Source organism: Lithobates pipiens, unplaced genomic scaffold (genome assembly GCF_037356315.1).
Source record: "Lithobates pipiens isolate NorthernLeopardFrog02 unplaced genomic scaffold, aLitPip1_a1.2 Scaffold_3, whole genome shotgun sequence".
NCBI lineage: Eukaryota > Metazoa > Chordata > Amphibia > Anura > Ranidae > Lithobates > Lithobates pipiens.
Window position 1 is genome coordinate 185,088,681 of NW_027507790.1, and position 121,896 is coordinate 185,210,576.

At 43.0% G+C, this 121,896-nt stretch overlaps 1 protein-coding gene across 1 annotated transcript; it reads left to right on the forward strand.

Annotated features, from left to right (window-relative positions):
* The first annotated feature begins 10,047 nt into the window (after positions 1–10,047).
* THBS4 (thrombospondin 4) lies at positions 10,048–119,012 on the forward strand. Its single transcript, XM_077462608.1, has 22 exons — positions 10,048–10,330; positions 19,716–19,919; positions 23,505–23,752; positions 28,047–28,149; positions 30,043–30,125; positions 31,965–32,016; positions 45,171–45,361; positions 48,187–48,324; positions 61,480–61,557; positions 63,752–63,904; positions 65,333–65,437; positions 66,643–66,750; positions 69,550–69,709; positions 71,226–71,344; positions 71,697–71,749; positions 80,427–80,620; positions 81,514–81,692; positions 84,728–84,776; positions 88,716–88,912; positions 93,315–93,487; positions 110,755–110,894; positions 118,784–119,012. Exons 1-22 carry the CDS (start codon positions 10,240–10,242, stop codon positions 118,834–118,836), a joined length of 2,871 nt encoding a protein of 956 aa, XP_077318734.1. The 5' UTR covers positions 10,048–10,239; the 3' UTR covers positions 118,837–119,012.
* Positions 119,013–121,896: the final 2,884 nt, after the last annotated feature.

A 121,896-nucleotide genomic window follows, 5' to 3' on the forward strand; every position in this document is an offset into this window, starting at 1 on the left:
ATTAAGGTGAGTTGAACCATTTCATTTTATATTGCAGTGTAATAATATAAATAGAAAGGCCAGTATGGTGGCCTGAAATTATGGGAGGAGCCCGGTGGAATATATAACCAGCCCGTTCGCCTGTCCTCCTCGTCGGTTCCGGTGCGCGATACCCGTTACGTCAGGTATCAAGCGCCGGCTATTCAGACCAGACGCAGTGAGCCCGTTCGTCAGTTCCCGCATTTTTCGTCCCCGTCTTGACAGCTCGTCTTCTCGTTCAGCAGCGTCCATCGGTTTCGCCGTCGGAGTGTCGCCGTACCCATCGAATTTGTCGTTGCACGTCGGGCTGGCTGTCGCAGGTAGGGCTTCGGCACCCCCTTTTTCAATTCATGTATTCGATGTACCGTCAACATTCCCTGTACTCACGAGCCGCTCGCTGCTTTCAAATCGAATGTTTTCTGTGGCCCTCGTACGCATGTCGCTGTTTTCTACTTTCGATGCAGTCGTTATCACTTTTTCGACACGTTCGATTACGCCACGTCAGGCGATTCATTCGCAGGTACGGCATTCGAAACCGTTCGACTGCCCGAGCATTTCTAGTAGTATCGGTCGAATCGTTCGACTCACAGCCGACTGCTTGTTACGACAAGGCAAGCAGTCCGCACGTTTCGCTTGCTCTGCTTCAATTCGAATATCTCTTCATTCATGCAGTTATGTTATGTATTTCATTCCATCTCATTCCAAGTTATTTCAGTCCCAGTCATTTCTTCCATTTCGAATCATTTCTGTCACTAGTCGCGCTCCGGCGCGAATCCTGTTGCACCTCTGGTGCACCGATTCGCTTTGAAGTGCCCCCAGGGTTTGGCCTCATTTCTGTACATGCTCCAGAGACTGAATCACTCGCAGGTTCACGCACGATCCCTGATTCTTGTCTTTGTCATGGCATATCATTTCTGTCACTTATTACGCTCCAATTCGAATCCTGTCGCATTCTCTTATGCACCGATTCGTCTTGGTGTGCCCAGCTGCTACGCCTCATTTCGGTACATGCTCCAGAGACGGATTCTTTGTAACCTACAGTCCAGTCGTTGAATCCTGTCTCTGTCATGGGATATCATTTCTGTCACTTATTACACTCCAATTCGAATCCTGTCGCATTCTTTTATGCACCGATTCGTTCTGGTGTGCCCAGCTGCTACGCCTCATTTCAGTACATGCTCCAGAGACGGATTCTTTATTGTTACCATCAGTCCAGTCGTTGAATCTTGTCTCTGTCATGGGATATCATTTCTGTCACTTATTACGCTCCAATTCAAATCCTGTCGCATTCTTTTATGCACCGATTTGTTCTGGTGTGCCCAGCTGCTACGCCTCATTTCAGTACATGCTCCAGAGTCGGATTCTTTGTTGTAACCATCAGTCCAGTCGTTGAATCTTATCTCTGTCATGGCATATCATTTCGGTCACTTATTACGCTCCGATTCGAATCCTGTCGCATTTATTTATGCACCGATTCGTTCCGGTGCGCCCAGCTGTTACGCCTCATTTCAGTACATGCTCCAAGGACAGGATTCATCTGTTTGGTTCAAGGGCTCGTCCTCTGATTCTTGTCTTTGTCATGGGTTTCATTTCATTTCACCTATCACGTTCCGGTACGAATAGTCACATCTGTGTACCAAATTCATCCCGGCGTGCCCCAGGAATGGCCTCATTTCAGTACATGCTCCAAGGACAGGATTCATCCGTTTGGTTCAAGGGCCTCGTCCTCTGATTCCTGTCTTTGTCATGGGTTTTCATTTCATTTCACCTATCACGTTCCGGTACGAATAGTCACATCGGTGTACCAAATTCGTCTCGGCGTGCCCCAGGAACGGCCTCATTTCAGTACATGCTCCAGAATCCGTTTCGTGCTCAGTCGCAAGTTGTGGCATGGCGATCCGGATCTCTGTCATGGCAGCTTCTCTCATCTCACTGTCACATGCCGCTCCCCGGTTTGGGTCCAGTTGATTTTTCAAGGTTTGGATGCCTACCAGGGGGGCCTTGCTCCTCGGCCTCATTTCATTATAAAGTTGCCTCAAAAGGGAAAAACACAGCTTCGTTTAGGCGTGTTTCGTTGTTTTTCTCCACATTCAAGCGTAGACTTCGTGCAATCGTCGTAAATACACATCCAAGCGTAGACTTCTTGCAATCGTTGCAAGCACGCATCCAGAGATAGACTAATCGCAATTATTGTAGACCTCTCGCACTCTTTGCAAGCACGCATACGAGCGGAGACCTCTTGCAGTCGTTGCAAGCACGCATTCGAGCCTAGACCTCTTGCACTCGTTACAAGCACGCATTCGAGCATAGACCTCTTGCACTCATTACAAGCACGCGTTCGTGCATAGACCTCTTGCAGTCATTGCAAGCACGCATTCGAGTATAAACCTCTTGCGGTCGTTGCAAGCACGCATTCGAGCATAAACCTCTTGCAATCGTTGCAAGCACGCATTCGAGCGTAGACCTCTTTCAATCGTTGCAAGCACGCATTCGAGCATACACCTCTAGCGATCAGTGCAAGCACGCATTCGAGCGTAGACCTCTTGCAATCATGGCAAGCACGCATTCAAGCATAGGCCTCTTGCAATCATTGCAAGCTGATGTCCGGGCACAACTTATGGCAATCATTGCTGGCAGGCACTTCTGCCTGCCCAATAGGTTGCTTTGGGGAAAGCCTGGATACCTTCCTAAATGTTCGTTGTATTACAGGGTACTTATACTTATAGGCATAGTTGATCCAGGGAAAATCCGATTGCCTCTCGAGGGGTCAGGAAGGAATTTTTTCCCCTACTGTAGCAAATTGGCCATGCTCTGTTGGGGTTTTTTTGCCTTCCTCTGGATCAGCTGCGGGCGTAGAATTGGGGTGTCGGGTGGTGTGATACCTTATTATTTTGATTTGTGGTTGGACCGGATGGACTTCTGTCTTTCCCGGCCTGGCTACCCACGAAGCCTACTGTAAATCCTTGCAATCGCTGCAGGCACGCGTCCTAGCATAACATCTTGCAATCATGGCAAGCACGCATACTGAGTAACATCTTGCAACCGTCGCAAGCACGCGTCCTAACATACATGCAAGCACAACTCCCGCAGTCTTCGCAGTGCACATGCGGTAACACGAATTGCTCACAGTCACCACGTACACATCTCCTCCGACAAACTCCCGGGCAATTGTCGCAAGCACACGTGCAAACACAACCTTTAGTCATGCCAAGGCTCGCGACTTAGCATAACTTCTTGCAATCATTTGTTGCAAGCACGTTCTCAGTGGTACGCTAACTGGCTACACGTCATTTTCAGCAGCACTTAATTGGCCACTCGTCTCCTGTGGCCTTTCTTACAAGCCACTCACTGTTGCCTGTCTGTCTGTCTCTTCCTTGGGACAGTTGAGTTCAACCTCCGTCCGCACCAGGATCATGTTGACATACGCGACTGGCTTCTTCCTGTAGCACGCCCAGGCTATTTCTAGCCAGCGTTCAACATTTCTTATCCTTACAATGCTCGGAGAGCCATCTGTTGTTACAGCCCATACAGCAAGATCCCCACTGCGATGCGTCCGGAGGCATCGGCCCATGGTCGTCGGCCGGTGCTCGCCCATTGCGGCTGCCATCTTTACGGACATATAATACCCTCGCATATTCCCCAGTTTAGTCATCCGGAGGACACCTACAGTCCCTTCACGGCATGTCGAGCGTCCCTATGCACATCATCCCTCAGGGGTCGCGCCTTTGTGTCACGCCGATTGGTCTTGCTGTCTCTCTCACAGGATCCAGAGCAAGTCCTCAGCCGGGTCCCCGCGGCAATAGCGGTCCTTGCTATGCGGGAGGAATTCCTATCGTCTGGGAATGACGTCTCTCTGTTCGTTCCCTTCGCGTCTTCCCTTTCTCCCCAGGTGATGACTGACGCAGCGGCCTCCACGGGCTTGCGGCTGGTTTTTGGCCACCTCTGGCTCGCAGCTCCCTGGCCTCCCCAGTTACTGGCAATTCCTGGCTGCGCCAAGGCGCCCTCTCTGTTGGTTATGTACTTCCTACGTCGACTGGTCCAGCTCTTGTTGTTGTTTCAGTTCAACATCCATTCTTCCTTTATCCCCGGTAAATTCAATCAGGCAGCGGACGCCCTCTCCCGCTTTTAACCTTGTCGCGTTTTCGTTCAGGTACCCGGAGCCGGACCAACATCAGCAGCTATCCCGGACTGGTCTCAACTGACCCTGGATTAGCCCCTCACCTCCTAGCGGCTACCCAACTCATTTGATCACTCCCTTTCCCGCAATACCCTCAAGGCCTATCAATCAGCCTGGAGGGCCTTTAACCAACTTCGTCACGTATCACAGTACAGAGACGTCCCGTGTCAAGCAAGTCACAGCCTTCATTTCCTACTGCCACTCGCAGTTGGCGTTATCCTTTAATACGATCCGGCTATACCTGACCGGTGTACAACATTTTACGTCCCTCCAGGACCCTACCGTACCCTTCCTATTTTGCCACGCCGTTCGGGCTGTTATGCGCGGTATCCAGGAAGCGCCAGCCGATGACCGGCACCAAAACGACTGCCTATCACAGGAGACGTTTAGAAATATGTCAGATTTCCTGGCTACTTCACCTTTTCGGTCTCCACATTGGGTCATTTACAAGCAGCCATACACCTGGCCTTCTACGGCTTCTTACGGCCAAGCGAGTTTACTTGTTGTAGCCTCACAGCACGCATGCTGTACGAGCACCACCTGGTCCGATACGAAGACCATTTCGTCTTACACTTAGCAGTCTCCAAGACGCAGCAGCTTGGCTCGGGTTCGGACATACACCGCTATAAGTCCAACAACCGCTGGTACCCGGTCGCCATTTTTACGCGCCTGTCGGCCCCCTTTTTGGCTGATCAACCAGGAGTTAGTCCTCTTCTGCCATTTCTCACTAAACCACTGAACGCTGCCCGGTGGAACGTGTCAGGATACTCCCGGGTATCCTTCACCTCTGTCCTACTCACATTGTCAAGAAGTTGGGCAGATGGAGGTCCACCTGTTTCGCCCGCTACATACCCAATCCGCAAGCGGAGATGACCCAGGCCTTTGTCGAGCTCACCCAGTAACAAACTTGGATCAATAAAATACAACCCCTACCTGAATGATTTTGCCCCCTTATTTTGGTATACCGTACGTCAGACCAGGGCACACTTTCAGGTCCATTTCAAGTAAGCGAGTTTATGTTAACCTTGTTTGTCATCCTTAACCGTATCGGTCAGAGGGCTCCACACCATAAATAGAAAGGCCAGTATGGTGGCCTGAAATTATGGGAGGAGCCCGGTGGAATATATAACCAGCCCGTTCGCCTGTCCTCCTCGTCGGTTCCGGTGCGCGATACCCACCCACCCATCCCCTTTTTCAGGGCATTTCTCAAGCATCATACTCCTCATGAGAGTACTCATTTCACTCCATTCATATTCATTTCATTTATCACCCACTTTCTATCTAAGGTATGCCCCCTTATTTTGGTATACCGTACGTCAGACCAGGGCACACTTTCAGGTCCATTTCAAGTAAGCGAGTTTATGTTAACCTTGTTTGTCATCCTTAACCGTATCGGTCAGAGGGCTCCACACCATAAATAATGCTCTTCAATCATCCTGACACCATAACAACTATGGTGCCATGATGATTGAAGAGCCAACACCAGCCATTTCCCTCATAAATTGCCCGCAAAAAAACAAACTTATTTTCTGGCAGTGCCCCTCCCGAGACTAGACTCTGGATCCGCCCCTGCGTCCTCCATCTATTGTGGATCGGCAGGCATTCTTGCAGCCATGTAAGATACTGGCAGGAATGCCAGGTCTTTGTGAGCCTCTGCTGTGGACAGTGCCCTGACAGAAGAACTAGTTAATCGCAGTGGCCCCTATGAGGGTAGCACTACATGGTCCTTCAACTGTTCCCCCCAAGAATAATGAGCTGGATGAGTCTTCTGGTACCCACTGAGAAGATGGTCATCATCAAGTCATCAGATTAGCAATTTATAAGTATGGGAGTCTTTAGTTTTGTTGGGATAGCAGATATATACTTAATGTATAAACTAAGTAAAAGAGTAATCTGTTGCACAGAGACTGATAGTTTTGTGTGCACACTCCCCTAGGCACGTCTGGAAAAGTTTTCAATCATACCCAGCTCTAAGATGAAAAGCCAACGTGACATCTGTAAAAAATTATACCGGTCCCCTGCCATCCTTCACAAGCCAGAATAAATCAAGCTCTGTGCTACTCCCTCCCCAGCCCCAATTTGATACCTGAATGCTGAGAATCAAGCCTTGTCACATTCCAAATTTGGACATTGGTGCTCTTAAACATTTAATGCTCTGACTCTTGTAATATATTCCCTTGCCATGCTTCGTCATACTGAAGTAGATGTACATATTAAAATTCTTTGGACAAGGTTTGGCTGGAGTAGCAAGCTCAAAGTACTATGGTGTACAAGAATGGAAATGTACTGTTTTTTTACAAGTTTCTGTGTTAAGCAGGCTTAAATCATGGCTTGGATCTTTACCGTCTACTTAATATGCTATGACACATTGTTTTTCTAGAACATTTTCCTTAGTGATATTGTCAGAACTAATTTAAAGGCACAAATAGGCCTACTAGGAGGAAGAAATCAGCTTCAGCTGTTCAAAGTGACACTCTCAAAGTGCCTCTTGATGTCACCAGTTTGCAGTCAGTTGTTTGGCTGAAAACTCCCTATATCTAAAAATTCCTGCTTTCCTTCATTCTGTAGGTATTGTATAGGCTTGTTATAGAGTGCCAAGAAGTATAGCATAATGTTGGCGTGAGAAAAACAGGGACAGCAGGAACATAAAACTTTATCAAGCCTAAAAGTGGCCATCAGAACATTCTTTCTTGCCAACATTAAAGTGGTTGTAAACCCTTACAAACCACTTTGACCTACAGGTAAGCCTAGATTAAGGCTTACCTGTAGGTCCAAGCAACATCTCCTAAACCTATATGGTTTAGGAGATATTTGCCCGAAAACGGGCACCGCTGGCTACGGCACATGCGCCGTAGACAGCAGCGCACTGAGCGCGGCATTCTCAGCGACGGAGCTGCCGCGCGTGTCAGCTCCCGTGCGCATGCGCGGGAGTGACGTCATCGCGGCTTCACCGAATGACAGCGGCGGAGCTGTGAGACCCCACCAACAAGATGGATGCGGCGGACTACAGGGGACAGCAGCGACTTCGCTGGCTCCTGTGTCAGGTAAGTGACACATAATAGGCTACTATGCGATGCATAGTAGTCCATTATGCTTTGCCTTTGCAGGGAATGAAAGAGGAAGTAAACTCATCAGGGTTTACTTCCTCTTTAAAGCCTGGTTCACACTTATGCATTTTTTTTTTAGTCTGTTTTCAGTTTTGTAGAAACAGACTTCAATCCATTTAACATGTTTTCCTATGGGTCTTGTGCACATCTATTCATTTTATGGGAAGGTCCAGGGACTTTTTTCTGGTCAAAAATGTGTATTGATTAATGCACAATGCACCTAGAATATGCAAACTGCAACCTGCATAGGTTTGAACCAGGCCTTAGTCAACTAATTAAAGTATGTACAATTTTCCCCACAAACCAAAACCACATTCACAGTTAGAATTCAGCTTATTTTAAGAAGAATTTTTCACCCTGTTCCTTCAAATTTTCTTGAAACTAAGGTCAAAAATGATCATCCATTTGACTTCATTAACTATTAGAAAATTTAACAAATATAGGTGCTAGGCCTGGCACTGGAGCACAGTGAGTCCCCCATGGGGGTACCGGGTGCGAGGTGGTGGCACCATCCCCGAACCAGTGCTAAGCTATTAAGGGTAACAGGATTTATGTTATGGAGGTAACTATGCAGATAATGTTCGTCTACCTGGTTAATACATTATGTAACAACTTGCAGTTGCCATTATATGGATGTCAAACAACTTTCTGTATAAGTTTGAATACCTAATAAAAACTAATTACAAAAAAAACTAAAAACTAAATTTAACTACTTCATATCCCACGTATAGTCAAATGACGTCTGAAGATGGCATCTCTCATCCTGGGGGGGCGTCATATGACTTCCTTAGCTTCCCGCCGGTATAGGGGGCACACGCCCGTCCGCCGGATCACTGAGGAGCCAATGCGATTGTCCAGCAGCCGCGATGTCCACTGGGCACCCGCGATCGCTCGTGACAGAGCAGGAACATGCATCTGTGTGTAAACTGTCAGGGAAGAGGAGACAGATCGTGTGTTCCTAGTATATAGGAACACCGATCTGTCTCCTCCCTCAGTCGGTCCCATTCCCCCACAGTTAGGACACACAGTCCGGGAACACATTTAACCCCTTGATCGCCCCCTAGTGTTAACCCTTTCCCTGCCAGTGACATTTATACAGTAATCCATGGCTATTTATAGCTCTGATCGCTATATAAATGTCAATGGTTTCAAAAAAGTGTCAAAAGTGTCTGATCTGTCCGCCGCAATCCACTTTGCACTACAAGTGCAAACTACAAGTGCAAAGTGCAGAAACTCACAGACACTCCCCTACATGATAACCCAGCTGCGGTCCTCCTCAACCTTACCCCCCATCAAGGAAACATTATCATGAATCCCCTCTCAAACATCTCCTTAATGCTGCACGGGCCAGCATCCCACCCCTTTGAAAACAACAGCCTGCGCCAACGGTGGCCCAATGGTTCGCGAGAGTGAAGGATATTGAGCAAATGGAAGATCTAACCTCTGCCTTGCGGGATAAGTCAGAGGAACATAAGTCCAGATGGTTCTACTGGGATCTCTTTCGCTTCTCAGACGAGTTCCACCAATACAAGCTAGGATCCACCATCTAGGATCCTCCCCGCCTGTGTTTACTAACGATCATGACTCCCTGGGGGTGACCCCCACCCCCGTTTGCCTCCTTTTTTTCCTCTCCCTCACTCGTCTCCTCTTTTTTTCTCTTTCTCTGTCATTTCCATCTCTCCTTTTCAATTAAAAAACAAAAAGTGATGGGCACAGAAGCTTATATTTACCCTTTATTAGACTTCAACTAGTGGAGGGGGCAAGACTGAGTGGCTCCCTTCACTCACGTGCATTTATCTTGTATAGTTGGTGTGCTTGATGCGCTTATCACAGTCTATATGCAATGTCTATATGCAATGTGAAGTTGTCTTATTGTTTGTATCTGTGTCACATCTTTAAATAAAGAATTAAAAAAAAAAAAGAAGAAGAAAGCTGGGAGGTATGTAGTGCTGTGCCAAGTCAACCTCATGGCTTGCTGGTGACATACTTCATCCACTGGGGAGAATGGCCTTCACTTCCTGTACAACAGACAGTGGTCACTGGGACAGAAAACGAGGACAATCTCAGCAATAAACAGCCAACTGAGGTCTCAAAACCTTCCCCTCTCTATCCAAAACAGGACAAAAAAAAGTTTTGGCTGAAAGTTCCAAGCATGTTAGAGAAGGCTTCATTTCCTGATAGAAATATAAAACTTTGACATAACTTTAAGGTGGGCTTTTGATATATGTAAAATAAAAATGGCTATAAACAGATGTCTATTAACAACAATATATTACAGTTATCTCAATTTATTCCATGAATGTAGTCTACTTTGCTTTGAAAAAAGCAAAACTCTATTCCTAAGAATGCACAACGTTTATCCAGCTCTTCCTGTTGGATGGGACATCCTGATCTATTTCCATGAGCCTCAGGCATCCGAATTATTAGACTGAAGTTTCTCCGGGACCCCAAATCCCCATATGTGTACAATAGCGCTATACTAAACCGCGAAATAAAGTCTTGAACTGAGTGGTCTATGCAACATAGCTTTCGGCTGTTCTGCGGCTGAATGTTTTTATAGTTTGAAATCTTAGCTGCCTGGCAATAGGCTCCTTATACCAGGCTGGAGGTGTTGTGTTACTGTTTTTACACTTGCTTTGTCAAAGGAGGTAATAGACGTTTTGGGATTTCAAACAGCTGGAGTCCCCATGAAGAGCCCACCTCTTTTTCAACAGGGGGGACTGCCAAATAAACTCTGCAGGCTGGGAGGGCAGACCATCATTGCCACCAAAAGCTGGACCAGACAGCTGCATCCACTGACTCTCCCCATGCATGTGCTTTAGAGAGGATCAGGTTCTGTCTGCTTGCTTCCATCCACTCTCCAGACTTCTGCTGGGGAGCTGCCCATCTGCTGCCCTGTGAGGGGAGAGAGGACTATTATTCCTGGAGATAGAAGAAATGAAAATGCCTAAAAGAAAATACTTGCTGCTGACATGGCTTGTTCTGCTGGAACTCTACTGGGGATGTGAAGCGCAGGCAAATTATCAAGGTAACTAATATAGCTTTACTTCACATAGGAGATGAATACATGCCATTATTTCTTAACAAGAATATAATATATTATATATTTATAATCTAATTTAAATTTTAGAAACGTTTTAAATTTGGCATCCGAATATAGTTAATATACATGGGTACTTTGTCTATCATGTTATGTATCTAATGACATTAAAGATATAGGTGGGTTTATCTGAGTAGGTAATAAAGTGGTATAAAACCAACAGCAAACATTTATTATATTGCAGTTTACCAATTCTTAGATGTGATGGCTGCATTTGTTTTCTTTTTAGGCTTTCTTTCTTTTAATTTCCCCAGGTGAATGGTGATCCTGCCAGTCTGTTGTTTTTCAGCAGAACAAGCTGTCTTGTAGATGCAGCCAGTAGCCTCCCTGGTGGTATTCCCAAGTCAGGCTCGGGGTTAGATTTAAATACCATAAGCGGTATTTCCGAGCCAGACTCGGGATCACATCGCTGGATCCATGGATGGGTTTACTTACCTTGTCCCTGGATCCAGCGATGTCTCCCCACTGTGATCAGCGAGCTGTCCTCCAATCGATCTGTCACATCGCTGGGCTCCGTTCCCTGCGAGCGCTGCGACACACGGGGACGGAGTTCGGCACCAAATTCAAAAAGTAAAATACACAGTATAGATACAGTATACTGCATCAGTATAATCTTACAGATTACAGTACTCTATCAAATAATTACACATCCCCTTTGTCCCTAGTGGTTTGTCCAGTTTCCTGCATACAGTTTTATATTATAAATACTGTTCTTTATGCCTGGAAACTGGAGATTGTCCATAGCAACCAAAAAGTGTCCGTTTACATCAAAAGTGGTTATAGACCAGCTAGAAAACAGCGATAATAAGTTAGAATCACTCGCAGAATTGAGCGATAGTAATTTGTGGGGAAATTCATCATCAAACACTAAAAGTAATGACAGCATCAATTCTGCAACTCAGCATATTTCAGTGTTTTTAAATTTGATTACATTATTGAATAATGTTTATTATTATTATATTATTATTTGTTATAATTATTTATAGTTATTTATTTTATTATATATATATATATATATATATATATATATATATATATATATATATATATATATATATATATATATAATTATAATTTATGATTTCATATTTCAAATTTTATCATACCCGGGATGTCTATTAGCCCTTGTACACACGGTCGGAGATTCCAACGACCAAATCTGTCTGAGTAATTCCGACAGAATAATTCCGGAAGAGGTCCGGAAGTGATGTTGCATACACACGGTCGGACAAAGTTGTCGGAAAATCCGATTGTACATAACATGATGACGTTATTTCGTTACAACGGGACTACGTTCAGGCTAGTAGCCAATAGCTTTGGTCTAGGAATTTGATCTGAGCATGCAAGGCACTTTGTCCGTCGGAGTAGGCTACACATGATCGGAGTATGTCCGATTGGAGCATTTTGACAGAAAATATTTCCGGCTAGTTGGAAAAGTTGGTCCGACGGATATTCCGACGGAAACAGTCCGATGCAGACCACACACAGTCGGATTATCCGACAAAACGCTCCGATCGGAAACATTCCGCCGGAATCTCCGACCGTGTGTACAAGGGCTTAGACTCTTGTTTGAACAGATTTAAGTGAATTATTTCTAAGAATTACAGGCCTACAATATAAAACGCCAAATTTCCATGCAAAATAATGGTACCGCTTTCAGTACCTAAAATCTGTAATAATCATACCGCCAGGGAGGTTAAAGGGTGGGAACAAACCATTTAACACTGACAGGTGTGCTGAAAATAATCAGCTTTTATTTGTTTATGTAATACTTTTATCCCAAAAGGAACAAAACTGTTTGCTGTAACTTACTAAAAATTGTAAGGCACTTACACGGTGCAAATTTCTTTCTTGTTGCAGGAAAGAAATTCACTCAATTCCCGCATCAACACAGTGTTGATGCGGGAATCCCTCCTGCCGAGCCATTGTATTCTCTTGGCACGGGGGACGGGGGAAGCCTTCCCTGGGAGGAGAAGACAGTGATAATTGCTATTGCCTATAACAGCCAGTAGCAATAATCACAGGTAAAACCCAGCATGCTGGTTGTACCCAATCTGATTGATCAATCAACTTGGTACATTCAGCTTGCCCATGCACAGTTCGAAGCTTGGCCGTTTCCTGCTGAACCAACCGAGTTTGGAACCGCGTATGACCTGCCTGTTTACTGTATTTACTGTAAATCTTCTAGTACATCTAACACTCCCCTCCCACCAGACTAGCAATGCTGGTGTCCAAAGGTGCCCCCTGTGCTCCTTCATCCAGGATGTAGACACCTCAATACAGGAAATTTGTTACTGGCCACATCACCAGGTGAAATCAGAGGGGAAAAGCCTAAAAAAAAAAAAAAAATGAATGCTGCCACCAAACCTAGCAATTGGTAAGCAGCAATGTATTACATTTTTGGTTTTGGGTTTAATACCACTTTAAAAATAATGCAGATTTGAATCATAAATATACTGTAATATCTTGGATAGCCATATTTAATGAAAATGTATTGGCTGTTTATTAATAGCATCCAAATATGGAGTGCTTTACATACCACACATTCACATCAGTCCCTGTCCTCAAAGAGCTTACAGCCTAAGGTCCTTATCTCACATACATACATATAGTAGGGCCAATTTAGACAGAAGCTAATTAACCTGTCAATATGTCTTTAAAGTATAGGGGGGGAACCGGATAACCAAGAGGAAACCCACACATTAACATGGAGAACATGCAAACTCCATGCAGATAGTTTCCTGGCAAAATTTTAAAGTGGTCTTAATTGACTACATAAGTGTGTAAGCCAACGTCCCCATGGTAGACGCTTGTTCCCCTGTTTTGTGCCAACTTCAGCAGCTGACTTTAGTTGTGTGCTAGTCCTGTGGTAATGGTAAGATTAGTCTGCCAGTGGAACTATACTTACATCCACTTCTGTAATGTGGTGTCCACAAGCGCCCTCGCCAGCCACTGACATCTTTAGCCAGATTCTGATCATCGGCCATTTTTATTGGCAAACACACAGTATGGCTCTTCTGAATTGACAATCCTGCCTGTTCACTGGTATGTATTTATTAAGTAAAGATCTAACTTGGAGTATGATGCTACTACTTAGACCCTAAGGGCTGAGCATCTTAGATGGCAGAACTTGCGTAGGGGAGGCTAGAAAAGCGGCTTGTCTGTAACCAATGAATTGGTGCCGACACTGTGTCTCTGTATATGGCTTTGCTACATGTGGATGTGTTATCTTTGTCACTATCGCATGATGGATCCCTTTCTGGATGTCTCCTAGGATCATTAGTTGGATCCTATGTTGATTTACAGTGAAATATAATTGTGGTACAGTAGCTGGCACATCACTTGGCAGAGACAGTGGCATGACAATTTTTTTTTTTTTTTTTAGTGGCCTGTAAGGGTGGGATTCTTCCCCCTGACATCCAATGTAAGGATGAATTCACTAGAACCCTAGGATTCCTCTAGAGGTTGCTAGAGGTTCCTTGAGCAATTACTGCCTCTTAGATAAGTTAATACTGACACCAATGATCTTTTTTAGCTATCTATAAGGTGGGCATTTGTACCAATAACTACAAGTGAAAGGAGCATTCTTCCCACTGATTGTTATGATAATGTACCATGAGCTGTAGATATAGGTATTATTACCAAGGGTACCTCCATGTTAGAAGGTTGAGAAAGGCTGCTCTAGAGTAAAACGCTTGAGAAAGGCTGATCTCGAACTACCTAAAACTAAACGCCACTGCATACACACGGTCACACAAATGTTGGTCAACAATTACGAATGTGGGAACGTGGTGACATACAAGGCGTACGATGAGCCAAGAAAAAGGAAGTTCAATAGCCAGTGCAGCTCGTTCTGCTTGATTCCGAGCACGCGTGAGCTTTTGTGCGTCGGATTTGTGTACACACGATCGGAAATTCCAACAACAAAGTTTTGTTGGTGGAAAATTTGAGAACCTGCTAGCCAACATTTGTTGGCGGAAAGTCAAATGTACAATGGAGCATACACAGGGTCAGACTTTCAGCCAACAAGCTCACATCCAACATTTGTTGTCGGAAAATCAGATCGTGTGTATGGGGCATAAGACTCCCAAAGCCTGCATCTCAGTGAGAACATTCCAGCACCTGCTGGCACAACAGAGTTTCTGTGCTTGTTCATGCAAATCCTGAACCTGCACTCAGGTCCGTATTGACCTGCACTCAGGTCCATATTGACCTGCACTACTTTGTATATCCCCTATACTCTTTTCATCAGCTTCTTACACAACAGAAGCCCCAATGGCCCTTACTCATGGGCAGCAGTCATTTGCTTTTTACCATAGTGTAATTTTTAGCAGCAGTGTTCTGGCTTTTAATAATTTGTAAAACTTTAGAACATCTCATGCTGCAAGATGAATGAAGTAGGTCATGAAGAAGCAAAGTAAACATGTCTCTAAGCTAAACAGTAAGAGCCCTTTCACACTCACAGCATGGGGGGCGTTGGCGGTAAAGCACCGCTATTTTTAGTGGCGCTTTACTGTAGTTTTAGCGGCGCTTTTTGGCCACTAGCGGGGCACTTTTAACCCCCACCTAGCGGCCGTAAAGGGGTTAAAAGTGTCCGCAAAGCGCCACTTAGTTGGCGCTGCCCATTGATTTCAATGGGCAAGGGCTCTTTAGGAGCGCCTCAAAGAAGCTGCTTGCAGGACTTTTTATGACGTCCTGCCAGCGCACCACTCCAGTGTGAAAGCCCTCCGGCTTTCGCATTGGAGTGACAGGAGAAGCACTTTACAGGAGCTTTGCAGGCGCTATAGTGCCTGTAAAGTGCCTCAGTGTGAAAGGGGTCTAAGACATTACATTAGGAGCCTATCCATTATTAAGTCTACTGGAGCCAGGTATGGTCAACCAATTTCCCTACACTCTTTCAGATTTATACGTCTTGCCTGTATGTTTTTATAACAATTTCTCATATCTAAGCATTGTGCCCATTTGATCAATCCACATCTGCAATGTTGGTATAGTCTGGGAGATCCAATGCATTAGAATAGGTTTATGGGCCTGGAACAGAGCCCTTTCAACTGCCTCTCTGAGATATGCATTCTGCACCAGATCCTTCAGAATGCCCAGAAGGAAGGATGTAGGATCCAGTTGTATATTTATAGAGAAAGTACTATTAATTGTCCTCAATATTGATTCTCAATATCTGTAAAGTTTCAGACAACATCACACCAGATGTATAAGATCCACCTTATATTTACTGCACGTTGGGCAAGTGGGGTCTTGGTGTAGGCCCAGAAGATGCAGTTTTCTAGGAGTACGATGTACCCTTAATATTATATATATAGTTCAGACAATCTGTAAAACACATTCATAGAGCATAGGTGCACTGATTCCAAGGTCACCTGAAATGTAGCCCACATTCTTCTCCCATCTTTGCATAGCAGAGTTGGGAAATTGTTCCAAATAATCAGCTACAAGCATGATATAACACCTGGAAATAAAGCCTTTAGTGGAAGAAAAGCAGCGCATTGTGTAAAATAATTTTTTTAGCATTTTGTATAGAGTATGGAAAGGCTAATAACCCTATTTATTGCTCTTTGTGTCTTTGCATAGAAAATTCACCCTCTCGGTTTGTCCTGGTAAAAACATTGTCACTGGAATCCAAGGAATACTTGTTGTATGACAACTGCCTAATGCCGCGTACACACGACCGGACTTTCCGGCAGACTAGGTCTGATGGGATCAGTCCATCGGACAATCCAATCGTATGTGGGCTAGTCTGATGGACCTAGAAATAGAACATGTTTCAAATCTATCCAATGGACTCAATTCCGACGGACTAAAATCGGGAAAACCGTTTGTCTGTGTGCTAGTCCGATGGACCAAATACGACGCAAGGGCAGCTATTGGCTACTGGCTGTTGAACTTCCTTGTTTAGTCCTATTTACGTCATCATGTTCAAAACGAATGGACTTTCAAACAGACTTAGTCCGTTTGTGTGTGCCCAAGTCTGTTCGTTCAGAAAGTCAGTCAACACTCAGCCGAAAGTCTGTCGGGAAGACCGTCGGACCTAGTCTGACGGAAAGTCCGGTCGTGTGTACGCGGCAGAAGAAATTAAGTTCCTCTCTTTAGGTAGTTTTTTTCTCTCTTAATGTATCTAGGGGACAGGAAGATAAGAGAGATCTCCCCAGGGGTAAACGAATGGCAAAAACCTGACTATGCTTTAGCTCTTCTTATGCAGTCCAAAACGATAGTAAAGAAATAAAAAATCTTTATATAAACTTTGAGTTTCAGTGGTATAGAAAACATAGCTCCCAACTTTCCCTAATTTCGAGGGACTGTCCCTGATTTGGAACAATGCCCCTCTGTCCCTCTTTCCTCCTCATTTGTCCCTCATTTTGGTGTGATAGTTGTATAGTAAAATGCACGTCATATCTATCAAAAAGTGTTTTCCAGTGCTAAACCTTTCATCTGACTTCTAAATTGCTGCATTTGTAAATTCCAAAAGTCGATATAAAGGAAAATTAGTGGTAAAAAAGTTTTTTTAGGTGTCAACGCCCCCCCCCCCTCACCCCCCCCCCCCTTTTACTTACCTGAGACCTTATTTGATCCATCACTGTGCATGTCTGCAGCTCTTCTCTCCCCTTCCGGGTCTTGCTGGCTTTTCTGGGGCAACAGGGATCATTGGCTCCCGCTGCTGTCCATCAAAGCCAGTGACGAGGGAGCAGGGGGTGGGGGGCGGTTCCGAGTCCCATTATCTATGTCAATGGACACAGCAGCGGGGACTTTAATAAATGTTCCATTTACTTTACGTGGCAGTTTCAAATCTGTACATTGCTGTATAATTGGTTATAATTGCAATATTGTATAGGTCTGACAAGCTGCCACGTCCATGCTGCCATATAAAATAAAGGGATTTCAGATTTCAGTAGCTGTGTTATACATTTTGAAGATGCATTTCTCCACAATCCCTACAGCTACAGAGGTCAGGGCTGGTTTTAGAGTCATTTTACTGCTTATTCAAAATATGAAAATGCATTAATGTGCATAATCTGCCCACTGATGTATTTAAAAGGTCTACAGCAATCTTGGCAACTTGTGTATGCCACAGTAAGCCAAAAAATCAGGTGCATGGATGTGTTGGATTCAAAGCCAGAAGAGGTTTCCCTGTATAATATGATATAAGGTGTATTGCAATATAGACATATTACCTAAGGTTCCTGTGCACTATAAGCTATGCAATGAAACCTATGATGACAGTAGCAGATGGCCTGTTTTTGCCCACATCTGGTTTTGTTCTTCATGTGCTAGGAATGGCTTCTGTTGATGCCATCAGACATATTTTCCATTGTCCAGTCAGATTTTTAATATGCTTTCCTCGTGCAATGCCACGCAATCCTATTCTATGAATCGCAGTACATGATTAGAGTACCTGACACTAGCCTTCTTAAAAATAGCTTTAAGAATCAGTTTATAATCCTAGTATGAAGAACACTTATCAATTGTAAGAACAATGTTTCTGGTATATTATATAGTATAAAAGTTTATTTTATGTGAATGCCAAAATAGCATCAGTGAACCTGTGATGCAGATGCTGCACATAAATATAGTGCATTGAAAAAACGTAGAACTTTATATGAAATTTGTTTTAGTTTTTGATAGAATAGGAAAGGGTAAATCCCCTTTCAGTTAATTGCTAAAACCATACAAATACAGAAAGGAGCGCAGGCCAAAACGGGATAAAAGGGTCCAAGAACATTTTACTTGGTGAAGCAAAGTCATAAAAAAGAGAATGAGTTCATTTCCTCCTGGCAGGTTCAATATGGGGTGGAGCTTAGCTAAAAGGGTATTTTTGCTGGCTGGTGTAAAGACAGAAGCTAGGGGGAGAGATGACCTAGAGATCAGAACCTTTAATTTTCGCTACCCCTGGGAAGAGAACCCCAACTACTGGGCACACTAAGGTACACTGCTACCCAACAAAGAACAGAACTGATGCCTGCTAATTGAAGAATTAATATTCTCATGGCCTCATGTCACAGACTAATATAATAAATCTGAGCTGGACCAGGCTTCTGGTTGCTTCATGTGTCTGAAGTGGCTTTTCAGTATACTTGCAGCAGTGAAGTGAAGTAGCACACCGTTAAGCTATACTTGATTGTGCATCTCATGAGAGAAGTAGGATCCCGGTGTTACCAACTGCATGCAAATCTGGTCAGGCTAGGGGATGATGGTGGATAGGGAAGCAAGAGCCTGTCCTGGAACCACATGGAAGTTATCAGGCCTGATGCAGTGAGTGTGCCCAGCCACAGGAACAATGTGTCAAGGGAGACCAGAAGTATGGTGAGTGTTTGCATTGGGTGCACTCTCTCTAAAGGCCCGTACACACGTTCGGACTTTTTGTCAACAAGCATGCAAATTTGCTGTTTTAAAGCAACATCCGACCGTGTGTACGCTCCATCGGACAAACTTTTTCGGTTTTCATCTGACTTTTGTTGGCTGTACGAACGGACAAACTTTTTGACAACATAAGTCCGATGGAGCAAAGTCCGATTGTGTGTACAGAAAACCATCAGACTTTACAAACATGCATGCGCAGAACCAATGCAAAAGATCAGACAACAATACAGAAGTTGGCCAAAGGTGACGGTAAAGAGCAGAAAAACCACGTGATTTGGTGAAAGTTGGCTGAAAAAGTCCGATCGTGTGTATGCTTAACAAGTTCAGGGCCAACGCCCTTTGTACAAAAGTCCACGGGAAAGTCTGATCGTGTGTATGAGGCTTTAGGCACACGGTATGTGCAGGTAGAAGGGGGAGGAGAGTTCTTAGAGGGTTGTGGGCTGTAAACATGGGCGGTATAGGCCTGAACGAGCCCTGACCGAGTGCTGATACAGGCAGTCTCTGGAGGAGTACATATGTGTAGCACACTCCTAGATAGGTTGCTAGAAAGGTCAGGTAAATTTAGGCTTTTTTTGCCACCTCTGTAGTCAGTGGAGCAGTATGCCGAAGAGAAGTATGTCCTCATATTACTGTACAGGGTTTTTTTGGAAATACTTTGCACATCTTTTGTTTGGATTCATGTAGCTGATTAAAAAAATGAAGATTCAATCATCTACATAATGCTAGTTTATGAGTTGGCTATCTTAGCTGGTTCAAGTACAGAGCTTCAAATAGAGGACAATTAATAATTTTTTATATGCAATACTATAACAAAATTATGGAAGATTAAGCGCTTAAAAGGTGAAATTCACATTAAAATGGTTTTAATGTAAACAAAGTAATAATTAAGTGCTTATTAGAAATACACTTTTTCTCTGAATTTTATTTTTTCCATCTCTTCTAGTTCTTGATCTCCTCTCACCAGCAGTCCAGCGACAGGTCACAAATTACCTTCAGCAGGCACTCAACAATCCCTCCATGAATGAAGTATATGTACTGTCCACGTTTAAACTACAGCCCAAGTCTACAATCACTCTCTTTGGCTTGTACTCAACTAAGGAGAACAGCAGGTACTTTGAATTCACAGTAATGGGACGTTTAAACAAAGGTAAGTCTATAGGAGATGAATTCGGTCCAATTTACTATTCCAGAAATAAATTCATTTTTAGGCCAGGTCCACATCTCTGCGGGTGGGGAGCACATGCAAAATCACACACGTTACTGACACAAAGAGAAACGTGTTGTACTTTAGCAGATGTATAAGGGCGCCATTACTTCTTAATAGCACTCCCACACGTCATCAACCACAGAATGATTTTACATGCACTAAACCACAGCACCATGCCATTTAGTGTGAAATGATCTAAAAAAAAAGCCAGGGGCTTCTTTCACTGCGTTTCTTGCAGGTAGGGCATCTCATTAAAATTCATGGGCTGCTCTACACGTAACGTGTCCATGCAAACACCCTAAAATTGTTAAATGGTTACAACATAATGTCACCTGACAGAAGTATATTTTTAGGAGTGAATTGTGAATGCATAAGAATTTCCTGGGAATTGATCCAGGAGGCTTTATGTTGAATGTTAAGCTAAAACTTTTTTTTTTTGTGGTTTTTGTATACAGTGAGAAAGTGTTAAAACCCCTTCCAGGCTTTTAATGTTGTCCCCATTGAGGAGACTCACTGCTCTGTTTGTACTGGTATACTGGTAAACATTGCTTGTCAATAAAGAAAGAGATGGGAAATTCAAAATTTTAGACCAGGTGCACACCTGTGCAGTGCTGGGACATACATACTGTAATACATGTTAAGTTATGACAGCACATTCATTTGGAATGGGCTGCCAACACACGCCAGTACACAGAAAACTGCTCCTGAATCTTTTTTTTGGGGGGATGCAGCATGTTACAAGCAGGGCTGTCTTTAATAGTGATTGGACCCTGGGCAAATGTTTTCCCATACAGTTTCGCTCTCCACCTGCTCTGAGACATACAATAGATAGCAGCTAGACTTAAAAGCAGTTTACTGTATCAGATCAGGAAGCGATTGCGATTGGTTGCCAGAGGTTACAGTGTATCATTACCTTTACTGACTGGTTGCTAGAGGTTACATCACACATTACGGCTCACTATTAGTTGCTAGATGTTACAGCACATGATTTCTGCTTGTTGATTGGTTGCTAGAGATTATTGTACAGTAATACTGCTCACTGATTGGTTGCTAGAGGTTACAGCACATCATCCCCTCACTGCAGGGGGCATGATATACATATGAATGCCGCCTTTATTTACATATCTATGCCGCCGGGTGCAGCTATTTAAATATGAATGCCGGTTATTTACATGTAAATACAGGGTCCGCAGGTGAGTCATCTGTACACAACAATAAGGCAGAGCTGGGCAGCATTAATAGCAGCACTTCACACTGACATATCAGGACAAAGCACGGGACTAAAACTTCAAGGGCCAAGGGAATTTAAACTGGGATAGTAGGCAAGTATGAGGCAGCTGCTTTGGGCCACACAACAATGACAGAGCCCAGGGCAGCTGCCCCTTTTGCCCTACCTTAAAGACGGCCCTGGTTACAAGACAGGAGCATTGCTTTAGTGCATTGGGGAGGGAACATTCTCTAGTGTAGCTAGAGAATAGTGTAGTAGCTGGCGTATGCTGTTGTGGGCTTGTGTTTTTTGAATGACAGCACTGCTGTCCAGCAAAATCATTCACAACACATACCTCTATTTACTCCTTAGATTCAAAATATCAGGTTTTAGCTGCTGGTGGGTTGATTTGTGCTCAGTAGCCCTTTCTTTTCAGTAAAAAAGAAGAATGCAGAGGATACACAGGGCTTCACAATTAGATGGCGAAGCAGTAGAGATGGTCCAACTGGCAGCTATCAAAAGAGGAGGAGGCAAGGGTTGGGCAGGCTCTGTGTGTACTGTCTGTACCACCCCCTCTCCTCTGTGTACCATCAGTCAGAGCTAATCATAGATACAGCTCTTTTATCTCCTTTATCTAGTGTGCAGTGGTGGGACAAGGTAATTTAGAGCCCAGGGCGAACATGCCAAATTGTGCCCCCCCCCCCCCCCCAAGATGTATGGGCATTATTTGTCAGTGAAAATTCCCTCTCCCTCAAAAAAAATCAAGCACTTATCTGTATGCTAACCCCATAAGCATAAATTACCCCTTATCCCAGTACAAATCTTCCCCCCTTGCTGAATTCCCCCCTCCCAGCACAAATCTCTGCCCCCCATCCTCCCAGCTCAAACCCTTTGTATCCCAATATGCCCCAGCACAAATACCGCCCTTCATGCACAAATACTCTCCCCCCAACTCCAAATCCCCCATTCCAGCACAAATCCAGCTCCCCTAATCCCCCAACCTAGCACAAACTCCCCCCACAAATTTCCCCTCCCAGCACATATACCCCTCAATCATCCCTACTAGCACAAATCCCTCCCAAAAATATTTCTCCTCTACCATTTTACTCTTATAGCACAAATCCCCCCTCCTAACACAAATCCTCTTTCCTCACCCCCCCCCCCCCCACTCCCAACCCAAATCCCCCTCAAATCACAACTCCTAGCACACCCTCCCTAAATTTGCCCTCCTAAAACAATTCTTACCCCCTGAAGCCCCCCAAATTCCCCTTTTTAACACAAATTCCTTCCACCTAATCTCCTTGTGGTACCCCCCCCACCACACATGACACCACAGTGCCCAGGGCAACCGTCCCTCCTGCCCACCCCTTGTCCCGGCCCTGCTAGTGTGGTCAGATAGCAGTAAGGGGAGAGGGCAGGCTGTCTGACTACACCGTTTAAGCTGGCCATAGATGGTGTGAATTTCTTTTGGCAGCCACCGGTTACAGAAAATAAAAATGCTCATGTCTCTCATCAACACAGTCAGTGTTGATGGAGGAATCTCTCCCGCAGAGGTATTGTGTTCTCCTGGATGGGGAGGACAGGGGAAGCTGTCCCTGCTGGGAGAACACGCAGTGATTTTTTTGCTAGCGACTAAAGCCAGCCATAGATGGTGCGATTTTTTTTGTCCTGCAACCATGGGTTGCAGACCAGAAAAACACTTGATTCCCCCATCAACATAGTGTCGATAGTGGATCCCCTCCCATGGAGCTATTATGTTCTCCTAGCCAGGAAGGGGGGGGGATGGGGGGAGAACACATAGTGATTATTATTAGCAGCTGAAGCCGCTGACAATAATTGCATGAAAAATCCGGCAGGCCGGTTTTACCCAAGTTGATTGCTCAATCAACTTGGGTATAATCAGCCTGCCCATTCATGGTTTGAATCTCAACCAGTCCCTGCTGAACCAGCTAAGATGCCAACCATCTATAGGCAGCTTAAAGCCCTTGGCAATAATCATATAAAAAATCCGACAGGCTGGTTCTACCCAAGTTGATCGATGGTTACAATCTTGGCCGGTCTGTGCTGAACTGACCGACATTTCATCTGTCTGTGGCTGGCTTTAGCAATCTGTGCTCAGATTTTAATGGGACCAAGTGTTATTGAACTAATATATTTAGAATTATTTTTCTTTAAAGGTCCCTATTTTAAAAGGAGGGTGATCTATATTGATAAAATACAACCCAGAGCACAAATGTTGAGAAAGAAATGTAACTTTTTTGCATAACATGGTTTTCATTTTTTCATATCTTTGCCTTTTCTTCATTGTCTTGGTTTAGCTTCTCTCCGATACCTCAAGAGTGATGGTAGATTGAACTCCGTCATCTTCAATAACATCGAGCTTGCCGATGGCAAGCAGCACTCACTTCTACTGCACCTCAGTGGTCTGCATCGTGGACCCAGCGCTGCTGAGCTCTACCTGGACTGTATACAAGTGGATGCTATTAAAGACTTGCCCCGACCACTGACAGGGCTAAACTTGAACACAGGATCTGTGCAGCTGAAGACCCTACAGAAGAAAGGACAGGCAAGATTTTTTTAAATCTCTGAGATATATAATACGTTTACAGAAAGGGATACCTAGACTAGTGAGATATTATGGATAAAACAGAAGGAAAAAAAAGAGTATAAAGTCAAACATAAAGCAGCTATGCACCACTGCCGCCTCCAGGTATTCAGAGTTTGTCAGCCATGCTATGCATACAGCACAACCTCGAAAATTATTGTCACATGTTTCTCCTCTGCAATTTTCAAAACCACCCTGGCTCCATGTAAGAGGAAAGGAGAATTTTAAGAGCTCTTTTCTACTCATACATTGAACTAGCCATGTCTGCTGGAGCAGATGGTTAATTAAAGAAAGTAAATTACTGACAGTAATAGCTGTCCTTGTACCTTGACCGGGTGCAAAAAAAATAAAATATAGGTTGTATGACCAGTTTTCTTTACATTTGTCTACTTAAAATTTCGATTTTGGTTGGGAACCTTGGTCATGAGACTAGAGTGGTACTTTAACAAAATACTATTACATTTTCATAACTGGAAGAGCCTCCTGGGGGATCAGGAAAGAACTTTTTTCCCCGAGCTGAAGCTAATTGGATCATGCTGTATTTGGGTTTTTGGATCAACTGTGGGTATAATATTGTGAATATGGAGGTTTTGGTTGAACTAGATGGTCTTTTTTTTTTCAACATTACTAACTATGTAACTATAAAATTGTCCAACAGCTTGGTGTCATTAGGTAGAGTAAATCCTCTGTGTCAGCAGTAGCAGATGTGGGCTCCTTTGATGTGTGTAGTCTAGGAAGTGCCCAAATTTTGCCAGGAATGTCCAAAAAGAGGTATGGGTTTTCCAGTGTTGCCATTGTTGGCCCCATTATGATCTGCCATTGAGATGACAAGCAACTAAAAAGAGAAATATTGAATTATAAGGCTAAAGGGGAACCCTAGAACAGGTTATCAGCTGTCCAGCTTGAGTTATTACCTAGGCAGGAAGTTAAAGTGATTGAAAGGGTTTTTTTTTGTTTGTTTTTTAAATAACAAACCTATCATACTTACCGCTACTGTGCAGCTCGTTTTACACAGAGTGGCCCTGAACCTCATCTTCTGGGGTCCCTCAGTGGCTCTCACGGTTCCTCCCCACATCGGATAACCCCCTAGGAGAAGCGCACTCCCAGGGGGTTATTCGGCTTCCATAGCCGCCAAATGTATGACTCGGCCCCACCCCCGGCACCTGCATCATTGGATTTGATTGACAGCAGTGGGAGCCAATGACTGTGCTGCTATTAATCTATCCAATCAGGACACAAGACACCGACTGGAGCTGGTGTGCTTGTTCCCGGTGCGCAAATTTCGGGGCTCAGGTAAGTATACGGGGGGCTCGAGGGCGCTGCTGCATTAAAAAAAAAATCACCTTAATGCATAGAATACATTGAGGTGAAAAATGGCAAGGGTTTACAACCCCTTTAAGGCAGGCAGATGAATGCCAGGAATCAGAGATCAAGCCAAAGTTGTAACAAAATTATTAGGAACCAATTCACAGAGCAAGATTTGAAGTACAAGCAAAGATAAGTTAGAACAGTCTGTGATAGTATTCACATAGCAGCAGCATATTTTGGGATTTAGTTTCCCATTTCAGCACTGAATGGCTCAAACATACACCTCATCATGGTACAACCAAGCAGAAAAGGATCCTGACCTGAGGGACAGCTGTGTGTAATGTGGACAGACATCTAGCTGCCCACTGCAAGGTAGTGGGACATGGAAGCATACGTTCTTTACACTGGGATAACTCTCCAATTCTAGAGATACAACTAAGCAAAAACCACACATGTAAAGATTATAGTATAGCTAAACCCAAGAACAAAAGTGTAATATATTGCATTTTGTCCTTCAATGCGGTTGCAGACAAATTTTTTATATATTACAGCTTTTTTAAATGTAAGTATATAAATGCCTGAAGATTAAGATGTAAATTGGATGTCCTTGTAAGGCTGGCCATAGACCACAGAGAGATTCCCCCATCCACACAATTGGGGTAGATAAAGGAATCCTCCCCACTGCGCCATTGTATGCTGGCAGCCAACCATTTGGCTGCAGTCGCTGATGGACAAAAGTTCTCCAACATTACTGTCCAACAGAAGTTGATCATAGGTTGACTTCTGTTGAGCAGGATTAGCCATACTTGGATTGAAATGTAGCCAGGCCCTATTGAGCTTGCTGAATTTCGATCCATCTATGGCCAGCCTAACTTCCTAACTGAAGTCAAATCTCAGGCAATGTTATCAACTTTTCAAACGAATTTATTTTATGTAATCTGCAAAGCAACATCCCTCTATGTAATAGAGAATAAGTAAGGGGGAGCTGGTTGCAGTCAAAATATTTTCACACTGAATCTCCTCCCCACCAATGAGGAAGTGGGTCATGAGACCCATCTCCTGATTTTCTTAACGACAAGCGATCCTACTGGACCATGACAAAGAGAGAGGAGGAGGGGGGAGATGTGGAGGCTGTCGGAGGAGACATGGGGGATGAAACCGCCGCTCAGAGGGAATCGTTGCCTGGGTATAAATGCAGGTCTGATCGACCGACCGGGGGGCTGGTGACCCGACCCGAATGACCAGGTGGGGGATGGCTGTGGGTGCATTGTCTGACAACCCCCCACCACCGAGATATACCATAATAAATATACTTCCTGACTGCCTACCACAGATGTACTGGTTGACTCTATTGCCCGAAACTACTTACTTGTACGTCATTTCCTGCAATAGACACTGGGGGTGCACATGCACAATGATTGGACAGAGGAGGAGCCAATCAGTGGGTCCGGCGGACCTGATGTTCACCGGCTACCCATGATCGTTCCCTAGAGAGGCAGAACAGTGATCTGCTTATGTAATCAAGACAGATTGCCGTTCTGACAGGGAAGAACATAGAGGTCTTGTGTTCCTGCTAAGCAGGAACACCGGTCTCTGTCTTCACACAGTCAGACCAGTAAAAAATATTGTTTTTTTTCCCAAAATTGTTGCTCTTTTTTTGTTTATAGCATAAAAAAAAATACCACCAAAAGAACTCTCTACTTGTAAAAAAAAAGGACATACATTTTATTTGGGTACAACGTCGCACAACTGCGCAATTGTAGGTCATGAAGGGGGTAAAACCTTTCCGGGGCTGAAGTGATTGATGTAAATAAAGGTGCCTTACAATTCCTCTGTCAGCCCCTATGGGGTGGATGGGGTGGAAGATCTCACCAGTGCCCCCATAACTGATAACACCCATGCCTGCCACCTATCTATGACAAAAATATATAGTTCCTTTGTGTCTGAAAGTTTGTGTCAGGACAAAAAAATATATACAGTACATCTCTGTGATACACGTACATTTCCACATGTTTTATCAATGTAAAGATCCTGCAAGGACACTGCAAGTACCTGTTGATATGCCAGAAATACACTCAGAAATATATCAGAAATACACTCAGAAATATACCAGAAATACACTCAGAAATATATCAGAAATACACTCAGAAATATACCAGAAATACACTCAGCTCCTCTTTTTTTCTCTTGGGGAATTTTCTCTTGGGGAATGAAACCAAATGCTTTATAATGTATTGAATTTGCAAGACTTAAGACAGTTGCAATTTTCAGTTAAAGTAACGCAGTGCCGTATCGCAAAAAATGGCCTGGTCATTAAGGGGGTAAGTGGTTAAGGACTGGTAACCTGCAATATATTACATTTTCGTTTGTTGTGTTTTTATACATTTTAAAAAACTTCCAGGAAAAAGTGATTACATATCAGGAACGTTTCTGGAGTTGGATGCAGAGATTGTTAACATTGTTGCTATTTTATATAACTTGTTCAGCAAGAGAGCCATTGTGAAGAAGGAACTTCCTCAGGTTTTCATCTCACAACACTGATGACCACATAGAGAAGAATTAGGTGCTGAATATTTTGATGCACGTGACCGATTGATTAGTACCTTCAAACAATCTATATATAGAAAGGCCACGTTGCATTAAGTGAATCCGGAAAAAAAAAAAACATTGAGCACAACACAGGAGCGCATGCTCGTGGAATTTTAGATAATAACTACATTCAGGATCCTGCGGTGGGATTGAGTAATGGAGGAGGGAACTGGGAAATTTTCATGCAAGGTCCACTGTAAGGTAACCATACGGCCACGTTGTCTTATATGATATGCATGGAAGTAAAATTATTCCAAAATGATTCAAATTGCCTGGCTGGGTGCTGGTTAAATGATGTTCAACACATTTTCTATTAGTCTCTTCTGGTCATACAATACAATAATCTTTTTTTTTTCAGGATTCTATGGATGAACTGAAGTTGGTCATGGGAGGTTCACTGACACAAGTAGCATCAATACAGGAATGTTTCATGCAGCAGAGTGAACCTGGACAAAATGCAGGTGGGTCTTCGTGTAATTATTTCTATATTCACAGACCTAAAGGGAAGCTATAATGATTTTGGTTTAACCATTTGTGAATTGTTTGTTTACGTGTGCTTTTAAACTGAAGTTTTATATCTTTTTTACTTTTTATATAAATTCTTTATTTTACACATAATTATCTAATAAACATTCAAACAGAGCAGGTTCCATCAGATTAGGCGACCCGTCATGTCTTGTAAAGGAAGAGACAGTCCGTCAAGGACATCTTGGTACACCCTGCACTTGTCCGCAGTAAGCCTACAGTCTGAAGTCGCCAAGCGGACATCTTTTTTAAACCCACCTGAATCTTGCATTTCACACTTATTTTTACCGCTTAACTGAGCTTATATCATGAAATACAGTATTTAGAAGTCTGTGACACTGTTTTAAAATTGAATTTTAAAAGCAGCGGCCTTCTATCAGATTAGCAAACGTGTGAGATCAGCAGGCTTGCCGCTGCAACATCAAAACAGTGTCACAGACTTCTAAATACTGTATTTCATGATATAAGCTCATTTTAGTGGTAAAAATAAGTGTGAAATGCAACATCTCGTGAGTGTAAAAAGATATCCGCTTGGCGACTTCGGAATGTAGGCTTAGTGTGGCCGAGTGTGGGGTGTACCAAGATGTCCGTGACGGAGTGTCACTTCCGTTACGAAATCTGACGAGTCGCCTAATCTGAGAGAACACTGGCAGGGATGGGAAGTAGGAAAGGGAGGATGGATCTTTTACAGAATAATTTAAAGCGGGAGTAAACCCAGTTTAAAAAAACACTTACATTCCAGGCATGCCGGAAATGCTAACTTTCACATTGGTTGTCCTCTCAACCAAACTTTCAAACCATCCAATGGCTGGAGTCATAACTGATCACATGTGCAGCATTATGGCAGTTGAAGAATTATTAGAGGCCAAGATGGCAGCTTCCTTGACTGAAAATGATAGGAGGGTTAACTTCCACTTTAAGTGTATTTTACAGAATACTATGTGTATTGTATAATTGGCACATAATGAATATTATGAGCACCTCTGCCTTACTTACCATTGTGGCAAAGGCAAACCGGAAGAGGAGGAAATGTTAGCCCTTTACCTGAGATATTATTGACATATAAGATTCAACCGGGGAGGATTTAGAACTTTTGATATGGTGAGCTTCTACAAGCGGTCCATTCATGGTGGATTTCTATGGGCTCAAAAAAATGCACAATGCAAAGTGTTCAATAGTTCTGCAGTTATTAGTACGCATTCAGTCTCATGACATTTCAGAGTCGCAAATAAGGTTGATGTTGGAAGACTTCCCTCTGCCAAGTACTGTGATCACAGGTCTGAAAGGGAAACAGATAGCTATATAACACCCACCATGTCCTATACTGATCATTGTCTGAATTGTGAAGTATTCCCACTCAGGTCCACCAGAGCCTGAATTTTATAATATCAGAAAATGTCTTTGTGCCCCACAGCCCAGTCCTCCCTTGGATTTATATATAATACTCCATATTCCCATTGCACACGTTCCTGGATAAAGCTGTAGAGTTTTGGGTGCTGTAGCAACCACCAGCTGCAGACTGGTTTAGAAAGCCAAAATGAGGATATTTGCCAGCGCACCACGAATCTTTAAGTAGCGTCCAAACAATTTTTTATTGAAGCATGATCACATCACAAAATAGGTAGTGCAACGTTTCAGAGTCACGCAGGACCCCTTCGTCAGGCATGGTTGGATGCTATTTGATGAACCGTGGTATGCTGGCAAATATCCACATTCTCCCCCTGGATTTAACCTCAGTATCTCCCAAAAATTGGCATATCAGATGTGGATGTTCTTATGTGTATTATGTTACAAACTGCATTTTCCATAATAATTATTTATATTTGCAGGTGATGTCAGCAGGCAGCTTTTAGGGCAAATTTCACAGCTGAACCAACTACTGGGGGAACTCAGAGATGTAATGAGACAACAGGTGAGTGGAACATTCAATAACATTCATCTATGACTTTACTGTTGATAGTTTATAAATTTGTAAGTTAGCAGATGATAATATCAAAATATGGATGAAAATCAGCTCACAAAAAGATGAACATTTATAGAATTCACATGGTTGCTGAAGACCTTCAAAACTAGCTGTAGTTTAGGAGCAAAACAGATTTAAAGTGGTTCTAAAGGCTGAAGTTTTTTTCATTCACTGCATTAAGGTAAAAAAGCTTCTCCATGCGGCACCCCCCCCCCCCTTTATACTTGCCTAAACCCGATCACAAAACAGCACTGTGCATGGCTCTCTCCCTCCTCATTGGCTCAGACACAGCAGAGGGAGCCATTGACTGCTGTCAATCACAACCAGTGAGGCAGGGCCGAGCCACACTCTGTGTGTGCCTACAGACACACATAGCCAGTTTGGAAGTGAGCACACGAGTGCCCCCATAGCAAAAGGTTTGCTATGGGTAGCACTTAGTGGGGGCCATTAGCGCAGATGAAGGACCCCAGAAGAGGAGGATCAGGGCTGCTGTGGGCAAAAATATAGCCAGAGCAGGTAAGTATAACATGTTTGTTATTTTTTTTTAAATTGCCCCTTTACAATCACTTTAAGTTTTTAATTATCTTGTCAATTAAGCTTTGTAGTTACTGTATATACTACTGGCGCAGAACTGCAAATAAAACTATATGGCTCTTTGGATGCTTTCAATCTGGCCATTCTCTGATTGATAAACAACCTTCTCTCAGAGAAAAGTCTTTAAATATAGCTAGACTGTTGTTCCACAGACTACCCAAAGAGATACCCAGGAAATTGACTAAATTAATTACATATATATCATTAGCAGCAAGGATTACAATGGCTAGGCATTGGAAACAAACAAGTATCCCATTAGATTATTTCAGAAATAAACTTAACTGGATTATGGTAAATGGCAAACTTACTCACACACATCCATAATACGTCCAAAAAATTTGACAAAATTTGGGACCCGTGGATCCGCTACATCTCAGTTCCCTAACGAGCTCTGGATTGACCCTCTTGAATTCCTCTTCTTCCTTCTTCTTTCGGCTTCCTATCTCTTCTTTTCTTTTATCTCCATTCTTGTTTAGTTATAGATTAAACCCAATATTTATTGGGCGGACTCAGAACTCCACCAAGTTTCTGAAACTGATTTTGTAATGATATGATACCAAGGCTTTCCACTATGTTCCATCCATTACCCCCTTCGACTTATCTTTTCTCTATAGCTACCTGAATATACCATGTGTAAGCTTGGGACACCACTCTATATGGGCGTGATGCCGAACATTGGTTATAATTAAAGGGGGTTTAGTTAGTTAATTACGCACTTAAAATTGGTGGACAAGACATACTGGAATCACCTTTTGTTAAATAGTAGATTTACCAGAAATGATCCTGTGATTACTGTTTGTGATATCATATTAATAGACTATGCAAGACTTTGGTTAATTGTACTTGTTGACTTTGTTATTTCTAAAAACTTTTCAATAAAAATATTGAAATATAAATATAGCTAGACTGATCATTGACTATAGGAGACTATAGTCAGATGTATAAACTGCAAGAGGAAGTCCATGCTGATAGGCGCAATAGCTATAAAGAAAGGCATTCTTACCTATCGGTTCTCCTTACCTATTAGTTCAAGCGCTTGCTCTGCAGAATAATTGTCCTGGGTGTCTGCAAGTACTACAGACACAAGGGCAGTTTTTCAGTTCAGTATACATTTCCTGCATTGGTTGATTTTCTGTTGCTTGTTTTCTCTGGGTAATATTACTGAGAACATTTTTATTTCTTTGTCTTCCCCAGGTGAAGGAAACCATGTTTTTGAGGAACACTGTCTCAGAATGCCAAGCTTGCGGTTAGTGCTTTGAAAACAATTTAGACCATTTTTCATGTCATATACTATCCATGGTCTAAAAAATATATACAATAATTGTTTTCTCATGTGCTAACCCTACCTTGTGTTATATGTTCTGTACCTATCATCAGTGGCAACCCGTCCATAAGGGGCGCACAGACGCTGCCCCCCCATCCATGTGTCTGGCCCCTAATCTACGTGTGGGGCACCAGATGCATGATTTCCGATGGGGGGGTGTATTTTAAGCATTTGATTAGAGCCAGAGGCTCTAATAGGCTTCAAAATGGGCTGGGATCGGGGCGCAGAGAAGCCCACCCAGTTGTGTGACACTAGCAAATTAAAATTCGCTAGTGTCACACTAATTCTCCTCCTGGCCAATCAGAAAGCGGGTCTGACCCATTTCCTTGGTCTAACCCATTTCACAATTGGCCCAATGGAGAAGCTACGCTGGTCGCGGGGAGGAGATGCGAGGAGCAGAGAAGCGGGGAAGCTAGCCATCTGCCCGCCAGTCACCTGGAGGAAAGCCTGAGGAGAAGGTATGCTGGCCAGTGTGAGGAGACGCAAGGAGAGAATACGCAGGGGAAGCCGGTCGCCCAGGGGGAAGCCTGAGGAGAAGCTACGCTGGCCACTGGGAGGAGAGGCCTGAGGAGGCGCTACGTCTGTCGCCTGGAGAGAAGCCTGAGGAGGAGCTATGCTGGCCACCGGGAGGAGACGCGAGGAGAGAAGACGCAGGGGAAGCCGGTCACCTGTAGGGAAGCCCGGGGTAAGTGTTGCGGCTCGGTGACCCGACCGGGGGGGGGTTTGCTGGCTGTGCACTTTTTGCCCCCCCCCAAAATAATACCACCGGCCGCCACTGCCTATCATGACACTTATCAATATCACTGTACCAGAAAACAAGACAGATTCAAGAGCTGGGTTCGGGCAGATGCAAAGCAACCATGGCTTATTTGAAGAATGTGGGTTGAAAAAGCAAAAAAGTGTTGTCAAAAAGATAACTGTTAGTGACTAAAAAAATATTTAAATTATGCTAACTTTTGGAGCTTTAAAATCTTCTTTTTAAGAAATTTTAACATGACATCTTTTATAATACATGTAAAAAAAAGTTTTTGCTATTTTTTTTGTTATTTATATTTTTTTATCGTACATCAAGGGACACAGAGCCATAGTAGTTATTATGTGGGTTATAGGCTACTTTTAGGTGATGGACACTGGCATACCCTAAGACAGGAAGTCCACTCCCTATATAACCCCTCCCACTACTGGGAGTACCTCAGTTTTTTCGCCAGTGTCTTAGGTATTGGTCACGAGTAAAGATGTGCTATGCTGGGCTCCACTGGAATATTCCTTTGCTGGGGCAAGATATGCAACCGGATCCATTCAAAGTGCCTTTTCAGGCCGAATTGAATGGTACCTGGGCCTCGTGGTGTGAAGAAACGAGGTTTAGCCCGTAACGCTTCTCTTTTTAGAGAGCTGGACCCCGGGATCAAGTGCTTTGGTTTTTTTCAGCCATAAAGTTTCCTGGCAGGGTACTTTACGGGTCCAGGGGTGTGGATCCCCCGATAAAAAGGGGCCCCGGTCCCTGAAGGTTTTTTAACGGAGCCCACTGTGAAGGGTGAAAATTGGGTCTCTTGGTTTTACCATAGAATCCCTGCAGCGGGATAAGGTAAGTGGAGATTCCTAAGGAATTTTAAATTCTCTTATGGTTTGTCTCCTTTAAAAGTAAATGTTGTCATGCCTAAAGTTACCACTTGGGGCTGTATAGAGCACGTACCTGCTTTCCTAAGATCACTCTGTGTCAGCAGAAGCTGCAGACTTCCCTCCAGCAAGCAGTTCCAGGCCTCTGGTAAGATGTTGGGGGAGGGATTTCTTTCTAAAAACACCCCCCACCTGGGCAGAAGCCCTCCCCCTCTCCCTGGATAGATAGGGGAAGCCACTAACAGGCATCACCTTTACAACACTTTTTCCAATGTATTGCCTATCATGATGCATCATTCTTTTTTCTTTTTTTTAGCTAGAATGTGGGTCAAAATTAACACTTATGTAGCAAGAACAAGCCCCATGCCTGCATGGATCAGAAATTCATACCAGGACTTCAAATAACTTAGTAATACTCTTTACTAAATACTGGGGGAATCCTTAGTATCTTACAATGAAGGACTATAACAGCCACAGAGAGGAGACATACTGAGTAAAATTACATTTTATTAAACACATTTTAAAAGATTTTTTGGGGGAAATTAACCCCAAAACAAGAAGGGGAAAAATAAAATACTTCATTTGAAAATACAAGATATAAAATCAGTGCTTAAATCATTAATTGTTATGTACTGTCAATGTTTTGCCACTAATTTGGCTAAATGTGACTGTACAGACAACATTACAATTACTGTATGAATTGTATTGGAATTTCCAACTATATGCACTGATTTTATATATTGTATTTTCAAATGAAGTATTTTACCCCTTCTAGTTTGGGGGTTAATTTCCCCTAAATAAATCATTTTACATTTATATAATACAATTTTGTGATTTTACTCAGTATGTCTCCTCTCTAAGCCCGTTATAATCCATCATTGTAGGATACTAGGGATTCCTCCAGGTATTAACCTAACATATTTGTCTGTATTTTTTGAATGAGGCCCAAGTCTATCATTCTACTTAATACCCTTTACTATCTATGCACAGCAAACACATCATCAAATACAATAGCATTCTGATGACTGTGGTGCCTAGTCAAGACTACCTGTTTGTCCTTCTGCTCTCAGTATAACAAAAAAATGCTACACATCAGAAATCCCCAACATAATATTTCTTTATTTTATTTTTTTCTTAAAGCCGATGCAAAAAAAAAGTGCACGCACAAAACGTGAGAACACAAAAATGTGCACAGGGTGTACACATGGACCTCCTCCAAAGAGGGAGGGCCTTTACCCTGACCCCCCCCGGGGCGCAAGGCTCCAGACAGGGACTGAGGTACTCCCTGGTTCATCTAGTTGAAAACAGACAGATTCTGCTTTCTGGGAGGTTTGCCAAAACAGACCAACCCCAAGTGCCAGGTGGGGCTGCCCCAAAGGGAGACCCTATAAGAGAGGACAAACTAAGTCAGAAGGTAATATTCACCCCCTCCCAAGACTTTCAGGGCAGACCCAAGGACCTACAACCTACTCATCAAACAGTGATAAAGTGATAAAAAAAAAAGACAAACACACAAATAAAGGTGGGGAAAGGGAAGTGGAGAAGTGCAAGTAGTGTAATACAATGGCAGGCCCTGCGATCAAAAGGCCAGACCCAAGAGGCAGGTGTGAAAAAAGTGTGTATGGTGCAGTGACCAAAGTGCTGAAAAACTCCAGATGAGTATCCCCACCTGTGAGAAATAAGGCGCTCCTGGCTGTGCCACACCAGGGGCACATACACCACAGGCTTCTCTCACAGCCCGACCTTTGGCCAGACCAGTACTGCCCCATCCCTACCAGGGGGCATCAGAATTTAGATTAGCTTAGGGAGAGCCTTACAACTGGGGGCAAGTCTTTTATAAGGCCAGTCCAACCCAGGAGGAAAAAGGCCCTCCCACACCATCACCATTCCTTACCAATTACATCAGAACGAGTGCTCACCAGTGTCCCCACTCTACAAGAGGCACTAGCTTTCTCCCCTCTGAAAACTGATAAGAAAAGATACTAAACTTGATCTTAGCCAAGGTTTCTTTATGGGTCAGTCCAGCCACAATGCATATTTTAGTTATAAGTGGAACCTGGGGAGTTGAGTTAGCAACTGGCTTCTCATATGTATTGGATATGCTAACACTTAGAGCTTTTGCCACAATACTTGACTTTCTTGTCCACCTGAGATAGTTATGCAAATTCCTGAACATATTTGCAAGTCGCAGCTCCTCCTGTTACTTCTATATTGCAAAACAAGTTAAAGAGGAAGTAAACCCTGATGAGTTTACTTCCTCTTTCATTCTCTGCAAAGGCAAAGCATAATGGACTACTATGCATCGCATAGTAGCCCATTATGTGTCACTTACCTGACACAGGAGCCAGCGAAGTCACCGCTGTCCCCTGTAGTTCCGAGCGTCCATCTTCTTGGTGGGTCTCCGTGGGTCTCGCTGCTCCGGCGCTGTGATTCGCCAGAGCAGCGATGATATCACTCCCGCGCATGCGCACGGGAGCCGAGACGCGCGGCATTGCGCGGCATCTTCGTCATCGACGATGCCACGCTCAGTGCGCCTGCGCGCCGCTGTCTACAGCGCATGCGCCGTAGACAGCGGTGCCCGTCTTCGGGCAAATATCTCCTAAACCGTATAGGTTTGGGAGATATTTCTTGGACCTACAGGTAAGCCTTAATCTAGGCTTACCTGTAGGTCAAAGTGGTTTGTAAGGGTTTACAACCACTTTAAGATTCAACAAAAAGCTTGAGAACCCCTCTATCAAGTTTACACATCCAGGAATCCAAATGCTGATATTTTACCAATATAGTCCCTAATGCTGTGTACACATGACCGGACTTTCCAGTAGAAAAGGTCCGACGGACTTTTGACAGAGTTACGACAGACTTCCAAACGAACTGACTTGCCCACACACGAACGGACTAAAATCCGTTCGAAAGTGTGGTCGTTTTGAACGTGATGACGTACGGCAGGACTAGAAAAGGAAGTTCAATAGCCAGTAGCCAATAGCTGCCCTTGCGTCCTATTTGGTCCATCGGAACCAGCATACAGACGAATGGTTTTCCTGATAGGAATTGAGTCCGTCAGACAAATTTGAAACATGTTCTATTTCTAGGTCTGTCGGAATTTTTTTAAAGAAAAACAATCGGATTATCCCACACAAGACCGTAATATCCAACGGAATGATTCCGTCTGACCTATTCTGCCAGAAAGTCCGGTCGTGTGTACGTGGCATAATGCCGCATACAAATGACCGGACTTTCCGGCAGACTAGGTACGACGGTCTTCCGGACGGACTTTCGTCGGACTTCCGATGGACTTTCCAAATGAACAGACTTGGCCATACACAATCTCACCAAAGTCTGACGGATTCAACCGTGATGACATACGACCAGACTAGAATAAGAAAGTTCATAGCCAGTAGCCAATAGCTGCCCTAGCGTCGGTTTTCATCCGTCATACTAGCATACAGACGAGCGGATTTTTCGACCGGATTCAAATCCATCGGAATAATTTGAAACATGTTCTAAATCTAAAGTCTGTCTGATTTTTTGACAGCAAAGGTCTGATGAAGCCCACACGCGATCGAATTGTCCGACGGATTAGTTCTGTCTGACCTTTACTGTCGAAAAGTCCGGCTGTGTATACACGGCATTAGAGATATAAAACAAATTGTTTTGGTTAAACTGTGCAGCAACTGCCAAAAACTATAAACCTTATCAAAGTAAAGAGTATATTGATGTCGCACTGTTCTAACACTAAATTATTTGTCTGGGAAATATATTTCTATCTCCCACCTCTAAATGTCTATGAGTAAAAACATATCCAGGAAAAAAATGAGATAATGTGCAGATGATAAAATTAATAAAATTAATTAAGTATCCAATGATCAATAAACCAACTCTGTGGTAGAATCAGTTGATAAATATACTGTAAACAACGTATAAAGTGGAAAGTGATCCAATATTAATCAAAATAAGGCATAAATATACTGTAAACAACGTATAAAGTGCAAAGTGATCCAATATTAATCAAAATCAGACATAAATAGTCTGTAAACAGCATCCATAAAGTGCAAAGTGCTCAAAACAAGAAGTCGTATCCACTTGGTGCAGATAGGTAAACACAACGCAGAGGCAGCCAAAAGAAGGTTAAAAATAAAAATAAATAAAGATAAGTCCAAAATCTACACGTGAAAGTCACATCCCAAAACAGGTGTATCAATTTGGTGCAAAAAAAAAAAGTAAATGCACCGCAGAGGCAGCTAAAAAATGAGTAAAATAAATCAAACCAAAGTCTATAAATTAGGTATCAATGCTTGTTACAATCTTTCAAACTAAAGATATAAATATATAGGTGTTCAATTCATAAGTGGTGTGAAAAAAAACTGCTTCTTTAAGTGCAAGTGCTTTTCTGTGCAAACTGTGCAATCTCCGTAAAGTGACAACTTCCAGGTGTTCTATCACTCGGTGAACACACACTTTGGTAGGCAATGGCCCCTTACCTTGCGGTAAGGAGATAACCGCATATAAACATAGGTCACTGGATCTTTTTGAAACTCTTCTCTCTAAATCCACAAAAGTTACTTCTCCTTTAAAATCTTTGTCTAGACTTCTCTGAGGTTTCAATTCTGCTAACCACGCTATCAAGATCAATAACTTCTCTTGCTGTAATGTGCAAGTAAGCATGGTATACTTGTACGTTATTACAGATGTACCTCTGGTTTTGCCTTCTTCCAGCATTGACACCTCTGTGCTCTCTCTCTCACTTCTCTGCCGCAGCCCTTTTTCTGGATCTTATACCTTCTGTCTTTAGCCAGTGGGATTGAAACTCCAAATATATAGGTTCTCCCAGCAAGAGATTTAAGAAAACCTGCCTGTGCAGTGTGTTTACTTATCTGCACCAAGTGGATACACTTTCTTGTTTTGAGCACTTTGCACTTTATGTATGTTGTTTACAGTCTATTTATGTCTGATTTTGGTTAATATTGGATCACTTTATACGTTGTTTCTAGCCACAGAGTTGGTTTATTGATCATTGGATACTTACTTAATTTTATTGTCTGCACGTTATCTCATTTATTTCCTGGACATGTTTTTACTCATAGACATTTAGAAGTGGGAGATTTCCCAGACAAATAATTTAGTGTTAGAACAGCTGGACACCAATATACTCTTTACTCTTATGCAAAGTGGATACGGTTTGATCCATCCCGGTGGGTGCAGCAGTTCTTATATTGACCTATTGTCAATGGTAGTGCAGGAATAATCTTTTACCATATAAGCCTTATCAAAATACTGACTACTGATGAGCAAAATTTGAGAAATTTGGAATTTCATTTTTAAAAAAATCTGATTTTAGTAAAAACATGCTAATTTGTTAAAATGTATTGAGTCAAGGGCATAGGTAAAATGAAGGTGGGTTTTGATGTTTGGTAAGAGTGCTTCACATAATTCCCAAACATTAGGAAAGCACCTTTCAACTATTTTCGATTTGTTTTGTATCAAAAATAACCTCTATATTTTTACCTTTAAAAAAAGAAAAAAGAAAACAAAAACTAAAAAGGGAAAATAAACAAGTAGATCTTTTTTCCCTACATTTTTGTCCAAGCATCTCAAAGGGTGAAAATGAAAATTTCAGCTTTGGTGAAATTGGTAATTTCATGACAAAATGAATTTTACCAAAATCCCCCACTCATCCCTAACACTGACACATGTTGTGATAAATAATTTGTCTCAACCCCCGTAACTGTTACATCTGCAGGACAGCTTGTTCTGTTGAAAAACAACAGATTCGCTGGCTGCATCGCCAGCTCACAATAAAGGAATAGAAAGCCTAAAAAATAAAAATAATGCAGTTATCACATCTAAGAATTGGTAAGTGGAAATATAATGCTTTCTTTTGGGTTGAATACCTCTTTAAGATTTAGTGGCTCTAGACAGATAAAATCCCTGTAATGTTCCTTGAATTCTGTACATACATTGTAATGTAATACTTGATCATATTTGTATTCTGTCTCCATTTCCTTCTCCTAAAGCCCCCACTTGTTGCTCCAGAGGCCACTAATAAAGTTAAAAAAAAATTGTGGAGAATAATACTTGGCTATGTGTTTTACTTCAAATGTTTGGGAGTAGGCAGTTAAAACAATATAATACAATGTAAAATTAACAAGGGACACCAACATAGTTGTATCTTTGATCTTAAAAACTACGGGAAACCGTCCCTCCGGGCGGCGTTAGAGCTTCTGTCACGATTCGCGACCGTGTCGGGCCTAAAGGTAAACTGGGATAAGTCCCAGATTCTGCCAGTGGACCCGGGTGCTGGAGGGCTGGCTGACTCCTCACTTCCGCTGCAGTGGGCGGAACAAATTAAGTATCTGGGTATCATTATTTCTCCCAGGGTACAGGACTTTTGTAAACTTAATCTTCTTCCCATCCTACAAACTACACAGAATAGGCTTAAAGTGTGGGCCAGCCTTCCCCTTACGCTGATAGGTCGAATTAATTTAATTAAAATGAAATTGCTTCCCCCTCTCCTCTACGTAATGCGCCATTCTCCAACGTGGATACCCAAAATTATTTTTCAGAGACTAAACTCTCACATCTCCAGCTTTTTGTGGGGCTCCACGCCTCCCCGATTCCGCTTATCCATACTGCAGAGACCTTGGACGCAGGGGGGTCTGGCGTGCCCTAATTTTTATCTCTATTTCATAGCGGCGATGCTCACGCATGTCCACGGCTGGCTTACCTCGGATGCCACCAATGCAGCAGTTGCCTTGGAGGCCTCCATTGTGGGATCATTTGAAGCACTGCGGAACGTTTTATTTCGGGGCCCTAGAGCTCCGCATCCTCTCACCGCCTCGATGAGGACGGTGCTGAGGGCGTGGTCTGGGATGGTTGGCCACCGACTGGCTGGGCCCCGGGTGCTTTCTCCTAATACTCCATTGTGGCTAAATCCCTCCCTACCTGAATTCTACTCTATTCCGGATCCGATTGTGTGGGCGTCGAGGGGCGTTCGGTATCTACACCACATCTGTGAGAATGGTGCATTACTGACATTTGACCAGCTTAAATCTAGGTTTAATTTGCCCAATGTGTACTTCTTTTTCGGTTCCTGCAGCTTCGCCATGCGTATGGGGCTCAGTTTGGTAGTTCGCCCCTAACCTTGCATCAATCTAATATAGAGTCACTTCTGCGACAGGAGACGCTGCTTAAACCATTATCCACGATTTACAAGGCTTTGCAACCCTCGGTCCATAGCGGATTAGAAAAACTCCGGGAATTTTGGGTGGCGGAGCTGCCAGGACTAGATAGTGAGGACTGGGAGGACATTTGGGACGCCCCCTTTAGACATTTAATCTCCTCCAGAGATCGGCGGATTCAATTTAAAATACTGCATACGTTTTATTACACCCCATATAGACTTCATAGGATTTACCCGGACTCTTCACCACAGTGCTGGCGCTGTGGAGAGGATTCGGCGGGGTACATTCATGTGATTTGGGCTTGCCCCATGGTGCAACATTACTGGACACGAGTGCTCTCTTTTATTACTGAGCTGACAACGATCCCTATACCTCAGACGATGGAGATATGTCTGCTTGGGTTGGTGGACGTTTTGGTTCCCTCGCGGGCAGTCCGCACATTACTGGGGCTGCTGCTCTTCTATGCAAGGAAACTTGTTGTGCTCCGGTGGAGGGCCCCCATAACGGCCCTCACCCTGAGTGCATGGAAGTTATTGGTTAACCTGGCAGTACCATTGTACAAGGAAGCATATGTCATCCGGGGATGCCCTCAGAAGTTCCAGAAGGTTTGGAATATTTGGTTAGAGTCTGAGACAACGGTTGTGGAACAAGAAGACCCTGTTAGGTTGTCAACCCAGTCTACTTAGTAGACAACTCCTGTGGTGAGCTTTATCTGGAGTAGGGTTTGTACCGCCCAGGTGTCCAGTTGACGCCCACTTATAGACCTTTGTTTGTAGACTGCCTGTAGTGCATCACTGAACTTAGGTTGATTACTAAAACTTACATTACTCCTGTCACTTTTAGCAGCAAGCTACGGGGTTTGCTTGTTGTATGTTCTTTGGGTTAGGCTGATAGTTTTTTGATGTTGTGCCTTACCTGTTGTGTTGTATTGTTCGAGCCGGGGAATGCCCCAAGGCTATGTTCTGTAACCTTCTCTTTTAAAACAGATAAAAAGAATTTATAAAAAAATAAAAAAAACTACGGGAAAATGGTGTTGTGGTAACTTGCCCCCAAAAAAAAGCATAATAATATTATTCTTGATATCACTAGAAAATAAAAGCCTTTTAAAATATGTTTGGCAGAACTCCATCAGTATCACCAGCAAAGCAGCTTCATTATTATCCCATTAAAGAAGAGAATGTGCGCTGCATTTCGAGATTTCATAATTTGCCGCGTCACGAATATCAATTCTCCATTACGAACGCTTCTGGCTCGCCCTTGCTTCCAAGCATGCGTGTTTGTACTTTGGACTTTTGTCTGACGGACTTGTGTACCCCAGCTGGGAAAATCCGACAACACACATTTTGGAAAATTTTAAAGCTTGCCATCCAACATTTGTCCGCGGAAAATCCGACAACAGTTGTCCAATGGAGCTTACAAACAGTCAGATTTTCCACCAACAGCCTGTCATCACACATTTCCTGTCAGAAATCCGATCATGTGTACAAAGCTTTAGTGCTCACTGTGGATCAGTTACAAAGCAGGTTTATTTTAAAAATGGTTACTCACAAAATCACAGATGGCTGAGTGGTGTGTAAGATGCAGATGTATATTCCGGGGAATCTACTGGAATTCCTGTCTTTGCCTAGCTCATTTACCCTATGAAATGACCTGCCTATTTGACCATCTGGTAATTCAGTGGTCCAGTCTTTAAGGTGAGTGAAGCGATTGCTCTCATTATCTTCCTTGAATTGTGCGATTGTCATGTGGAATCCTCTTGGCGCTTGCTGGGACTTTTAGTCCTCTTCCCCTCTACTGTTGGACTTTTTTGTGATTGCTTTTTTAATACTGCATTTATCATTACCTATAGATTACCTACTTAGGATAGTTAGCAATCATAGAATTGTAAAAATATTTATTTATATTGGCAAACTGTGAATAAAAATGCTTGTCATGTAAAATATGCAGCCACAGCCCACACTTATGTGCCCAACTATGTTTTTCTAAGGCCAAGGAAACATAAAAGTTTATGAACTGGCACAGCGGCAGACTTAGTAAGGTATTTGGGACCAAGAGCAGGATATGTAATAGCTATAGCCAGTTTAAATGTTTTATTCTGGAAGGGCTGAAAGAGAATGAGCAGACCACAAAACCCAATGATTCTGTGACTTAACAGAGTATCTAGATCGCCAGTCTGTACCTGTGCATTTATTGTATTGCCGCGTACACGCAGTCAGAATTTGCAACAACAAATGTTCGATGCGAGCTTGTCCGAAATTCCGGCCATGTGTAGGCTCCATCGGACATTTGCTGTCAGAATTTCCGACAACAAAAATTTGAGAGCTAGATCTCAAATTTTCCGACAACAAAATCGTAAATTCCCAGTGCGTGTAGACAATTCCGACGAACAAAATTCCACGTACGCTCAGAATCAAGCAGAAGAGCCACACTGGCTATTGAACTTCATTTTTCTCAGCTCGTCGTACGTGTTGTACGTCACCGCATTCTTGACGTTCGGAATTTCCGACAACATTTGTGCGTCCGTGTGTATGCAAGACAAGTTTGAGCCAACATCCGTCGGAAATAAACCCACGGTTTGGTTGTCGGAAATTCCAATCGAGTGTACGCAGCATATGAGTTATTAATGAATAGTTTGGTATTTCATTTTGAAATTATTTTATCTATTTTTTTTATTGTACATACATTATTTAACTTAGAAATCTATGGACTCTTGATTACTTTCCAAAAATAATGAATGTTTTGTAAAAGGTCAATAAAAAGTTTTTGAATTGGTTGACCACCCTTTATGTCATATCATTTAAAATAGTTTGGTTTTGTCACACTTCTTGAAAGAACCTACAGTGCCTTGACTAAGTATTCATACCCCTTGAAATTTTCCACATTTTGTCATGTTACAGCATAAAAAAAAACGTAAATGTATTTTATTGGGATTTTATGTGATAGATCAGCACAAAATGGCACATAATTGTTAAGTGGAAGGAAAATGATAAATGGTTTTCAATATATTTTACAAATAATTATGTGAAAAGTGTGGTGTGCATTTGTATTCAGCCCCCCTGAGTCATTACTTTGTAGAACCGCCTTTTGCTGCAATTACAGCTGCAAGTCTTTTTGGGTATGTCTCTACCAGCTTTGCACATCCATAGAGTAAAATGTGCGCCCATTCTTCTTCGCAATATAGCTCAAGCTCTGTCAGATTGGATGGAGAGCATCTGCGAAATTTTCAATTCTTGCCACAGATTCTCAATTGTATTTAGGTCTGGACTTTGCTGTTTGTTCACTAAGGTTTTCTAACAAATCTCCGAGGGCTTCACAGAGCAGCTGTATTTATACTGAGATTAAATGACACACAGGTGGACTCTATTTACTAATTAGGTGACTTCTGAAGGCAATTGGTTCCACTAGATTTTAGCTAGGGGTATCAGAGTAAAGGGGGCTGAATACAAATGCACACCACACTTTTTACATATTTATTTGTAAATAAAATTTTGAAAACCATTTATCATTTTTCTTCTACATCGCAATTATGTGCCATTTTGTGTTGGTTTATCAAATAAAATCCCAATAAAATACATTTACATTTTTGGTTGTAACATGACAAGCTGTGAAATATTTCAAAGGGTGTGAATACTTTTTCAAAGCACTGTATCTCAATTCTTTGCCCAATGAAATAAAAACGGTACTGTTGCTAAATTTACACCAATGTCATTATCTTCTATTGTTATCAAACAGCAATCTCTCCAAAGAAACCAGGGACAGGATTAAATGCAATGATTACTAATGCTCAAAGCTGTGACTTTGTTTGTGTCCTAGTCTAGGTGTTATTTATTTCACATTTTGCTACAGAAAAGGCAAGACTCTTGCGGGATAGGATCAGGCGTCCCTTAGCAAAATAAAAGTAGCTAAAGTGTGATTTTAATGCACCGGTTACAGATGATTATCATAACTGGGTGGGTTAAAACTTCAGGCCAGCTTCAGACATGGTAACCCATGATTGGTAGTGCAGTGCTGTACCGAGCTATGCACCCAGTGCACTTTAATAGATAAAATTTGAATAAAATGTTAGTTGGCTGTAACGCACCCCAATGCAGCAGAGCAGTGTGAAAGAGGCCATAAAGTTAATTGGCCCCAATACATAATGTAGAAAAAAACTAAAACTAACACTTTAAAATAATAGAATCAATAAAATATCCTCCAAAAATTGAATAAAAATTATAAATGTTTTGAATTTCTAAACATATTTATTTTATGCTTTTAACCAAAATTTTTTTTCTAATTCAGGCTTAACTCCAGACTACCCTCTTCCAACACCACCTCCTAAGCCAAAACCTACTACGCCTCCTAAACCTCGATGCGCCATAACATCCTGTTTCCAAGGGGTGAGATGCACCGAAACAGAGAGTGGTTTCCAGTGTGGACCCTGTCCAGAGGGTTATACAGGCAACGGCATCATTTGTACTGACACAGATGAGGTATATACCTTTTTACATATATATTTATAATACAAGCACTGTAAAAATAGCACTAGTGTGCTAAAGTACATGTTTTTTTCTAACTGCCTTAGACCCCTTTCACACTGAGGCGGTTTTCATGTGTTTTAGCACTACAAATAGTGCCTGTAAAGTCACTGAAATCTGCCACCCATTCATTGCAATTGGTGCTTTCACACTGGGGCAGTCCGCAAAAGTCCTGCAAGCAGCATCTTTGGGGCGGTTTGGGAGCACTGTATACAGCACTCCCAAAACACCCCTGCCCATTTCAATGAATATCGCTTTGGAAGTGCCACAACATTGAAGTTTTTAACCCTTTCTTTGGGGTTAAAAGTGCCCTGCTAGCGGCCGAAAAGCATCTCTTAAACAGCGTTAAAGTGCCGCTAAAACGAGCGACACTTTACCACTAACGTACAGGTGACCCCAGTGTGAAAGAGGTCTAAAGTAGGCTTTACAATTCTGTATAAATAAAATTGTGATATATTATGACATGCAGCAAAATTATATTAAAAAAGCGCCCTGTTTTTATCAGTAAAAACAGTCCTTGTAGACAAATTCCAGGTATGGAAAAGACACCGCCACTCCAGTGGTCTCCACTAGCTTCTGGGTCCCATGCTGAGCATCTGGCCTGCTGTATTCTGAACACAGGAGGTCAGCTGCTCTTAATGGGCAGCTTTCAGAGATGCTTTGCATGTTCTGAATGAATGCAAAGCGTTTTCTGATTGGAAAACGCAGAGAGGTTTGGCGGTGACGTCATTCTCTCCTTGTCATCCATCAGAGAACTTTCGTCCAATACAGATCACCAGTGTTGGTCATCTTACTTTAAAAAAGTAAATTATTTAAGTTACAAATTACTTCTCCCAAAAAGTAATTGCGTTAGTAACTCAGTTACTACATTGGAAAAGTAATTAGTTACTCAGCAAAGTAACTGTGACTTTTTTTTAAATATTCTATAGACAGGACTAGTGAAGGAAGTGAATGTCATCGCCTCCATTGGCGAGATTGACACCTTGCTAGCCCGTTGCCTGGTATAGATTTAAAGGGGAACCCCTACACCCGAAAAAACGGCATGGGGGTCCCCCCAAAGTCCATAGCAGACCCTTATCCGAGCACACAGCCCAGCCGGCCAGGAAAGGGGGTGAGGACAAGCAAGGATCCCCCCCACCCCAAAGCACCTTGTTCCCATGTTGATGAGGAGAAGGGCCTCTTCCCTACAACCCTGGCCGTTGGTTGTCGGAGTCTGTGGGCGTGGGGCTTATCAGAATCCGGGAGCCCCGTTAATAAGGGGGCATCCAGATTCCGGCCCCCTACCCTATGTGAATGATTATGGGGTAGGATGTACCCCTACCCATTCACCTGGGGAAAAAAGTGTTAATAAAAAAAACACAGCACAGGTTTTTAACGTACTTTATTAGACAGCTCCGGGGTCTTCTTTCGACTTTGGGGGTCTTCTCGCCGGGCTCTTCCACTATCTTCTGCTCTTTTACCACTAGCTCTTTTACTAGCGGAGGAGCCCGGCTTTCTCTTTCATCGCCGCTGCCATCCGGGGGTCTTCTCCCGACTTCAGGGGTCTTCTTCCGACATAGGGGGTCTTCTTCCGACATAGGGGGTCTTGTTCCGCTCTTTGCTTCTTCTGCCAGGCCTGACCGGCCAGGCTGCGTGCTCGGATAAGGGTCTGCTATGGACTTTGGTGGGACCCCCACGCCGTTTTTTTCGGCATAGGGGTTCCCCTTTAAATCCATACCAGGTAACGGGCTAGCAAGATGTCAATCTCGCCGATGGAGGTGGCGACATTCACTTCCTTTGCTAGTCCCTTCTACCTGGTCCCGGGTGGTATATGTAATTGCGGTAACGCCGCCCAAGTAATGGGAACGGCGTTACCAAGAGGGGAAGAGTACTCAGTTCGATTACTCGTTACACTCTAAAGTAACAGCGTTAAGAGATACTTACATCACTGCAGATCACAGACGAATGCACAGAGCCAGTCAGAGGTAGCTCTGTGCCTTGTGATTGCTGTGATTGGCCTTTCTTTTCACAGCGAAGATACAGTAAGGGAGGAAGGATGACCTTATTAGTGATTAATGTTAGGATTTTTTTAACAGTTTCACCCCTTTTTCTTCTATACATCCAATCTCCATGCTGTGTCTATGTTACCTGTATACTTACACCTTGAACTCACTTATCCGTCACATAAACTCCTTCATTTCCATCCTCACACTGTATGTTACCTGTACATTAACCCTCTCAACCCCTCCTCCTTCTATGCATGTTCTGTACATTAATGATACCCCGTATCTTGTGCTCTATTATCAATCTCCATGATATAACCCCTCGAAACCAGCATGTTTCTTCACTTCCAGAAGATTTCAGCAATAAATTAGATCATCTTGGGGTATCTACTTTTCCAAAACAGGTCATTTGGGGATGTTTGCAGTGACCTGGCATTTTTATATGATATGTTCTATAACAGAAAGTATGAAATATGTCAATATTTTTTTTTTAAATGCTTGATCTTTTTCCCTTTATATGGTGAAAATTGAAACCCAGTGGTCATTTAATATCTGCCTAAAAAGCAATAATAGAAAATAAATTTCAGTACCTAGTTGTATGATCAAGTAATTTTCAGTCAAACTATCACAGCGCTGAAAACTGAAAAATTACCTGGTAATACAGGCTAGTACCCAACCAGTTAAAAAATTATGCAAATGTTCTATGTTAACACATTGAACTTGTGTCAGAAAAGTGTACAAAATGTAAATGATTCATTATTAAGTAATTAATATGTGGGTATTTGTTGATGATTTCAGTGCAGATTGAACCCTTGTTTCCCTGGAGTCCGGTGCATAAACACTATTCCAGGATTTAGGTGTGAATCCTGTCCTCCTGGATACACGGGACCAGTAGTACAAGGTGTGGGGACAACATACGCCAGGCAAAATAAACAGGTAACATTTTACAGGTGCAATCGTTTTCAGACAAATGTTTTTGCAGGATCTGATGAAAATCTGCTATATTAGAAGGTTATAACCTCATGTGTTCCATTGGGGAGATTTCCCTTCATTTCCTGTCCTAAAGCCAAAACAGGACAGCATCTAAAGCAGGGATCTCAAACTGGCGGCCCTCCAGCTGTTGCAAAACTACAAGTCCCATGAGGCATTGCAAGGCTGACCATTACAAGCATCACTCCCACAGGCAGAGGCATGATGGGACTTGTAGTTTTGCAACAGCTGGAGGGCCACAAGTTTGAGACCCCTGATCTAAAGTGAGGGAATCCCGGTGTATCACCAGGGTCACCAGAACTGGTGTCCCCATGGGAAAATTTCCCCTCTATGCCTGTTCCTCAGCACTTTTTATATAAATTCTGATTTAAGTCAGCCCCCCAAAAAACTCAAATCAGCCTATGGGGTATTATTAGTTGGATAATTGCAAACTTTACAAATGGAGAGGGTGAATCTCCCTAATGGGGACAATGACAAAAATCAAAACTTGACAGATGTTTTATTCCCTCTCCACTCAAAACTAAAAAAAAGTTTTGCTTTTGGTAATAGTTAACCTTAAAGTGGAAGTAAACCCATGAATTTAAACAGTTAAAAAAAAAAGGCATGCCGGGAATGCTAACTGCACATTGGCTGTGCTCTCAGCCAAACGATCAAACCATCCATTGGCTGGTGTCATAACGAATCACATGTGCAGCACCGTGGCAGTTGAAGATTAAACAGAGGCAAAGATGGCAGCTTCCTTGGCTGAAAACGATAGGGGAGTTTACTTCCACTTTAATGCATACAATGTAAAAGTATTCACAGTGCTTCACTTTTTCCACCTTTTGTTATGTTACAGTCTTATTCCAAAATGGATTAAATTTAATATTTTGCTCAAAATTCTACAAACATTACCCCATAATGACAATGTCAGTGGCGGAATTATCAGGGTCGCAACAGTCGCAAGTGCGACTGGGCCCTGTAATTCTCGGCCACTTCAGGGGGCCCACCGGCAGCCCGCCCGCGGGGCCCACCTGACTGTCCGGCCAGGGGTGTGCGTGTGTGGTGTTATTAATGTCGGGTTCATGCCGTGGTGAGGGGGGGGGGCTTCCTTCACCAGCGTGAGAGAAGTGCTCGGTTGGCTCCGCCCCCGCCTATCCAGAGCGACTGTAAGGGAGGCGGGGCGGACACAAAAAAACCTTCAGCCAATGCAGTAAAGGCACTCTCTGAAGCAAGGCTTTCCCAGAGGAGCGGAGGCACGCTTCGTGGAGGAACTTTACGCCACTCTGCAGGATTCTGAGGAGGGGGAATCGATCATCATCATCGATTGATTGGCGGTAAGTCACCACCCCCCCACCTGCCCTCCAGTGCCACCAGCCCACCATCGCCCCTCCAGTGCCACCACCACCCCTCCAGACTGTGCCACCCCCTGCCCTCCAGTGCCACCAGCCCACCACCCCCCCTCCAGTGCCACCACCACCCCCCCTCCAGACTGTTCTACCACACCCCCCCAGACTGTTCCACCCCATCCCCCCCCCCAGACTGTTCCACCCCATCCTCCCCCCCGACTGTTCCACCCCATCCCCCCCTCCAGACTGTTCCACCCCATCCCCCCCTCCAGACTGTTCCACCCCATCCCCTCCTCCAGACTGTTCCACCCTATCCCCTCTCCAGAGTTTTCCACCCCATCCTCCTCCAGACTGTTCGCCACCACCGCCCCTCCAGACTGTGCCACCACCTCCCTCCAGTGCCACCACCCCCCCTCCAGTGCCACCAGCCCACCACCCCCTCTCCAGTGCCACCACCCCCCTCCAGTGCCACCAGCCCACAACCCCCTCCAGTGCCACCACCGCCCCTCCAGACTGTGCCACCACCTCCCTCCAGTGCCACCTCCCCCCCTCCAGTGCCACCAGCCCACCACCCCCTCTCCAGTGCCACCACCCCCCTCCAGTGCCACCAGCCCACAACCCCCTCCAGTGCCACCACCACCCCTCCAGACTGTGCCACCACCTCCCTCCAGTGCCACAACCCCCCCTCCAGTGCCACCAGCCCACCACCCCCTCTCCAGTGCCACCACCCCCCTCCAGTGCCACCAGCCCACAACCTCCTCCAGTGCCACCACCACCCCTCCAGACTGTGCCACCCGCCCTCCAGTGCCATCACCACCCCTCCAGACTGTTTCACCACCCCCCTCCAGACTGCCACCACCGCCCCTCCAGACTGTGCCACCACCTCCCTGCAGTGCCACCCCTCCCTCCAATGCCACCACCACCCCTCCAGTGCCACCATAGTGCCACCAGCCCACCACCCCCCCTCCTGTGCCACCACCATCCCTCCAGACTGTGCCACCCCCCTCCAGTGCCACCACCACCCCCCTCCAGTGCCGCTACCCCCACCTCCCTCCAGTGCCACCACCCCCCTCCAGACTGTGCCACCACCACCCCTCGAGTGCCACTAGCCCACCACCCCCTTCCAGTGCCACCACCACCCCCTTCCAGTGCCACCACCCCTCCAGACTGTGCCACCACCCCTCCAGTGCCACCACCCGCTCTCCAGTGCCACCAGCCCTCCACCCCCCCTCCAGACTGTGCCACCACCACCCCCCCTCCAGACTGTGCCACCACCACCCCCCCTCCAGACTGTTCCACCACCACCCCTCCAGACTGTTCCACCACCCCCCCTCCAGACTGCCACCACCGCCCTCCAGTGCCACCCCTCCCTCCAATGCCACCATCCCCCCTCCAGTGCCACCACCCCCCCTCCAGTACCACCAGCCCACCACCCCCCCTCCAGACTGCCAACACCACCCCTCCAGACTGTGCCACCACCACCCCCCCTCTAGTGCCTCCACCACCCCTCCAGACTGCCACTAGCCCCCTCTAGTGCCACCACCACCCCTCTAGTGCCACCACCACCCCTCGAGTGCCACCACCACCCCTCCAGACTGTGCCACCACCCCTCCAGACCCTTCCAGACTGTGCCACCACCACCACCCTTCCAGACTGTGCCACCACCACCACCCTTCCAGACTGTGCCACCACCACCACCCTTCCAGACTGTGCCACCACCACCATCCCTCCAGACTGTGCCACCACCACCATCCCTCCAGACTGTGCCACCACCACCACCCCTCCAGACTGCCGCCACCCCTCCCTCCAATGCCACCATCCCCCCCTCCAGACTGTGCCACCACCACCACTCCTCCAGACTGTGCCACCACCACCACTCCTCCAGACTGTGCCACCACCACCACTCCTCCAGACTGTGCCACCACCACCACTCCTCCAGACTGTGCCACCACCACCCCCCCTCCAGACTGTTCCACCACCACCCCTCCAGATTGTTCCACCACCGCCCTCCAGTGCCACCCCTCCCTCCAATGCCACCATCCCCCCTCCAGTGCCACCACCCCCCCTCCAGTACCACCAGCCCACCACCCTCCCTCCAGACTGCCACCACCCCTCCAGACTGTGCCACCACCACCCACTCCAGTACCACCGCCACCCCCTCTCCAGTACCACCACCATGCCACCCACCTCCAGTACCACCGCCACTCACCTCCAGGACAACCATGCCTCTCCAGTACCATCGCCACCCTCCTCCAGTACCACCACCCACCCTCCGGTACCACCGCCACCCCTCTCCAGGACCGCCACCCCCCTTCAGTACCACCACCGCCACCCACCTCCAGTACCACCACCACCCACCTCCAGTACCACCGCCACCCCCCTCTCCAGTACCACCGCCACCCCTCTCCAGGACCATCATGCCTCTCCAGTACCATCACCACCCTCCTCCAGTACCACCACCCACCCTCCAGTACCACCGCCACCCACCTCCGGTACCACCGCCACCCCTCTCCAGGACCGCTACCACCTTCAGTACCACCACCGCCACCCACCTCCAGTACCACCGACACCCCTCTCCAGGACCACCTTCCCCCTCCAGTACCACTGCCACCCCTCTCCAGGACCACTATCCCCCTCCAGTACCACCACTGCCACCCCCCTCCAGTGCCACCATCAGCCCCCCTCCAGTACCATCACCACCACCCACCTCCAGTACCACTGCCACCACCTCCAGTACCACTGCCACCCCTCTCCAGGACCACCACCGCCACCCACCTCCAGGACCACCACCCCTCTCCAGGACCACCATCCCCCTCCAGTACCACTGCCACCCCCCTCCAGTACCACCACTGCACTGGTGACACAGGTTTCACTCGGGACACAGGCTGCACAGAAATGTTTTACTTTGTTCTACAGTGGAAAAAAATATAGTATCAAAATCATGCTTTTCGGGGGAGGGGGGGGGGGCCCTTCCTGATTTCTTGCATCGGGGCCCTGAGGTTTCTAGTTACGCCTCTGGACAATGTGAAAGAAGTTTGTTTGAAATCTTTTTCAAATTTATTAAAAATAAAAAATGAAAGAATCACATGTACATAAGTAATCCCAGCCTTTGCCATGACACTCAAAATTGAGCTCAGGTGCATCCTGTTTCCACTGATCATCCTTGAGATGTTTCTAAAACTTGATTGGAGTCCACCTGCGGTAAATTCAGTTGTTTGGACATGATTTGGAAAGACACACACCTGTATAAATAAGGTCCCACAGTTAACAGTGCATGTCAGAGCACAAACCAAGCCATGACTCCAAGGAATTTTCTGTAGAGCGCAGAGACAGGATTGTATCAAGGCACAGATCTGGGGAAGGGTACAAAAAAACGTCTGCAATATTGAAGGTCCCAATGAGCACAGTGGCCTCCATCATCAGTAAATGGAAAAAGTTTGGAACCACCAGGACTCTTCCTAGAGCTGGCCACCCGACCAAACTGAGCGATTGAGGGGAAGGGCCTTAGTCAGGGAGGTAACCAAGAACCTGATGGTCACTCTGACAGAGAAAAACAAGAAAAACAATTTCTGCAGCACTGCACCAATCAGGCCTGTATGGTAGAGTGGCTAGACTCAAGCCACTCCTTAGTAAAAGGCACAATGCAGCCCGTCTGGAGTTTGCCAAAAGGCACCTGAAGGACTTTCAGACCATGAGAAAAAAAATTCTCTGGTCTGATGAAACAAAGATTGAACTCTTTGGCCTGAATGGCAAGTGTTATGAAACCAGGCACCGCTCATCATCTAGCCAATATCATCCCTACAGTAAAGCATGGAGGTGGCAGCAGCATGCTGTGGGGATGTTTTTCAGTGGCAGGAACTGGGAGACTAGTCAGGATTGAGTAAAAGGTGAAGGCAGCAATGTACAGAGACATTCTTGATGAAAAACTGCTACAGAGTGCTCTGGATCTCAGACTGGGACGACAGGACAACGACTCTAAGCACAGCCAAGATAACAAAGGACTGGCTATAGGATAACACTGTGAATGTCTTTGAGTGGCCCAGCCAGAGCCTAGACTCTGAGAGTTCTAAAGACAGAAGGTTTTTTATCTTAATGCATTCTATGCATTAACAAAAAAAACCTTCTGTGTGTAGCAGCTGCCCCAGCACCCTCTAATACTGCCATCCGGGAATCTCCTTCCTGATTGGCTGAGACACAGCGATGGAACCATTGGCTCTTGTGGCTGTCAAAGTCAGTTAGCCAATCAGGGGCGGGGCTGAATGGCAGCTCTGTGTCTGAATGGACACACAGAGCTGCAGCTCGGCTTAGTTTCCCCCATACAAAGCTGCTTGTTTTGGGGGTACTCACCAGGAGGGAGGGGCCAGGAGCAGAAAAGAGGCACCTGAGAAGAGGAGGATCTGGGCTGCTCTGTGCAAAACCATCTGCACAGAGGAGTATAACATGTATTGTATTTTATTTTTATTTTTTAAACAAGACTTTACAATCACTTTAAACCTAATTGAACTTCTCTGGAGAGATCTGATTTTTTAAATAAATTTGCAAAGATTTCAAAGAAACTTCTTTCATGTTGTTATTATGGGGTATTGTTTGTAGAATGATGTGGAAAATAATGAAATTAATCAATTTTGGTATAAGGCTGTAACATAACAAAATGTGGAAAAAGTGAAGCGCTGTGATTACTTTACAAATGCACTGTATGTATCCTTTTCACAAGGTACTGTAGCTGTTAAAATAATGAAAGGAATTTAAACTAAGTTTTTCAAAAAAACATAATATATTTGATACGGTCAATAAAAAAATCAACTATATAACAATAAAATGGCATTTCATTGACCACCGTATACTGCCCTATGGTGATGATAACAGCTTCATGTCAGCAAAAAACATGTAGTGTTAAAATTCCCAAGTAGACAACTTAGCAGCAGAAATAAACCTTGCCCCGTACACACAATCGGACTTTCCAACAACAAAAACGTGGATTTTCGTTCGAAGGACGTTGGCTCCAACTTGTCTTATATACACACGGTTACACAAATGTTAGCCAACAATTACGAATGTAGTGACGTACAAGACATGAGTGATATCTCCATTATGAATGCTAGTTTTACAAGACTGAGAGCTTCCGGCTTGTACTTGATTCCGAGCATGCGTGGACTTTATTCCGATGGACTTGTGTACACACGATCGGAAAGTCAGACAACAAACATTTGTTGGCGGAAAATTTGAGAACCTGCTAGCCAACATTTGTTGGCGGAAAGTCCGACAACAAATGTTAAATGGAGCATACACACGGTCTGACTTTCTGCCAAAAAGCTCACATCCAACATTTGGGCATAACAGTATCCAAGGCTTCAGAAAATGTGCAGTCAGATCATTTTGATGTGACTATAGCTAGTTATACACAAGTAGGATTGGCTGCGATGCCAACTGTAAAATTTTAAATTTCTCATCACTTTCTATTACAGCAAAAAAAGTCACCAAGAGAAATAGAGAGGTGAATTACCCCAGTGGGCACACGGAGGGCAATAAAAACTGTACAGGAGTTCTGAGCCTTATTCTCTCCATTCAATATATTTTTTTTAAGTTTTGTTTTACAAATAGTTATATTGGTTTTTCACGTTTTTACAATGAAGAGAATTAAAGTGCAAGTAAAGGCACAATGAAACCTTGCAAACAGTGTGGCATGGAACGGCATATCCTATCGGGGACTACAGTGTCACAAACTGATACCAAACAATGCACATAGAGATAAGAGCCAAAAAGAGCAATATAGTGCAATGGTCAATGAAGGATGCTCTTTGCCATTTATAGCCAACACCTTAATATGTGGTATAGAGAAAGGGAAAGAAAAAGGGAGACACACTTTAAGCAGCTCCGTTGCGAGTCCTCCTCTTAGTTTCCATATTGTGTTTGTACTGTGAATCATTAGCAGAGTTTAGAGTATTATAGCCTGTCATCCTATATGAACAGTCTCATGGTATAATACATAGCAGACATAGATTGATTTAAGATGTGTAGCGTAATTGAGGAAAAACACACAAGACATATGGTCATTTGCCAAAGGATAGGAAAAGCAAAGCATAAAATAATATTTGTGCAGAAAGCATCAATTCAGTGGAGGAGGATGAGGTTAGAACGGATTCTGTTAGAATGAATACATTTCAGGAAATTTAACAGACACGACTGATAAAGCTCTTCCAGTCTCATGACCCATGGAGCTGGTTTCTGAATATACAATTACTAAAACGGAGGCAGACTCGTCTGGTTTTCTGTGTATTGCTGGATCAGAGGTTAGACTCAATGTGGACTGTGTTAGTAATTATGCAATAGGAACCGTACACCCCTCTTTTCCTACGCGCAGGATACAACCATCACCAAAATTCATACTGTTTTTTGATACATAGTCTTCTTTATAGATCAAAACGATTGCCCCAAAAAAGTATATCCAAGCAAGGGTGTGTGAAATAAAATAAAAAATAAAAACTTAAAAAATTAAATAAAACAAAAATCTAAATCGACACAAGAAAAATCTAAACAAAATATGTAAAGTAATTAATTCACCTAAACTCAGAAATACTGAAATCATAAAACTACAAAAGAAAATGTATCCACAAACGTTATTCTATTTACATATAAAATGATGCAAATTGTACAAGAAAAAGCCAAAGACAAAAAAGTTTACAAAAAACAACTCTTGTTTTGTCAGGGCAGTGGAAGTTTTTTGGTATAATACCGTATTTTTCCGTCTATAAGACGCCCCCATGTATAAGACGCCCCCCACTTTTGCAACCCAGAATTAAGAAATCCATATTTTAAACAGGTAAAACAGAACACAGTTTTATTTAGTAATTAACTTTTACATACCAGTATATTATGCATCATATCACTTTATTCAACCTCTGTTGCATCAATGTTCTCTTCTTCATTACTAGTTCCAGACAGAATTCTTCTTTTGCATCATTGCTGTCTTCTGAGTCAGTCAACTGTCTCTCTGCAGCTCTATTCCCATGCTCTTTTGCATAGCTAACTACACTGAGTTTAAATTTTGCAGAATAAGACAGTCTCTTACTTTTATTATTCTGTGACATCTTGGGCTCAAAACGCTCTGCTCTCTGCATCTGCGCAGTCTCCACGACGAACGGGATTGTATCTGCGCACTCTCCACCTCCTCCTCTACCTCCAGCTGACGTCACTAACATATGGCTCATGATTGGAGGAAGCCGTTCACAAGCTATGACCATCTAGGCACCCGCACGGCTCTCTCCCAGGCTGACTGACCGTGTATAAGACGCTGCTCGAATTTCAGGCTAACAATTTAAGGATAAAGTAGCGTCTTATACACGGAAAAATACGGTATTATCTTCTCACTTGGCACTGCTTACCTGTCACCAGACTTTGGGGTTTATTTACTAAAGCTGAAGAGTGAAATCAATTCTGTATTGAAACCAACCAACTTCTAACCTCAGCTTGTTCAATTAAAGCGGAACAGTCATTTTTTCATCTTTCCATCTATTAAATCCTCTGCTCTTGTTTTAACTTTGGATAGTAAAAAATTTTTTTTCCTGCCTTATACAGCCCACTTCCTGTTTTTTGTCTGGTAAAACGCCTAGGCTTATGACATCATCATGCACCGCTCTCACTCTCATACATGACGCTCGGACAGTCCGACAACAAAATCCTGGATTTATTTTTTTCCGACGGATGTTGCCTCAAACTTGTTTTGCCTAAACACGGTCACAGAAATGTTGTCGCAAATTCCAAACGTCAAGAACGCGGTGACATACAAGATGTTTCGAGCCAAGAAAAATGAAGTTCAATAGCCAATGCAGCTCTTCTGCTTGATTCTGAGCATGCGTGTAATTTTGAGCGTGGGAATTGTGTACACACAATCGGAAATTTGAGAACCAGCTCTCAAATTTTTGTTGGCGGAAATTCCAACAGCAAATGTCCAGTGGAGCCTACACACGGTCGCGATTTCCGACAACAGGCTCCCATCAAAAGTTTGTTGTCAGAAATTCTGATCGTGTGTGCATTACTCTCGTGAGAATTTGCCAGGGGGGAGGGGTGAGTCATCAGAGGGCCAATGAGAGCTGCAGAGCTGGAGGTGGGCCTCTATGTGTCTGTGTAAATCCAGGAAGTGAACAGGCAGCAGCTTCAGCTGCCCACAGTTAAAATGGATGCAGCCAGACTCAGTGGAGGGAGATTTCTGCAGCATGTTTGGCAAGTACAGAAGCACAGTACAAATAAAATAATATGCAAAGTGGTTGGAGGGAAGCTTCAGAATGGCAAAGATGTTTTTATTACAAATTATGTGAGCAGACTGCAGTTCCTCTTTGAACTTTGGTAATAAAACCTGCAAGCTGATTGGTTTCTTTGCAGAAGTGTGCCTGATTTTGCACGCTCCAGTTTTAGTAAATAAACTCCTTTGTGTTTATAGAGCCGAGTAGACTTGTCAAGAGTATCAGGGCCTCAGCTGTGGGCCTCCTATATTATGTTGGTTCAGCCCCGCTTCACACCTAATGCAGCTTTAAAAAAGGTGCTACTTCAGTGTGATTTCAAAGCCGCAGGACAGTGCGATTTCATGCACAGATGTCAATGCAAGTCCCACATGAAATTGCCAAAAATAGTGCAGGAATTATTTTTCAAATCGCGCTACTACAAATAACACCTATTAAGACGGTGCCATAGAAAGTCATTAGATGTGACTTCAGGTGCGATTTATAAATAGCATGTCGCTCTGGTATGAATGCTAGCTTACCATTGACCTGTTTGTATCATTCTGTATATGTATTTGTGAGAAGCATTCTATAAATAAAGAATTTAAAACTGCCATCCACTGGGGGTGCATCAGAACACAAAATGTACAAGGAGGTGCACCCTAATTTGGTATATATTGTATATAATAGAAGTAACAGGTATTTTCCTAAATTAGGAACAATTTCAATATTCTGGTGGTTGTAGAAAATTTGACCATACTGTATCTCTTGAGGGCTTGATCATAAGAATAAAAGTAGAACAAACAAAACAAAACTAATTTAAATTGATGTTTTTTTCTTTATAAGTAGGACTGATTTCACTCCATTCCTAACAATCTCAACATTAACGTGACTTATATTGAGAAAGGTAAGCAGTGTCGGTGTCTTGTCGAATACTGTCCCCCGTCGGATAGTGTCCGCCCTGTACTGCGCTTGCGCAGTAAGGAGAAGCCGAAAGTCTCCGAAGATCAACGGTGCCCCACCATCCAAGTGGACATAGAGTTATAATAAAAAATTGACGAGTGCAGTGAGGCCATGCCCGAAGCGTGGCAAGCGAAGCGTGGCAAGCGAAGCGTGGCAAGCGAAGCGAGCCAGCGAGGGGCCCTGTTACTAAGTGCATTCCGTATGTCCACTTGCATGGTGGGGCTTCAATCTGGACTCAAGGCAGAAGGTACTATTAAGTGCGCAGGTGCCATTCATCTTCGGAGACTTTCGGCATCTCCTTGTCCTCCGTACTGCGCAAGTGCAGCGCCTGCGCAGTACGAGGTGGACACTATCCGATGGGGGGACAGTTCTCGGCAGAACACCAGTTTATCTAGAGCCCAGGGCAAATGTGCCAAACTGCGCTCCCCCCAAGATTTATGAGCATTATATGTAAGCAAAAATCCCCCCACAAAATCACTGAGCACCAATCCGCATACTTATCCCCTAAGCATAAATCCCCCCCCCCCCCCCAAGTACAAATCCACTCCCCTGCTAAAATCCCCCCTCCCAGCACAAACCCCAAAAAAAGAATTCACCCTTCCTAGTACACATCCTCTCCCCCCACTTCAATTCTCCCCCTCCCAGCACATATGCCCCCCCAATCCCCCCTCCCTACACAAATCCCCCTAAATCACCATTCTTAGCACTCTCCCCCTCCAAATTTCCTCTCCTAGAACAATACCTCATGCCGTCCCCCAAATTCCCCCTTCCAACACAATCCCCCCGCCCAATCTCCTTGTGGTGCCCCCCGCAGCTCACATGATACCACAGTGCTCAGGGCAGCCGTCCCTCCTGCTCACCTCTTGTCCTGGCCCTGAAGGTAAGCTTGGTATATTTAATCATATCATAAACGTGAGTACTGAGTATCACACCAAAAATTAGGTATTCCTATTTCCCAATATATCCCATGCACTGGAAAGATAGTTAATGAGAAAATCACAGTCTCTGTTATATTCAGGGAAACATGTTTCTAGAAACCTGGACTGCCAATAACAGTGCGTCCTGCGTGGCATCAGTGAATTCTTGTTTTATGCCTTCCTGTAAACTGAAAAAAAGAAAGAAAAGAAAAAGATACATTTAAAATGTTTTTAAATTGATCTCAAACAAAAGAGCAGAAGATCATTCAGCAGTTCACAGTTTAGATAAACACATTCTTGGAATAATGTGAAATAATGGGCCGGTTCCCAATTCCAAGGCACAAGTCAAGGGAAAATATGGTGTGTTTTCACTAAGCTATATTTAAAGTTATTACTGTTGTGTTTTTATAAAAGTAATATTTCCAAGATTTCTATTTGTTTTTTTATTGCATTAATTCGACCAATTTCTATATTAGCCACTAGAGCAGGCGTCAGCAACCTACGGCCCGCGGGCCGCACCCAGCCTGCTCCTGCTAAATGTCTAGCCCGTCAGTGCACATGATGAATTCATGTGCACACGGCCCACAGACATTTTACCCCTTCACACCAGCCATATGCAAAAATGCGGTCTTGGCTTGAAGGGGTGATGCCTGCAGCTGCAGGTATCACCCCGGTACTGTTTTTTAGAGCCGGCGGTCCGCTATCTTGGGATAACAACCAATGAGGCTGTTATCCCAGGCAGCGGGAGGGGACATCCCCCCCTCCTGCCACCTTCCGCAGCGTGCCCGTGCTCTTCCGTCCCACTGGGAGGCCAGAGCAGCCAGCCAGCACGTCCGCCAGCTGGGTGGAGACCCGAACGAAGCCAGAATCGGCTTTGATTGGGTCTCGGATCTAGTAACCCGGAAGCAATGTCATGACAACACTTCCGGTTTACAGAAGACTTAAAGGCACCAAATTTTAAAAAAATTACAGCATTCAAAACAGCCAAACTTGGCGTTTTGAATGCTTTTAGGTGCAAAGGAGGGTTTTGGGGTCTTATAAACCTCACTTCCCTCCATAAAGAGTACCTGTCATTGCCTATTACTGTCACAATGGATATTTACACTCTGATACCAATAAAAGTGATAAGAATTTTTTTTACTGGGACAGTGTAAAAATAAAAAAATGAAATAAAATAAATAAGAAAAAAATAAAAAATTTAAAGCGCCCCATCCCTCAATGCTCACGCACAGAAGTGAACGCATATGTAAGTCGAGACCGCAAATGTAAACAGTGTTCAAACCACACACGTGAGGTATTGTGGCGATCGCTAGAGCGAGAGCAATAATTCTAGTACTCCTCTGAAACTCTGCAAGGGTGGGGGGGGCACTGTGTAATATGCAGGGGACTGTGTAATGTAAAGGGGTCCTGGGGTACGGGGGCTGTGTAATTTAAAGGGGTCCAGAGGTACAGGGCTGTGTAATGTAAAGGGGTCCAGAGGTGCGGGGGCTGTGTAATGTAAAGCGGTCCAGATTATTATCTTCATTTATTAGCAGGTGAATGTGGCCCTCCATACATTCACATACATTGAATCTGGCCCTTAAGTGGAAAAATGTTGCTGACCCCTGCACTAGAGAGAACTCTCAGTGGCTCAGTATAATTACTCTGTAATGATATAATGCTGCTGTTTTAATTCAGATATGTCTTGATATAAATGAATGTGAAAATGGAAGAAACGGAGGCTGCGTGGCCAACTCCATCTGCACTAACACCATGGTGAGTCCATTCAACAGAATCTCCCATGAAAATGATTTGCTGTTTTACCTCTCCTGTCATATTTATGAAAGTTTCCATACATTCTTTGTAAACAGGTAACTGAAGACAAATTTTGTAATTGTTCTTCTTTCAGAACATTCAGAACCTCTGTCAGGTGTTTAGTGCTTCCTGTCTGGAAAGAATAGGAATAGGTGATTCATTAGGAGATTTATCCTCACCCCCTTCTAGCAGTGAGTCACTAGAACAGGAAGTGAGAATGAATCTCCCAGCAGTGGCTCCAACCTTCCACCAATGTATTCTAAACAAAAAATATGGCTAGAGGTCCACTTTAATAACATACCAATAATAACATAACACATGTAAATGGTTTTAACCAATTTCAACCAAATTGAAGAAAATAATAACAATTTGTATTTAAATTTGATAAATAAACACTTGGGGTTGATTTACTAAAGGCAAATAGGCTGTTAACGTTGCAAGGGAATTTTCCCAGAGCTTAGTGAACATGATGAAAAATGTATTTTGGCTTGCCATTAAGAACTATTCTGTTTTCTGGTATGGGCTCCTATTGGGGAGGCTGGCATCCACTAATGGATGTTGTTTTCTCATTAGTTGGGCAGCCATAATGAATCAGAAATGCTAAGTAGCAGGTTCAGCCTCATTCAATGCACCTGCAGTGTGGGAGTAGGTTAGGGACAGAGCTGGTTTGGGAGAGAGGAGGGGTAGCATTAAGGAGAGATACCCAACAAGGAGGGAAGTAGGTTTCTCAATATAGGTCATCTCTTGGGAAAGATGTATTTCCAATTTTCAGCCAGATTGGGATACTACTTACTTTAAAATTCTTACTTGCCTTCATTCACATAGCAAAACATAAAACATTCTACTTAGTACTCTTTGTTATGGGGTGGTGGCGGTGGGGGCTGAAAAGCTGTGTTTACGATAATTACCCTGTTAGGAGGCAGCTATCTCATCAGTTGTACTCGACTTAAAGTTGATATTAAAGAATTGTTGTTGTTTTTTTTTATAAAAAAATAATAAACATGTTATACTCACATGCTCTGTCTAATGATTTTGCATGGAGCAGCCCGGATCCTCCTATCAGGTCCCTCACCAGCGCTTCTGGCCCCTCCCTTCTGCCGAGTGCCCCCACAGAAAGCAGCTCGCTATGGGGGGGCACCCAAGCCGAGCTGCAGCTCCGTGTGTCCATTCAGACACGGAGTTGTTGCTCTGGCCCCACCCCCTCTCTCCTTTGATTGGCTCACTGACTTTGATTGTTAGCAGTGGGAGCAAATAGCACCCGCTGCGTGACTCAGCCAATCAGGAGGAAGAGTCCTGGACAGCTGAGTCTCTCGTGCAACATCGATGGATCGAGATGGGTCTCAGGTAAGTATTAGGGGGGCTGAGGGGGGCTACTGCACACAGAAGGTTTTTTATCTTAATGCATAGAATGCATTAAGATAAAAAAAAACCTTCTGCTTTTACAATAACTTTAAAGTGTTACTAAACCCACAACAGTAAAATCAGTGTGTATATGCAGTAAAGCATGCTTGCTATACTAGGTTGTTTGATCCTGTCTTCTCTGATCCTCCCCTTCTTCCACAGTCTCCAGTCTATCTCCTGATAGTACATAGCCTTGGGGGCACTCTGCACATGCTCAGTGTGTATTGCTAGAGAGTTCTTCCCCTATGTCTGTTAATGAGAACTGGGCTCAGCCAGTTTCCAGCCCAGGTATTGGGACACAGCATACTAAGCATACTGAGAAAAGCTTGCAGTAATCCATGACACCTCCTCAGAATTCTCTTTTAGGTATTCTGTGTGAATAATAACAAAATATGTTTTTCTCAAACTTGAAAATGGAAATACACTTTAAGCTATAGCCAGCACTTCCATTAACATCTATATTCAGTACTCTAATCCCTGAAGAGGAAGAATGCTTTAAAACAGTTCTTTTACAATGTAAAAAAACTGCAACTAGAGATCCCCGTAAAAGAGGATCTACCTGTCACATCAACTGTTTCTTTGATATTTACTTTCTTGAAGATCTAAGCCACCCAAAAATGTTTCCGTATCTAGTACCCTTCCAGGTGTGTAGAATGTGGGATGGTGTCTTTCTGCTCTCCTTCTGCAGCCTGCCACTACATTGCTGCTGTGTACATGATTGCAGATGATGAGCACTCATATTTTTTTATTAAAGGGTTCTTTTCGCTGTGGACCATGCAAATCCGGCTTTGTTGGAGACCAGATCAAAGGCTGCAAAGCAGAGAAGAGCTGCTTCAACCAAGCCAGAAACCCCTGCCACGCTAGTGCCCAGTGCATCGAAGAGAAAGGAGGAGAGGTCACCTGCATTGTGAGTATAGACGACACATGCAACCCTGGGGTACAACCATTTATTTCACAGTAGGGGACTTAGCATAACATGGTGGTGAACTTAATATGTAAAATTATAATAGTATTCATAATAAAAAATACTCAGTGACTTGGTTAACACTTCTGCCTTGCAACACTTGGGTCATCAGTTGGAATAACAAACATGACACTACCTACGTGGAGTTTGCATGTTCTATCTGTGCTAGCATGAGTTTTCTCCAGGTACTCCGGTTTCCTCTCACACGCCAAACACATCCTGGTAGGTTAACCCCCCTGACGGTCTTCCCGAGTCTGTCTCGGGGTGGAATTTTTGTACCATTAGCGGTAACCCCGAGCTAGACTCGCGACCGCATCGCTGGATCCAGGAGGAGGTTTACTTACCTTCTCCCTCGGATCCAGCGTTGTCTCCCCGCTGTACGAGTGAGCCGTGTCTCGCTCGATCTATCACAAACCCGATCTCCGTTCCCTGCGAGCGTTGCGACGCACAGGGACGGAGATGGGCGCCAAATTCAAAAAGTGAAACACACAGTATACATACAGTATAATGTAATCTTACAGATTACATTGCTGTATGTAAATATTTCACATCCCCTTTGCCCCTAGTGGTCTGCCCAGTGTCCTGCATGTAGTTTTATATTATAAAAACTGTTCTTTATGCCTGGAAACTGGAGATTGCCCATAGCAACCAAAACTGTCCCTTTACATCACCAGCTAGAAAATAGCGATAATAAATTGGATTCACTCGCAGAATTGAGCGACAGCGATTTATGGGGAGATCCGTCATCAAATACTGAAAAGTAATGACAGTGACAATTCTGCAACTGAGCAAATTTCAGTGTTTTTGATTTGATTACATTATTGAATAATTTTTATTATTGTTATATTATTATTTGGTACAATTATTTATAGTTATTTATTATATTATAATTTATGATTTAATTTTTCAAACTTTATTATACCCGGGATGTCTGCTAGACTCTGGTTTGGACAGATTTAAGAGAGTTATTCCTAAGAATTACAGGACTACAATATAAAACGCCAAATTTTCATGCAAAATAATTGTACCGCTTTTAGCACCTAAAATCCGAAATAATCGTACCGCCAGGGAGGTTAATGGGCTCCTGTCTTAATGGGCTCTAGTATGTTTATGTATGTATGGGAAGTTGGAACCTAAATCTGTAATAAATACATATATTATTATTATTATACAGGATTTATATAGCGGCAACAGTTTGCACAGCGTTTTACAACATGAGGGCAGACAGTACAGTTACAATACAACTCAATACAGGAGGAATTTAGAGGTCCCTGTTATTGTATCCATAATGTAATATAGTTACATGTGCTATATGTACATCAATAAATCAGTAGAGTGATTGGATAATGTCTTCCTTTGCCTTTATTGCAGTGTTCGGTTGGATGGGCAGGTAATGGCTATTTGTGTGCTCGAGACACCGATATTGATGGGTATCCAGATGAGGCTCTTCTTTGCTCAGACCCAACCTGCAAGAAGGTATGTCTGTGGGTGAATGACAGAAGTATAACCCTACAATATATACACTACTACTTTCACCGTCACAAATAATAACTTTACAGGGAAGTATAATGTTTATTGATTTTCAGAAATTTTAATTAAGACTTGATAAAAATAGGAAAATCATAACAGTATTTCTCAACTATGAAATACACTCACAAAATATAAGGAGCTATGTAGAATGGAAAATTACCTTCATACTTGACATTAGTTAAACATTTTGATTAGTATGTAAAGTAAAGTGTTGACTGCAGAGAAATATACAGTATATGTAAGATGAAGCAGAAAAGATAAAGTATATGAAATAGTAAAGATGACTAAAGTAACGATGAGTTATAATTACTCATGTGGTTGTACAATCCTTACGCTGGGCATACATGGATTGAAATTTGACCAGTTCAGTCTATCAATTGACCTTTCATGAACCAGCTTGATTGGTAAATTTTTGCTGAATCAGCTCATGCGGCCAATTGGCTGCAGCGCTGATCAGTAGATTCTGATGACAGAGGGTCCCAATGTCAGAGTACAATGACACAGCAGGAAGAATCACTGAATCCACATCTAATGTGTGGATGGGGATATTGGTTCAGTTTTTTATGTTCAGTCGGCTGGCTGAATGAAAAAAGAAACAATGAACCATGAACCATCTATTGCCAAGTTTATGCTGCAATCACAATCAGGTGTGAGTATTTACAGGTGTTTTTGGAGCATATTTCTCTGAGCATTCTGCATGTTTTTTCAGACACATTCAAACTTGAACACTTTTATTTTAGCCAATATAAAGCTAGTTACTAGGAGGAAGAAATGGTTGTTTAAGCTTAAAATATGCAAATTTTCAGATGTTTTCAGGTGTTTTTCAGGTGCTCCCATTGAAGTATATTGGGTCAAAAATTTCCCACTCTGCTTTAAAAGTAGCTCGTACCTTTCAGAGCTTCTGGGCTACAGGCACTTAAGCACTCATACATGCACGGGCACTATTGAAAAGCATGGGGTTTTGGTTTTTGAGCTTTGGAGATTTGAGCTTCAAGCTACAGAATGCTCAAGTGTGAATCGAGAAAAGTATTTAGGGGTGCAGAGAATGATTTAATCGTCCTTGGTTTGTTTTCCAGTACTTCACAGGTGATCCTTATATTTGTAAAATGTACATATTCATTGGAGATAATGTAATCATTTTTCCCAAATAGGACAACTGCATATACGTTCCAAATTCAGGACAGGAAGACACTGACAAGGACGGTATTGGGAATTCCTGTGATGACGATGCAGATGGAGATGGTATTATGAATGAGCAGGTGAGAAGGATCTGGTTAGAGGAAGGGTGAAGTTCACTCAAGGTACATTCTTTGCCCTTCCTATTGCTTTCCTATCTAACAGTTGCTATACATAGCAGATGTTGTAAGCACTGTATTGCTCCTTCCCTCATATCATAGCTCTCTAGTAATCCCTAGATAGCAGCTGTAAAAACTATGGGCAAAAATTATCTTTACCTCTCTTCTCCTTTTTTCATTCCTCCTTTCCCTATTGTCTGTAATTTTTGTGGAAGAAAAAATATTTCTAGCCAATTGTAAAAGATGATGTGTTTATTATCAGGTACTGTTATATGGAACAGTAAGTGAAATGGCATGGGTAACTTTAAGGCAGTATTATTACTGTAAACCAATTTACATCACGCATAGGAGTTGATTTACTAAAACTGGAGAGTGCAAATTCTGGTGCAACAGTGCATGGTAGCCAATCAGCTTCTAACTTCAGCTTGTTCAGCTTTAACAGAAAAACCTGGAAGCTGATTGGTTTCTCTGCAGAGCTGCACCAGATTTTTCACTCTTGACTTTTAGTAAATCAACTCCATAGAGCCTTGTAACTGGAAAGCATCCTGTAATAATAATTCCTGCTACTGAACTCATTTGTAACAGGTAAATCCCTTTTTGTCAGTAGTTTAAGAACCTCGGGTGCACAGTATAAAGCAGGACTCCCCTAATATGTCATACAAATGCATGTATGTGTATATATATATATATATATATATATATATATATACATACACACACATACACATACACATTTATGTCCATATATATTTGGACACAGGCTTAATTTTAGATTTTTTCAGGTATTTACCAAAACATACTCGAGCTAAAGTTATATAATGGATATGGGCTGAAAGTGCACACCTTTAGGTTTAATTTGGGGGTAAGCACATCCAAATCGAAGGAAGGGTTTAGGAATTACAGCTCTTAAGAATAGCCACCTTCCCTTTTTCAAGCGACCAAAAGTAATTGGACAATTGAATCAAAAGCTGTACAGTTGTAGGCTACTTCTTCATTATTTCTTCATCAATTAAGCAGGTAAAAGGTCTGGAGTTGATTATAAGTGTGGTATTTGCATTTGGAATCTATTGCTGTGAACCTATATCATGCGTTCAAAGGAGCTGTCCATGCAAGTGAAACAGGATATTGTAAGGCTTCAAAAACAAAACAAATCCATCAAACAGATAGCAGCAATATTAGGAGTGGCCAAATCAACAGTTTTATACATTCTGAGGAAAGAAGAATGCACTGGTGAGCTCAGCAACATAAAAAAGCCTGAACGTTCACGGAAGAAAACAGTGGTGGATGATGGCAGAAAAACCCATTTGCAACATCCAGACACACTCCAGGAGGTGGACGTATCCTTGTCCAAGTCCACAATCAAGAGAAGACTTCACAAGAGCAAATACAGAGGGTTCACCACAAGGTGCAAACCCTTTATAAGCCTGAAGAATAGGATAGCAAGATTAGAATTTGCCCAAAAACATCTAAAAAAGCCAGATTAGTTCTAGGAAAAGCATTTTTTGGACAGATGAAACTAAGATTATCTGTACCAGAATGATGGGAAGAAAAAAGTGTGGAGAAGGCTTGGAACAGCTCATGACCCAAAGCACACAACGTCATCTGTAAAACATAGTGGAGGCAGTGTGATGGCATGGGCATGCATGGCATCCAGTGGCACTGGGTCAGTGAGGTTTATTGAGGATGTGACAGAAGACAGAAGCAGCCGGATGAATTCTGCAGTGTTTAGAGATATACTGTCAGATCCGATTTAGCCAAATGCAGCAAAGTTGATTGGACGGCGCTTCACAGTACAGACTGACAATGATCCAAAACACACTGCAAAAGCAACTCAAGAGCTTTTGAAGGAAAATGAGTGGTATATTCTGCAATGGCCAAGTCAATCACCTGATCTCTTCCTCATTGAGTATGAATTTCACTTGCTGAAGGCAAAACTAAAGGCAGAAAGACCCACAAACAAAGAACAACTGAAGAAAGCTGCAGTTAGAGCCTGTCAAAGCATCAGATAGGAGGAAACCCAGTCTTTGGTAATGTCCATGGGTTCCAGACTTCAGGCAGTCGTTACCAGTAAAGGATTCTCAACAAAATATTAAAAATTTACATTTTATTTATGATTATATTCATTTGTCCAATTACATTTGAGCCAGTGAAAATAGGTGGGACTGTGTACAAAAATGGTTGCAGTTCCTAAAATTTGTACTTGATATCTATGTTCAACCCCCCGAATTAAAGCTGAAAGTCTGCACTTCAAATTCATTTGGATTGTTTCATTGTAATTTTGCTCTGGTGGCATACAGAGCCAAGAGTATGAAAACTCTGCATCCCTCATATTTTTTAAAATATTTTATTATATATTTTCATATGACAACACTGAAATTTTTTTACTTTCCTACAATGTAAAGTAGTGAGTGTACAGCTTGTATAACGTTGTAAATTTGCTGTCCTCTCAAAATAACTCAACACACAGCCATTAATGTCTAAACGGCTGACGACAAAAGTGAGTACACCCCTAAATGAAAATGTCCAAATCGGGCCCAATTTGCCATTTTCCCTGCTATCAATGTAACCTCAAGGTAGAAAATGGTGTATTTTTGTAAGAAGAATAAATTCTGTAGTTTTCTATGCCTTAACAATTATTGGCAATAATACTTAAATCAAGCTGCTTTCCTTCCTATGTCTATCTAAGGCATGCAAAGAATACAAATTCCCTGCAATTCAACTTTACTGTATGTCATACAAAGTGTTTCTATATTTTTTTCACAGGACAATTGTGTGTTGGTTGCAAATATCAATCAGAAAAACAGTGACCAGGATATCTTTGGGGATGCTTGCGACAATTGTCGTTTCAAACTGAACAATGACCAGAGGGACACTGACAATGATGGAGAGGGCGATGCTTGTGATGATGACATGGATGGGGATGGTGAGTAAAGACAGAAGGAGTTCCCTCATCCTTCTGCTTGATGATAATTGACTGTAAGTCAATGGACTGTAAATATCCATTTACCTTCAGTTATTATTTACATTTCTTTGATTAGAGTCGGGGGGTGGGGGGTACATTTACACGGGCACACTCCGTTTCATTCAGCAGGGAATCCATGAGCAAATCCCCTGATGAATCGAAACAGACAGAACAGGACAGATGTCAGCTATGTGTTTTTTTTTGTTCACATTTTAACATTGGACTGTGGTGGGTGGAACCATGTTGGATCTGTGGGCTGCTGAATGATAATTGACTGTAAGTGAATGGACTAAGTGAATGGACTAAGTATCCATTTATGTCAGGCTACTTCTGATCCATCACCTTTAGGTCCAGAAAAACTGATCTTTTTTTCTGTGCCTGAATGGAGGAAGGTGGATCTAAATGGACACAAGTCCAATACCTGCATGGAGCTTCCAATAACATCCACCTGAAAAACTGATAGTCTGACCTTATTGGAAAGCCCATGTGAAAGGGGCTTTACAGGTTTGTTTTATCAAATCCTGTATTAAAATAAAGTTGATTAGCTGCTCCTAACAGCCACAGCTAATACAAAGGGGGACACAATCTGGTGCAGCTGTGCATAGTAACAAATCTGCTTCTAACTAGCTTGTTCAATTACGCTTTGCCAATAAAATTTGAAGCTGATTGGCTACCATGTTACAGCTGCAACAGATTCTGAGTGCTCCGGTTTTAGTAAATCTCCCCCAATGTATCAATTTTTGTTCACATTTTATCAAGCACCGACACCTAAACACTTTCAGCTAATCGGTGCAGCAACTGACAGCAGCTACACATGTATGAGCTCAGTTATCAAACTGACAGCAGGTCCTGATAGCTAGACCCATGGTCATGTGAATAAATAGGTTTCTTATGTTAACCTCAACATGAACACGTCTGCACATTTTAATAGCAAAATTGTATATTTTCTGAGTTAACAGACAGGAAAAAATAAAACATAATCTGGCAAGTGGAAAATGTTGGACTCCTTGTCAGTCAGTGCTAAGTGACAGCAAGTCTCCGAACATATAGCCATCTGTCCGTTTTTTGTTTTTTTTTAAGCAAGTTTTCCCACTCTGTCTTGGCTAAAACTTTCATAAATATTCTTAAGCCCCATACACACTATCAGATTTTCTGCTGATTATTTCCTTCAGATTTACCAAAACCATATAATATGAGGTCAAACCTTAGGAGTTTCAATTTGTTTGCAATCAGGCAGGCCCTTGCACTACATGGTTTTGGTAAATCTGAAGGAAAAATCTGCAGAAAATCTGATAGTGTGTATGGGGCTTTAGACTATCTTGCAAATGTTTGACAAATAACTGATAAAAGCTTTAGCTTGGTTCCCTGCAGGGGTTGTGTTAACACTTTATTTAGGGTATGACCAGAGGCCCTTTTAAATACAACTATATCATCAGGATCCACATTTAATTGTTAACCAGATTCTTGTATATTGAAGGTATCAAGAACTTCCTGGACAACTGTCAGCGGGTTCCCAATGTGGATCAGAAGGATAAGGATGGAGATGGAGTGGGTGATGCATGTGACAGCTGCCCTGACATTATTAATCCAAACCAGGTTAGTGAAAAGTGACACAAGATTTGGTAACAAGACGTTTCATTACTGATAATGGTGCACCATATACCGTGACATATTTTGTAGTCCCAAATCTTGACAGTTTTTTAAGTTAAACTTGTTCCTGTCTTCCCGCTCATCTCACTCTTGGTTATAAAGTCACCCATCAGACTTCAAGACCAGTGGTTCTCAACCACCGGGCCACGGCCTCCCCTCTCTTGGGCCTCCAGCCAGCTGTAGATCCGTTAACCTCCCACAGTGTTTCCCAGCTCCTATAGTGCTCCCCGACCTCCCATAGTGACCCATAGTGCCCCTAAATTGTTAAAATGTATTCTCCTTTCTCTTATTCCTACAGTCAGACATTGATAATGACCTGGTGGGAGATTCCTGTGACACCAACCAAGACAGGTATGTATAAATGAATAGACATTCTGTTGATTTGCTTGGTTACATAGTTCAATGTTGTTGGTCAGGTTGAAAAAAAGACACAAGTCCATGTAGTTTAACAACTAGTTGACATATCCCCTTTAATTAACATGATGGCTGGCTGCAAATTTATAAAGCAGTGACCGTGACATTCATCAAACATTCCCTGTAGGTGTATCTTCCTTTTAGACCTTTTGTATAACTTCCTATTGTGTCTCTAGGTCAAGAAGTGAAGGGAAACTTCTCCAGATAGTAAAAAAAAAGAAAAAAAAAACGGCAGGAGTTTTAACACTTAGGAAACAAAAAAGTTTTGGCTATACATACATTTTGACTTGTGACTCCATTTAGAATCCTGAAATTTTTTTAAAGAAAAATTTTAAGGGAAACCCTGTAGCGAAAAATAAATAAATAAAACACAAGAATTTGACCTTAAAAAGGCCCTATCAACATATATCCCCAAAATAAATAAAATGCAGTAAAAAAAAAAATATTATAACTCTTGAAACAAAATCCCTTTTTTTTAAAGGAAAGCTTGCTGCTGAAAAAAAAAACTGTTTAAACTAAAATAAATAAAAACTACATATCCCAATAGGAATACAAATGAAGGAAGGTGATTGATTGCCCTAAGAGCTAGCAATCAGTACAGTACAGTTTCCTAACTGACTCTAGTCTCCTATCATTTTGTCAGTTTTCTGTGTCCTTTCCCTAAAACAGCTTTCAATACACTGACATTATGCCTGCTTTGTGGCCCACTTTCCCTTTTTATAGTGAGGGGATTGGCACAAAACAATGCCCCCATTATTAAACCCTTCTAAGCCAGTTGACCTATTTTTGAAGGGGGGTTTACAAAAGTGAAATTATATAGAAACTTGTTTGTATCAATCCATTTGCAGGTATAATTTTTCAAATGAGAGAAAAATTGCAACGCTTAATTGTTATCACAAGCTTCATTCCTCTGGTTTGTATACATAACACAATTGCTGCTGCGTCCAGTCTATCTCTGAATGGAGCAGCCTATCCACCCTCTTTCACTTGTCTAAATGAGAAAGATTCTTATGTGGCTGAGTTCTAGTTGTCCAGTAGAGTGAGAGCATTTTTAGTAACAGCCACTAGATGGCAGCATATCACATGAAGTAAAAACTACAATGTTTACATGTATGACTTGCGCTGAAGGTACTAGTTACTGTCTGCCATATTACTGATCTAAAAACAGTTATTTCCAAGGCACTGCCCTGGAATATGTATGCAGATTATTGGTTCGGACTTTACTTTGGCTATCCTGATCTGCTTTCCTGTTCCAGCTCGGTATCACAATATTGACGGTAGACATACCCGAGCATTTTCTAAAGCTAGTTGCTTTGTTTCTCAAAGAACATTTTGTGTGGACACTTCTGAAGAACATTTATGGATAGTTATATAATACATGTCACTGCTGACTTGGTCTGTACATATGCATACTCCAGGGTAGTCATTATGATCCTGATTTTACTACGTAAAAAGTCTCATCCTTCATGCTTGAACAGGGCAGCCATCAGAAGTGTTTGGGCCCCTTACACAGCTTTAGGCCTGACCCCCACCCCCCCCCCCCCAGCCTAACCACCAACATTCCCCAGGGCTTGCCCACGGGCCATCCCACCGAATCCGCACAGTGGCCACCTCACCTGTACGCATTCAGCCCCCCCCGCAATCCTGTATATATGTCAGCACCCACCCCCCCCCCCCCGCCCCACACACACACAACTTTATATATGTCAGCCCCCCCCCCACACCTGTATCTATGTCAGCGACCCCCCCACACACCTGTATATATGTCAGCCCCCACACACACCTGTATATATGTCAACCCCCACACACACCTGTATATATGCCAGCACCCCCCCACACACCTGTATATATATGCCAGCGCCCCCCACACAAACATGTATATATGTCAGCCCCCACACACCTGTATATATGTTAGCCCCCCCCCCACACACACACACCTGTATATATGTCAGCCCCCACACACCTATAAATATGTCAGCCCCCCAGACATACCTGTATATATGTCAGCACCCCCCCCCCCCCCCAACCAACCTATATATATGTCAGCCTCCACACACCTGTATATATGTCAGCCTTCACACACCTGTATATACGTCAAACCCCCCAACACACTTGTATATATGTCAGTCTTCACACACCTGTATATATGTCAGCCTCCCCCACACACCTGTATATATGTCAGCCTCCCCCACACACCTGTATATATGTCAGCGCCCCCACACACACCTGTATGTATAACCCCCCCCCTCACATACACCTGTATATATGTCAGCCCCCCTCACACACACCTGTATATATGTCAGTGCCCCACCCCCCCACACATGTATATATGCCAGTGCCCCCCCACACACCTGTATTTATGCCAGTGCCCCCCCACACACCTGTATATATGTCAGCCCCACACACCTGTATATATGTCAGCCCCCACACACCTGTATATATATATCAACCCCCACACACACCTGTATATACAGTGGTGGGAAAAAGTGTTTGCCCCCTTCCTCATTTCCTGTTCCTTTGCATGTTTGTCACACTTAAGTGTTTCGGAACATCAAACCAATTTAAACAATAGTCAAGGACAACACAAGTAAACACAAAATGCAATTTGTAAATGAAGGTGTTTATTATTAAAGGTGAAAAAAAATCCAAACCATCATGGCCCTGTGTGAAAAAGTGATTGCCCCCTTGTTAAAACATACTATAACTGTGGTTGTCCACACCTGAGTTCAATTTCTCTAGCCACACCCAGGCCTGATTATTGCCACACCTGTTCACAATCAAGGCATCACTTAAATAGGAGCTGCTTGACACAGTAAGGTCCACCAGAAGATCCTTAAAAGCTACACATCATGCCGAGACCCAAAGAAATTCAGGAACAATTGAGAAAGAAAGTAATTGAGATCTATCAGTCTGGAAAGGGTTATAAAGCCATTTCCAAAGCTTTGGGAATCCAGCGAACCACAGTGAGAGCCATTATCCACAAATGGCGAAGACATGGAACAGTGGTAACCTTCCCAGGAGTGGCCGGCCGCCCAAAATTACCCCAAGAGCGCAGCGACGACTCATCCAAGAGGTCACAAAAGACCCCACAACAACGTCCAAGGAACTGCAGGCCTCACTTGCCTCAGTTAAGGTCAGCGTTCATGCCTCCACCATCAGGAAAAGACTGGGCAAAAATGGCCTGCATGGCAGAGTTCCAAGGAGAAAACCACTGCTGAGCAAAAAGAACATCAAAGCTCGTCTCAATTTCTCCACAACACATCTTGATGATCCCCAAGACTTTTGGGACAACATTCTGTGGACCGATGAGACAAAAGTGGAACTCTTTGGAAGGTGTGTGTCCAAGTATATCTGGCGTAGAAGGAACACTGCATTTCATAAAAAGAACATTATACCAACCGTAAAATATGGTGGTGGTAGTGTGATGGTCTGGGGCTGTTTTGCTGCTTCAGGACCTGGAAGACTTGCCGTGATAAAAGGAACTATGAATTCTGCTGTCTACCAAGAGATCCTGAAGGAGAATGTCCGACCATCTGTTCGTGTACTCAAGCTGAAACTAACTTGGGTTCTGCAGCAGGACAATGATCCTAAACACACCAGCAAGTCCACCACCGAATGGCTGAAGAAAAACAAAATGAAGACTTTGGAGTGGCCTAGCCAAAGTCCTGACCTGAATCCTATTGAGATGTTGTGGTATGACCTTAAAAAGGCCGTTCATGCTCGAAAACCCTCTAATGTAACTGAATTAGGACAATTCTGCAAAGATGAGTGGGCCAAAATTCCTCCAGGACGCTGTAAAAGCCTCATTGCACGTTATCGCAAACGCTTGGTTGCAGTTGTTGCTGCTAAGGGTGGCCCAACCAGTTATTAGGTTTAGGGGGCAATCACTTTTTCACACAGGGCCATGATGGTTTGGATTTTTTTTCACCTTTAATAATAAACACCTTCATTTACAAATTGCATTTTGTGTTTACTTGTGTTGTCCTTGACTATTGTTTAAATTGGTTTGATGTTCCGAAACACTTAAGTGTGACAAACATGCAAAGGAACAGGAAATGAGGAAGGGGGCAACCACTTTTTCACACCACTGTATGTCAGCCCTCATACATCTGTATATATGTCAGCCCTCAAACACCCTATATATGTCAGCCCCCACACACACCTGTATATATGTCAGCCCCCACACACACCTGTATATATGTCAGTCCCCACACACACCTGTATATATGTCAGCCCCCACACACACCTGTATATATGTCATCCTCCACACACCTGTATATATGTCAGAACCCCCCCCCCCCCTCCACACACACACATGTAGCCCCTCACATACACAAACCTGTAAACACACAAGGCTCTGGCCCCTCCCTGTACACACACAGCCCCCCTCCCTTTTCCTCACAGCCCCAACTTGTAAAGAAGGTCTACCTACCTGGTCCCAGCCGGTTTTCACAAAGATGACATGTGGCTGAGAAGCTCAGTACAAATCACATGAGGGTGCACATACACATGGTAGCAAGAGATCACAATAAAGAGCTTAGTTATGTCTGAGCTCAGTGACACGAGAACAGCAGAAGCTATGAAATCGTTTCTGTAGTGCAAAGCATGGCTCCCCTTCACCCGTCCTGCCTTCTTCTGGCCCAGGCGGGCCCCTTACAGTTGTGAGGGCTGTAACCCCCTGATGGCAGCCCTGTGCTTGTGTTAGGTCAGTGAACGCCAAGGTAGTGAAGCCTCATTCAGGGTGACCACCCTTGAGCATGCGCCTTAAGAAAGTTAGTCATATAAAAAAATTGTCAAAAGTTCTAAATCTCCCCCATTTGACTAAAATTATTTTTTGTCCATGTCCCTGTTGTTGAAATTTTGCATTGGTTCCTGTCCTGATAGTAAGTCGGGGGAAATCTTAGCTGGCAGTAAAACCCTGACAGAGGCTCTAACCCTTATCCGCTTTCTTAAAAATTAAATGTAAAGTTTTGGCCATATTTAGTTTTCTTTGATTTGATTTTGGAGTATTGTGTAGAAGAGTCTGTGAACTTCTATTCTTGTAATCCTTTGAACAGCCTTCGAGCCCATTCACACAGGGGCAACACGACTTGTAGGCGACTTGAGTCAGGCAACTTGGACACGACTTGAGTTAAGATCACAGCGCGACTTGGGACGACTTCAAAACGACTTGTGATGACTTCAAGCCCGACTTGGGACGACTTACAAGTCGCCCCAGGCCAGGCGACTTTTGCCGAGGCCAAGCAGAGAATGAGCTCAAGGGGGAACTCCACGGCAAATTTCTGAAAAAAATTTGGCGTGGGTTCCCCCTCCAAGAGCATACCAGGCCCTTAGGTCTGGTATGGATTCCAAGGGGAACCCCCTACGCCGAAAAAACGGCGTGGGGGTCCCCCCCAGATCCACACCAGACCCTTATCCGAGCACGCTACCCGGCCGGCCAGGAAAGGGGGTGGGGACGAGCGGGCGCCCCCCCCCTCCTGAGCCGTACCAGGCCGCGTGCCCTCAACATGGGGGGGGTGCCTTGGGGGAGGGGGGGGCGTGCGGCCCCCCCACCCCAAAGCACCTTGTCCCCATGTCTATGAGGACAAGGGCCTCTTCCCGACAACCCTGGCCGTTGGTTGTCGGGGTCTGCGGGCGGGGGGCTTATCGGAATCCGGGAGCCCCCTTTAATAAGGGGGCCCCCGGATACCGGCCCCCCACCCTATGTGAATGAGTATGGGGTACAATGTACCCCTACCCATTCACCTGTGGAAAAAAAGTACAAAAAAAAAACACAACACAGGGAAAAAATATTTTATTGCACAGCTCCGGGGGTCTTCCGTCTTCGGGGGTCTTCTCGCCGGACTCCTCCGCTATCTTCTTGTAGCTCTTTTGCTAGCGGAGGAGTCCGGCTTTCTTCCTCCCCGCCGCCGGCCTCTTCTCCCGACTTCGGGGGTCTTGTCCCCCTCTTCGGTTCTTCTGCCGGGCCACCGCGCCTTCTTATAGCTCTTTTGCAGGCGGTGGCCCGGTCTTCTGTCGCCGCCGCCGCCTTCCGTTCTTCTTCTTCTTCTTCTTCTCCAGGAGATGTTGACACGACGCTCTCTCCGGCCACAATGCCAGGGACGCGCTCCGCTGCCACTTATATAGGGACAATGGGGCGGTGTCACATGGGTTGATGTCACATGGGTTGGTCACATGGGTTGATGTCACATGGTAAGGGGGCGGGGTCACCATGTGACATCAACCCATGTGACCAACCCATGTGACATCAACCCATGTGACACCGCCCCATTGTCCCTATATAAGTGGCAGCGGAGCGCGTCCCTGGCATTGTGGCCGGAGAGAGCGTCGTGTCAACATCTCCTGAAGAAGAAGAAGAAGAAGAAGAAGAAGAAGAACGGAAGGCGGCGGCGGCGGCGGCGGCGGCGGCGGCGGCGACAGAAGACCGGGCCACCGCCTGCAAAAGAGCTATAAGAAGGCGCGGTGGCCCGGCAGAAGAACCGAAGAGGGGGACAAGACCCCCGAAGTCGGGAGAAGAGGCCGGCGGCGGGGAGGAAGAAAGCCGGACTCCTCCGCTAGCAAAAGAGCTACAAGAAGATAGCGGAGGAGTCCGGCGAGAAGACCCCCGAAGACGGAAGACCCCCGGAGCTGTGCAATAAAATATTTTTTTCCCTGTGTTGTGTTTTTTTTTGTACTTTTTTTCCACAGGTGAATGGGTAGGGGTACATTGTACCCCATACTCATTCACATAGGGTGGGGGGCCGGTATCCGGGGGCCCCCTTATTAAAGGGGGCTCCCGGATTCCGATAAGCCCCCCGCCCGCAGACCCCGACAACCAACGGCCAGGGTTGTCGGGAAGAGGCCCTTGTCCTCATCGACATGGGGACAAGGTGCTTTGGGGTGGGGGGGCCGCACGCCCCCCCTCCCCCAAGGCACCCCCCCCATGTTGAGGGCACGCGGCCTGGTACGGCTCAGGAGGGGGGGGGGCGCCCACTCGTCCCCACCCCCTTTCCTGGCCGGCCGGGTAGCGTGCTCGGATAAGGGTCTGGTGTGGATCTGGGGGGGACCCCCACGCCGTTTTTTCGGCGTAGTGGGTTCCCCTTGGAATCCATACCAGACCTAAGGGCCTGGTATGCTCTCGGAGGGGGAACCCACGCCAAATTTTTTTCAGAAATTTGCCGTGGAGTTCCCCCTTCAGAGCTAATAATTCTGTCAAAGTCGCCTCCGTATAGACGGAGATCCGACTTGGAGGCGATCTCCATTGAAATCAATGGGTACCGGTCGCCTACAAGTCGGATAGAAGTAGTACAGGAACCTTTTCTGAAGTCGGAGCGACTTCAGTAGTGTGCATTAAGACGGCTCTCATTCACTTACATTGCTTTTTAAATGTTGTCCGACCTGAGGCGACTAGGGGCGACCTGAAATCGGATCAGGAGTTGCCCCTGTGTGAATGGGCTCTTAATGAGTTCCAACATGCAGAATAAAGAATTCCAGGTATGGATATTTTATACATGTATAATTCCAGGTATGGATATTTTATACATGTATAAAATATCCATACCTGGAATTCTTCTTTCTGCATGTTGGAACTCATTAAGGCTGTCCACAGGATTACAAGAATGGTCCAGTTTAGATCAATATTACTACTTATAATACGTGGCTGATGTCCCTGGAAGCTGGAAATCACTACTCCATTGGTTTTCACTTGCTTCTGGATCCCATGCTGAGTGGCTGGTCTAATGCATTGTGAACACATGATGTCGGCCACTCTACGCTGGCACCATTCAGTGAATGAAAAAGTTCTCTGATTGGATGAGGTGGAGAGGCAGGGCAGTGATATCACACTCTCTGCCTCATCCAATCAGAGAACTCTTTGCAATAATTCTGAAAATGCAATCCTGAATAGTGTCCATGTTGAGCAGCCGAGCTCCTGTGTTCATAATGCATCAGGCTGATTGCTCAGCACCATACCCAGAAGCAAGTGGAGGTGATTGGAGTAGCAGTGTCTACTTCAGTGAATTTCGGCTTCCAGGAGCATTGGTCAAATATGTCATATACACAGGGCTTTTTTTCTCAGAGAATAGGTGCAGGAACTCCCCCCTTATGAGTCACCCTTTCGTCTCTGCCCCCCTACCAACCTCCGAGCACTGTCTCTTGGCTCCACCCCCTACCCACCTCCCAGTACCACTTCTTTTAGAGAGTACAGAACCAAATATAATTTTGTGCTACTAAATTGTATGGAATTTGAAAGACCCTACCCAAGCAGCAACAGATCCTACCACAGCAACAATAGGTGCTCCGACACATAGCGACAGACCTCCCCCCAACAACAATGGACCCCCCCACAACAAAATACCTCCCAGCAACAATAGACCCCCACAAAAAATATAGATCCCCAGTGACAATAGATCCCCCAGCAGTCAGCATCAGTTGACCCTCCAGCACACCTTGCCATAGAATACATTCAGTGCTGGAGGTGCGTTCCCCCACGTTCCCACTGAAAAAAAGCCCTGCATATACATAGTTACACTGAACCAAGCTGGAACAATGTAATTATGTAAAAATATTCCATGCCTGGAAGGAAGAAAACATTAGTTATTCTGACAGACCCAATGATTTTGTTTTACTATATCAGTGATGGCGATGGTCACCAGGACAGCACAGACAACTGTCCCACAGTCATCAACAGCTCCCAGCTGGACACAGACAAGGATGGACTTGGAGATGAGTGTGATGATGATGATGACAATGATGGAATACCAGACATTATTCCTCCAGGACCGGACAACTGCAGACTGGTACCCAACCCAGGCCAGGAGGATGACAACAGTAAGAAGACTGTCTTTATTTCATCCAATTTCCTAGGAGAAACTATAACATTTTATTGTCCATTCTTCAGCAGTAATACTCATCTATCATTTACTAACCCATATTTATTATGCAAGAAAAAGACCCATATATCAATGTACAACAAAACCACATTTTACTGCATGGTCATGGGCGTGAAAGGGCATTAGAGAGACACTGGGGTTGATTTACTAAAACTAGAGAGTGCAAAATATGGTGCAGCTTTACATGGTAGCCAATCAGCTTCCAACTTCAGCTTGTTCAATTAAGCTTTGATAAAAAAAATATCTGGAAGCTGATTGGTTTTTATGCTGAGCTGCTGATTTTGCACTCTCCAGTTTTAAGAAATCAACCCCATTGTCACACGGTAAGGGGAATATATTGGGGTCAGGGTGCCCTTTCCAGAGACAGGGTCACTTTGCTTTGCACAGGAAGAAGAGAACCCAGATCTCCCAGCTTAGCATATGCCCTTTTTACCAGGGTGCAAGAAACAGCCCTGGCTTTATACATGCATTTTGGGTGGCATAGTGGCTTAGTGGTTAGCATGTATGCCTTGCAGCACTGGGGTCCATTGTTTAAATCACATCCAGGACTCTAAATTCCAGTAAGTTATTTGGGCTTAGCATATGTGTACAAGTTGTCTATGCACATGTGTTATCAAGTTCTGCATGACAGTCCCAAGCTGAACAGTTGAGGAAAGACTTGGCTTCCGCCCTCATAAAAAAAAAAAAAATCTGTGGAGAATTGCTTTCAAGTATGGTGCTCTTAGAATTTTCGAGAGTCCGATATGACTGAATGTATATACGATATGCATACATTTTTACCTATTAGCAGTCTCTATGTTTAATATTACCCTTCTCATGCTCTGTGCCCAGGTGATGGTGTTGGAGACATCTGCGAGTCAGATTTTGACCAGGACACAGTTATCGATCGTATTGACGTTTGTCCAGAAAATGCTGAGATCACCCTAACTGACTTTAGAGCTTATCAGACTGTTGTTCTGGACCCAGAGGGTGACGCTCAGATTGATCCCAACTGGATAGTTTTGAATCAGGTGAAGTCTTTGAGTTTCTTTTTGCCATATTACACCATGGAACATATGTGAAAAAATGAAAAACACTACTATATCTTTTCACAGCAATGTAATATGAACAATATCTCAAAGAGCAATGTGCATAATGTAAGCACTGAAATTCATATAAATAATAAATATATGAAAATAATATGAGTATAAATATTATTCAAATTAAAGTGTCACATATAATGAATGTCCACAAATGTGCAATAGAACCTCTATGCAAAAATAAGAACATAACTAAAAGTCCCATGCAGTGTCCAAAATCCCCCAAAAAATCCCATGTGAAACAAACGACAATCTTATCATTCTTCCAAACTTCTTCCTTAAGACACCCAATTCGTGCTCCCCACCACCAAATGCACCAGATAAATTGACCAGAGGAAGATGCTGGTAATCTTATAAACCAGCAGCTAACACATGTACTCTGAGAGTCATGATCTGCGGCTCATCCCGGTTCAGCAGTTTCCTCTTAAAGACCTTGTTTTATTGTCATTCCATACTTCTTCATCATATCATAGGAAAGGAGGAAGAAAAGGGGCCTTCTGCCCCTGGAGGACATTGGATGACAAAACGTGCAGGGCGGAGCTTTGAATACTTGGAAGAATTATAAGATTGTCCTTTGTTTCACATGAGATTTCTTTATTTGACATTTTGAGTTCTGAGTATTCTTTCCTACCATGCAACATAGTATGACTCCTTATCCCTATGTCATTTAAACCCCATTATGTGTATCCTGCTACACTTACCTGACACGATGAGACCTTTCTCAGTGTTCTGTTATAATATTCATTCTGAATGACCTGACCCCAGCTTGTCATAATGCAATCATATTGATAATGCAATCCTGCTGTGCACATATTAGAAGCATATTATACACATATTAGAAACAAACAGGTCAAACATAATAACATTATAGCTATGGCTACAGCTAAACCTTCTAAGCAAAACATGACTTTCTTTAAAATGTGATGTCTTATTTATTTAAAGTAAACCTGCCACAAACCTGGCCAACTGAACATATAATGAAAATATGCATAAGCAGTGGTGACTTACAGTGAAAACCACACCTCAGGTGATCCTGAATTATAGGCAGCTGAAGTTATATGCAAATTTTGGCTGTTTCTACAAATTTGAACTTTATTCTGCCTGTTCTCACTTTCCCTGCTCATTGGTTACTGAAGCCACCCATCACATTAAACAAGCAACATATAGGGTTTGTGGGAGGGGATGGGGGGTAACCTAGACTTTAAAAAAAAGCAGAGATTTTCTTGTGACTTCAGCTGCCTGTGTCTCTGGATCTGTTAATCAAATGAACATGTGGTTTTCACCAAAGGTAAACTTTTCTTATGCATTTTATTCACCAAACATTCAGTTAGAATTTCCAGGTTTGTGGCTGGTTTTGGTATGTTGTTATCAAAAACGTCTAAAATTATCCAATGGGAGGCTTGTGGTATTAATAATAATTTCTTCTGGGAATATGAAGGTCATTTCTGGCCCTGATTAATGCTCCCTTTACCCTTCTGTTTTACTGGCATCTGTCTAGTAAGGTTACTTTGCGGTATAAGCAAGGAAGCTCAGACTTCTGCAGTGTATAAATGTGCATTTACTATACAGCTTATGCAGCATTTTACCTAGCACAAGCTACACAACACACCGCAGAAAACAGGTCTGCTTCAGATAACTTTAGCGCAAATCCCATACGGGCCCCCAATTGTTTTGTTTGCTGGCGCCTGTCTAGTAAGGTTACTTTGCAAGGAAGCTCATACCTCTGCAGTGTATGAATGTGCTTTTACTATACAAAAATGCTGTATATACAAAACTATTACAATATTAGGAAATACAATTCAAGGCTGACAGATATACCTATACCAAGGAAAATGCCTAGCAAATAAGCAGAAACTATGGCCTGTAGAAATTAGTAGAAATAAGCTTTAAAGTTACTTAACTCCAGTTACTGTGTGTTTGTGATCTCTGTTGACAACGAAGACTCTGCAGAATACCTGAAGACCTGATGGAAGAAAGGTCTGTATCCAGCCAGAAGGCCTGAAGACATGATCACCCTAAACTCCAGCAACTGTTCAAGAAGCCCGAGTCCTTATTGTCAACGGAGATCACAAACACACAGTAACCAGAGTTAAGTAACTTTAAAGCTTATTTCTATTGTTACCTACCATAGTTCCTGCTTGTTATAGGTATATCTGTTATTCTTGTATTGTATTTACTATTATTGTAACAGTTTTGTATGTACAGCATTTTTGTATAGTCTTATATTGTATTTACTAATATTGTAATGCTTTTGCATGTACAGCATTTTTGTATAGTAAAAGCACATTTATACACTGCTGAGGTCTGAGCTTCCTTGCTTATACCACAAAGTAACCTTACTAAATAGACATGAGCAAAACACCTTCCTAGTATCGATGGTAGCATTATCATGACTGTGTGTTCTTAAAAAAAGTTTTACACTTGCAAACTTGTCTACCACCCCCCGCTCTACCCCTATTCATACTTAGGAATAATGCATTTGCTGCAGAACAGGTGCCCCTTAAAGGTCCTGCCTCTAATCTGTACCAATATAATACAATATCCTATGCTGCAGCATAGTAATTTTTTCTACAGCAATCCACCAGAGGCATTGGAATTATTGTATAGTATGTATAGCATGTGTTCAATTCATCTACAGTTAAATGCCAAATGCTCACATCTGGATAAATCATCACATTTCCAGGCAGTACCACTTCCCTGGATTAATGGTAATCTAATGATCTACTTTAGCTATAGTTATACCTTTATACTGTATATGTTACTGGTTAGTTAGATGTCTGTGTAGTGGATTTCTGTGTGTACTCCAGATATTATTTTTCATGGATTCATATGTATATATGTAAGATATACTGGCAGAACGAATTAGAATATTCATAGTTCCAGTTTTTTTTTTTATTATTATTGGAAAGTCCCCAACCTAAATCACAAGATATTTTCTTGCTGATGTTCTTTTTTATTACTTTCAGGGTATGGAGATTGTGCAGACCATGAACAGTGACCCTGGACTGGCTGTTGGTATGTTAATTTAGTCCTCTCCTAATCAGGGAGGGCACAAATATCACTGCTATTACTGGAATAAGCAGCACAATCAAAGTGGAGCTTACATATAAAAGTCCAACATAAAAGTACACCCCTACTCCTAACTACAGGTCTGTGTGCAAAAGTGTAATTCAGTAATCATAGTCCTTCAGAGGCTCTCTCACGCAGGCGTAGGTGCTCGGGAGGCATCCTCCAGTGCTGGTGTCTTCAGGGAGAACCCCAAGTTAAAAGTCTCTACATGCGGACAGTAATGCACAACATCCTTCTGCTGCTCCGGTTCTCATCCTCCGTCTCAATCCCTTACGGGTCTCACAACCCACAGTTGTGCTATAACTTTCAAGGATCTGCTTGAGGGAAGGAAGGACCTCTCTGAGCCAGACCACTGATCCAATTTATATCTCACAGGACAAGTGGGCTAAACCCAGAAAAGAACCCACCAAAAAGACCAAGAAACCGGGCATGGAGTTAACTCCTATCCTCCCAGCCATGGCATTACCTAACTAACAGTTTTAACCTACCCATAGATCTATATGTACTTAAACGGTGAGAGCTCTCTATCATACTTCCAAACTATATTCCAGTTCACCATCATATAATATATAGTATCTCTGTATTGGGTGGCACAGTGGTGTAGTGGTTAGCACTCTCGCCTAGCAGTAAAGAGCGTCGCTGGTTTGAATCCCAACCACGACACTACCTGCCTTGCATGTTCTCCCTGTGCCTGCGTGGGTTTCCTCCAGGTACCTCGGTTTCCTCCCACACCCCAAAGACATGCAGGTAGGTTAATTGGTTTTTGTCCAAAATTGGCCCTAGTATATGAATGGGGACCTTGGATTGTGGGCGCCTTGAGGGTAGGCACCCATGTGAGTGTGCAAGGGATAGGGACAACTGTAGACCAACTGGATGGACTGGTGTCTTTATTCAACCTTACTAAAAATGTAACTATCTCACAAAAGTGAGTACACCCCTCATATTTTTGTAAATATTTTATTATATCTGTTCATGTGACAACACTGAACAAATTACACTTTTCTACAATGTAAAGTAGTGAGTCTACAGCTTGTATAACACTGCAAATTTTCTGTCCCCTCAAAATAATTCAACACACAGCGATTAATGTCTAAACCGCTGGCAACAAAAGTGAGTACACCCTTAAGTGAAAATGTCCAAATTGGGCCCAATTAGCCATTTTCCCTCCCGATGTCATGTGACTCTTTAGTGTTACAAGGTCTCAGGTGTGAATGGGAAGCAGGTGTGCTAAATTTGTTGTTATCGCTCTCATTCTGTCATACTGGTCACTGGAAGTTCAACATGGCACCTCATGGCAAAGGACTCTCTGAGGATCTGAGAAAAAGAATTGTTGCTCTACATAAGGATGGGCTAGGCTATAAGAAGATTGCCAAGACCCTGAAACTGAGCTGCAGCACATGGCCTAGACCATACAGTGGTTTAACAGGACAGGTTCCACTCAGAACAGGCCTCGCCATGGTTGACCAAAGTGGTTGAGTGCACATGCTCAGCATCATATCTAGAGGTTGTCTTTGGGAAATAGACATATGAGTGCTGCCAGCATTGTTGCAGAGGTTAAAGGGGTGGGGGGGGGGGGTCAGCCTGTCAGTGCTCAGACCATAAGCCGCACACTACATCAAATTGGTCTGCATGGCTGTCATTCCAGAAGGAAGCCTCTTCTAAAGATGATGCACAAGAAAGCCCGCAAACAGTTTGCCGAAGACAAGCAGAGTAAGGACATGGATTACTGGAACCATGTCCTGTGGTCTGATGAGACCATGATAAACTTATTTGCTTCAGATGGTGTCAAGCGTGTGTGGCAGCGACCAGGTGAGGGGTACAAAGAGTGTCTTGCCTCCAGTCAAACATGGTGGAGGGAGTGTCATGGTCTGGGGCTACATGAGTGCTGCTGGTACTGAGGAGCTACAGTTCATTGAGGGAACCCTGAGTGCCAACATGTACTGTGACATACTGAAGCAGAGCATGATCCCCTCCCTTCTGAGACTGGGCCGCAGGGCAGTATTCCAACATAACCCCAAACACACCTCTAAGACGACCACTGTCTTGCTAAAGAAACTGAGGGTAAAGATGATGGACTGGCCAAGAATGTCTCCAGACCTAAACCCTATTGAGCATCTGTGGGGCATCCTTAAATGGAAGGTGGAGGAGCGCAATGTCTCTAACATCCACCAGCTCCGTGATGTCATCATTGAGGAGTGGAAGAGGACTCCAGTGGCGACCTATGAAGCTCTGGTGAACTCCATGCCCAAGAGGGTTAAGGCAGTGCTGGAAAATAATGGTGACCACAAAAAATATTGACATTTGGACAGTTTCAGTTAGGGGTGTACTCACTTTTGTTGCCAGCGGTTTAGACATTAACCGCTTGCGAACTAGCCACCGCAGTTTTACTGCGGCAAGTTGGCTCCACTGTGCGAAATCACATTATTGTACTTGATCCCGCAATGCTTGCATAGCAGGCACGCATGTGTGCCCGCTGCGATCGTCTCATGGAGAGGAAGAACGGGGAAATGCTAATATAAACAAGCATTTCCCCATTCTGCCTAATGACACTGCCACTGATCACAGCTCCCTGTGATCGGGAGCGGTGATCAGTGTAGTGTCACACACAGCCCCCCCCCCCCCCCCCCACAGTTAGGATCACTCCCTAGGACACTCTTAACCCCTGCACTGCCCCCTCCTGGTTAACCCCTTCACTGCCAGTCACATTTGCACAGTAATCAGTGCATTTTTAATCGCCATGATAGCTGTATAAATGTGAATCGTCCCAAAATAGCGCCAAAAGTGTCTGATGTGTCCGCCATAATGTCACAGTCACGATAAAAATCACTGATGGCCGCCATTACTAGTAAAAAAGAAATTATCAATAAAAAGGCCATAAAACTATCTCCTATTTTGTAGACGCTATAACTTTTGGGCAAACCAATCAATAAACGCTTATTGTGATTTTTTTTTTACTAAAAATATGTAAAAGAATATGTATCGGCCTAAACTGAGGGAAAAAAAAGATTTTTATATATTTTTTTGGGGGATATTTATTATAGCAAAAAGTAAAAAATAATGTGTTTTTTTCTAAATTGTCAATCTTTTTTTGTTTATAGCACAAAAAATAAAAACCACAGAGGTGACCAAATGCCACCAAAATAAAGCTCTATTTGTGGGAAAAAAAAGACGTCAATTTTGTTTGGGTGCCATGAGGCATGACCGCCCAAACGTCAGTTAAATTGACGCAGTCCCGAATCTCAAAAAACGCTCTGGTCTTTGGCCGGCCAAATGCTCCGGCACTGAAGTGGTTAATGAAAAGGTATAATATTAAAAAATATTTACAAAAATGTGAGGTGTGTACTCACTTTTGTGAGATACTGTATATTAAAGATCCATACAAAAGAATGGTAAACCCTCATAACAGATAGATGCCAATTGTCCTGGATTTGCCGGGATAGTCCCACATCTTGGCCCTCTGTTTCACTGATGCTGTGTCCCAGACCATGTCCTAGGATCACAGCGTCAACCTTATTTGAGTTATTGCTCATGACTTCACTAACTGTATATTTGTTTCAAGTTAGTGAAGTGCTGAAGCAAAATAATTATGATAGCCCAGGAATTTACAGGTTTTAAAATAAGCCAGTAATCGAACTCTCCATACTTCTTACATCAAGTTCCTTTTTGGGGTGAAGTACTTTATATTCGGTGGTTGGTAGTGTTCCAGTTTGGGTTCACTAAGGCCCTCTCTCTTGTTCCCAAGGGCCTCCCACTCTGACCTGACACTTTTACATATGTATTACTGATTGTAAGAATGTTTCCTATGTTTAAAATTATAATTTTGTATACAGTTTATTTTTGGTATAAGAGGTTCCGGCTCTCAGCTCTTCATTTGTGTCTCCCCAGGTTATACAGCTTTTAATGGTGTTGATTTTGAAGGCACATTCCATGTGAACACTGTGACGGATGATGATTATGCTGGTTTTATCTTTGGCTATCAAGACAGTTCAAGTTTCTATGTGGTTATGTGGAAACAGACAGAGCAGACATACTGGCAGGCCACCCCTTTTAGAGCTGTGGCAGAACCTGGCATTCAACTCAAGGTACTATTTGTATGCATTCACTGTACTACGAGCAACTCAGGAATGTGAGAGAATTCAAAATACTTTAACTGGTGCTCTCTATGAGTAGACACTCTGATGATGGCGAACCTTGGCACCACAGATGTTTTGGAACTACATTTCCCATGATGCTCTGCCACTCTGCAGTGTAGTGGAGCATCATGGGAAATGTAGTTCCAAAACATCTGGGGTGCCAAGGTTTGCCATCACTGCTCTAAGCCCTTGTACACACAGATTTTTTCCAACAGATTTTGTCCTAAACTGGTGTTGCATACATACGGTCAGACAAAGTTGTTAGAAAATCCGATCGTTCGTAACATGATGACGGTATTTAGTTACGACGGGACGCCGTTCAGGCTAGTAGCCAATAGCTTTGGTCTAGGAATTTGATCTGAGCATGCGTGGCACTTTGTCCGATCGGAATTCTCTACAAAGTGTTCTCGGAAAATTTTTATATCCAGTTCTCAAACTTTGTTGGTCGGACATTCAGATGAAAAAAAGTCAGATGAAGCCCACACACAGTCGGATTATCCGACAACACGGTCCGATTGGACATTTTCCGTGGGAATGTCCGACCATGTGTACAAGTCCTAAGATGCTTGTTGTTAAGTTAATTTGGCTGAAAATGTCTTTTGTGCCTCAATATTTATTACATTTCACTTTGTTGTTTGTATACAACAATGCCCACCCATCCCACCCTCCTCCAATGAAAATCACTTTACTGGTTACTGAAGCAGTCTTGTTAGACAGTGGAAAGGAAACTGGAGGGGCCTTCACCAGACGTCATGGTTAAAGAACACCTGTACCTTGTACCTTGCATAGTTCTCCTTTAATTAACCCTGAGTAAAGCCTGCCTGCAAAATGATATACAATGAAGATAGTGAAACCACCCCTGCTAGGCTGCTATGTCCTATTTTTACCATTCATGCATGCCCTATTCATTTCAATGGATGAGCCATGCTCTGCTTGAAGTCTGGAGGCTGCCATAAGGAGGAATGAATGAGGCAACAGTGCACATGCACAGTAAGAAAGAGATCTGGCCATGACTTTTTCATTGCAAACGTTATGCAGCCCTGCTCGAATGGGGAAGCAGCTGAGAACATTACCAGGCTGAATGCATTTAGGGGGTACAGGGATTATTTAAAGGACAACTGTACTAAACATGCAACTGTCCTTTAAGCTCCACCACTTGCAATCCCTTGTCCCATAAGAGTGTTCTTTCTGGCCACTGAGACAGTTTAATTGGCAAGTGGAATGGCAGCTGGTAGGACTACCAGTGCATTGGTGTGATGCAGTGTCATTCATTCATCATGGCACCACAATGAACCTTTGCAAAGGTGGTGTACTGCCATGCATGGCACCCACAAATATGCTGCATACAGTGTTTTGGTGGTTGAGACAACCCATTAAAATGCATTTATCTAAGTTAAAATCAAAGAATGAAAAATACTTAGCTAACTTACAATGTTAATACATTAGAACATTTTCTGAGAAATTAATTCTGTGAAACTTCGTGTAGATTTATTCTGTGCAAATGGAACAAATACTATTAAAATATTTTCTCTCAGGTTGGATGTTTGCCATACAGAATAGAGTGAAACAGAAAAATCCTGCATTATTGCCACTAGATGGAGCTGAAGGTCATAGGAAAACATACATCTTTCCTATAATCGTCCACTCCATCTAGTGGCCATAATGCTGTATTTTCATGAATCACTCTATTCTGTATGGGTAACATTTGACCTTAAGAGAAAATAGCCTAATAACATTGGATTTTTCCTCCATTTGCCCAGAACAAATGTACATGCAGTTCCAGAGGACGAATGGCTCTGGATGTTTCTTTTTTTTAAATACACCTTTAGTATTTTTAGATTAATGTCATTAAAGATAGTGATCCCAAGCCAAATATAACATTCTCAGGCTGTGTTGCACATAGCAATCAATCAGGTTTAAATTTTCACTTTCCAATACAGGTTAAAAAATGAACATATAGTAATGACTTGTTGTGGACAATCATAAAAGCTCTTTTTTTGACATCTTATAGAGGCCCATCGATTATGAATCTATTTATTCACCCCTGCAGTCAGAGCATCTTTATTTGATTATGTCCTGTATATTTTACTGGCAATGACTCCAATAACTGATTGAAGTCAGTATGTGGCCAGCGTCCACACACTGATGGCTGAAGGTGTGTGCAGAGAGAATATCATTCCTGAGCCGTGACTCTCGCTCCTGGAAAGTTCCTCTGACTCATACAGTAGTGAGATCACCTTCTATCAGGAGCAACAATCTCCCCAGAGCCCAGCCAAAGCTTTTCACAGCCAAGCTGCATCTATAGTATGTGTGATGTGATATGTCACTAACACCGAACTCCCAGCTTTATGTTTGTATATAAGGGAATACACAGCCTTCTTTCCATACAACATCTCTAATGGGATCGCAGGCAGCAGGCCCAGTACTCCAAACATGTTAAACAAAAACACCACTTCACACTTTATTGGATAAAAATAGGCCGCAGCCTTGTTTATTGGTTTAATGGGTTCCCGACTAGCCGTCGCAGTTTTACTGCGGCACAATGGCACAGGTGGGTGAAACGATGTTGCCTTATGGCGGCCGCGAAGATTGGATTTGTTTCAGATCCAGTCAGTCTCCAGGCCCAGGCCAGTGATTTCTGGCCTGGACCTGCTGATCGGTTCTGATGAATGAAATACTTCCCCTGCCTGTAAGTGTAAACACAGGCGTGGGTATAATCAAATATCATCATAAGAAAGCTTTATTTGTGGGGAGAAAAGGGACGCAAATTTAATTTGCTTACAGCATTGCATGACCGCTCAATTACCAGTTAAAGCAGCGCAGTGCCAAATTGTAAAAAGTGCTCTGGTCATCGAGGAGCCAAATCTTCTGGGGCTGAAAGGGTTAAATAAATGGATTTCACTAAAGTTACTTTCATACTGGGGTGGGGCGTGTTAGCGGTAAAGCTTTCCGTCGTTTTAGTGATGCTTTTTGGGCGCTAGTGGCCGAAGAAAGGGTCAAAAGCGCCCATGTTGCCGCGCTGCTGAAGTACTTTGCGCTTCGGCAGTGCTGCCCATTCATTTCATTTCAATGGGCAGGGGCAGTGGAGGAGCAGTGTATACACCGATACCAAACCACCCCAAAGATGCTGCTTGCAGGCCTTTTTTTTTACACAGAGGGTGCCCAACAAAATATAATAGGATTTGGGATGTGTGGTGTACCCTTACCATTTCCAGTAATTGAGAAGCCCATTGATTCAGATATAAAATGTAACAACTGTCAGAATTCAAACCTCTTAATGTTGATTTATAATACCCAGGGAAATAAAGGTGACTCATTGTATGCTTTATATATCTTTTATTTTTCTGTTCCAAGCAAGCTGTATATACATGCTAAAAATATCTGATACATTTCGGTTAGCATGTACTCTATCTTCTATAGTGCTCATGTTGAGCATTTTGTAGAATTAGTTATTGTAATGCACACTCGTTAATAAAAAGTATAAAAAAAACTGCCACTGCCACAATCCCAAGAGGAAAAGAGGGCCATAAGACTACGCCTTTTTCCCTCTCATAGGATCTTTATAGAATTACGGCAAAGTGAACCAGGAGGTGCAAGACTAGAGAAAGTGCAAAGTAGTACCAACAGCAATAATCTGCAACAACCAATCAGACTGCAGTTTCCTGTTGAAAGATGACTGACAGTTGGTAAAGTAGTGATCTATGGGTCAATGCCCTACAAGCTAGGCACCTACTGAGAGAAATACTGTCAGAGGCAACATTCGGTGTATGCTTTCACATGGAATTAATCCACAAATGACTCTTTGATAGCAGATTTTTGGGTGCCCATCCTGCTTATCCCCCATTTTAGAAGGTAAGGGTCAACAGTGTCATATAAAATATGGAACTTTAGTTCTTTGATTTAATACAATGACATATTCCTCAGACTTTAAATGCTCCTTGTACTTCCTTATTAAGCCTTTCCATGTACAGAATGGGGGAAGTACCCTGGTAAACTAATATAAAGGGATCAGAAGGGCCTCCCTTATGCTAAATGCTAAATTCCCTTATCCCCAATGTTAAACTCCAGCCTGATATAAAAATGCCAATTAATGCAATTAATAAAAAAAAAGTACATTTTGACATTCAAGTGCAACTACCTGAATTTTGCCTTGTATTAGAATTAGTATATTAGAACTCAGATTAAGACCAGTCAACATTAGAGCTCAGATTGGAGCCAGTCAAGTGTGCTTTATGCACATGTGCTGACAAAGAATGGACTGGGGGAATGAAAAGGAATGCAGAGCTATTACTTTATTAGTCAGCTGCTCTTACTATGTCCAATCACAGATCTCTCATCTCTTCTATTTCAGGCCGTCAAGTCAAAGACAGGACCTGGAGAGCATCTACGCAACTCCTTGTGGCACACTGGAGACACCAATGACCAAGTACGACTCCTGTGGAAAGACCCCAGAAATGTTGGCTGGAAGGACAAGGTCTCCTATCGATGGTTCCTACAGCACAGACCTCAAGATGGATATATTAGGTCAGTCACTATAACTTTCTGTAAGCTGTAATGATAGTCTGTCAACCATACACAAAAACTTGTGTGATTGGACTGTGATGAAAGCAACTGTTCCCTGATGAAATTTCCACATACCAGCGTTGCAAAGCAGAGAGTATGTCTGCTCTTGAATCCATTGTTGTCTGGCTTAGATGACACATGGCCCACTGGAGTCCTTTAGCATGGGGCTCCCCAGTGTTTCCAGCATTTACTCATTAAAGGGGGACCCTGAGAGCAACCCAGCCTGTTGTGACTAGAACCTCAGGGGCCTCTTGCCTTGCTAACAATAAACCTCACTGTGACCACAGTTCACATGTCCATTTCCAGGAGAAGCTCCCTTGTGGTAGAATCAGCAGATGCGTTCTATGATCAGTACCGAAACTTCCTGCAGCACTGAATGCCTGTTCTGAAAGCACGCTGGATGCAGGGCAGCCCAACAATTCAGTAGCATACTGGGCAAGTTCTGGCCAGTGGTCTGTTCTCATAATCCAGTCAGTCAGTGTATCATCAGCTGGAAAGCTCTCCATCTCTGTTTTGGCCCCAAGGTAATCATTCACCATGTGATGCAGACGCTGCTGATGGGATGTAAAAGCTGACAGCCCTGGGCAGCGAGGACTAAAATAATTCCAAAAATGCCTCACTTAGGCAGACACCTTCTCCAACGCTCCTCTCTTGACCAACAGAAGACTCAAAACTACGTTTTCCATGACACTGTAACCTACTGGAGTCAGGAAAAACGTTCAATAAAATCCTCTTTAACATGTCCTTGAGAGATTTTATCTTCTGCACTCTGTGGGGACGGGATGAGTTCTGAGACCTTCCCATTATAATGGTGGTCATGGAGGGTTGCCAACCAGTAATCATCCTTCTCCTTTATGCCACGTATTCTTGGGTCTTTTTTCAGGCTTTGAAGCATGAGGTTGCCCATGCGCCTCAAATTTGCAGAGGCTTGAGAAGCAGACTCCTCAGGGTCACTCAGGATGACAGCATCTGGAACTTCCTCCTCCCAGCCATGTACTACTCCCAAGGGTCCTGGGGTTGGAAGGCCATTGCTTACAGATTGACGCATGTCTTCCTCTTCTTCGAAGCCTATGAAAGTGCCAGAATCCCCCTCCTCATCCTCCTCCCCTCTCTCTTCCTGTGTGTTCTGTGACATAGGAATGATGGTGTCTGGATAAAGTGGTCCTTGAGAGTAAAGGAAGTCCTCCTCTTTCTTTTGCTGCTCTGCCTCCATTGCCCTGTCCATAATGCCATGCAGAGTCTGCTCCAGCAGGAACACAACAGGGATTGTGTCACTGATGCATGCACTGTCACAGCTCACCATCCTTGTGTCCTCCTCAAATGGTGACAATACAGTGCATGCATCCTTAATGATCAGCCATTAGCATGGGGGGAAAAAGCAGAGGCATCTTGAGCTTGTCGTCGTGCCACACTCACACTCATTGATGGCCCTCTGCTGCATGTATAGCCACTGCAGCATTGCCAAATTCGAGTTCCACCTGGTGGGCATGTCACAAATCAGGCGGTTTAAGGGCAGGTGGAATTCCCACTGAATTTCAGCCAACCGTGCACTGGCTGTGTATGACCCCCTGAAATGGCTACAGGCTCTTCTGGCCAGCTTTAGACCATCTTGCAACCCTGGGTACGTATTTAGGAAACGCTGCACCACCAAATTTAGGACATGTGCCAGGCATGGCACATGTGTCAACTTTCCCTGTCTAAGGGCGGACAGGAGGTTTGAGCCATTATCGCACACCACCATACCATTCCTGGCTCCAGCTGGCATGGTGTGAAACACCTCTGGGTCTGTCCCCGCAGAGCTGTAAGAATCTCTGCTCCAGTGTGATTCCTGTCCCCTAAACACACCAGCTGAAGCACTGCATGACACCTTTTAGCCTGACTCATGGAATAGCCCTATGAACACTTAGGGGGTACCTGATGTTCATAGGACAATTCTGCAGAAGAGGGCATGGAGGTGGTGGTGGAGGAGGAGGAGGAGGGGGTAGAGCTCACAGGTCTAGCATCCTCACCACCATCTGTATGGGGACTTGGGATCAACAACAAGCTGCAGCACCGAGCCCTGTCCGGCATCTTTTCAAGTTGCAAGCAGCATTATCCAGTCATGACTTTGACAGTGCTCTGTGCCTTGATTGGCTGAAGCTTTCACTGCTTCAGCCAATCAGGGCTTGTAATGCACTCTTCAGCACCGCAATGCATTGTGGTCGGTTCGGGGGACCAAAAAAATTACCCTTTTGTTCAGATGTTCGCCGAATGTCTGACCAATGAAATTTCGGCCCGAACTTATGCTCAAGCCGAATCGTTCTCCCATCCCTAGTGACCATACATAGCTAATTTTGTAATATGCACACGTGTTAATAAATATAAATATCTCAGTACAGCGCAAATACATAAAACTCTTTACAGTGAAATACTAAATGCATAAATAAAAGTCCATATAGTGAATGATACAATATACAGTGATCAAGAAAGATCAAAAAGAGTCCACTTGTGCAGTGTGTCTTTAATCAATATATCCAGTGACGATGTGATCCCTTCACCAATGAACTAGTTGGACTCTCACCTCATCGAATGGACCCCTGATAAATCAGATAGGTCAAAAACACATGTTCCCATCAAGGGTGAAGTATAAGGCTACAGCAAACCAAACGGAAGCATTTCCAGATAGAATCTCCTCAATGTCATCAGATCAGGATAATGTCATATATGAAAAAGAACAAGCAAATCTAGTGCTCTCCGTTTGATAACAATTTATTAAAACAAATGAATAAAAACAAATTTCCACTCACATTTCTAAGCACTGATCTCCAGTGCCGAGTGCAAAGCAGGAAATAACATGCATGGATCAGTGTGTCAGCTGGCGGATGACGTCACGACGCGAGTCACGTGGTCCGTACGCGTTGCGTCCCAGGGAAAGGGCGGGACTTCATCAGCGGTGACGGAATGACGTCGGACGGCCGCTTTATACTAACACACTAAATTTAAACCAATAAACAGCGGAGTTATGCGCAAGGCAAATGCCGCTACTAGCGTGACACCGGAACATACATCTGTGATCACTCCATACACAGAGGGAAAGGAGAGGGCATATAGAAAACTTTATGAGCGCCAAAAAAATCTTTAAAACAAAATTAAAATCAACACCAGAGAGAAGCGTACGTCAAGTCCGCTAATTAGGCAACAAAATATCACCCACTAATAGTTCTCGCATAAAATATGCAGAGAAACGAACGAGACGTTGCCCAAACGGACAATACAAAGCTTTAAACGAATCTCCCGGTAGGTCGCATGACCAATGATAAGAACTAACGAATATACCCGCAAATGCCGCTGACGTCATCAGAAAGCTACACTGATCCGTACATGAAGAAAAAACAAACAAACATACCTATAATTAAACACATACCATACAGGTAAAAAAGAAATCAAAAAATATATACAAAAAGTAAATATAAAAATAAAAATAAAAATAAAAATAAAAATAAAAATAAAAGTATCACAATAAATATAAAAAAGAATCAGATACTATAGAATAAAACAATTATCTGTCCGAAATGAAACAATTTAAATCAAATTCCACATTTAAACCTCCCGGGGCAAGAACCCGTGTTTCATGGATCCAATAGGATTCACGTTTGCTTAATTGGCGTATGAAGTTACCTCCACGCCAATGCTTGGTGACCTTCTCAATCCCCCAAAAGCTCAAACTCCTGGGATTCTGGGAATGCACCAATTTAAAATGGCGAGACACATTATGAGTCTTCAGGCCCTTTTTAATATTATTTACGTGTTCACCCAACCTCACATGTAGAGGTCTGGAGGTTCTACCGATATATTGGAGACCACATCCACATTGTAACATATATACCACCCCTATGGTGGAACAAGTGATGAGTTTATCGATCTTGTATTCCTTATTATTACTAGTGGCTATGAAGGATTTTCTCCTTTTCATATTGCATCTAGAGTGCCTGCATGCCGTACATCTACCACACGCATAAAAGCCGGATAGAAAAGAAAAAAGCCTGCTTTCAGTTTGTACAGGGGGATCAATAACACTCGGTGCTATTTGGTCACGCAATGATGGAGCCTTTTTATATATGAAAGAAGGCCGTGCGGGTAACAATGGACCCAACACTCGGTCTTGTTTCAGTATAAACCAGTTTTTGGCCACAACTTTTTCAAATTTTTTATACTGTACGTTATAATCAAGGACCATTCGGAAATTAACCCCTTCCACACCTGATTCTTTTGCCTTATCTTTAATCAGAAGGGACCTATCCATCTGCTGAACCCTAGATATTTCATGTTCAAGAGCAGATGGATCATAACCCTTTTCCCGAAACCTAGAGGACAATGTGTGGGCTTGATTCACAAAGTCATCCATGTAAGAACAATTCCGCCTTAGTCTAACGTACTGTCCCCTGGGGATATTGCATAACCAAGACTTATGGTGGCAACTCCCCAGGGGAATGTACGAATTCCGATCAGTTGGCTTAAAGTGGTTTTTCAATACTAGCCCATCATTTGCTTTGGTGATCTCTAGGTCAAGAAACACCAACCGTTCTTGGCTGATATTCCACGATAACTGGATGTTTTTGTCGTTAACATTCATAGTACCGACAAATTCATCCAATCCTCGCCGATCACCATCCCATACTAAAATGAGATCATCAATGAATCTATTGTAGCAGATTAATTCCTTGGGGCGATTCCGAAAAACAACTTCCTCCTCCCAGTGGGCCATAAATAAATTGGCCACACTGGGAGCAAACTTGGCCCCCATGGCAACCCCCCTTACTTGTAAATAAAACTGATGATTAAACCAAAAATAATTCCTAGATAAACAAAAATTCAAGCATTTGAGAATATATTTTTTATGACACTCCGATAAATCGGAGTAAGTGGACATGGCCCACTGAACTGAAGCTCGCGCATCACTGTGTCCTATAATAGTGTACAGTGAGCCGACATCGGCTGTCACAAGAAAACAGGAGGCCATAATATCCAATGACTCAAGAATTTGAATAATGTGTTTAGTGTCTTTAAGGAATGCTTTGGTTTTAAATACCAGGGGTTGTAGAAAAGTGTCAATGTACTGACCCACTCTAGAGGAGATAGAGTCAATACCGTTAACAATAGGCCTGCCAGGCGGATTAACACAATCCTTATGGATTTTTGGCAGGCTGTATATAATGGGGGTACGGCAAAATAATGGGTCAAGATAAGATCCCTCTTTTTTATTGAGAATATTTTTATGTTTCCCTTCTTCTATTAGCCAATGTAATTCATCCTTATACTGTAACATAGGATCTTTGTTCAAAATATGATATGTGTCAGTGTCACTGACAAGCTTATTCATTTCGGACATATAACTAGTTCTATTTAAAATCACCAATCCCCCCCCTTTATCCGCGGGGCGTATGACTATATCATCCCTGCTCCTAAGGGATTCAATTCCCAATTTGATAAACTGGGGGTCCTTTACTTTGCGTACTTTAAGATTGTCTAGATCATTTATAACAACATTCTTAAAAACCTCCAAAAACTTGTTATCGGTGTTTAGGGGGTTAAACGTGGATTTATTACGGAGATTTGAGTGATGATCTTCAAATATTTTCACCTGTCTAACAGGGTTGGATAGAAAATATTTTTTCATGTTCAAATTCCTAACAAACTTTTGGATGTTAACATATGTATGGAATTTACTAAAATTCCTAACCGGAGCGAATTTTAGACCCCTATCTAGAACTTTTAACTCATTATCGCTTAATGGACATCCACTTAAGTTGTATATGCCTGTCCCTATTGGGGTTTTTGTTTTTTGAATTCTCCTGCCCCCTCTCCTTCCTCTCTCTCTTTTCTTTTTCGGACCTGATTGCCCGACTGGGGGGTTCCGTACGGTTGCTGTCTCCACCACTCCTGATGGATAGGTGGAGGTGCAAATGGTGGATGGATGGGCTGGTGAATAGGGGGCTGCACATAAGGGCCCCTTCCGGGTCCACTCTGTGCACCCAAAAAATCCCCTCCCTCACCGGCTCCTCCATATTGTAATGGTGCATATCTATTAGACACAGGTAAAGTGTATCTCGGTTGACCACCATACGGAACCCTCTGATGGGAACCATAATCAAACTGATACCCACCCTGTCTGCTAGGGGAATGGTAGCCATAATAGTACTGAGACTCATTAACAGGGTCTGCCCTGGAGTCAGAATTCCTGTCACGGTTACCATTACCTCTACCTCTTTTCTTTCCGTGATTATTACGGGGTCCCCTATTATATGTACCTCCCCTCGGTGCACTACTCCTAGTATTACAGGGATCTGGCACCAGATTTTCCGGAATAAAGGTGCCTACAGAACCAAGTGGCGGTATAGGGGCCATAGCATCAACCTCAATAGGAGTATCATGGTGGATATCTCCCTCGGTTTGATTCATTTTTTGCCATTTAAAGACATTACCCCCATTGAAATCATCTGAGTCTCTTATGAACTTTTTCTTTTTCTTATTTTGGACCTCAAAGTCCCACTTTGCCATCTTATCCTTTAGTTCAACAGAGAGTCTAATGAAATCAGGAGTGTCTTTAAATGATTCAATGGAATGTTTAATCTCATTGATCTGACTATCTAGAATGGTCATTTTTCTTTGTTTACGTTTCAACAAAAATTCCATTAATTCTAGACCTTTATTAAGAAAAAAGTTTTCCCATTCCAACATGGAATCCCTATCCAGGAGTCCATCGTTAGGAGGAACGTCCCATCTTAAACGACGTGGTATTAATCTAGCAGAAATATATTGCTGGAAAGAAACGATATCCCACCAAGCTTTAACCTTTTTCTCAAAAACATGACCAAGCTTTCTAAAGGCCAAAACCACATCCGGGGTTTGTTCAGAAATAGGGGTACGTGAAAAAATATCACTTAATTTAACCTCTCTATTTTCCAAATATTGAAATACATCCATATTAGCTGCTGAAATTGTAGTAAATTGGTGCAAAAGAATATAGTGAGAAAGTCAACCAGCGCTAAAAAAACTGAAACAGTAAAAAATAAAAAATATATATATATATAAAGAAAAAATGCAGCTAGAATACTGTAGGTCAAATTACCAAATCCCACATTTCAAAATATAAATATCTCAGTACAGCGCAAATACATAAAACTCTTTACAGTGAAATACTAAATGCATAAATAAAAGTCCATATAGTGAATGATACAATATACAGTGATCAAGAAAGATCAAAAAGAGTCCACTTGTGCAGTGTGTCTTTAATCAATATATCCAGTGACGATGTGATCCCTTCACCAATGAACTAGTTGGACTCTCACCTCATCGAATGGACCCCTGATAAATCAGATAGGTCAAAAACACATGTTCCCATCAAGGGTGAAGTATAAGGCTACAGCAAACCAAACGGAAGCATTTCCAGATAGAATCTCCTCAATGTCATCAGATCAGGATAATGTCATATATGAAAAAGAACAAGCAAATCTAGTGCTCTCCGTTTGATAACAATTTATTAAAACAAATGAATAAAAACAAATTTCCACTCACATTTCTAAGCACTGATCTCCAGTGCCGAGTGCAAAGCAGGAAATAACATGCATGGATCAGTGTGTCAGCTGGCGGATGACGTCACGACGCGAGTCACGTGGTCCGTACGCGTTGCGTCCCAGGGAAAGGGCGGGACTTCATCAGCGGTGACGGAATGACGTCGGACGGCCGCTTTATACTAACACACTAAATTTAAACCAATAAACAGCGGAGTTATGCGCAAGGCAAATGCCGCTACTAGCGTGACACCGGAACATACATCTGTGATCACTCCATACACAGAGGGAAAGGAGAGGGCATATAGAAAACTTTATGAGCGCCAAAAAAATCTTTAAAACAAAATTAAAATCAACACCAGAGAGAAGCGTACGTCAAGTCCGCTAATTAGGCAACAAAATATCACCCACTAATAGTTCTCGCATAAAATATGCAGAGAAACGAACGAGACGTTGCCCAAACGGACAATACAAAGCTTTAAACGAATCTCCCGGTAGGTCGCATGACCAATGATAAGAACTAACGAATATACCCGCAAATGCCGCTGACGTCATCAGAAAGCTACACTGATCCGTACATGAAGAAAAAACAAACAAACATACCTATAATTAAACACATACCATACAGGTAAAAAAGAAATCAAAAAATATATACAAAAAGTAAATATAAAAATAAAAATAAAAATAAAAATAAAAATAAAAATAAAAGTATCACAATAAATATAAAAAAGAATCAGATACTATAGAATAAAACAATTATCTGTCCGAAATGAAACAATTTAAATCAAATTCCACATTTAAACCTCCCGGGGCAAGAACCCGTGTTTCATGGATCCAATAGGATTCACGTTTACTTAATTGGCGTATGAAGTTACCTCCACGCCAATGCTTGGTGACCTTCTCAATCCCCCAAAAGCTCAAACTCCTGGGATTCTGGGAATGCACCAATTTAAAATGGCGAGACACATTATGAGTCTTCAGGCCCTTTTTAATATTATTTACGTGTTCACCCAACCTCACATGTAGAGGTCTGGAGGTTCTACCGATATATTGGAGACCACATCCACATTGTAACATATATACCACCCCTATGGTGGAACAAGTGATGAGTTTATCGATCTTGTATTCCTTATTATTACTAGTGGCTATGAAGGATTTTCTCCTTTTCATATTGCATCTAGAGTGCCTGCATGCCGTACATCTACCACACGCATAAAAGCCGGATAGAAAAGAAAAAAGCCTGCTTTCAGTTTGTACAGGGGGATCAATAACACTCGGTGCTATTTGGTCACGCAATGATGGAGCCTTTTTATATATGAAAGAAGGCCGTGCGGGTAACAATGGACCCAACACTCGGTCTTGTTTCAGTATAAACCAGTTTTTGGCCACAACTTTTTCAAATTTTTTATACTGTACGTTATAATCAAGGACCATTCGGAAATTAACCCCTTCCACACCTGATTCTTTTGCCTTATCTTTAATCAGAAGGGACCTATCCATCTGCTGAACCCTAGATATTTCATGTTCAAGAGCAGATGGATCATAACCCTTTTCCCGAAACCTAGAGGACAATGTGTGGGCTTGATTCACAAAGTCATCCATGTAAGAACAATTCCGCCTTAGTCTAACGTACTGTCCCCTGGGGATATTGCATAACCAAGACTTATGGTGGCAACTCCCCAGGGGAATGTACGAATTCCGATCAGTTGGCTTAAAGTGGTTTTTCAATACTAGCCCATCATTTGCTTTGGTGATCTCTAGGTCAAGAAACACCAACCGTTCTTGGCTGATATTCCACGATAACTGGATGTTTTTGTCGTTAACATTCATAGTACCGACAAATTCATCCAATCCTCGCCGATCACCATCCCATACTAAAATGAGATCATCAATGAATCTATTGTAGCAGATTAATTCCTTGGGGCGATTCCGAAAAACAACTTCCTCCTCCCAGTGGGCCATAAATAAATTGGCCACACTGGGAGCAAACTTGGCCCCCATGGCAACCCCCCTTACTTGTAAATAAAACTGATGATTAAACCAAAAATAATTCCTAGATAAACAAAAATTCAAGCATTTGAGAATATATTTTTTATGACACTCCGATAAATCGGAGTAAGTGGACATGGCCCACTGAACTGAAGCTCGCGCATCACTGTGTCCTATAATAGTGTACAGTGAGCCGACATCGGCTGTCACAAGAAAACAGGAGGCCATAATATCCAATGACTCAAGAATTTGAATAATGTGTTTAGTGTCTTTAAGGAATGCTTTGGTTTTAAATACCAGGGGTTGTAGAAAAGTGTCAATGTACTGACCCACTCTAGAGGAGATAGAGTCAATACCGTTAACAATAGGCCTGCCAGGCGGATTAACACAATCCTTATGGATTTTTGGCAGGCTGTATATAATGGGGGTACGGCAAAATAATGGGTCAAGATAAGATCCCTCTTTTTTATTGAGAATATTTTTATGTTTCCCTTCTTCTATTAGCCTATGTAATTCATCCTTATACTGTAACATAGGATCTTTGTTCAAAATATGATATGTGTCAGTGTCACTGACAAGCTTATTCATTTCGGACATATAACTAGTTCTATTTAAAATCACCAATCCCCCCCCTTTATCCGCGGGGCGTATGACTATGTCATCCCTGCTCCTAAGGGATTAAATGTGGAATTTGATTTAAATTGTTTCATTTCGGACAGATAATTGTTTTATTCTATAGTATCTGATTCTTTTTTATATTTATTGTGATACTTTTATTTTTATTTTTATTTTTATATTTACTTTTTGTATATATTTTTTGATTTCTTTTTTACCTGTATGGTATGTGTTTAATTATAGGTATGTTTGTTTGTTTTTTCTTCATGTACGGATCAGTGTAGCTTTCTGATGACGTCAGCGGCATTTGCGGGTATATTCGTTAGTTCTTATCATTGGTCATGCGACCTACCGGGAGATTCGTTTAAAGCTTTGTATTGTCCGTTTGGGCAACGTCTCGTTCGTTTCTCTGCATATTTTATGCGAGAACTATTAGTGGGTGATATTTTGTTGCCTAATTAGCGGACTTGACGTACGCTTCTCTCTGGTGTTGATTTTAATTTTGTTTTAAAGATTTTTTTGGCGCTCATAAAGTTTTCTATATGCCCTCTCCTTTCCCTCTGTGTATGGAGTGATCACAGATGTATGTTCCGGTGTCACGCTAGTAGCGGCATTTGCCTTGCGCATAACTCCGCTGTTTATTGGTTTAAATTTAGTGTGTTAGTATAAAGCGGCCGTCCGACGTCATTCCGTCACCGCTGATGAAGTCCCGCCCTTTCCCTGGGACGCAACGCGTACGGACCACGTGACTCGCGTCGTGACGTCATCCGCCAGCTGACACACTGATCCATGCATGTTATTTCCTGCTTTGCACTCGGCACTGGAGATCAGTGCTTAGAAATGTGAGTGGAAATTTGTTTTTATTCATTTGTTTTAATAAATTGTTATCAAACGGAGAGCACTAGATTTGCTTGTTCTTTTTCATATATGACATTATCCTGATCTGATGACATTGAGGAGATTCTATCTGGAAATGCTTCCGTTTGGTTTGCTGTAGCCTTATACTTCACCCTTGATGGGAACATGTGTTTTTGACCTATCTGATTTATCAGGGGTCCATTCGATGAGGTGAGAGTCCAACTAGTTCATTGGTGAAGGGATCACATCGTCACTGGATATATTGATTAAAGACACACTGCACAAGTGGACTCTTTTTGATCTTTCTTGATCACTGTATATTGTATCATTCACTATATGGACTTTTATTTATGCATTTAGTATTTCACTGTAAAGAGTTTTATGTATTTGCGCTGTACTGAGATATTTATATTTTGAAATGTGGGATTTGGTAATTTGACCTACAGTATTCTAGCTGCATTTTTTCTTTATATATATATATATTTTTTATTTTTTACTGTTTCAGTTTTTTTAGCGCTGGTTGACTTTCTCACTATATTCTTTTGCACCAATTTACTACAATTTCAGCAGCTAATATGGATGTATTTCAATATTTGGAAAATAGAGAGGTTAAATTAAGTGATATTTTTTCACGTACCCCTATTTCTGAACAAACCCCGGATGTGGTTTTGGCCTTTAGAAAGCTTGGTCATGTTTTTGAGAAAAAGGTTAAAGCTTGGTGGGATATCGTTTCTTTCCAGCAATATATTTCTGCTAGATTAATACCACGTCGTTTAAGATGGGACGTTCCTCCTAACGATGGACTCCTGGATAGGGATTCCATGTTGGAATGGGAAAACTTTTTTCTTAATAAAGGTCTAGAATTAATGGAATTTTTGTTGAAACGTAAACAAAGAAAAATGACCATTCTAGATAGTCAGATCAATGAGATTAAACATTCCATTGAATCATTTAAAGACACTCCTGATTTCATTAGACTCTCTGTTGAACTAAAGGATAAGATGGCAAAGTGGGACTTTGAGGTCCAAAATAAGAAAAAGAAAAAGTTCATAAGAGACTCAGATGATTTCAATGGGGGTAATGTCTTTAAATGGCAAAAAATGAATCAAACCGAGGGAGATATCCACCATGATACTCCTATTGAGGTTGATGCTATGGCCCCTATACCGCCACTTGGTTCTGTAGGCACCTTTATTCCGGAAAATCTGGTGCCAGATCCCTGTAATACTAGGAGTAGTGCACCGAGGGGAGGTACATATAATAGGGGACCCCGTAATAATCACGGAAAGAAAAGAGGTAGAGGTAATGGTAACCGTGACAGGAATTCTGACTCCAGGGCAGACCCTGTTAATGAGTCTCAGTACTATTATGGCTACCATTCCCCTAGCAGACAGGGTGGGTATCAGTTTGATTATGGTTCCCATCAGAGGGTTCCGTATGGTGGTCAACCGAGATACACTTTACCTGTGTCTAATAGATATGCACCATTACAATATGGAGGAGCCGGTGAGGGAGGGGATTTTTTGGGTGCACAGAGTGGACCCGGAAGGGGCCCTTATGTGCAGCCCCCTATTCACCAGCCCATCCATCCACCATTTGCACCTCCACCTATCCATCAGGAGTGGTGGAGACAGCAACCGTACGGAACCCCCCAGTCGGGCAATCAGGTCCGAAAAAGAAAAGAGAGAGAGGAAGGAGAGGGGGCAGGAGAATTCAAAAAACAAAAACCCCAATAGGGACAGGCATATACAACTTAAGTGGATGTCCATTAAGCGATAATGAGTTAAAAGTTCTAGATAGGGGTCTAAAATTCGCTCCGGTTAGGAATTTTAGTAAATTCCATACATATGTTAACATCCAAAAGTTTGTTAGGAATTTGAACATGAAAAAATATTTTCTATCCAACCCTGTTAGACAGGTGAAAATATTTGAAGATCATCACTCAAATCTCCGTAATAAATCCACGTTTAACCCCCTAAACACCGATAACAAGTTTTTGGAGGTTTTTAAGAATGTTGTTATAAATGATCTAGACAATCTTAAAGTACGCAAAGTAAAGGACCCCCAGTTTATCAAATTGGGAATTGAATCCCTTAGGAGCAGGGATGACATAGTCATACGCCCCGCGGATAAAGGGGGGGGATTGGTGATTTTAAATAGAACTAGTTATATGTCCGAAATGAATAAGCTTGTCAGTGACACTGACACATATCATATTTTGAACAAAGATCCTATGTTACAGTATAAGGATGAATTACATTGGCTAATAGAAGAAGGGAAACATAAAAATATTCTCAATAAAAAAGAGGGATCTTATCTTGACCCATTATTTTGCCGTACCCCCATTATATACAGCCTGCCAAAAATCCATAAGGATTGTGTTAATCCGCCTGGCAGGCCTATTGTTAACGGTATTGACTCTATCTCCTCTAGAGTGGGTCAGTACATTGACACTTTTCTACAACCCCTGGTATTTAAAACCAAAGCATTCCTTAAAGACACTAAACACATTATTCAAATTCTTGAGTCATTGGATATTATGGCCTCCTGTTTTCTTGTGACAGCCGATGTCGGCTCACTGTACACTATTATAGGACACAGTGATGCGCGAGCTTCAGTTCAGTGGGCCATGTCCACTTACTCCGATTTATCGGAGTGTCATAAAAAATATATTCTCAAATGCTTGAATTTTTGTTTATCTAGGAATTATTTTTGGTTTAATCATCAGTTTTATTTACAAGTAAGGGGGGTTGCCATGGGGGCCAAGTTTGCTCCCAGTGTGGCCAATTTATTTATGGCCCACTGGGAGGAGGAAGTTGTTTTTCGGAATCGCCCCAAGGAATTAATCTGCTACAATAGATTCATTGATGATCTCATTTTAGTATGGGATGGTGATCGGCGAGGATTGGATGAATTTGTCGGTACTATGAATGTTAACGACAAAAACATCCAGTTATCGTGGAATATCAGCCAAGAACGGTTGGTGTTTCTTGACCTAGAGATCACCAAAGCAAATGATGGGCTAGTATTGAAAAACCACTTTAAGCCAACTGATCGGAATTCGTACATTCCCCTGGGGAGTTGCCACCATAAGTCTTGGTTATGCAATATCCCCAGGGGACAGTACGTTAGACTAAGGCGGAATTGTTCTTACATGGATGACTTTGTGAATCAAGCCCACACATTGTCCTCTAGGTTTCGGGAAAAGGGTTATGATCCATCTGCTCTTGAACATGAAATATCTAGGGTTCAGCAGATGGATAGGTCCCTTCTGATTAAAGATAAGGCAAAAGAATCAGGTGTGGAAGGGGTTAATTTCCGAATGGTCCTTGATTATAACGTACAGTATAAAAAATTTGAAAAAGTTGTGGCCAAAAACTGGTTTATACTGAAACAAGACCGAGTGTTGGGTCCATTGTTACCCGCACGGCCTTCTTTCATATATAAAAAGGCTCCATCATTGCGTGACCAAATAGCACCGAGTGTTATTGATCCCCCTGTACAAACTGAAAGCAGGCTTTTTTCTTTTCTATCCGGCTTTTATGCGTGTGGTAGATGTACGGCATGCAGGCACTCTAGATGCAATATGAAAAGGAGAAAATCCTTCATAGCCACTAGTAATAATAAGGAATACAAGATCGATAAACTCATCACTTGTTCCACCATAGGGGTGGTATATATGTTACAATGTGGATGTGGTCTCCAATATATCGGTAGAACCTCCAGACCTCTACATGTGAGGTTGGGTGAACACGTAAATAATATTAAAAAGGGCCTGAAGACTCATAATGTGTCTCGCCATTTTAAATTGGTGCATTCCCAGAATCCCAGGAGTTTGAGCTTTTGGGGGATTGAGAAGGTCACCAAGCATTGGCGTGGAGGTAACTTCATACGCCAATTAAGCAAACGTGAATCCTATTGGATCCATGAAACACGGGTTCTTGCCCCGGGAGGTTTAAATGTGGAATTTGATTTAAATTGTTTCATTTCGGACAGATAATTGTTTTATTCTATAGTATCTGATTCTTTTTTATATTTATTGTGATACTTTTATTTTTATTTTTATTTTTATTTTTATTTTTATTTTTATATTTACTTTTTGTATATATTTTTTGATTTCTTTTTTACCTGTATGGTATGTGTTTAATTATAGGTATGTTTGTTTGTTTTTTCTTCATGTACGGATCAGTGTAGCTTTCTGATGACGTCAGCGGCATTTGCGGGTATATTCGTTAGTTCTTATCATTGGTCATGCGACCTACCGGGAAATTCGTTTAAAGCTTTGTATTGTCCGTTTGGGCAACGTCTCGTTCGTTTCTCTGCATATTTTATGCGAGAACTATTAGTGGGTGATATTTTGTTGCCTAATTAGCGGACTTGACGTACGCTTCTCTCTGGTGTTGATTTTAATTTTGTTTTAAAGATTTTTTTGGCGCTCATAAAGTTTTCTATATGCCCTCTCCTTTCCCTCTGTGTATGGAGTGATCACAGATGTATGTTCCGGTGTCACGCTAGTAGCGGCATTTGCCTTGCGCATAACTCCGCTGTTTATTGGTTTAAATTTAGTGTGTTAGTATAAAGCGGCCGTCCGACGTCATTCCGTCACCGCTGATGAAGTCCCGCCCTTTCCCTGGGACGCAACGCGTACGGACCACGTGACTCGCGTCGTGACGTCATCCGCCAGCTGACACACTGATCCATGCATGTTATTTCCTGCTTTGCACTCGGCACTGGAGATCAGTGCTTAGAAATGTGAGTGGAAATTTGTTTTTATTCATTTGTTTTAATAAATTGTTATCAAACGGAGAGCACTAGATTTGCTTGTTCTTTTTCATATATGACATTATCCTGATCTGATGACATTGAGGAGATTCTATCTGGAAATGCTTCCGTTTGGTTTGCTGTAGCCTTATACTTCACCCTTGATGGGAACATGTGTTTTTGACCTATCTGATTTATCAGGGGTCCATTCGATGAGGTGAGAGTCCAACTAGTTCATTGGTGAAGGGATCACATCGTCACTGGATATATTGATTAAAGACACACTGCACAAGTGGACTCTTTTTGATCTTTCTTGATCACTGTATATTGTATCATTCACTATATGGACTTTTATTTATGCATTTAGTATTTCACTGTAAAGAGTTTTATGTATTTGCGCTGTACTGAGATATTTATATTTTGAAATGTGGGATTTGGTAATTTGACCTACAGTATTCTAGCTGCATTTTTTCTTTATATATATATATATTTTTTATTTTTTACTGTTTCAGTTTTTTTAGCGCTGGTTGACTTTCTCACTATATACGTGTTAATAAATGTCATAGCCATGAGGACCTCATACAAAGGTTTTCTTTATCTAAACATAAAGTTTACAATATCAGATCAGATGTAAAAACTTTCCTTGAGGTATCTAAGGGCCCACTGACATATATACGTTGCAGGTACACACATTGTATACTAAACTGTGGAACATTGTATTATGGTGCCATTCACTATTAGTACTTATCCACATGGGTGTACTTTAAATCCATAATTGCCCATGTGGGATGCACAGGTGTTCTGTGTATCCATATGCAGGCAATTTGACATTTAGGTAGGTGTGAGTGCATGTCCCCAAACTCGCACTGTCTGCGTGTGGGGACACACACCCACACCCACTCGGAGATCAAGTTGGGAGCAGCAGCCTGTGCAACTGTTTACATGAATGGGATTGCCTGCACATGAACGCACGGAACACCTATTCATCAAATGCAAGCAAACATGGCCCTCATAGAATGTACGCCTATGTGAGGCCTTAATCACCCCGACTCAGTATAGCAATATCAAAGAATGTGCCCAAACTGCAGTGCATAATTATGTGCATTGTGGTGCACTGTTTTTAAATTTAAGGGTAAAGGCAATTTTTTATGCATTAAGATGTGCTGTCAACTATTCAAAAGCACAGTGCATCTTAAATGCAATAAATGAATGCATGTTAACACAGTGCAAAGTGTGAATGGACCCCAAGATTTATAATTTTTTAATATAGACTGTATTTGATACAGTATAGTGAGGGTGCCAGTTCATTTAGAGTAGAATTTCAATTTTAAAAACTCAATTTCCAGGGCACCTCCTTGCCTACACAATATAGAATCAGCAAATTGTTACCAGGAATCTTTATACTGACTGTCTATTTCAGCTGCTGCACATTGACCTGTTTTTCGCTATTTGCAGGACAAGGTTCTATGAAGGCAGTGAGCTGGTTGCTGATTCAGGGGTGACTGTGGACACCACAATGCGTGGAGGAAGACTTGGTGTGTTCTGTTTCTCACAAGAAAACATTATCTGGTCCAATTTGAAGTACCGCTGTAATGGTAAGTTATCCATAGACTCAAAAAAACCTGAGGCTGCTGATCCAGAAAGAAAGCCATCTTATAGTCAAAGGTTGTCTATTACAGGAATTATATTGCACACAAATATATGTTTCGAATCTGGCACCTTATAGAACTTTGTTACATATGTAGCACTTACCCCCGAAGGAGTGGCTGAATTTTTCCTGGGCTTACCAATTACCTCCACCAGCTCGTAACTCGTTGTTCTTGTCTAGGGGTTCCCAGGGTTGATGACCCAGTAACTGTAGAGACCGACACTTGGATTCCTTTTCAGGATTTTTATTTGCATAAAACGGTTGAACAAACTCAGTCTCTAATGCCGCGTACACACGATCAGACTATCCGGCGGACTTAGTCTGGCGGACAAACCGTCGGAAAGTCCGCCAAATTTCCGAACGAGCGGACCTGCCCACACACACTGAAGTAACTGATCAATTCAGTCTAGTACTACTATTATCAGTTATGTATTCCTTTGTCTAGTCCCTATAGTTTAGCTATCAATCTATTACGCCAAGCACATGTTATTGTTAATATCACAATACTACCACCCTTGGCTATGAAATCAATACACGGTCTAAGATCAATCAAATCTCATTTATTTCCCAAGGAAATAATACAGCGTGCATAAGGTATCAATAGAAGTTACAATAATACATAGCATACAATCAAAGTACAATATAAGCCATACTTATCCGACCTTCGCAGCTAAGCCTCATGATGGAAGTGAGAGGAGACAGAGGGAGACCTCATGGTTGCAACCCTTTTTGTTAAACATACCTCAGCCATACCACACCCCATAGCCCATCCTACTTTTCCCGTAGACCAATCAGCGTCTCTGGGGCGTTTCCTCCCCCAGGCTAATTACCTCGTACAGTCCTGCCATACTTGTCCTCTGGGGGGCAGTGTCTGCCCATGAATTGCAACTGCTCCGACTGGATTGCCATCTTGTGGCTCGATCTCGGACGCCCCACCAGCTGTCCTTTGTTCTTACAGACAAGTCGGCACCATACTGTCTTTGAAGTTCAGTACATTCCAGGTGGGCTGAATAGAACTCATTCTGCTATTCAAATTGTGTCACATTCCTTGCTTTTAAACATGTGAGACTGCCTGGCATCAATATGGCTGAGTTCGGCTGTACAAACAGCTGTGTAGATGTATAATACTAATTCCTGTCTGATTCCAACACACACTAACATAGAAGACCGGGCCACCGCCAGTAAAAGAGCTGGAAGAAGGAGGCCCGGCAAGAAGAAACGAAGAGGGGGACAAGACCCCCGAATAGGGGAACAAACCGCCGAAGTCGGAAGAACCCCGGGCGGCGGCGACAAAGAAGAAAGCCGTGTTCCTCCACTAGTAAAAGAGCTAGCAAAAGAGCAGAAGATAGCGGAGGAGTCCGGAGACAAGACCTCCCAAGACGGAAGGAGACCCCCGAAGCTGTGCAATAAAGTATTTTTAACCCTTGTGTGTTGTGTTTTATTTACATTTTTTTTCACAGGTGAATGGGTAGGGGTACATTGTACCCCATACTCATTCACATAGGGTGGGGGCTCCCGGATTCCAATAAGCCCCTCGCCCGCAGACCCCGACAACCAATGGCCAGGGTTGTCGGGAAGAGGCCCTTGTCCTCATCAACATGGGGACAAGGTGCTTTGGGGTGGGGGGGCTGCACGGCCCCCCCTTCCCCAAAGCACCCCCCATGTTGAGGACATGTGGCCTGGTACGGCTCAGGAGGGGGGGGCGTTCACTCATCCCCACCCCTTTCCTGACCGGCCGGGTTGCATGCTCGGATAAGGGTCTTTGGGGGGACCCCCACTGCATTTTTTCGGCATAGGCCTTTAAGTCCATACCAGGTGACGGGCCAGCGACGTGTCAATCTCGCCACCGAAGGCAGCGACATTGACTTCCTTCGCTAGTCCCGGCTACCTGGAGCCGCGTTCAAAATGAACAGACTTTTCTCCGTGCGGGAAAGTCCGTTCATTTCAAAAGTACGACAGACTAGCACACACACGGCCGTATTGTCTGCCGGACTGCGAGTCCAGCAGACAGTTTTTGAGTCAAAACTACTTTCTAAGTCCGCCAGACTTTTGGGTAAAAAAAGTCTGCCAGCGCCCACATGCTCGAATCCACCGGACTTTTCCGCTGGATAGTTTGATCGTGTGTATGCGGCATAACTTTGCAAAGTCTCTCACACAGACTTAGCAGAAGAACTTAGTTGTAACCGGAAACGGTAGAGGTAAGAACTTCCTTACTGTACCAGAATCTTTCAGCCAGTCCGGCGATTCCGTAAGAATTGTGCATTCAATCAATGTCCATGGCAGCTCTGCTTCCAGGCTCTTACCGAGCAGCCAGCCTCATGCATGGCTCTCCTACTGAAGAGTCCTCCCCTAGTTGCATGTAGAGTTGCTGGGCCTCTCCAAAGTCCAGACGGCACCGGAACACCTTAGAATCCTCCTTCCAGTTACTGTGCCTCGAACTAGCCAGTTTTGAGGCTCGAGAACGGATGGATCCACACCCCAGGCCATGAGGGCCCCTGGGAGCTGGTCAGGAGGACCAGGACCACGGAGTCAGCAACAACTTCTGGACCGGATCCCAGAACCATATGACTTCGGCACCTTAAGTACCCTCTCCCAGAATACACAGCGAGACAAACGCACCCACTGATTGGCTCCGAGAGAGATTGATACCCAATGCATCCAACCAGACTGCGTTCTAAGGCCTCTCACAGGTGTACAACCCCACCTATGACAAGGCAGAACTTCTATACAGCCCAGCCCAACTGATGCCAAAGCATAATTTAGAACCATTAACCCCAAAACTCAACTACAGTTTTGGGCAAAAACTAAATTTAAATACATAGCGTGTACTCATTAGGAGTACCGGTGCTGCACATATCTTATTTACACACTTGCCTTCAATCCAATTTAAACCTAACCTAAAATAACTAGGAAATGTATTGTGCAAACTCAACTCCCACAGTCTCTCACTGTCCATTCAATTGCTAAATGATTTCAATGGATCGTAAGTTTACAGGTGCTCCTGTATGTGTAGCCGCTTAAACTCTATCGGGTTTGGCAACATGCAGATCTGGCCAAATGTAATTATTTTGTAAGTTCCTATACCTGTATAGCTATGACAATTACCATTCAAATTTTTCCTAATTTGATGGAAATTACAGCTTAAGGATCTGTTCCTGCCTTGCTGAAACCTACAGACCTAGGCTCTGTTCCTGCCTTACTGAGCCTAAGGAAGGATCTGTCCCTACCTTACTGGAGCTTACCGTCTTAAGCTGGCCATAGACTGTCAGCCAGTCGGCTGAATGTAAAAAAAAAAAGAGCAAAGTTAGCAGATCTCTCCATCCACACAAACAAGATGGATGTAGCAATCCTGTAGCAAGCCATCCTGCCAAGACATTGTCTTCTGACAGCAGTATCTGCTACTGTCAGAATGCACTGATCAACAGCTACAGCCGATTGGTTGCAGATGCTGATTGATGGAAAATTTTCCAACATGTCCCTTTGATAGCAATTGATTAAACAATTGACAACCAACTTCTGTTAAGCAAGGCAGCTTACACATTGATCGAAATTTGGCAGGTGCCTGCTGGTCAGGATGAATATTGATCATTGTATGACTAGCGTAAAGTAATACTATAGGCAAAACTTTTTTTTCTTTTCATATTGGATAGAGTAAGGGAGGGCTATAACCCCTGTCAGTTTATTTTTCACCATCTGTATCTGATTGCGGAGATTTCCCTTCACTTCCTGTCCTATAGCCAAACAGGAAGTGAGAAGAAATCCCTGCAAATTAAAGGAATTCCATGGAGAGACCCCCAGGTCACCAGAACTAGTGTCCCTATTGGAATATTTCCCCTCTATTACTTTTCTGGGGACTACTCTAATGTGGGATTTTTTTTTTACTTTCACTTTCAATAATAATGATAAAAGAAAAAAAGAAAATAACTGCGCTAAGGTTAAATATGTGAATGTGGGAATGTGTAAATGTATAAAGAAAATCCTGTAAGGATATTCAGCTGCGGCTTTCGCTATGTCACATACATGCAAATAAAAACGAAAAAACCCATAAGCCGCGCTAAATAGATACCAAGGCAAATGCAACCAACTATTTGTGCAATGATATAAAGATAAATGTTGAAATAAATATTAATAAATACAACCAACTACTTGTGCAAAATAAACAAATAAATGTTAAAACAAATATTGTATAGAGTATAGCAACCCTATATGTGTATATGCATATACGTGATACAAAACATATAAGTATTAGGATTCCTGATCTCAAAAACCCACAAATGCTGATGGGCACATATAATGGGAATCAGTAACACACACCTATTGTAAAATATATACACCCAATGTGTGAACAATGAGTCCGTATAAAAACCAAAAAGGGGGTAACGTAAGGCCCAGTAAGGGTCCTCTGAGTAAACACCACACTCTTCCTGGAAATCCAAATATGGGAGCAGTTATATTCAATCCACCACCAACACACGATAAGATTTACTGCTTACCAGATATGAGTGACCCCCCACTACAGAGGGTCGCACGGGGCTTAATAGGAATGGACGTCACTTCCAACCACAAGATAAAAGAGGTTCCTCGATGTCTTCCTGGATTCACTCTTTTAGGAACTCTTGGGAAGAGAACTCACTCCCGGACACTCAACTCAGTAGTCCAAACAGACTCAGAGTCAGGGACATCAAAGCCATAGGGGAAAGATAAAACTCAAAATAGTGTAAAACCCTTTTTATTTTAAAATTAAAAATATAAAAATACACTTACAAGCGTATAAAAAAGGAAAGCGCCTTAAGTCCGTGGCGCCGGCCGGACGCACACGGACAGACTCGTTCTCCTGGAACCCGTCACAAAACCGAGGTGATGAATAGCGCACCGCTCAGCCCTACGCGTTTCTCAACAAAATTGCGTCATCCAGGGGCACGCTTGTAAGTGTATTTTTATATTTTTAATTTTAAAATAAAAAGGGTTTTACACTATTTTGAGTTTTATCTTTCCCCTATGGCTTTGATGTCCCTGACTCTGAGTCTGTTTGGACTACTGAGTTGAGTGTCCGGGAGTGAGTTCTCTTCCCAAGAGTTCCTAAAAGAGTGAATCCAGGAAGACATCGAGGAACCTCTTTTATCTTGTGGTTGGAAGTGACGTCCATTCCTATTAAGCCCCGTGCGACCCTCTGTAGTGGGGGGTCACTCATATCTGGTAAGCAGTAAATCTTATCGTGTGTTGGTGGTGGATTGAATATAACTGCTCCCATATTTGGATTTCCAGGAAGAGTGTGGTGTTTACTCAGAGGACCCTTACGTTACCCCCTTTTTTGTTTTTATACGGACTCATTGTTCACACATTGGGTGTATATATTTTACAATAGGTGTGTGTTACTGATTCCCATTATATGTGCCCATCAGCATTTGTGGGTTTTTGAGATCAGGAATCCTAATACTTATATGTTTTGTATCACGTATATGCATATACACATATAGGGTTGCTATACTCTATACAATATTTGTTTTAACATTTATTTGTTTATTTTGCACAAGTAGTTGGTTGTATTTATTAATATTTATTTCAACATTTATCTTTATATCATTGCACAAATAGTTGGTTGCATTTGCCTTGGTATCTATTTAGCGCGGCTTATGGGTTTTTTCGTTAATAATAATGATAAACAGGTCAAATCAAGAGGGTGAAGCTCCTTAATGATTCTCCTCTTCTAGGGTCCCCCGCCGGAGCTCCTGGCCCCTCCCTTCTGTCAAGTGCCCCTAGAGCAAGCAGCTTGCCATGGGGGCACTCAAGAAGGTGTGCTCGCATGCTCCCGAGCCGCTGTTCTGTGGTGTGACCATTCAGACACTGTCTCCTCTCTCTCCTCATTGGCTCACTAGCTGTGATTGACAGCTGGTTCCCGCTGCTGCCTCAGCCAATGAGGAGGCAGAGTCCTGGAGAGCTGATGCTCCCATGAAAATTGCTGGATTGAGATGGGATTCAGGTAAGTGTTTTGGGGGCCTGAGGTAGCGGTTGCACACAGAAGGTTTTTACCTTCATGCACATACTGCATGAAGGTAAAAAAAACCTTCAGCCTTTGCTACCACATTAAGGTTCCTGCCACATACAGTCATTTTAAGAAACTGTGAGCCCAGGCGAACATCTTATCAAGCCCCACAAGACACGCCAGTACCAAATACAGAGAGGCAGAAAGTGTGAATGATATAAGCTTTGCATGCTGTCTATTCCAAGCTTTGCATTTCTTCAGGTGCTTTGTGGGAAATCACAAACACTTTCATTTATTTAATACATTGAAGATCTGAAGACAAAAAGTTTCTGTGGTGCTCTATCTGTAGAATACCCACAATGCCCTGTGACATTGCTTTGAAGGGAGTGCGCATTAAGAGAAAAGATATCGTGGGCGTCACTAAATAGCGGGCCGAGAGACAGCTCTGCCCTGACCACCGTGGCCTCGCCATTCAACTGCCTGTGTTCCCCTTCTTTCCCATACCCTCCGACCAAACCTGCCAGCAACCCCTACTCCGCTGCACAGTATAGCCAACACTGTCATTTTTAACACAGAGAAGAACGCAGGAGTGCGGCTGGTCCAGAGAGAAGGCAGGAGCACCCCAACTCCTCGACTTAACCAGCAGTGATTGGCTCGCTAGAGTGGTAGCCACAACCAATCACCCACTAGCCATCAGGAAAAGTTGGAAAGCTTCCACTCTCTTCCCAGACCTGATGCACCTCCCGCCCCCTGCCCCTCTGTGTAAGGTAGGACTGGGTGCAGTGTGGAGGGGCACACTTGTCTAAAGAGGGAGCTATACTTTATAGGGGCCGTAATGTAAAGTTGGGGACTGTAATGTAAAGAGATACTGAAGTATAACGAGGGTACTGTAATGTGAAGCAGTAGCTTGATATGTAGAGGATGGGAGGACTGCATTGTAAAGAGTGGCGCTGTGATATGGGGGGGGGGGGGGTGATGTATATGAAGGCACTGTCATACAAAGGTGGGCAGTGTAGTGTAATAGGATTGTAATTTAAAAGGGGGGGGGGGCAGCAAAGTAAAGTGTTGGCAGTGATGTACTGTAAACCGAGCTGTAATTTAAAGGGGAGACTGCGTTGTAAAGGGTGGGCTGTATTGTAAATGGGGGTTGCATTGTGAACAAGACCTTAATGTACAGAGGAGCACTGTGATGTAAGGTGGGCTGATGTAAAGAGGAGCACTGTGATGTAAACGGGGAGACTGTGATGCAAACATGGGGCTGTGATGCAAAGGGGTGTATGATGTGAAGGGGCTCTGTGATGTAAAGCAACACCATGATGTAAAAAGAGGGACTGCAATATAAAGGTGGGGTCTGCGATGTAAAGGGGGGCTGTATTTTATAGGGAGGGGCTGTAACGTAAAAAAAAAACAATGTGATATAAAGGGAGACACGCTACTATGAAGTAAACAGGGGCTATGGTGTAAATGGGGGATGTTGATGTGAAGGGGAAGACTGATGACACTTATGTAAAGAGGGGACTGCGATGTGAAAGGGGAACAAGGACATTGATGTAAAAAAGGGATGTGATGTGCAGAATCTGAGTCACAGAACAAATATGAGATTCGGATCTCTGTTGAAAGAAAATTTTACTGATCGGATCTCTGTGAATTTTAATTCATTACCCCTGACCATCAGTGTAAAAAAAAAAAACATCAACTTGACCCAAAACCATTTTAATTAGTATTATTTGAAATTATTTAAGATTTTCATTGACTAATTTTGCAAGGTTCTGCCTTCTTTATGCATTTACACATAGCATTAGATGAATATTATTGTGGTTTAAAAATAATCGGCTTCTATTCTTTATTTCCAGACACCATCCCAGAGGACTTTCAAGCTTTTCAGGCTCAGCAGTTTACATCTTAAAGCAATTCAGAACCACAGAGGGCGTTTATTTTTTGTTTTGATGTAATCTTGGTTTTATTTGTTAATAAGAACACAGAATCTGATGTAACAAAGTTTTTTTGTTTTGTTTTTTATACCTACTGTACATGAATGTATGTGAAATAAGATACAATAAAGAAACTTTTAAAGTTGCTGAATACTGTTGTAATCTCAGTATACCCCAATAATTCATTGGTGGAATGTATTGTATTTATAATTTAAAGTAGAATTGTTTTGTGAAGCCTATTTGATATATTTATCATGTCAAAGTGATCAATAAATCCAGAGTTATGGGCAGCTGAATATAACGTATATGCAAATCTCCAATTTTCTTGTCCAGTTTGACCTGCCTCTTTCTGCCTTTCAAGCCTCTATATATTCCTATTTTTTACGTCACATGATTGGTCTGATCTGCATTAGTTTAATTTAGGGTAGAACATCTAATCTCTTTGGGGGAAGATTTAATATATTTGTGCCTGTTATTTATGTGTATCCATTGGAGGAATTTTCCTTGACTTCAAATGCCAGTGACACATCAGGAAGTGATTGAAAAACCTCCTTAAAGTGTTACTAAACCCAGGACCCTGCATTCATTATATCTGGTCTTCCACAGTACACAGAACATGGAAATTCAATTATTTTAGGAAATTATAAACTGCTAAATACCCTTTCTCAGCAGCAGTATATAGCAGTCTTGTGACTTCTATCAGTGCCTGGTTAAAGCTTGTAGGAGGAGTTTTCATACTGCACTGGCTGTCCTATCAGGATGCAGGACCCCTGATCCTCTGTCTGGACAATGCTGATTGGTGCTGTGCTGATCACATGCACTCTCCCAAGAAAAAAAAAACCTCTCTAGCAATACACACCAAACTGAGCATGTGCAGTCTGACTCCAGTAACCCTGTCTTATCTAGACATGTTATGGGGACAATGCAAAAAGAGGAAGATCTGTGAATACAGGATAAAACAGCCTTTTTACACAATAAGGAGGATTAACCCCTTAGGCTCCACAGTAAGTATAACAAGCATGCTTTACTGCATATACAGACTGATTTTACTGTTGTGGGTTTAGTAACAATTTAAAGAAAATCCACTTTTGACATCTCTCAGCACAACAGATGTTTCATATGGAAGAAATCTGCTCTTCTCCCATTCCTGTGACAACCAAAGGTTTTCTCTTAATTTTCTGTATTGATGGGCCCCAAAAAATAGAAAGTGTGAACCCCCAACACGGACAGAGACAGCATAAAAAAAAAAAAAACTGACAAAGGGCTTTAATCCTTCCCCGTGTAATCCAAGCAGTAAAAGATGTTTTGGCTAAAGTTGTACTGTTAGGAATGTTGTAGGTTTATTCCTGTATAACTAAATGCTGGTCAGCAGGCATCAATCTAACAAGCACCTTTTTATTCATATTTGTGGCCATAGTTCCATAATTGCAGGTTATATAGCATGCCGTATTTGGTACTGACTGGGTCTATTGATCTTTAGATATACACAATTTCTATCTATATGAGTGAGAGGTCTGTCAATATCTGCACAATGGAATGGAGCTGCTTAGGATTCTTTTCATAAACTCAGCTCTGTCCAGTGACTGTTCCTTGGAAGACGGATTGGAGGAAAGGAGTGCAGGCTGTATTCTGTTGCTGGAATACGGCGGGACAGACCACATGCTGATGACAGCTTTCTATTCATGTCACAAGAAATGTCATGTTATAGTAAACCCATCATTTTATTTCATGTACCATAGAACAGACAAACCACTAAAGACTATCTGGTTTTATAGGAAAAGGTTATTTTGTAACTGAAATGTTCCTAGTCTATGCAGGATATAAAATAGCTCAGATTAAAAACACATCTATGTTTCTGCTCACTAGTGAATAGAAGAAGAAAAACTGGTAGCAAAAAAAGTGAAAAACATTCTTCAAAGCCCAAAAGAAAAAAAAATGCTGCTCTTTTGAAATAGTGATGTCACACTGTATACAATCTTAATACAATGAAATGAAAACGAATGCCGTGTACACCCGACCAGAATTTTCGCTAGACTAGGTCCAACGGTCTTCCCGATGGACTTTTCAAATGAATGGACTTGGCCACACACAATCACATCAAAGTCCGACTGATTCAAGCGTGATGATGTATGACCGGACTAAAATAAGGAAGTTCATAGCCAGTAGCCAATAGCTGCCCTAGCGTCAGTTTTTGTCCGTCGGACTAGCATACAAACGAACAGATTTCTCGATAGGAACTGGGTCCGGCGGAGTTCCGGACGAAAAATTTGAAACTTACTATTTGTAAAGTCCGTCAGATTTTTGACCAGCAAAGGTCCAATGGAGCCCACACACGATCGAATTGTCAGACGGATTCGTCCCGTCGGACCTTTGCTGTCGAAAAGTCCGGTCGGGTGTACGCGGCATAAGAGTGTGAATTCTACATACACAAAATATAAATCACAAAACACTTTTTATTTGTCCAAAGAAATGTGGAAAATCGAAAGCCTTCACCACTGCAACCTTTTGGGTGTATTCTCACCTCAATGTATTCAGGGCCGTCTTTAATATTGTTTGGACCCTGGGCAAACATTTTCTTGGGCCCATCCAAATTCACTTATCAACTATTTGCAGGCAGTGCAGGCTCATGGGGCAGCTGCTTTTGGGCCCCACAACAATGACTGGGCCCAGGGCAGCTTCCCCTTTTGCCCTGCATTAAAGATGGCCCTGAATATATTGCCCATCACAGCACAGGTCAACAACAACATGCTCCCATGTAATCACTCAGTTTTACATCTCTTCAGAATGGATGGATATTGTTCAATTCTCCTACCCATGATCGTCTCTCACTCAGAGCGAGAGAGTGGTGCTCATGGGCTGGAGGATTGAATAGTATCCATAGCTATCTTTCTTGATGACAGCGGATGAGTGAGATTTAAAGAGATATTTATTCTCAATGTTTTTAAAAGTGAGTGACGTATTATTTATGTGATTTTAATGAATAAACAACAGTGACCACTAGGTTGTATTTTATTGTATTTTATACAAGTTCTCTG

Bases quoted from the DNA above. Each gene is read 5' to 3' on its own strand.
- THBS4 (XM_077462608.1), top strand. From the start codon at position 10,240: ATGAAAATGCCTAAAAGAAAATACTTGCTGCTGACATGGCTTGTTCTG. The intron at 69,710-71,225 runs GTGAGTAAAGAC...TGTATATTGAAG, and splicing joins TGATGACATGGATGGGGATG to GTATCAAGAACTTCCTGGAC. The intron at 88,913-93,314 runs GTACTATTTGTA...CTTCTATTTCAG, and splicing joins AACCTGGCATTCAACTCAAG to GCCGTCAAGTCAAAGACAGG.